The following is a 116,307-nucleotide window of genomic DNA, read 5'->3' on the forward strand; positions in this document are numbered from 1 at the left end:
GCAAGTTGGTTCTTGCAACAAAATATGTCAATGGGTAGTGCAACTGTTGTAAATGTATTATTTATATTGGAATGAACGACTTGATAGTCATATTGAATACAAATTTTTCATTGTATGAAATTTTGGATATACACATGCAAGGTAATCATCATAAGATGTAGACCTCTCAGTGATGAGAAAATTTGCTGCCTAAAAGCACGATCTTTAGGCAAATAAATTCTTAGATAAGAACTTGTCGCAGCCAGTGCCTAGTTCACATCACCTTGTGTTGTTCCAAAATCATATTTTTTATACCTTAATTTTAATTTTGCATCACCTTCTACTTAGAATATTGATTAAGCATTTAATTATGCAAACAAAATAAATTGCATATGTAAAGATTGTCCTAAAACCAATGATAGATATGCGGATCATGATGATGCTCAATTACTACTACGGAAAGTTTGGCATCCTTGTTACATTGGTGCTAATACCTAATGGTATATCTAGTAATGTGCATAACAACGTATAATTACATAACAATCCAGGGACTAATTAGAAACATGAAACATGCATAATAGAATATTCTAAACATGTAAATAGTCATAGGCCTTGAGGCTTTAATGAAATTTGGAGGCAAATCTGGGCTGTTATGCAGACATTGGCTTGTTGGCCTTGCTCGTGAGGCCGGCCTGCGGGCGACGTTGGCCAATCCGGCCCAACGCTGCCTGGTTGCCTAGCCTGCAGACCGTGCATGCCGCTGGCCAGTGGTGGCCCAAAGCGGCCCGGCCTAGTTGGCCTGTACAAGAGGAGCCACATCCCTCGAGCCGCCGCCGCCGCCTTCTTGGTGGCCGCGCCGCCGGCTTGCAAGCTGCGCCGCCGCCTAGCCACGCGTGTCCACGCAGCCGCGTGCGCTCGCAGTCGAGTGAATCTGCCGCCCCATCTCCCTGCCACGGACGCGCTGCTTTGTGCTGCCGCACCGTCACCCGTCGGCCTGTTCCGGTCGGTCAATGCTCGGAGGAGAACCCAAGCGCGGTTGGGTTCCAGGTCCCATGCCGGCTGCCCATGCGCCGGTTCGTGGTCGTGACGCGGCCGAGTTTGACCGGGGGATGGGGCTGCCGCCAGTGATATATGATGGCCATTTGGTATGGCGTGCTGCGCCAGCGGTGCAGGGCCAGGCTGGTGGCCTTGGTCCAGTGGTGGTGGCGGTGAAGGAAGTGCTGCTGTTGGTGAAGGCAATGCCGGCCATGTACGGTGGCGTCGCTGTTTGAGTGCGCTCGGAGGAGGCACTGGAGTTACTGCTGCTTACGACCGTCGACGCACTACGTGGTGCAGGCCTTGAGGGGCCAATACAGACTTGGTGGTGGAGCATGGCGAGGCGTCCATCGACGCTGGCCAGTGAAACAACGTCTATGGCCACCACGGAAGCGGTGACCATTGCAACCACGACGTCCAGAAGGACGACAGCCATGGTGGGCAGAGAAGAGACGGTCCCTGGTGTGGAAGCAAAAAGCCTGGGGCGCCGTCCAGTGAACCATTGCCGGCGACCATGAAGAGGAAGAACGAGGAAAACATCTTCTATGGCAGAGAAATGGAAATGCCTAGTGATCTTGGGGCCTTCTGCCCCCTGTCGCCGTCTTTTATGCCCAGTAGAGAGCAAAGTGCATGATAATCGTGTTGAGAGTTGAAAATGAGACTTAAAGAATGAATTTAAGAATTTTTTTATTTCATTGAAAGAATGATTTGATTACATATTTATACAAGGAATATTTATAAAGGGGGAAGGACATGTCGGAAGGGCATCATGTCTTTAGGAGTTAGCCTCACTGTGGAAAGTTCTCTACAATTATCTATAATATTAATATTAATTATCATGTTTCACAACAGGCGGGACGACGCGACGGAACTGAGATAGCAACTGATGTACGGACTCCACGACGCGAACCCTAGTCAAGCATGTAGGATTACTCTATGCAGAGTAGCATTTAGAAAAAAAGGGGAAGCGCCAGGTGATCTGTGACAAGAGTGCAGAATTAGGCAGCCGAATCCTTCAGCGACTGAGGGTCTGTTTGCTTCAGCTTATAAGCCGGCTGAAAAGCTGCAACGGCTGATTTATTGTGAGAGAAAAACACTGTTCAGTGGCTGATAAGCTGGCTGAATAAGCTGAAGCGAATAGACCCTCATGACTTTTGTATGGTACAGCCAGCTAGCTAGCAATAGGGCTTGCAGCAGAACACGCGCGGCATCGAGGTCACTTGCGGCCTTGGCACGGCCGCAGGGGTTTTCTCTGGCCAGGTCGGCGTAGCACAAGGTTTTGCCTTACATAATCTATTTCCATCACTCCATATATGGGTGTGCGCCGTACAGCCAAGTTCAGTTCGTCCTCGACTCGTCGTCGTAGCATGAGCTTAATTAACTACACGAAGATCAAAGCATAAACGCGGCTCGACCGTCACGTCATGGTCGATGGAAGTTGATGCACCTGAGGGAACGTGAACGGAAAGATTACAACAAGAAGCAGAAAAAAAAACGACGAACTGATGATGGTTGATGGGCCGCGGTGCTACAATTTCTGCTACATCGCCGGAGCGCGCGGCCCGCGCGTCGTGCTACGGTCCATTTGTGCTGCGGCTCGCGTAATTTTTATTTTCCTTTCCCTTCTTAAAATATGATAACTTTATAACCGTTTTGGATTCTGTTTGCACCATTGCATTCGTTTTGATGACGCCTATAAAACTAGATCCATGATAGATAAATATGTTTTAATATATTTTTTATATTCTAGCAATTTATATTAAATACATAATAGCTAGTTAAGCATGAAGTGTGTAGCAACTTATGTATAAATCTATCAACACATCATATACATAAAATTGCTACATTTTTTTCACCAAATATAGTTACGTATTTGATGTATCTATTTAAGCTATCTCATTTGTCTCTGTATATATGGATATATTAGCTTCGAAGAAACTATTACATTGACTCTATGTGAGTTATAATTAATATAACATATAAGTCATCACATGTTCTCTATATAAGTTACTGTTAATCAATAATACCACTATTTTATTTTTATTTATAAGTTGCTATACAGTTTGTCTATAAGTTGCTAGTTGTATAAAATAGTATTAAAATATATCAAATATGAATCTTATTTTGTAGATTTCATCACTAGGAATGTAAGGACGCAAACGAAATTAAAAACGGACACTCGATGAATGAATAATACTCATTTATCACTGTCACTGGACCCAGCGCGGCAGTAGCGGCAGTGCGAACCGTCGCCGGATAGCGCGGTCCAATTAGCAACCTTGAAATCAAACTTGACAGAACCGTTGAGAGAGAGTAGCAGAACTATTTTCCCAAGCCTAAATGGTCAGATGGAACAAGAATCCCCCGATGCTTGCTTCCCTTCTCCAAGTCGGCAAAATTCGCCCTGGTTTTTTTAGGGGAAGCGGCGATTTTTTACCAGGGGGAGATGCTGCTTCCGCAAGACCGCAACCACCCATCGGCCGCCGCCACCCAGATCAATCTGGAGGTACGACTTATTTGCATGTTCGTTTCCTTTTAATCGGGGGTTGCCGTTTTTATCGGGAGCCCCTGATCGGTTCTTGGATTTGTGCATTGGCGCTTTAGCCTCCTGAAACCACTATGCATGAATGGTAATCTTGTAGATCCTTTAGATGGCAACAGGGTCGGCCGGCCCCGTCTGGGCATGACGCCGTGCTGATGCGAAAAAAAAATGAACAGAAGATGAATCGGTTCCTTGGCATGGTCAGTCCGAACCGCTAATCAGTGATGCGGTTTGCAACAAAAATCGTTGTATTTCTATGTTGGTACAGTCATAATAAGGAATATGAGACGAAAACCCAGTTCTCTCATACACTACCAATCTGCATGCCCTACTTATTGTTAACTTCATCACTTATTTTAGTGAATTGCGATGGCCGAGAGCACCGTTGGTCCGAGTATGACCTAGGTCCTGCCATGGAGGATGCGTCAATGCCGCTGATCAAAGAACTCATTCAATTTCACTTCCTCTCGTCTCGTTGCTACTAGCTTGGCAGAGGGAGCCAAAGCTTATAGGCTTGTCACTCTTGATGAAGCAAGTCAAATTCTATCCTCAAGGTTTTTTGCTAACTCTTCCTAGGTCCAATTGAACCCATTCAAGTCAAATTTCTTGCAGTTCTGAGGCCCATCATTTGTGTCATTGATATTCAGGTCCAATTTTGCTGCCATAATAAAACTGTCTCTCTCACGCCTCTCTTGGTGGCTTGGAGGTGTCCTGCTTAGCTTGTCAAGAAATAAATCCTCACTTCCTCTTTCTTTTGCTTGTATATCGAAGGCCATGCCTGCTATCTCCTTTCCTCTGTGAGCGGAAAGGCTGATTGATAAGATATCTTGATCTTTTTGTGAGCCATCACAAGCAGTTAAGCAGCTGTCAACTGATCCATCACCAAGTTGCATGGTGTGCCCTTGTGCCATTTGTGAACCTTCCATCTCCTCGAAGCCTGTAAATGCATGCTGGAGGCATTCTGTCGATACCTTTGAGACTAATTCTGATAGTTGCATCTTCGCAGTTTCTAGGCCAACTGACCCTGCATTCTGCTTTGCAAGTGTCTCCTGTGCCTTTTCTAGCACAGATTGTAGGTACTTCCCTTGTGCTTCAATGCGGAGTTGCAAATGTCTCTGTACCTGTTGAAAGGCATCATTATGTGTAAGGCAGCTTGATACATGGAAAGAATAAATTCTGAATTTACAGTTGGCCAGTTTTTCTGAACTTTTCATAAGCATCGCCGTTTTACATGTTCTTGTTTAAATTGGGTTCATTCAAATGATCATCTCCTTAGACCCTAGATGACCATGACAAGATAAATGAGATAATTCCTCGACGCAGGACAAGCTTTGTGGATGCTCTGGAGCAAAATATATGCATACATCACATACACTTTTCCCCCTAGATGTTTTAGTAATATAGGAAATAGATGAAATTAGTTCTTGGCTAAAATAATTGAGGTGATCAGAGCAAGTATAAGTAATATTTTTCTTAATGGAATGGTGATTGTGACGTAGTTTCACTGACATGTGGCATTATACATTACTTGAGTGTGTCCCTGAAGTTTACTAAATGATGATTAAGCTATGTATATATATTTTTATTTGGATGCTCTGTATATCATGTACTTCCATTACAAAACAAACATTCATTCGATGAGGGTTCTAGTATATACTTAAAATCTGGTTTTGGATCCATTTTGCTATATGTTCTGCCACACAACCTACTCTAGTGTTCTACTCTATATATCTCCTACTGATGTATCAACTAACAAAATGTAAACGTTTATGTATTTGTAAGGAATGTAGAATTGGTAATTTAGTTGGTGATATTATTTATTTTCTTCTGCTTTCGTACCTCTAGTTGCTCGTGCAGTCGGCGTTGTACTTCAATTTGCATCTGAAGGGCTTCACCTATGTGCACAGATCTGATAAATTGCAAAACTATGTTATCTTCTCCAAACATGCTGAAGCAAACATTTATTCATCTCTTACTTGTTTGTCTGGGTTCCAAGGTTTATGTGGCTAGCTGGTGAACTATTTCCTTCAGGTGGCTTCTCCATTGCCATGGTGCAACCAACCACTGAAGAGCAGAAAGGACGTTCAGTACTAAGCTTAATAGGAGGCTGATAACTGCTAGGTAATCTGAGAATGTTGTACTTACTATTTTTTGCATTTCCGCCATTAGCTTGGGCGTGAACATTTTTGCTTAGCCTGTATTTCTAGTAAAAGACAAATCAACTTAGTTTCTTGCTACAAGGCATGTACAAGGTAAAACACTATACTAGGAATTCCATGTCTACCTGAAGATGACTCTTAAGGTGATATAGCGTTAGTCCAGGGACACCCATGAGTCTCATGATCGTCTTTGGTGTAGCTTCTGCATTATTATTACAGAATTAGATGGTAATCTTCCTTGTGTTAGCTTGTATGACAGATAGATGGTTTAAGCATGTACTTACTATCAGGTCCACCAAGTTGATTTACCGCATCCACAAAGCGCTCATGTAGCTCAGGTGTCCATTTTAACCTAGGCTTAGCATCAGTTGAAAGCACAAGCCCTGGCTCTGCTGGAATACTCCCTCCTTGCAGAAGCAAATGCCTTTCTGGAGGGGATGTCTGCCTAGAAGACAGGAAATGGCTGTGACTCTGGAGCTGTTGTTGATGATGATACATCTGGCATGAAGATATTGCAGCCTTAAAGGTTAGGACCTATGACAAGAAATTTCCTCCTTTTTTTTCTTTTGTTTGAGCAAACCAAATAACAAACACATCACACATCCCATACCTCTTCAATTCTATTTTGTATTGATATCTGGTTGCAGACTCCACAATCCTGATAGGAACCGACTCTTGCAGTTTATGAGCCCTTCGTTTTTGGTGAACTAAGAGGGTTTTATCACACAATGGAGTTATATTCTTTGGGAGTCTGCTCTAACAAACTAGGACTACTCATGCCAAGATGTTGTGCAGAGACTGGTTTTATAAGGCAAGTGAGGAGAGAATTTCGAATCGTTGGAACAAGCACTCAAGCCTGACCCAATCTTCGCAGCAACTGAAAAGAGGTATAGAGATATTATCCTTATTCCTTAAGGTACCTGTGGACCCTATGCGCACCTATCTTTTTATTTACCAATTCTGCGAACACATTTGCATTCTGATTCCAACACTAACAAATATGGTTGATATTGCTTTAACTGGCACAAAGGGAGGGAGGGGGTTACAGGCACACATATTTGTTAAGTTTATTCTTCTTGCAGATAAAAGTGGGAACCTTGTTCTCACTAAGAACTTTTGAGATGTAGTTTGTAATGCTGTCTTTGAGCTTGTAGGGCTACTATATTCTTGGACTATATCTTACACGTTCAGAATTAATTCCGCTGTCCACTGCACTTGTATTATGAAATCAAAGGTAAACATCTGTGCGTAGTTGACATCGATTAGGATCCTGTATGTTCTGCAACCACAGATGCTGTGGCAAATGTACGCGTTCGTATACAAGCATGGTATATAGTTAATTAGAGAATAATTTTTATCATTCATACTAGAGCAAAGTTTAAATTTCTTTTTGACCAGATGCATCCAGAAGAAGAATTCAATAAAGTTTTGCATATAAATAAAGTGAAAGGAACTCATTCCATTAGTGATGCCTTCCTTGGGACTGCACAAAAGCAAAGCATGGAATATTGGAATAAGCATATGGTTCCCTTTTGTCTCCTCATGTAAGTTTTGTACTTGTTCGGCTATCAGGGAAAAGGAAAAGTGGATAGGAGAATCTAATGGGCTGTGCATCTGTATGGAGGAGTCCTCTGAGTTTGGTTGCTACCTGTTCTACATAAGATGCAGAAAGTAGGGGCTTAAAAATGACGGTTAGTTCCTTTATTTCACTGCTCTTTGTTGCTTTAGCTTTGTAAGCGCGCCTATATCCAAACTGATATAGTTAGTCTTGTTTATTCGTCTTCCATACTTCAACAGAACCGTCTCAGTTCAATGTTTGATACCTCTAACTGCCATGAAGTCCAGTCATCTGGAATAGCCGAATAGGTGGCGCTTACCATTGTCTTATATAGAGTGCTTTTTATATAACTTGGGAGATGCTATAATTTTCAACCTGTAAGCGCCTCTTCCAGTTGATTTGTGTAGTTCAGCTCTTCCATTTAAGGGATAGTCCAGTTAATTTTTGCCATCATTTCCATTTGTTCTGGTTATCATAAGTCACAAATATACCTCAGAAATCAAATATTGCCCTGGTAAATCAAATACAATGAATTGCGTCCAGATCCTCTCAGGCCTTGCAAAAATAAAAGCTTGGCAGGCATTTGTTTCAAAAGCAACTGGTACGAGTGGTCCGAGCCAGTAGCATCGTGCTTTGTATGTTGCTATTTTGCGGTGTTTGCTTGTTGCCATTTTGTGGATCAACCAGTCTTCTCTGAAGTTGTTTCAGGGAATCCCTGCACTTACAGACCACTAGTTCCTTTGTTCCATCCATTAGGAATTAGGATAAGAAAACTGTCCTCTTGATATGATATCTGTACACCCATTCCTGTTCAAGCGAGGCATGCTGGTGCATTTCCGTCGCTCCAAACCTAAATCGCTCTATGCATGATTCCACGGGCCATTTGCTGGGGAATTGTGGTCAATGATGGCTGATCATCAGGAGCACAAACCAAGACGGCCGCGCATTAGAACATGGAATAAGCTCTTTCTAGCCGTAGCTTTATCTTTGGTGCTGAATCCGGCGAAAGGGTAGCCAGGGGGGGGGGGGGGGGGGGGGGGGGGGGGGGGGGGGGGGAGGGAGGGAGGGGGGAACTTTGAGCTTTATCTTTGCGCGGGGATTACATTCAGCTGTTGCTTGTTAAGTGGTCAGAATCGTATGCTCCCGCTTTCTCCATAAGCTCCTCTTGACAATCATCGTTTTCGCAGGCAGGCAGGCGCGGGCACGCGATCCCGCAGCAGGAAGGGGAATAACGAAAAGCGATGTTGACAAAGCTGGAGGGAGGAATCCCGCGTTTTTTTTTTTTTTTTGGAGGGGGGCAAAGATGAGGAGGAATATATCGCCTGTGTCGACCTCTCCTGCCTGATGATTCTTCTGTTCCGTGACCTGGTTGTGCTGCTGCTCCGCGGCCTCGTGCGAGCAGAGAGCGGCATCAGGCATGGACACGTGTGGACATTGGCGCGGGTATATTATTGGTGCTGTAAGAGTGGTTTGCTCGGTGCTCGTTACTTGCTATATAAACCCATCCAGTCCAAATCAGCCTGGTTGATGGGAGAATATGGGAGGACTTGTAACGATGCCACCAACTGATAAGTGTTTCTCGCTTGTTTGGTGTAACGAGAGCCCTGCTAATGATCGTATTTGCTACGAGTCTATGACCCTTTGGAGATTTTGGTTTCTGTCCTCGTCAGAAAAGATGCTGGTGCTCCGCACTTTCGTTGGCAGAAGTTTCGATCATCCCTTTCTCGAGGAAAAAGAAGAGAAAGTTTTCGATCATGTGATCTTCATGGATGGGTTGACATTGTATGTAGCTTTGGAGAGAGGTCGCTGGAGCCTTTGAGGATGTGATGACTGATGACCCTTCCAGTTCCAGTTTTCTTGGTGCGCTGGCTAGCCCGAGCTAGAGGAGCCCAACAAGCATGATAGCTCCCGGCGGCCCATCTAAATGGCTGAAAACCGGCGGCCTCCTTGGCCCGTGTTGCATATGCATGGCCCGCGACCGTTCCAATTGCAGAGGCTTTTGTTTCCGACGAGCGGCCAGGCCGACCGGCTTCACGGCTTGACGACGGCAGCCGCGCAGGGCAGGTGGAGGAGGATTGAATGTAGATCCGCTGGATCTCGCAGGCAGGCGCAGCGTTTCTTGCATCGGATGATGGAACGGCAGCATCCACTGCGGCACTGCCCCCCGAGTGCCCGGCGCTACGATCCATGCATGGAAGGAGCAGGCAGGACAGGACACTCTTGCTTCTGCCGGGTACTGCACGGCTTGAGAGTGGAGAGACAAGACCCAAGAAAGGCTGCGCCCACTTTGCATCGCCGCCCGCCCGCGCGGTGCACGGTGCTGCACCGCACGCCTTTCCACCACAGCTTCTGTTGACTCGACCCATCGGGCGAGGAGCAACGCCTATAGATGTACATTCGGGCCGCCCGGACCCGGTCCGGCACGGGCACGGCAAGGGCCGTTATTTTTCGTGCCGGGTCTGGCCCGTCACGATGGCAACTTCGTGCCATGCCGTGCTGGCCCACGGGCCGCACCGGTGGTCAAGTACGGGTCCACAAGGTCTTTTTCGTGCCGGGCTGGCCCGTAAGGAACGGCCGGCTTCGAGCCACTGCGAGCACGACGGGCCCTCACGGCCTGCTCGGCTGCTCCCTGTGTTGTGCCTGTGCGTCGTCTCCTCGAGACCTCGACTCCTCCTGCGCGCCGTTAAGCCCGCCATCGCTGCGCCACTAGCCTCTCGCCGCCACTGGCCCCCTACGCCACCGGCCTCCCGCACCGCCGCTCCCCGCAGCCAGCCCCCTCAGCCCTCGCCGTCGCCGCGGCTGCTGGCTGCTCTTCGCGGCCAGCCCCACGTCGTCGTGGAGGAGAAGGGTGGAGGCGGAGGTTGGAGAATGGAGAGGAAGGGGAACGGACGAGGGGAGCTGGGGAGGCAGAGTCCCGGAGAACGCCAAAATGGACGGAGGAAGGGGAACGGGCGGGGAAGCCGGGAAGGGGAGTGGACCGTGGGTGAGATAAGATCGAGTATGGAATAGATAAGAATGAGACACGGGCCAATAATGGGCTGGTCATTAGTTTCGTGCCAAGCCGTGCCGCCCGTTGGGCCTAGGCGACAGCCCACGCCCGGCACGAGGCATCGGACCGGGCCAGCCTGAGCCCGAAGAGGTACGGGTCAGGCCGGGCTTAGGACGGGCTAAAAAACCGGGTTTCATGCCGGGCTGTCGGGCGGCAGGCTGCATGTACATCTATGGTAACGCTCAACGCATGCGTCGTTCTCCTTCTACCTCCTCAACCTGGCTTGGACTCCACCGGCGTAGCACCACCATCGTCCCGGGTGCCGGCTGAATCCACATCTCCACTGGTACTCCCACTAGCACCTCCATGGCGATTTCACAGACGAAGGAAAAAAAAATGGCACATTGGCAATGGCATCGTCCCCGTCAAAAAGCGCGATTCCCGGGTAGCAGAATGGCGATGCGTGCACGCCTAAAAGCTTGTTGCAGGCTTGCAGAGGGAAACCACAAGCCGAAACCAATGGTACAGGGCGAAACCATGGCTGGGCCCGGGAACAAGGACACAGCTCTACCCCTGCCAAGTCTGCGACTGGCCGACAGCAACTGCCAGCTTCTAGGGGAGCGGTGGCCACCGAATCCTTCGGATGCTTCGTCCCTCCGGCCTCCTCCATCAACGCAGGGGCAAGCCGTGCAGTGCTGTTGTGGGTCGCAAGCCTCTTGTTGTATGGTATGGGCCAACCAAACAAAGTTGCCAATGAACCAACCAGCCTTTCCAACATTCAACGAATCTCAGCAGTATTATTATTGCGAATTGCCTTCATACTCGATCACGTGCCCTTCGAATGGCCACATTGGACGTCCCCATAGGGTACGCCTACCTTTCTCGCGGGACTGACCATTGGTCTACGCAAAATTCGCATGTCTCCAAATATACAGTGCAAGAAGCGAGCTTAACGCTCACTATAGATTCCAAGGCTTCCAATAGTGCTTGTCCACTTGTAATGCACAAGCAAAGAGGGATTAGACACAACATCCACTAAACTTCAATATCTCCCTCCATACGAAATACAAGTTTCTTATAACCTCAGATTCTTAGAATGGAGTTAGATTCTTAGAATGGAGTGATGCTAATATTTTTATGAGATAGAACTACCGTAACAGAGTCGTGATATGTCGGTCGAACGCACTTATTCAATAGATTTTCGTAGCAACCAAACCTCAATTTGAATTTTTCATCTAATTATATCATAGAAATTCGCAAACAAGCTAGAAATCGTGGAATCAGTAAAAAAAATGCATTATCCATTAATTAATCTTTACTAGTAGTACTAATTTAATTATATGCACATATAACTTTCTCTTCGTGAACAAGAAAATGAAGAAGACCAACCCTTTCTTCAAGAAACGTAAAACCCCGATTTTCATCAAAATTCAAATACTATTATACCATAATACTTACGAACATTGATGCCATGTACCCGCGGGTTAGTTAACCTAGCCGAACGGCGGAAGAGCCCACGGCGCGTACGGCGCACCCCCTCGCCCGGGCCACCCTTCATATATTCGCTTCCCCCTCCGACCCATCCGCCTCGCCTCTACTCCTCTCCTCGCCGCGCCGCCTGATCAGCCGCGCGCATCCTTTCCAGCCGCTCGATCGCCCAACCCTAGGAGGCTCTCCCTCTCCCTCCCCGCCGTGCTGCAATGGCGGACGTGGATTGCGTCGCCGCGGGGCCGGAGGAGATATGGTGGCGCCGGCCCAAGACCAAGATCGTCTGCACCCTCGGCCCGGCCTCGCGCTCCGTGGAGATGTGCGCGCGCCTGCTGCGCGCCGGCATGTGCGTCGCGCGCTTCAACTTCTCCCACGGCTCCCACGAGTACCACCAGGAGACCCTCGACAACCTCCACAAGGCCATGGACCTCACCGGCCTCCTCTGCGCCGTCATGCTCGACACCAAGGTCCGCTTTTTAACTGAGCCCGCTCCCTCGACGCCTTCACGCGCCGTCGTTTATCTCGTCCGCCTTTTTTACTGCACCGTTTAGGTTTCCGTTGTAGGCGCTTGATCCGATCTGTGTGTTGTTCTGTTCCTGTTAATTTGCGAATACGTCGTGCTTCACACGTGAACTAGTTTAGATGAACGGCAAAAAATAATAGTTCTACAAAAATGAACGGCAAAATTTTTCAATTGTTGGTAATCCGCCCTGCCAAAAGTAGGATCTTGGGAGTTAGGCCTCTGGGCGAGGACATGAGTTTTTGTATTTTTATTGTTTGACTTGTGCATTGTCACGATTGGTTGAGACAAGGGCAGCCTCTGGTAGGCTGTTATTAGCACGTTTATTGGGGCAGCTGGGGACCGAGATTTTAATTATTTGCAGATCGGCAGTACTCGTTGTGTATGTCCGGGATATGGTTTCAATGGGCTTGGTATAAACATTAAAATTTGTTTTTAGTTGTTTGCTTTCTTTATGTAAATCGAGGTGGACGCTAGTCGGGGGATTAGAAATGCATATGTGGTTGACATTTGTGGGGTGGCTCCAAAATTTACACGGTAGACGCCAAAGACTCAGTTTGTGCATCCATTGTACGCGTGCCTTATCAAGGAAGTCATATAAAGCGCCTGAAATGAGGATCAGATTCTGAATTCTGGTATTCTAGTTGATAGCTGAGTACCTAGAGGTCCTCCAGTTGGCATGTGAGTTGGTATTAATTTGTATGGTCTACTAAATCGTTGTGGATCTATCAAAGTCATTGGCAACGCAACATGTCTCTTTCGTGGTAGTTTTGCATTGTGATCTTTGATTCTTTCTTAACAAATTAATGCTCTAGGTTTTATAGCCATCCAAATCCCTTAGTTCTTACACTCTATGCTGTTGCGTTCAACATTGATTACTCATTGTTAGCGTGAGGTTTGAAAACTGGGCTCTTCTGATCTACAAAGCGTTGACCTACATTATTCTCTTTTTCCTGATTTCAGTAATATAATGTTCTCCACTAATTAGATAGTAGACTTCCTTGTCAGTCAGCCAGCCATGAAGTTGTATATAACATGCATTATCTGTTGTGACTTTGTCGATCTCATGCAGATGTTTCTTAAGGCATCTTGATGTAATGTTACATTTGGCTGTGACTAACCTGAACTGTTAGATGCTGTGTCAGTTTGCCTACAGCACAAATCTTGGCCTGGAATTTTTGTGTGCTTGGTAAATGTAGCGCATATTTCATGCATCATGCTAGATGTCAATGATGTACATATCCTTTTGTTTTAATTAATTTACAGGATTGGTGCAAAATGCATTACTTTTTTTTATGATTATTAGAGGTGGATTCATTATCTTTGTAGCTTTGAATGGATTAACTTCTGCAACATACTGCTTGTCAGATTTGTGCAAGCAATTCATGTTTATATACCTGACAAACTATTCGAATATCTTGTCGAGCAGTGTCCAAATTGAACAATACATCTACTTTATTTCAAAAAATATAAAACAGTTACTGTGCAAACTTGTTTGTGTGTTGAACCTTATAATTTGCCTGTTTGTACAGGGACCAGAGATCCGCACGGGCTTTTTGAAAGATGGCAAGCCTGTTAAGCTGACGCAGGGAAAAGAGATTACAATCACCACTGATTATTCCATTAAGGGTGATGAGAACATGATTTCGATGAGCTACAAAAAGATTGCTTTAGACCTGAAGCCTGGGAGCACTATACTATGTGCTGATGGCACCATTACACTCACGGTGCTTTCATGTGATCCTGCACAAGGCTTGGTTCGTTGCCGCTGTGAGAACTCTGCTCTCCTTGGGGAGAGAAAAAATGTCAACTTACCTGGGGTCATAGTGGATCTTCCAACTCTAACAGAAAAGGACAAAGAGGATATATTGAAGTGGGGTGTACCTAACAAAATAGACATGATTGCTTTGTCCTTCGTACGCAAAGGATCAGATCTTCAGATGGTCCGAAGTGTGCTTGGTGAACATGCCAAGTCAATCCTACTTATGTCCAAGGTATGCTCATCTCTCCAAGAAACTTGCATCCCTTGTTTGCCTTGTGCTGTGGTTTATTTGCTTATACAATTGATATCTCTGCTCTCTGTCAGGTTGAGAATCAAGAAGGCGTTGCCAATTTTGATGAGATTCTTGCAAACTCAGATGCTTTCATGGTTGCCAGAGGGGATTTGGGAATGGAAATACCTATTGAGAAGATATTCTATGCGCAGAAGGTGATGATCTTCAAATGCAATGTGCAAGGAAAGCCTGTTGTTACCGCAACCCAGATGCTGGAGTCTATGATCAAGTCTCCTCGCCCTACACGTGCAGAAGCGACAGATGTTGCCAATGCTGTCCTGGATGGCACTGATTGTGTGATGCTTAGCGGTGAGACTGCAGCTGGGGCATATCCGGAGCTAGCAGTGCAGACAATGTCTAGAATTTGCTTGCAAGCAGAGTCACATACGGACTATGGAGCAGTTTTCAAGTTAATTAGTAATGCGGCCCCAATCCCTATGAGTCCACTGGAGAGTTTGGCATCATCCGCAGTTCGAACTGCCAATATCTCCAATGCATCACTCATTTTGGTCCTCACAAGGGGAGGTACAACTGCAAGGCTCGTGGCAAAGTACAGGCCAGCCATGCCAGTGATATCCGCTGTGGTTCCAGAAATGAAGACGGATGATAATTTCAACTGGACTTGCAGCGATGAGCGCCCTGCCAGGCATAGCATGATTGTTAGGGGCCTGATCCCGATGCTGAGTGCTGCTACCGCGAAGGCATCTGATACTGAGGCGACTGAGGAAGCCATCAACTTTGCCATAGATCATGCGAAGAAGCTCAAGATCTGCAAGTGTGGAGATTCAGTTGTCGCGTTGCATCGTATCGGCGCATCATCTGTCATCAAGATCTTGACAGTCAATTAGTGTTGGTGTGGGGTGGGTATTTGTGAGGGCAAATTTTGTTAGGCTGTGATTGAACCCTTGTTAGCATCATTTTGTCAGCTCAATTGCATGTCTTGAGCTTCGGAGATTGTCTTTTAGGAGCGAAAAGGATGGAGTCTTTTGCTGTAGGGAACTATGCCACGCGTTTGCTGAGCATTTTTACAAGTTTGAAAACTCTAAATAATACATAAGTTGTATGCTAATGTGTTCTGTTTCCTGTTGATTCGGTCTTTAAGTTATTCTATCCGGTGGTTCTTATGTTTGGCAGAGTCTGTGCTGCAACCTCTGTTCATCAAGTTGTTTCATTGCCGTGTCTGTCCGTGAGCAGTCGATCTTCCTTTACATGTTTTTGGTGTTTAACATTTTTGATCGATGGACCCTATGCAGAATTGTTGAATGTAGATCTGATGATTCTGCATTCTTTGAACAGGTTCAGTAGCTTTGTGTAAGGACCGCCCCTTTTACATTTCCATGGACACTTTCATGCCATTCGAGAAAGCTTAGCGAAAAATGGAGAAGAAGCCAGCTACTTGGTGTTGATGGAAGGATGGAGACGTAGCTCCATTAAGTTGCTATTGAAGCTTCCAAATCATACGAGAACAAACCAAACCCCTTTTCCTAAAAGCACCGAACCAATCACCGGAGGACACGTATTCTTGAGCTTGTCCCGGTGTACATTTCGCCAGGTCACACACCGTGTTGACCAAGTGTTAGCACATGAACTTGGAATCAGCCAATCATTTTCTGAACAATGATCACAGCATCTCTGAAACGAAATAAAAAAAATACGATACCAACAGATAGAAAAATTTAGATTATGATCGAACGCGTTTAGAGATTGTTGCTCGTAAGTTCTGACAGGGCCATGATACCTAACGGCATGAAAATATAACGGCACTATTGGTGGCACATAAACCATCTTCACGATTTACCGACAGAAAGGTTGCACTGCATAGGTGCTTTGACAGAGTTGATAGATCATAGATGCAATGTAAGCAGCAGAAGATGCATTATTCTCCAATAATCTCCATCCACCTGAACAGAAGCAAAACTAGTTGTACAATTCCATCTAAGAACAAATGCAGCTTTTTACAATGGCCACCAATCATCACGTAGAAACCAAGAACGAACTTCTACAAGATTCTTATTCTGTCCATTACCATCACGACGAGGAGGAGGAGCTCCCGTTCGATCGTTGCGAGAACAGCCCGCCAAAGGGCCACGAGAACCAATGCCTCCTGCCGCTGCTTCTCCCGTCGTCGCCGCTGTGCGCGTTGCCGCTGGCCTCGTCAGCAGCGCGCCTGCCGCCGCCGGCCGGCTCAGCAGGCTCCTCCGCGGGCAGCTGGTGCCTGCACACGGGGCAGGAGCTGTGCATCTCCAGCCATGGCACGATGCACGGGTCATGGAACCGGTGCTTGCACGGCATCTCCCGCGCCTCGCCGCCGGCCGCGACCTCGTCCAGGCACACGGGGCAGGTGAAGGCCTCGCGCGCCCGGACCATCGGCAGCGCCGCCACGGCCTCCTTCCTGGCTGGCGGCGTGCCCTGCCGGCTCGGGTCGGTCTCGGCCAGGTACTCCAGCAGCAGGTCCAGCCCAGGGCCCAGGAACAGGTCCCCGAGCGTCAGCCCGCCGGGGCCCAGGGCCGCGCCGCCGGCGCCTGCGCCTCGCTCTTGCCCCATGAGCATGGCGCGCGCGTCCGAGGGGCTGACGAGAACGACCCGCTCGCGCCCCGCGTCGGCGGCGTCGCCCTCCTGGAGCGCGTTGAGCAGCTGCAGGAGGGCGATGTTGCGGTACTGCCTCCGCGCGAAAGCCGCGAGGTCCCCTCCGCCGCCACCGGCGTCGAGGCCGTGGCGGCCGGAGGAGGCGGCGAGATAGTCCATGAGCACGGGCGCCCAGAGCGAGACCTCGCGCTCCAACGCGGCGTCCGAGGCGTTCACACTCACAGCACGGCCTCGGGTGTCCGCGTCGCCGCCGGCTCGACGGTCGCCGGCCATCTCCTCCACGAAGCCGGTGTGGCAGTGGGGGCACTTCACCTCCTCGATGCCCAGCTCGGGCCGTATGATCAGCGAGCACATGTGGCAGAAGTACCTGGAAGCGGCGCCGGATTCCTCGTCCATGTCTCCCCTTTCCTGCGCCCTGTATGCTCCGCCTTCTTGATCAAGAACTGCACCCAAGATCAGAATTCTATCAGATGTTGATGAAATCAGAGCAATATTCTAGTTACCGAACTGAAGACACGATCTAAACCCATACGGTGATTCATCATCCTTCAAAAGAAAATCATGGATAGGACGTTACCAGGAGGCAGGGAGCCTCCGCCTATGCTTCTCCTACGCGATCACCAAGCCTGATTCTGCTTCCTCGGTCAGGGCAGGGAACCGGAGCAAGCAACCAGCGGAAAAACAAGCGAGGAGAAGGATCTAGAACCGCAAGGAAACCGGTTTATCCGGACCGGGAGCGGCGACGACCGAGCAAGAGAGGACGACGACGACGCACGCAACGCGACCCGGGTATTAATTAGTAAAACTCGTGGGCGCGCCTTGGGATAATTGGCCGTTTCTTGTTCCACATCAACCGCTTCTTGTTCTGTACCGGCCGCGGCGTCGCCTGGCCAACGGAGAGCTCGATCCGCGGAGACTCTGAAGCCTGAATTTTTCTATGGGTTTTCCGTTGCCGTCGTGGAATGCAATACGGCCAAACCGAAGAATGAGACAGGTAGTGGGATGGAGATGGTGTGAGGACACTCCTCAGTACAATTTTTTTCCTTTGGCGTATCCGAGACGGACTTTGTGATGTTAGCCTATATGATCAGGGCTGATCCGATCAACTAGAGACAAATGACGGATATCCAACTATTTTTGTTTGATTGGTAGAACAGGTTAAATTAACAACCTTCTGACTGCAAAAGGCCAACGGTAGTGGTACACTCAAATGCCCGTCATCGGCTGAGTTTAAAAATTGTGCCTTGTACGTATTATTCTTAATTTTTTCCATAATATCGGCATGGTTTGCACTATAATCCTCCCAATAACAATTTTCCACATAGCAAAAGTTGTCTGCTACATCTCCTAGTTGTATGCTACATTTCCTATAAATACTAGAACAATTTACAATTTGGGACGGAGGGAATATTTATATATGATAATAGTTGATAATTTGCAGAAGTTCGATATTATATGTAATGCAATCATCACAGTTTGGAGGATGGGGGAGCAGAACATGTCGACCTCGTTCTTCCATCGTTAGTCCCACCACGTTGTCGTTGCCTGAAAAATCTTTCTTCATCGCAGCTCTTTTCCTTTAGTCCAACATCGATAATTCCACCGTCACCATGAATCTAGATGTTGCTAAAAAAAACAACGATATTGCAATTGTTTGGTTAACCGAATTCTTTTAATAATAATTATATTTTAGTACACCACTATCAGCTGTGAATTGCGTGAGCTCAACTGGTTAGCACCTTACGGCAACCGGTACTGTGTGTGTTTTATTTTAAAAAAAATTCTCCTAAGAGCAACTCCAAGAGTATCTAAAAAAATTCTTCCCCAAAACTATGTATTGGGGGTTCTCCCAAAAAAAATTTCCCCCAAAAATATATCGGTCCAAGATCGCTAATAAATAGCCCCCAATATTTTAAACACAGGCCACGTCATCGTATTGGGCCCATCGAAAGGGACGTGCGGGCGTGTGGGAATCAGAATTGGGGGAGGAACGTCAACGCTAAAATATACGCGGTGGCAGACTGTTTTTTAGCGTCGCTAAAAAATTGGGGAAGGTATAGGTGGATTGTTGGAGTTCAATTTTTTCTCTCTTTTTTCCTAAAAAAGTATTGGGGGTAAGATTAGCGGCCTCTTGGAGTTGCTCTAATCTCTATTAGCTGAGTCTAGTAAATTTTATTATGGTGCACTTATTTTTTTCATATTTTTTTACTCTTCCTTCTTTACTCTATTAAGAGTTTTATGTAATCCGTAAAAAAAAGAGTTTTAATGTAACGAATTCCAAAAAATAATTAATACTTGCATTTAGATGATCTCAAAATTCATCTTATTTTGGGGATTTTAATGTAAATCCTTAAAAATTACCTCCCAAATTAAGTTTTAGCTATTTACTGAAAATAATTAATCTGCAAAAGATTTACGCAAGTACTCCCCCTCCGTCCCAAATTATTAATCATTTTAGCTTTTCTAAATTTATAGATTTTGTTATGCACCTAAATATATACCATGTGTAAAAGGTATGAATATAGGAAAGTCAAAGTAACTAAAAATTTAGGATGGAGGGTGGTACATTCAATATACCACTATTTTTTTAATATGAAATAAAACAACGAAATCTATATACATATATACTAAAGTTCCCTCATGAATCCTAGCCCCACGTGGGACCCACATATTATTCAGGCGGGATCCACGTGGTACCCGCACACTATTTAGGTAGGATCTACATTGGACCCACTATTCAAGTGCGACCCACGTACTCTTAGGGAGCCACACATTGTTTGGTGGGACCCATGATCTATTGAGTGGGGCCCTTATCATTATTTAAAAAATTATCGATGATGTTTATTCTATTATTAGCGGTTATATTGTATGAGAAGTATAAAATATATTTATTTTTAAATCTGGCTTCACGTGGGATCCACATATTATTCAGGCAGGATCCGTGTGGCCATTGTGATAAGAAATTGTTTGAATTTAATATTGGATGCGATCAATTTGATCTTAAATTATGTTTTATTTTTTATTTGGTTCGATGCATAGCGATGCTACTTTAAGTATAGTAAGATAATAAATTTGTATTTCATCATTATTTCAGATTAGCCCCTTTCATATAAGCGCGTATCGCGTGCCAACCTGACTAGTTCCTCCTCCGACGGATCGAACCAGCTGCTCCATGGGGAAATGGGCCACCTAGCAAACCTCTCTCTTTGGCCCATCTAAAATGGGGCAAGAATCCCTCTAAAAGAATGAGAACAGATTAGAAACAGGCCCAGAACAGCACGAGGCAAGAATCCTCTACGGCGGAGAGAGAGAGAGAGAGAGAGACCGGCGAGAAGCCCCTGTCTCCGTCGCCGTAGAACGAGCAGCAGCCTAGTCGATGGCGTCGCCGGATCCCGGCCGCACGCCGGCGCAAGGCGACGAAGCCGGCTCCACCTCCCCGTGGCCTCTCCGCAAGCTCCAGGTCTGGATCCCATCCGGGTTATCCCCCTTTAGGAAAAGTTCCAATCTCGGTAACCAGTCCTTGATGGATTCGTGTTCATGGTCACCCTTCTTCATCCCAGATGCGGTATTAGGTATCGTTTATTTTGGTCGAACTGATCTGTCTTTAGCATTACGGGTTTGTTTCATACACGTTAGAACTACTGTTATGTTTTGGGCATTCTAGAGCTTTTTTACTGAGTTAATCCTATTCCATTCACAGTGAGAAATCATAGAACCTATCCATTGATGCGTCCTCTATCTGTATTATCTGAAAAGCACCACAAGTTAGGCCTGCCACTGGGGAGGGTATGGACAAACCCACTCTTGTTCACACCCAAATCCAAATAATTATTATTCACTCCTTACCCTCCCCAATCTCAACCATATCCAATGGATAATTAACTTTGTACTACATATATATACATATCCAATTGATTAATTATATGAAGGGCGGACCTGGCGCAATGGTAAAACTCTCCACTTGTGGCCTGGAGGTCCTGGGTTCGAACCAGCCTCTTTGCAGAATTTTAAAAGAATTTTGCAAGGGTAAGGCTGTCTAGGAATCTTCTTCCTCAGACCCCACCTTGTGTGGGAGCTTTTCGCACTGGGTTACGCCCTTTTTTTATCCAATTGATTAATTATACCCTACCCTCCCTATTTGTAATGGTTATATAATTTTCTACCCATACCCTCCCCATTTGAAGTGGGTGTGGATTTGGGGAGAGGGTATGGATACCCAGTGGTAGGCTTACCACAAGTATCCATCTTTATGTTTTGTTGGATTAACAAAGAAGAAATTTGAATTCATCCTTGGATCCATGCTTTTGTTCTTTTGGCGTCACATTCTTCCTGTTGCATATGTAGAGTTTCACACCAGGGCTGTGGTCGCAATACAAAGTTTATGAGAATGCGGTTGTGGAGAGTACTAAAGGTGAGAGTTATATATATATATATATATATATATATATATATATATATATATATATATATATATCCCAGGATGCATTAGTCCCTTAGTGTCGTTCTGAAATTGCGATTTGGTCGTCTTTTTATTCTAGGAACTATTGCAGATGCTCTGGTCCTTGTGAAAGAGCATCAGGCGGAGGCAATTGGATGTGCCACTGTTGCAGGATTCATTCTGTTCAGAGGTATACTTCTGGTTTTCATTTGGAACCTTATTGCTATTTGTTTGTTGTGTATCTGCATGGGAAATGGTCAGGAGAAGCTATGGTTCATGAATTATAGTTTTTTTAAACATCTCATGTGGAAAACGCCAGTTTTATTTTGTGTTTTCAGTAGGAAGTTGAATGGAAAAATGGGGATTGGTACTGTTATATATTGAATGAGAATAACATGATCTGGCAAATCCTGAAACCAGACAACAAGGTGCCAGTTTTGGCATCCCAGTTTGGCACCCTGGTCATCCATGGACCATGGGTGTCCGGGCACTAGTACAATACTACTATCATACTATGTCTACGCTAGTTGCTAACATAAAGAGATGTAGAGAGAAAAAGATGTAGCATTGGTAAAGCTGCTAATTTTCAGAGCATTGAACTGGTGCATTGTTCTCTGGAGCTGAGTCCAGGGTACCATCCTTTAGAGAATGGAGCCTATGTGTTATTTGCTATTTGATTGGAACTATTATATTCTTTTACCATGGATTAATTGGTTTTGGAATAAATTTTTAGCTGCTGGAATCCTGTTTTAATTGGTAGTAAATGTCTCCTGTTAGCTGTCTTTTATGTTAATAAATAGTTATAGATCTTATCTACACTTGTTAGGACTTATGATCCTTTAAATTCAGAGTAAGTTTTTGTAGTACTTTCGCACAATATTTGAGGTTTGGAAGTGTACTACTGTGTAGTAGTAGCTGTAGCATCCCAGTTTTCCTGTCAGGGGCTTAAACCTTTGAACTTGTTTGGGGAGACATCCATACATGGACAAGGACAAATGACTAAAGAAAACTATAAAGCTTGGCACCCAATTATTATTCTGGAGTGAAAAAGGAGAGATGCATGTTCTTTTGTTTCAGACATTGATACTGTCTCTGATATGAACCTCTAGTGACTAAGTTTGGACTTCTGGTATTTCCTTATGATTATGTCCAAATGGATTCTAGAACATCATTTTTTTAATGTTGAGACTAGTTTCTTTGAGCTAAAAATGCAAAACCTTACGGATTAGATGCATTATCGGCCGCTATGAGAAGATTGGCTTCAATTGCAGTTGCAATATGTAACTGCTTGCTACTGATCGTGTTTGTAATATCATACTATACTATGTTTTATCCTGAAGCAATCAAATTGTGCTGTGAAGCTCTATTTCTTTGCCTTTTCCATTGACATGTTTCGTTGATTCAAGTGTCTACCATGCTCATGCTGTATGGGCCTCCTAGGTAGCTCCTAATGGTGGCTGATTGATTATAGCTTAGTTACCAGAGAATTGTGAATACACTCGAGTAGTCGGGTTATTATGTACACATTTATCACTCCATTGGAGGTAAAGTGGGATCGGTCCAAGAACAAGTCAAGACCAACCAGGTGTATCTGGCACTATCTTATTTGCTCATCTCAGACTCAGTTGGCTAATTCCTTGTCTGACCTTGGCAAATTGTAGAATCAAAGAGTTTAACTTCCTTTGGACAAAACTTTAATGAAATTGCCAAGCAGACATACCACTTGAAACCCATCACAATCATGAGCATTGACAAAGGTACAAACCAAAACATGCTTATGAACAGCAATTACTAACAGGCATTGAACTTATGAAAAAACAATTTTGTAACACTATGTCTGTATGTGTAGTATTTCCTGTGAGTAGTTCCTCTAATAATTACACAAAGGTGCCATCTGTTTGGCAATGATTTGCATACTTTTTTTTGTTGGGTCTCAAACCTTGATACTGATGGATTTTGGCATCAGGTCCTCGGAGATTTTTATACCGCAATACCTTTGGGCGTTTCAAGACTGAGAAGGTATAATCCTTATAAGTGTATTATATTAATTTTGAAACTTTTGTTCACACATGTAACATTCATTAGATAGATTTGCAATTCCAAAATTCCGCAGATCCATGGTCAATGTCTGTAGTCCAATTTAACCTTAAGGGTGGGCCATAATAAGTAAATCAGTCTTAGTTGAAGAAATTCTCACAATGGCTATGGTCCAATGTAGCATTAAGCTGGGCCCCATTGAACAGCCGACAACTGCACACCAGAGCTGCCCCTGTCCTCTCTGTTCATATTGATTCTGGTGGACTTCAGCCAGTGAGAAGAGAGAGAATGAATTTTCTATTGCTATGGCTTACCTTAAGCTTGAGGTGAACTTTAAGCTCTGACAACCTTCTTGCTCTTGTCACAATGGCTATGGTTAACAAAAAACCTTAGGGTGCAGCTTATGTCCTCCATTGTGGCTGCCCTTAAGTGATGAATTGATGTGTTCTTGTCTCATCCCGATTGAATGTATTTTGTCTTTAACTCTTTGTAGTCATCAATGCGACTTTTGTCAGTCCAATCAGATCATAACTACAAGAACCAAGGGAGGCAATTTTTCTATTCTTTCATGGATATATGAGTGCATCTTATGTTCGTACCAAAATGTTGCCAGGATTTACTGAATGATGCTGAGGAAAGTATGATGGAGTACAAAACATCTATTGCGAACTTGAAGAAAGAATCGAAATACACTCTTGACAAAGTAGCTATTGGTGAAAGTGATCTGCAACGTGGACAAACTGATTTGAGGTATTTTACATGTCTCTATTGCTGTTTCGTTGAATAATATGGTTTGTTCCCACTCACCAACATATTATAAATTTATGCTCATGCCTCTCTCCAGATCTACTGGGAAGCAGATCCAATCTCTTATAGGTTCCATATACAAGGCAGAATCCACAGCTGCAGGTATTAATTATATTTCTAGTTATTTGGATTGTTTTAGTTATTTTGCAACTTAATTTGAAACCTCATCTACACAGAATCGGCTATGCAACCTTCCGATTGCTCATTTTACATATTATAACTGCATATCTATTATTTTTCTGGCTGTAGGTCTGATGGATAGACTAAGAACCATTCCAACCAGGCAATCTCTGGAGCTGCGAGCAGAGGCGAGTACATAATTATTAGTACATGGAATATTTTCTCGGTTGCATGAAGTGCTGATTAAAATACATTGCTTCTTTTTATCCTTCAGGTGGCTTCCATGGCCTCCGATTTGAAGAATCAGAGATATGCCTTGCAGGAAAGAATCAACAAAATATCTGAATATGGTGTCCGTGTCTGAACTGCACCGCATATACATTTCCCCTGATATCGATTCATACAATAAACTGTGAATCCACCGTGAGAGGTGTGTTTGTTGATTGGACAAGTGCTGTGTCTCCAGATTCTAACCTTTTTTTGTTAGCATTTTAAATGCTAGGACAGACAAGATCACTCATCAGAATTCAGAACCATGAAATTGTTCCTGTCAGTTTACTGTTGAGATTGCTCGTTTGTGGGAAAACTTTGGATACTCCCCATCTATATGCAATTGCAAGGAAAGCTATGTTCCATCATGTGTGCTGTGTCCCTATGTTTTAATTTCCTGCAAACAATTTGTGCCGTCCGACTCGAAAAAATTGTCTACAAACTGTAAGTTGCTGCTAAAGTAGGTGACAGGAGTATGTATTGAGTATTATGCAAGGATTGCTTTTGCAGCCTCCTGATAATCTCATTCCAATTCAACCTCCCGATAATCTCATTCCAATTCAAGTACCATATTGGCAGTGTCCCAACATGATAAATTGGATTGGGGAACGAGGAACTGCTGAAGATGCTCCAACGCCTTTCATACCAATTCAAGTACCATATTGGCAGTGTCATAACTCCTCCCAACATGATAAATTGGATTGGGAAATGAGGAACTGCTGAAGATGCTCCAACGCTCGCTCTTTGTTTCAACAGGATCCTAAATTCAGGTTCAAATAAATATACAATAAATTCATCATCCCCTACCAATCCTACATTTCTGGAAAAACCAGTGTGGGGATTTCCGAACACGCTGGGTGCGTCAACCAGAAAAGTTAAAATCTATTCTATTTGAAAATTATTTAAAAATTAAACTCCTATCTAATAATCAAATTGTTCACGTGCTACTCTCTTATTTTTTTAATACTTCAACATAATACTCATATAGATGTGTACTTATCTTTGTCTAGTTGTGATTGATTTTTAATTAGTAATTACTCTATACAATTTTTCATCCACGTTCACACCTTTTTCATTTTGTATCGCACCTCCATACATTATGTTTAGCATAAAAATTAATATTTATCATCACTTCCTCACATACATGTATAGATGGTCTACATAGTAACACTTATCATGTATATACCTTAACTTAGTACTATCGTATTTCTATATTAACAGTGATATAAATAGGTAATTTAGAATCATATATTAGTTTACTTTTAGATATTTCTGTAAAATGTCAATGAAGATAAAGATTTAGGTGTTTACTTTAGGTTACTTTTAATAATGATATACGTGGATAGCTTAGATACAAATTTAGAATGTTATTTTAAGTCATACTTTATAATGATATGCATGAGTAAATTGGATGAAGATTATGGGTTACTTTAAATTATTTTTTATAATGGCAGAACTTGCTAATTTACATATAGGTTTATATTTATTTTAGAATATTTTTGTAATGATAGTGGTGGGTAACTTTTTAGAAAATTAGACCAATAGCTATGATTATTATAATTTACAGATTTTATGTTTGATGTTTCTAATTTTTGTGAGAATATGTAGGATTTGTTTTTTTTCTAGTGTGTCTCACGAGAACTAATGCGGAGTCCCCAATGGAATAAAATGAGACCACATTGCTACAAAACCATATTACCTTGAGCTACCTCGCATTTGTTAAATATTCAAATACGAATATATACTTATTATTTTTATCCGATTGTGATAGATTTTAGTTAGTAATTACTCTACAATGTTTTCATCCACTATAATCTTTAACTTTTCACTTTACATCACAGATATGCGCTTGAATTTATTTAATGGATCCTACATTTGAGCTATAATTTTAACATAGAAATCTATATTCTCATCACTTCCTCTATATCATTATAAATGATGACACACATCATGTATATACCTTAATTATTGTATCATATACCAATAGTGTAAGAAAAAGATGATTCAGAATCATATATTGGTGTATACTTTTAATTAAGGTGATTTGGAATAAAATTTAGGGTTACCTCATGTTATTTTTAATAATGACATATGTGGGTAATATAGATGCAAATTTAAGGGTTTACTTTAAATTATTTTTTAAGTATTAGTGGTGGGTAATTGAGTTGCAAATTTAGGGGGTTATTTTAAATTATTTTTATACTGGCATAAGTGGATAATTTTGATGAAGATTAGCGGGTTACTTTAGTTTATTTTATAGAATGACGGAGGTGGGTAATTTAGATATAGATTTAGGGGTAATTTAGGCTATTTTTATAATAGCATAGGTATGTAATTTTTTAGAAACATAATAGATCCAATGATTATGATGAATTTGAGTCTACTGATTGATGGCTACATGTTTTGCTTTTTTTAAGAATTTCTAGAATTTCTCTCATTTTCTAGACTGTCCACCTAGGATCTTAGGTGGCTTCACCTGGAGGCTTCAAAAAAAATCTCCAATTAGTAATAGTAAGACGGTGGGAACGATGATTTATTCTGAGCTTTAGTTGAAATGTTCTATGATGCTTATTCCTCTGAGTGGCGCATCTCCTTGATGTCGCAGCCACAGAATGTTAAGAAGGATGTTTACATGAATTAATCTCAACTTGCAAATTACAAGCACTGCCACAAACTAAACCGTAAATAAAACTAACAAAAATGTTTATGTATTCTTGGTCTGGGCATGGATCCAGCGACTCGGCGTCGTCGCCTCATGGCTAAGGCCGCAGCTCTGGTGTGCATCGCCTCTCTGGATTGCCGAGAGAGGCAAGCGAGGCCCACAACGCAGTGAGAGCCACGCCTCCTTCGGAGCCCTTGTCCATGCATGGTCTATGCATGGTGCTGGTGCATGGGGCGGCACAGCAACGAGTTCAAGTAGTCTGCACTCTGCAGTTCCGAGTTCCAGTAGTTTCCAATTCAGTGACTCATATATCAACAAATCTGCTACCCCCTAGAATATACAACTTGTCATACAAAACTTATTGGACCTAATCTGCAGCCGAGGACATATTAGCTGAATCGTAAGTAAAAGAATAAATTGGAAGAAAAATGATAACCCATGGTTTGTGTAAATCCTGTGATTCTACCGTCTATCAACTTTAATCTGTTAATCTCAGCAGCCGCAACATTTGTCCCCATCCCGCGGTTCAGGCTCAGTCTTTTTCCACAGGATTGAAACCTGGCGAACTTGAGTTTTCTAGTTCAAAATCAAGGAGCCTGATTCTGTAGCCAAGAAGAAGAATGAGATGGACCCTCATCTGTCTTGTTAGTTTCAAACCGAGAAAACCTTCGTAGTCTGTTGATCTTCAGACGGATTGAGGGCACCTTCCGAGCGATGGTCTTCCAGATCATCTGGACAGCATCATCGGTCTGAGACGGGTACTGGTACTCAAAGTGCTTTTCTACTTCCTTCAACCTGTTCCACATGCGTGTCCACTCTTCTCGGCTGATCCCTGTGATTAGGTTCATTAGAAATCCCTTCTTGACTGCGTCTGTGCCACGGACTATGACACTGAACTTGGAGTAGTCGAGGACATCCTCGAACGGGAGCTCAATCTCATCGCTGATGATGACTGGAACACAGTGGCTGACTATAGAGTCAAAAAGGCGATTGGAGGACGGCGTGTCGCCTGCAATGTTGAGGCAGAACCTGGAAGCCCGCATCCCCTGCGTCGCTTGCTCAATCCCATTACCGGCCACGCTTCCAAATGAAAAATGCACATCTTTCTCGTCCTTCAGAAGGTAATACAGTTCCTGCCTGATGGATCCACCCTACAACATTGTTCAGTGAAAATGTGAGTAGAATAGCACAATATTTATGTGAATTGTCGACATTTTCCATAATTCATCTATTCTCAGAATGTTGATATACCCTACATCCTGATTGCTAAATCATATTTTGACTGTAAATGAAAATGTTTGCAGATGCATAAATCACAATGTTGATTACTACCTGTCAGATTGTGACTAATGAAGTATCAAGTAGTACTGAACTTGTTGATGAATAGTTATATATTATAACAATTAACAAGACAAGGGGGAAGCATGCAGTTCATGGTCATATAATGATAAACAACCCAAAACATTCCAATTTGTAAAGCAAGTCGATTTCTGAAAGTGGCATCTTTACTGCCAGAACTAGTGCAACTTGAAGTAAGTGGCAGGTGGAGGGGAAGGGCCATGTGAGCCATTCCTAGGCGCTACAGAATGAAAAGGCGTGCGTGTACATGCCACATGGCAAACATTCTCAAATTCTTTTTGGGGAAGAACACATGGGCAACAATGTTTTTTAAGCAAAAGAGGCATGGTGAGACTATTAGATTAGAAACAACTAATCCAACAAAGATTCAATTCCATGATGAGTAAGTAGCAAGGTACTGACATCCTTCCTGTAGATGGCGCCTTGGAAGTAGAGCAGCGTCGGCCGATCGTCGTAGCCGGCGGTGTCGTTGGCGAAGTTGGCGACGACGTGCCGGTACGGCGCGATGACGTCCTTGTCGAGGTTGGCGACGCTGCGCGGGTACCTCCCGAAGTCGCAGAGCACGAAGACGCAGGGCCAGAGCCTGTAGCGCGCGTCGAGCATCCCGTTGGGGTGGTGCGCGAGCACGACGTGGTCCCGTCCGCCGGCCCTCCGCCACTCGGGCCGCGCGGCGAGGAACTCGAGGAGCCTCCGCTGGAGCGCGCGGTCCTCGCTGTCCCGCGCGGGCGGCACCACCCGGGAGTGGCGGTTGAAGCTGAGCGAGGCGAAGAAGGGCACGAAGACGACGTCGGCGTCGGCGGCCCGGGGCACACGCACGGCGGCGCAGGGCGTGGGCGCGCCCTGCTCGGAGGCGAGGAGGTCGAGGGTGAGCCAGTACTCGATGCTGTGCTGCAGGTTGAGGCCCCCCGGGTACTCCGGCACGCCGCCGCCGCCCCTGACATCGGGCCACACGCCGCCGCCGAAGCCGGGGGGCTTCCAGTCGAGCAGGCCGAAGTGGAACTCGGGGGGCAGGTCGTACATGTAGACCCGCAGCAGCGCCCCCGTCGGGTCGCATTTCCTCGCGGGGCCGGGCCGCCGCCCGCCGCCGCCGAGATAAGGGCGGGCGGCGGCCGGCAGGCCCGCGGCGGAGTCGAGGAGGAGGTACCAGGAGGCGAAGAAGAGCGCGGCGGCGAGCGCGAAGAGCCAGGCGAGCGGGCTCCGGCAGGAGGCTGCGGCGGCGGCCATGGCGCTAGCAGTGGCGACGCGGGCGGAGGCGGGCGTGAGGCGCGGCGGCCATGGCCGTGGTGGGGGATCTGGGGATCTGAGGGAGGGAATGCGCGGGTCGGGGTGGGTCAGCCCGTCGCGGCGGTGGCTGCGGCCTGCGGCGGCCTGGGGCTCGGTGGAGTGGGGGCTCCCGTCCCGATCGAGGCGGTCGGACTCGGATCTGGGGGTTGAACTCAACCAGGAAATGCCCAAATGTTTGGGTTGGCTTGCGTGGCAGTGTGGGGATGCGAACTACTGGGGTGTGGGGTGGGTGGGATGGCACGCGCGGTCGGTGGGGACGTGGGGTACTCGGGATACGGACCGGGCGTTTTCCAAATCCACGCATCGCAAGCGCCCATAGCTCCTCCAAAGGAGCAGTAGTTCGTATGGTCGTATGAATACCATTCCTCAAATTCGAGGAATGCACGTACATCATGGTCGACTCTTTTTTCTGCAATTTTTTTAGGGTAAAGGTGAGAACTTTATTGAAGTCCTATTTGGCAAAGTTCACGTGCTAACAAACTTTCGGATCACTTGGATTTGTAGCTCCAAAAAAATTTGTAACTGAAACTGTACATACTATTTAGATAAACCATTTTTCTCATAATTTAGACTAAAAATATAGATTCTTAAATCGTTTTATTTTAATCTTCAAACTACATATCCAACATTCTTGGGTAGAGAAGCTCTCGTCGCTTGAGATTATGGCCCCAGGCTCACTCAAATTTCTGCTGGGACGATGCGGCTAAACATAAATGTCAGGAAGGATTCAGCAATGTGCTGATCTTGCGGTTCATTGTCTTGAATATGCAGAACTCTACGGCACCGTGCTGCTGAACGTAACTGTGGGTGCTCATTTGCATGATTTTCTCTCCTCAAGTATACGACGCACCTTACGATGTGTTGAATGCCAGAAGGCAGAAGCCCAGAATGCCGTTTGTGCGTTGCTCTCGTTTTCACCCTCACATCGTGAATTGAAAGTTCCAAGTTCATATTGGATAGTCTGATTGTGGCAACTAAAACTCTTTAAAAGTCTCAATAGAGCCATATGCAAGCTCAACGGATGCTAATCTGATCAGTTCTGGCGCTTGTTTCGTTGCAGGCCCGGTACGCTGTTGGGGGAATTATCTAATGGTCAGCGACTCAAAAGAGCATCAGATCTTGCTGAATGTATGTCAGTTGTCAGAACCTGAAGAACTGTTGCGCCGTCTATGATCGAAGGTACAACCAAATGGAGATCAACTCCTGACAACTACAGGTACCCTGCAGGGCATCAGTCAGGCAAGCTAGTTCTTGTGTTGCCGTGAAATTTTAGCATTCAGCAATACATTGCCAGTGTTGCCAGGGTTTCGGGTTGCCATGCCCATCACATCAGCCCATCGCAAATGATACAGTGCGTGCTGACAGAAGCTGGTTCGTTGGCACCTATAAGCACATGCAAAACCAAGAATGTTGCCAAATAGGGGGGGGGGGGGGGGGGGGGGGGGGGGGGGGGGATGAAAAGCTAGATGCGGTAAGTTTACAGAACTAATATAACTCAATTTGCATGGATACATCTCGTCGAAGCTACTTTGTCTTTTCAATTCAACGCATTCTGCATTCATATCTAGAAGAAATACATGCATGCCCATGGAAAAAGGGGAAACTATCAAACTAATAAGAATCTAAAGGTAAAAACCGGTTCATGTTTCTGGAGTGCATCCTTCAAAGTTTCCTGCACGCAAGCAGACGGAGACGGGCACTAGCGGCACTGCCCTTCAACTACGCCTAACAAGCGCCTATCTAATCATCAAGACTTGCATCACTAAGAACAGGACCTACACCTCGGGTTCGTAATTGCAAATCCAAAACTACTGTTTCTTCATCGAAAGATGGAGAAGCTGTCAGTCCATCCTACCATGGTGCCCAACCCTTCAAGTTTCGACCTCTCCTCCACCACCGGCTTTGGCCGTCGGTCTCCGATGACGCCGCATGGGTTCGGCTTCCTTGTCGGCACTGTCGTCTCGAAATCCATGCACTGGGTCGGCACCGTCGTCTCGAGATCCATGCACAGGGTCGCAGTTCCGGCGACGAGGTTCTCCGGCGCACAGACGACGCCCTGCGGCACCGGCTTGCGAGGAGGAGGGCGGAACACCACGGGGCACGCGAAGGTGTCGATCAGGACAAGCACGCGCGCGCCGCCGCGGGCGACGCGCGGGTCGTCGCAGGCGGCGGCCACGCGCGCGCATATCTCCTTCGTCGCCGCGACCACGGCGCCGCGGTCGAACGGGTGCGCCACCAGCGGGAGCACCTCATCCTCGAGAGCTCGCTCCACGCTCTCCGGCGCCCGTAGCCTGCGTGACGGGCGACGCCGGAGGGCGATGTCCGCGGCGACCTTCTCGGCGATACGGGTGCCGCCGGATGGCCCGACGACGGGGAGTGGGAAGTACCTGCGGATGACGACCCTCAGGTCGATCGTCAGCGCCGGGGGCGGTCCGCGTCGAGCGCCGCGGCGCGACGATGACAACGGCTCCGCCGCGAAGGTGGTGGCCAGCTGCAAGCGGCTGGCGACACGGACCGCCGGAACAACGCCGGGAAGACGACGATCCATCTTGCGAGCTCGATCTCTCTTGCTGATGCTTTGCTTGAACGGATCGAGTGGGTGGCTCGTGGATGATCAGCAGGGGAAGTGGAGGAGGAGATCGATGAGGATCGATGGACGAGCGATCCAGGTTTATATGCGTGGCGGGAAAGTCCTTGTTCGACTCGAAAATCAAGTCCGATTCGCTGCACGAGTGCACAATTCTGCTTCGGAACACGCTGCACATTTGCGTGATGGCCGGCTGTGCTCGTGGGCCATGCAACTGCAAGCGCACGAAACGGAACGGCCACGCTGCTTGCACGTCACCCCTGATTTTCCTGTCATAGATCAACGGCGATCGGTGAGCTCCAACTCCAAGACCCGACACGCAGTCGGACACAATTGGCGCGGCGCGGGCGCCTCGCGCCTGCCAGCCACACTGCCACTCGCTCACGCGCTGCTGTTCGCCTGTTCAAGTCGCCGTTGACCTGTTAAGCCGGCTAACGAAGAAAATGAACGTGGAGTACTATGAGAAAACTGGAGAGTCGATTCCTGGTGGCGGGTTGGCCATTCTCTCAGCACGTGTGGAAGATCATGGAAGAAATGGTGGATTGCCTGCCCCGAAATCCTCCATTTGCTTGGGATATTTAATATTTTGCTATCACTACGGATGTCTACTCTTCAAATGCTAGTTTTACAAATGCTCCTACATTTTTGCCATACGAGAGAGAAGGATTCCTAATTTCTTGCCCTTTTTACTAACGTGGCTGGACACCTTGCACATCCAGAGATGCCAAAAGTCCTCATTACCCATGGTTCTGTTCATCTTTTTAGCTACATCTACCTTTTGTCTTCTTCTTCGCTTGTGCTTCTGGATGGGTTCGGTACAGTAGCTCACCTCCACATGAACTACGTCGCCTCCGAGTTCCCCATTGGTCCCGTTGCTGAACTCCACCCACTCCCGGTTCTCGTAGAAGCAGCCCCCCTCCACTCCACGGTGCGGCCAGCATCGCCATCCTCCGGCACGCTTGCGGCGCCAATGAAGGACGGGAGCAGGTCGGCAGGGTCCCGAAGCGCGAGGTGGCGGAGCAGCGGCTGCGCGACGGGCTATGGCAGGAGCGGGTGGAGGTCTGACGGGAGGATGCGCGCCCATGGCTCCACGCTGCTCGAGACCAGATGCATATGCACATTCCAATCCAATTTTGATGCATCAGGCACTCGGGCGCCCTCCCACATGCTAGCAGAGCCACCATGCTAATGTCCACTCAAATCATTCGTTCACGTACACGGCTAGCACCGAGGCTCCACGCTGCTTGAGGCCTCGAGCTCGTCGGGGGCCAGCAGAGGACGCACGGTCACCAAGTGCATGACATAGCGACGTTGCATGCGCGGGCTGCAGCTGTCGTGAAGCAGCAGCACGAGGAGGTGAGCCACCGGAAGTTACTCATGAATTCATGGAGTGTGGTGTTGTGATTTAAGGAGACACGATGATTTGAGCTCGGTCGTGTGATGGGGAGGGAGGTTAGGGATGACAAGTGGGGCCGACTGTCATAGAGAAAGGGAGGTAGCAAGGAGTGGACTGGTAGGGGCAAAAGGGTACTTTTGCATCACTCATTCATGTTGCATGCTTACGTGTCTTGCCACATCAGCAAAGATGGCTCAAATGGAAGAAACATTCCCTCACCAATGATAAAAATGTAGGTGCCAACGTAAAACTGGCAATTAGAGAGTGGCTATCCGTAAGGATGGCAAAAAATTAGATCATTATGTTGATACGTGTTCTATATTTCCTAACACTATCTTCGTTACGATCATTGTACACACAAGTACACAACAGTCTTTGAAAAATATAAGATGGCTCAAATGGAAGAAACATTCTCTCACCAATGATAAAAATGTAGGTGCCAACGTAAAACTAGCAATTGGAGGGTGGCTATCCGTAAGGATGGCAAAAAATTAGATCATTGTGTTGATACCTATTCTATATTTCCCAACACTATCTTTGTTACGATCATTGTACACACAAGTACACAACAGTCTTTGAAAAATATAAGATGGCTCAAATGGAAGAAACATTCTCTCACCAATGATAAAAATGTAGGTGCCAACGTAAAACTGGCAATTGGAGAGTGGCTATCCGTAAGGATGGCAAAAAATTAGATCATTGTGTTGATACCTATTCTATATTTCCCAACACTATCTTTGTTACGATCATTGTACACACAAGTACACAACAGTCTTTGAAAAATATAACATGGCTCAAATGGAAGAAACATTCCCTCACCAATGATAAAAATGTAGGTGCCAACGTAAAACTGGCAATTAGAGAGTGGCTATCCGTAAGAATGGCAAAAAATTAGATCATTATGTTGATACCTGTTCTATATTTCCCAACACTATCTTCGTTACGATCATTGTACACACAAGTACACAACAGTCTTTGAAAAATATAAGATGGCTCAAATGGAAGAAACATTCCCTCACCAATGATAAAAATGTAGGTGCTAACGTAAAACTGGCAATTGGAGAGTGGCTATCTGTAAGGATGGCAAAAAATTAGATCATTGTGTTGATACCTGTTCTATATTTCCCAACACTATCTTCGTTACTATCATTGTACACACAAGTACACAACAGTCTTTGAAAAATATTGTAAAAGAGAGAGTTGGCAGGAGAGGGGCACAGTTGCCGGTTAGCTCTTGAACCACAGGTGCTGATGACACCCACCGGACAGCCTTCATGGGGGCCGGACAACCTTCATGGGGTGGGTGCTGAGACACACCCGGCTAATGCCTACCTGAACATCCCCGTCCAATCAACTCTGCCCCCCCGAAGAATGGGGTAACAGGCCTGCACCACCAGACCTGGCAGGAGAATGGACATCATATCATGTTTTATTCAGGTCTTAATGTGGTAAAATTTTTGGTTTGGCACTAAAATATGTTGTGTCGTCGAGGAATTACATATGTTTACCTCTACTGTACGTGACCCGTGCATTTGCACTCTCGGGCCGAAACTTTGACGTGTAGGCCGAAAGGCCATCCATGAGAGGAAATCCGGCCCATTGCTGTCCTACGATGCGTATTCAAAGGTTTCCGTGTCTCTCTGCTTTGGGCAGGCGTAAGTATCTGGCCATCTCCGGAAGGTTAGTCTCAAGAACAAAAATAAAAGTTAGGCGTTGTTAGCGTCCGAACGTTCGATGAGAAATTTTTTATCAAACTCTCCGACGAAACATTAAAAATTGCATAGTAAAATATTAGTGGTCACTATTTGCAACATGAAAAATAATATGTAAAAATGACTACAACATTCGACTCTGGGTATAAAATTCCCGCCGCAACATGAACACTATGTTTCATGCAACATTCACTGTAAAACATGCAGAAATAATAGTTGCAACATCGATGCTTAACTATTGCAACATATCCGAATGTCCGATTTTTTTAATATTCCGGACTTTTGTTTTGTAGCATTACCGAAATAAGGTACTTGATGAGAAGGTTCTACAGACATGCGTACATAATGGATGCACCTATGTTCTAAAAAAACGGATGCAACTATAGACTATAGTTGAGGGTTTGAGGCCAAGGCCATAAAGGTGACCAACTCTGAATCCATATCCGTAACTCTTAAGAAGCGGAATATAGTGGGTACGAGAGTGAATCCGGCGTTTATATGTACATGGCATATGCATGTCCCATCCAATCCTTCCATTAGCACGGCTGCCACCTGCTGGGTACCTGTGCTCGAAAATTCGAAGACTACATGCTCCTTCCAAACATTTCACATGACTTTGTATGGTATGTCCATTCCGTTGAAGGAGTTGCTCCTTCCTTTTGGCGTTGGTTTAGCCGCCGACTCCCATCAATCATTGATGCAGTCGGAGCTAGCTGCAGCTAATTTTTTTTTATCTAAAATAACAGATGCATTTTGTAGCTGCAATGATCTTTCAGGTTTCACCAGATCCCAGGTTCACAGAATTTTTCATTAAAGTCGGACTTCCTACTCACCGCAGAACCATGTACATCATTGGTTCATTGTTAGAATCGCCGCCGTTTAAATTATGAAAAAAGGCTTGTGCATATTTGGTCAAGAACAGGCCTATTAGCTCAGTTGGTTAGAGCGTCGTGCTAATAATGCAAAGGTCGCAGGTTCGAGACCTGCATGGGCGAAGTTGCGGGAGTGCTACGGGAAGCATTCGGTGCATCTACAAGTGTTTGGCATGCACGGGCTGCAGCTGTCGTGAAGCAGCAGCATGAGGGGGTGAGCCACCGGAAGTTACTCATGAATTCATGGAGTGTGGTGTTGTGATTTAAGGAGACACGATGATTTGAGCTCGGCCGTATGATGGGGAGGGAGGTTAGGGATGACAAGTGGGGCCGGCTGTCATAGAGAATGGGAGGTAGCAAGGAGTGGACTGGTAGGGGCAAAAGAGTACTTTTGCATCACTCATTCATGCTGGCATGCTTACGTGTCTTGCAACATCAGCAAAGATGGCTCAAATGGAAGAAACATTCCCTCACCAATGGTAAAAATATAAATGGTAAAAATGTAGGTGCCAACGTAAAGATAGCAATTGGAGAGTGGCTATCTGTAAGGATGGCAAAAAATTAGATCATTGTGTTGATACCTGTTCTATCTTCGTTACGATCATCGTACACAACAAGTACACAACAGTCTTTGAAAAATATTATAAAAAAGGGAGTTGGCAGGAGGGGGCACAGTTGTTGGTTAGCTCTTGAACCAGAGGTGCTGATGACACCCGCCGGACAGCCTTCCTGGGGGCCAGACAGCCTTCATGGGGTGGGTGCTGAGACACACCCCGGCTAAAGCTTACCTGAACATCCCCGTCCAATCAACTCTGCCCCCCAAAGCATGGGGTAACAGGCCTGCACCACCAGATCCGGCGGGAAAAGGATAGCACACCATGTTTTATCCAGATCCCAATGTGTCAAAATTTTCAGTTTGGGACTAAAATACGTTGTGCCACCCAGAAAGTCTCGATAAAGTTCACGCCCGACTTCACCTGACCTCCACCTTGCAAAGCGTTCGATCATTTGCCCGAGAGGAGCAGGCTGCTGCTATCTCATTTGCCGACCTCCTCCTCCCCATCGTCGCCATTGCCAAGAACCTTCCCAAAAGTGGCAAGTGAACTTCCCACGCAATCCCGAGCCCAGAACCGGCGGCCACACTACAAGACGGAAGAAGCGTCGGTTCTCTGCAGCCTGCACCGCGCAGGATTCCCCCTCTCGGACTGCCGCTCCCTCATCCCTCGCCCATGGATCTGCTCAAGAAGATCTCCTCCGCGCTCGGCTGCTGGGAAAAGATCGATGGCGCGGTCCTCGACATCGTCTACTCCACGGGGCTCCGCCTGTGGAACATCGAGGAGTAGGCCGAGAAGCTGCGCTGCACGGAAAAGCGCATCCGCGCGGTGCTCACCGACGCCGAGCAGCGCCGCTTCATCGACGACGACTTCGTGAAGCTCTAGATCCAAAAGCTGAGGGCCACTGCCTTCGACGCCGACGCCCTGCTTGACCGCCTCACCACCATGGCCGCCGTGTCAAGGATGGCTGCCGCGGAGACGTCGCGGAAGCGGAAGAGGCTCAGGCTCAACATCGACCTCGGCCTGCGGTGCAAAGTCTTTGAAAAATATTGTAAAAAAGAGAGTTGGCAGGAGAGGGGCACTGTTGCTGGTTAGCTCTTGAACCAGAGGTGCTGATGACACCGCCGGACAGCCTTCATGAGAGCCGGACAGCCTTCATGGGGTGGGTGCTGAGACACACCGCGGCTAAAGCCTACTTGAACATCCCCGTCCAATCAACTCTGCCCCCCAAAGTATGAGGTAACAGGTCTGCACTACTAGACCCGGCGGGAAAAAGATAGCACACCATGTTTTATCCAGATCCTAATGTGTCAAAATTTCCCGTTTGGGACTAAAATACGTTGCGCCGCCCAGAAAGTCCGGGTAAGGTTCACGCCCGACTTCACCTGACCTCCGCCTTGCAAGGCGTTCGATCATTTGCCCGAGAGGAGCAGGCTGCTGCTATCTCATTTGCCGACCTCCTCCTCCCCATCGTCGCCATTGCCAAGAACCTTCCCGGAAGCGGCAAGTGAACTTCCCACGCAATCCCGAGCCCAGAACCGGCGGCCACACTACAAGAAGGAAGAAGCGCCGGTTCTCTGCAGCCTGCACCGCGCAGGATTCCCCCCTCTCGGGCCGCCGATCCCTCGTCCGTCGCCCATGGATCTGCTCAAGAAGATCTCCTCCGCGCTCGGCTGCTGGGAAAAGATCGGTGGCGCGGTCCTCGACACCGTCTACTCCACGGGGCTCCGCCTGTGGAACGTCGAGGAGGAGGCCGAGAAGCTGCGCCGCACGGAAAAGCGCATCCGCGCGGTGCTCACCGACGCCGAGCAGCGCCGCTTCATCGACGACGACTTCTTGAAGCTCTGGCTCCAGGAGTTGAGGGCCATGGCCTTCGACGTCGACGCCCTGCTTGACCGCCTCACCACCATGGCCGCCGTGTCCAGGATGGCTGCCGCGGAAACGTCGCGGAAGCGGAAGAGGCTCAGGCTCAACATCGACCTCGGCCTGCGGTGCAAAGTCTTTGAAAAATATTGTAAAAAAGAGAGTTGGCAGGAGAGGGGCACTGTTGCTGGTTAGCTCTTGAACCAGAGGTGCTGATGACACCGCCGGACAGCCTTCATGAGGGCCGGACAGCCTTCATGGGGTGGGTGCTGAGACACACCGCGGCTAAAGCCTACTTGAACATCCCCGTCCAATCAACTCTGCCCCCCAAAGTATGAGGTAACAGGTCTGCACTACCAGACCCGGCGGGAAAAAGATAGCACACCATGTTTTATCCAGATCCTAATGTGTCAAAATTTCCCGTTTGGGACTAAAATGCGTTGCGCCGCCCAGAAAGTCCGGGTAAGGTTCACGCCCGACTTCACCTGACCTCCGCGCGTTCGATCATTTGCCCGAGAGGAGCAGGCTGCTGCTATCTCATTTGCCGACCTCCTCCTCCCCATCGTCGCCATTGCCAAGAACCTTCCCGGAAGCGGCAAGTGAACTTCCCACGCAATCCCGAGCCCAGAACCGGCGGCCACACTACAAGAAGGAAGAAGCGCCGGTTCTCTGCAGCCTGCACCGCGCAGGATTCCCCCCTCTCGGGCCGCCGATCCCTCGTCCGTCGCCCATGGATCTGCTCAAGAAGATCTCCTCCGCGCTCGGCTGCTGGGAAAAGATCGGTGGCGCGGTCCTCGACACCGTCTACTCCACGGGGCTCCGCCTGTGGAACGTCGAGGAGGAGGCCGAGAAGCTGCGCCGCACGGAAAAGCGCATCCGCGCGGTGCTCACCGACGCCGAGCAGCGCCGCTTCATCGACGACGACTTCGTGAAGCTCTGGCTCCAGGAGCTGAGGGCCACGGCCTTCGACGTCGACGCCCTGCTTGACCGCCTCACCACCATGGCCGCCGTGTCCAGGATGGCTGCCGCGGAGACGTCGCGGAAGCGGAAGAGGCTCTGGCTCAACATCGACCTCGGCCTGCGGCAGCGCTGGGAGCTGGATGCCTGGATCGCCAGGATCAACGAACGCCTCGACGAGATCGAAAAGGGCAAGAGGAACCTCAGGTTGCGTCCCGGGGACGGGAGGCGGACGACTCCGCCGCTGCAGCAGCGCCAAAGGTTTCCCGAAGCCGCCGCGCATGGCGACGAGAGACACGTAGGCCGCGCGGACCAGAAGAAGAAAATCATCCGTGCTCTTGTTTCTGAGAGTGCAGGTCTGGACCTTCCTGTGATTTCCATCTGGGGAACGGCAGGAATTGGCAAGACAGCCTTGGCACGGTTGGTCTACAGCGACCCGGAGGTAGAGAAATTCTTCACAGACAGCAACAGGTTTTGGGTTTGGTTACCAGATAGGTGTGATGTGAGGGTTGCCACCAAGACAATCATCGAAGCTGTGACCAGGCAGAAATGCGAGCTTCTAAGTCTGGACATATTGCAGCAACGGCTGCGTGAGCACCTGCGCAAAAGGAGGTTCTTGCTGGTGATCGATAACCTTTGGGCGGAAGGATTTCAGTTCTGGGAATCGCTAAGGCCTTCGCTGATTGCTGGAGAGGAAGGAAGCAAACTTCTGATCACTACTCGACACGAAAGGGTTTCTAGGATGATGTCCAACATTCTTAACAGCATCCAATTAGAGGGTTTGAAAGATGATGAATGCTGGGAAATTGTTAAAGCTTATGCATTCTCAGGGTGGAGCAGCAACGATCACCATGATCTGGAGTTGATTGGACAGAGGGTTGGCGCAAACTGCCGAGGTTCCCCGTTAGCAGCCAAGTCTCTTGGGGTGCTTTTGTCTGACACTAATGGACAGAGAGAACAGTGGGAAAGCATATTAAGTGACATGCAGATTCTTGAAGGTAACAGAAACACGGACATTATCTTGGCAAGTTTGCAGATAAGTTATCAACACTTGCCATATCATCTCAAACAGTGTTTTGCCTTATGTTCTATGTATCCTCCTAGTCTTGAATTTGATAAGGATGAGCTGGTTAGACTCTGGATGGCAGATGGTCTTATTAAGAGCAACGGAAGGAAAAGGGTTGAGATGGAAGCAGGTAGATGGTTTGATGAACTCCTATGGAGGTCACTCTTTGAAACTTCCCGCAGCCTTTCTAATCATCAGAAGTTCAGAGTGCCGAATTTGATGCTTGATCTAGCACTGCGAGTTTCTAAATATGAATCTCTGACTCTCAGTCCTGATGATTCACAGGTTCCTGAGCATCCTGAGTTGGTTCGCTATGCAACTGTATTATGCCCAAATGATGAGCCTCTTGCATTCGACAGGATTTATCACTATCAAAAGTTGAGGCTCCTGAAATTATATCCCACTATGAAACTACCCTCAAATCAGGTTCCATCAGCACTTTTCTCAAACTTAACTTGTCTACGTGCACTAGATCTGAGTTACACTGAGCTTGAAGTCTTGCCAGATTCCGTCGGGTGCTCTATACACCTCAGATACCTCAACCTTCGGAATACTCTGATAAAGACTCTTCCAGAAACAGTCTGCAACCTATTCAATTTGCAGACACTTGACCTCAGGTACTGCTACTGGCTCATGGATTTGCCTGAAGGCATGAGCCGCTTAGTTAACATGCGGCACCTCTGCTTACATCTTGATTGGGATAGAGTTACTGCTTTCAGGTCCATGCCAAGTGGCATTGACAAGTTACAGTCTCTTCAGACTCTTTCTAGATTTGTTGTGGTCTCCAGGGATGGTGGCAAGTGCAACATTAATGAGTTGAAGAACTTGAAGATCCGTGGAGAGCTTTGTATTCTTAATTTGGAAGCCACAACTGATGATGGTTCCAAGGAGGCCAATTTGATAGTGAAGGAGTATTTGCACAAACTGATGCTGAAGTGGAGTGATGGCACCTGCAAGGATGAGCAGCAGCTGGACATAGAGAAAAGTGAGAGAGTCATTGAGGCACTATGTCCACATACCAATCTCAAGCATTTACGCATTCACAATTACCCTGGAAGAAGACTTCCTTCTTGGGTAGAGCAGCTCTCATTTCTGGAGTCTCTTGAGATAGTTTCTTGCCCCAGGCATGCTCAATTTTCCATGGAGACATTGCAGTCCCGCAGAAATTTAAGGATTTCAGTAATGTGATGATCTTGCAGCTTATTCAACCTGGATTCCCTTCATCGTCTGGAAATTCATGATGCTTCGAATCTGAAAATAAGTGCAGGTACATATTGCCAAGGAACATCTCTCGATTGACTGTAAATGGAAGCGATGCCCTGGAGGAATGGTACTGACAAGAAGGTGCTGAGAGAGTGCAACGGATTCGTGATCCAAGGATTCAATTTATCAATTGATGTGACATATGATGGTCATCAATTTTCTCTCCAATTGGTTGTTGCTGGTTCTCTTTTGAGCTAGTACTAATTTCGTGTCCTTAGTTTGCCTGTCCTAGCAGTTGCCGTTACAATTTTCATTTTTGTTCTCTAAATAATTTGTCGTTATCCTTTGTGGATTTGCATGCCTCCTGTACCCTTTGATGTGTCTCTGAATCCTGATGTCAATGTTCGTAGAAGCTCAGTTGCTGAATTAGCATTGACTGTTGCAGCTTCCGATCTGTTGCTGTGAGATGCATGGATATATCTGAACATTTAAGTGGGCTCTTGGAATAACATGAATAATCTCCTTTAAATTTTTTTTGTTGCTAAATATGTGGAGCTTTGACTATTATTTGATGTCACTGTGACATTGTGCTACTGAATTTGATGGCGAATATATAGAATATGATGCACGTCATGTATATGATGTGCCTGACAATGTAATGTATCGCATCATTTTCTCTGAACTGAATGTATTGGATCCTTGAATGTATTCCTCCTGTTTCCACCTCTTTATGAATTGTTAGTCTGTCCACGCCATTATTATCAGGTATTTTGGATTGTCAGCAACTAGAAGTCTAGAACTCATCAAAGTTTTAGTAGAGCATATATGGGTGTTCAACAGGCACTTGTATGATCGTGTCTGCTGCATGTTTCATTTCAGGTCTGGTTCATTGCTGGGGGAGTTTAATAACCGTCAGCATGTCGATCATCAGAGCTACAATCTAAGGTCTGCATTCTTTTTCTCCTATACAAATTCCAGAATCAAAATTGGAAAAGCTGGAATCCAATGAAATGCAAAAACTTTTTCCTGTCTGGCTGTGCAATAATTGCCCCGGGTAGCGGACAATCTTCCAAAAAGGAAACTGGTCGAGTGACCCAGCCTGCACCCTGTGCGGGATCCATGATGGAACAGCACATCTACTTGCAGGATGCATGTACTACTGTGTCTCTTGAGTGTTTGTTCAGAGATCTGTGCAGTTGGGCAGTTGGCTACGAGATTCGATCCTTGCTGACCCCTGCGGAATTCTTGACGATCCAGCAGCAGTGGCCAGGATTACACCCGGAATCCAGACAAAGGCTGGAACTCGTAGGTCATACTATTCATGTTGGGATATCTCATACCTGGCCTGAACGAAATGCAAGAATCTCAAGGCAACCAGGCAAGACACCGCAACTTCCTGTAGTTGCCTTTGTTTCTTTCCTCCTCAAGAATTTCGTCGCCATTTCCTCGAAAAGAGGAGATAATCGTGGGTACGCCTTTCGCCCAAGAAAGAATGCAGGAAACCTCAAAGTTACTAGTGCAAGTAGTAAGCAGGCCGGATTAAGGCCTACTCTCCGTGCGGGCCAGGATGCTATCCAGTTACGTAGGAGCCCACTTGTGCGGCGACGCACCAGGAATGTGAAGCCCATCGCTCAGGGAGGCCGAAAGAGCCCAACACCGTGAGGCCGCGGCTGGTTGGACAGAAAACGACGAGTGCAGGCAGGTTCGCGGCACTCTCCATTTGTACACGTGTTTGTTTCTTTCCTTGCCAGTACTACAAGTCGTTGAGCTCCAGGGCGCAGATGCCTCATCCATACGCCACAGAAACCAAAGTTTTTCGTACTGAAAAAAAAAAGGGTTGAGGACTACGAGTTCCCTACTGCCGTGACTAGAAACCTGGTAGCGGCCGCAGCCTGCAGGAAGCGCTGCAAGCAGGCACTTGCAGATAACTGACTCCAACGAACTCCTCACAGAACCGGCACATCCCGACAAACCCACTGTGAAGGCGAGCTATCCCGATCCAGATAACCACTCTTCCTCTGCTCGTACGGGCGTGCCGTGCCACTTGACGACGAAACTCATGTCCACATTTTGTGGGGCAAAGTGGATTGAGAATCGGGCGTATGCAATAGCCTTCTGTGCAGTGTGTGATTTTTTCACCGGAAACAGCCACCCCCCGTTCTTTCTTTCTTTCTGAGCTTCCGGTGTCGCGAGATCAGATCAGCGATGATCACTCCTCCGCTCCTCCCCCCTGTAGGACGCGCACGAGTTGTATAGTTGAGGAGGGACCCAGCCAGGAACGCGAGTTGCCGCCGAAACTAGGCTTGTACTAGTAGGGTGGGCGACTTTGGTGGTGGCCATCCGCCGAACCCCGAACCCGTCACGCACGCCAGGGGGCCAGGGGAATCCGGGCGCTCCCCAGCCGCCTCGCCACGGAATATGCCGTGCCGGTGCCGGGGGCGGTGGCCAAGTTGACGGGGTCGGTCGCCCGTGAACAGCGCCCGCCTCGCCTCGGCCTCCCCCCGGAATCTCGGATCGCCCGGCGGCATGTCGCCATTCATCGGCGGTCGCGCATGCTGAGCACGCTACGCGTTTGCAGTCTCCCACAAGAAGGCGATGCCGAATTTTTTTATTTTTTATTTTAGTATTTTGCAAAAATATATATTTTAATAAAAAATTGCAAATATATACCTATTTGAAACGGCGGGGGGTGTACTGTAGCAACCAGCCACCAATTGAACCGGCGGTAATTTTCATATAAAGTTTATCTCCATCCGAGTTCATATGAATTAATTTAATTATGATTTTTAAACTTTGTTGGTCAAACTTTTTTCATTTGGTATTATCTTGGTGCTCAAATAATCGACACAAATTTCATATCTAAATTTCAAATTTAGATCTGAAATTGAGCATCACACATTCAAAAAATCATACTAATTCATATGAACTGGAATAAAAATAATTTTATATAAAAATTGTAGCTCTCGATGAGATTTACAAAGTTCAAACTGTTTTTATTTGGTACCATCTTTGTGCTCATATAATCGATTATTTAGCATGAAGATGACACCAAATGAAAAAACTTTAAACTATAAAGTTGTAGATCTCGTTCAGATCTCCAATTTTTATGTAAAGTTTATCTCCATCCAAGTTCATATGAATTAGTTATGATTTTTTTTAAATATACTACTTTTAAAAAAAAGTATAGGTATAGATTTGCAAATTTTTTTGTTAGGATATCTATTTTTGCAAAATACTAAAACAAAAAATATATAAAAGTAGGGCCGCAAGTGGCAGCGGGGAAGGAGGCCGCAACCGCAACGCGTCCGTCTGCGCGTTGGGCCAGGCCGACCTCTTCCCCCGTCGTCTCTCGGATAGTCGGATCCACCAACTACTGTGTGGTCGGCGAGGCCCATGCCGTGGCACCCATCATCCGTGTGTGCAGGAACAGTGCCATCTGGCAAGACACCGATCCCGGTTCCCGGCTCACCGCGCCGACGAACCGATCTCTCTTTGCCAGAACCGATCGCGCCGGGGGCCGGGCGCGACGCCGTCGAATCGAGCCAGGCTGGACGCACCGGCCGCGGACGCGGACGTCCCGTGGCGTGGGTCACTCGTCGTCTCGGCTCCGAAGTCTCGTCTCGGCCGCGGCGCTGCCCTGCCCTGCCCCACTCCGGCGGCTGCTCTCATCACTCTCTCGCCATCGCAGCCTGGTAGGCCGCCAACCAGCCGGCCAACCCAGCCACGCCACTTGCCCGCCCCCACCTTATTCAGTTCTTCTGGCCCCCGTGCAAAATGCTGAGAATCCAGCTAAAATTCGAACCGAAAGTAGTAAAATCCTAAAGATTCCCAAAACAATGAACAATCCTCCTCGTCCAGTTACCATTTTAGACGGCACAACGAACCCTACCACTAGCATCTACTCCTACGTCCCGTCCCCTTGCTGTCCTTCTGCACTGTACCCCCAGCCCGATCCAACAGTTCCAGATGCTCACCACGCCACCGTACGCTGCACTTGGCCTCGAGACACGGTGTGCCCACTGCCCAGTGATGGGGCTAGCTTGCTTTCGGTTCAGTCGCCAGCGAGCTTCCACGTCCAGTGTGGCGCCCGCGCGCGCACTGGCGCGCCATGCCATCACGCGCACCATCCGTCGCAGCAAAGGGCATGGCCGGATTCAGTTGATCTCTCGCGCGCTTTTGTTAGGCGTGTCCATGACCGAAGCGGAGACCGTTCCTCTCCGGCAATGGATATGTGGGTCGACCGATCAATTTGGCATCTCCCCACACGTTTTCGATGAACTGGTTCTCTACTTCTTTTAAACCCCCATTTGGCCAGTTTGTTAGAGTAACAACCGAGACTGGAGATTGGACTCGAACTATCATTGGAGCCGGGTTGCTGTCTCGCCTCTTCGATGTCACGGAGACCTGCTCTTTCGTTGGTCCGGTCCAGAGAATTGGAAAAAAGAAGTCGTCCCGGGTAATCTCTATAACACGAAAGCTGACCCTACGATCAGGCTGGAATCAGGCATTCGTTCGGCCACGTCGCCCTTATTTCTCGCCCATTCGATTCTGATCGGGCGGTTCGAATAGGTTCTCGCGAATTCTCTGGAGTCCGCATGGTTCGCCGCCTGCCATCCCTCCGGCACCGCCGCTGGCTCGCCTCATTCGGCCTCCCCCTCCTGCCCAACTGCCATCACGCGTCCCCTTCACCATGTACCGCCACCTCTCCTGGTAGCACGCTGCCCCGAGAGGCGGCACAAATGGATGCGCTCACGTGCTCCGAGAGGAGCATGGCTGCTCCGTCAATCTGTCCGCGGACCGGGAACGAGATGGCAGCCAGGTTGCTCGACTAAATGCCGTGCATAGAAGGCGCTGCCGAGCGGTGACTGCCCAAACGAGGACTTGAGATGAGGGTGCCTGCTTCTAGCGCCACACCATGCGCACGGCCTCCCATAGTTCCATGCATGCTCGCCTCCACTTCTGTTCCATCTATCCGAGCTCTGCCGTCTTGAGGAGGGCGTTCGAGCGTACGCAGGCAAACTGCTCGACTAAATGCCACTGCTGGTTGCGGCAGCATGCTAAGGACGTCTAAGGGTAAACTGAAGCTCCTCCTCCTGATTCCTGAAGGATCTCGGTGCTCCTGCTTCAAGTGGCGTATCCTCAGCAACTCCGATTATCTAAGAAAGTGCCATGGTGGCGGGTCCTCTCAAGGCAGAACATTAGCGTCAGTGCTTGACTGCTTGTCTTATCAGATGTGCGCATCTTCTTAATATCCAACACAAAAAAAGGAAGATAGTTGCCATACATATGCCATATATATAATGTTAGGTTGGTAACGAATTACAGCTTATTCAAACAACGATCAGTACTACAGTTCCCACTGTTCTGTTTTGTATTATCTTGTTTTCCATGTAGTTAGTCAACAGCTGTGATTCCCCATCACCAAAGGACCATCTGAATATGCCGAGCTTGTGTCCATTGGTTTCAGAATTTGTAAGCTTGTATGGGTTGCTTTCTTACTTAATGAGCATGGTGCTTCAGATATTACATTAGAGCCTTCAGAAATCAAACATTAGTAGCTGATATCGGAAAGTTATGCTTTTATTGTAATTGTCGTAAGCTACAATACAGTCAGGCTGCGAGGTTGAGATACGTACTACATAACCAATCTGTGAGGACTGAGGAAGTGCACATCTGCATAGAGTATTTACGATCACGCAAATATTGCTAATGTGACTCGAGGAAACGAGGGTCACTCTCAAACCAACACTACGCGCCATGTTTCTAGTAAAGAATCGGGGCGCCTAAGCATGTGTTTTGAGCAGCATTTTTGCTTCAGAATATTGGTTAGTTGGAGAGCAGTGCTGGTTTATTCCTCTCGCTGATCCTTCCTATCACCATCATGGCTCGGCTTTGCTCAGCGATAGACCAAAAGTAAAGCGCATTAAGAAATTGTATGTAGAGTTCAAGCCTTGGAAACAATAGACCAAAGGTTGGGAAAGTAGTATAGATTAGCTGCTAGGGTGGCCTCCCGAATATCAAAGGGACAATTTGACCATCTCAAGTCACATCAGCCACCTGTTTTTTTTTCAATTATATTATGGTGCAGTTTTTAGCTTACAAATATTGAAGTGTTTCTTTAGGGGCCGATTAGGTAGATCTCAAGAAGGATTTGCAGCCGACAGGGCCCAGATTTGGTGGCCTCTAATCACCTTAGCTTAGAACTGACTCTACTCTCCACCCTTTTCCCCTGGAGTTTTTCACCACAAACCATCCCAAGAACCTGGATGCCTCTTCAGAAATGGGCATGATCCCAATGAACATAGCTCTGGTCAAATTTCTCAGAAATTCCGCACGAGTCAAAACGACTTGTCTGAAATTTTCTGCAGAAATCCCAGCCATGACCTGCACAGCCGGCACGGCAGCGGATCCAAAACGCTTGGATCCGCCGCCATGGAAACCAAACCCCGCAATTGCTGTCCAGCGAGCGAGCCGTCCCCATCGTCATCCCCATCGCCATCTCCATCTCCATCTCCATCCCCATCCCCATCCCCATCCCTTCCGTGATATGGTAGGGGCGCGCCCCCGTCCCCGCCCCCAGCACCCGGCAGCGAGCATGTGAGGAGGGCTCACAGGTCACGCCAGCTTCACAACACAAGCTGAGGATAAGATGGGTCCATGGACGATGACAGGTGCCACCAAGAGAGCAATAAAGGGAGATGGAGCTCTTGCGATCAAAGAAAGGACCATCCGGTTTCTTGTGCGAGCATCAAAACACTCGAAAGGGCTTGGACGGCCTAACTTTCCTTAGGGTTGCCACTTCGCGTTGACCGGCTTTGGGAAAAGCAAAGGATGAACAACATCAAAATCATGCTTTTCTAAGCACCTTGATGTGAAAGAAAGACATTGGTGCTAATCTTTTTCTTTGACAGAGTGGTAACTGAAGCAACAGATGATGCTGGATATTTCAGTGTGCAAATTCATCGTTTGGTCCAATAAAACGAGGAAAAAGATCTAATGGATCGGCAATGTTTGGATGTATCAACATCAATCTCGTGTGGAATTCAGGTGAAATTCCGGCCTAACATGACAGAAACAAAAGTATCTGTCTGTGTTTACCGTCTTGCTAGAAATTCAAGGCATGACAGATACAGGACCGGAAAATTTTGCACATGTTAGGTTGGAGTTTTTTCACAATTCCATACCGACATGTGGATGCCCGAAACCTGGATGAAATATGTAAATCGAACCGTTCAGGACTTCAAGTCATCTTGTTTTAGTGAAGACCAGCAGTGAGGATGCACCTCAGGAACGACAGCAGAGGTCTTCAGCAGATTCACTCAAGAAACACTTGATTCAGACACCAGATAACAGGTACAACATCACATACACAAACAAGCACAAACACTTTTAACAGCCAGACACATGAACAGCATTGAAGCTAACAAATTAAACTAGAAATAACATTAAGTTTCCATAAGAGGTTTATGGCTGGACGGACATACAAGTATAAACCAGTTCCAAGTTCCAGCCTTCTTGCAGCTACTGCAAAACCTATATGACAAAGACCTATAGACTTGACAACTTAGGAGACGCTCCCCCCATGGAAGCCAAGGAGCACCATGGAGAAATCCAAAGCTTATAGAGAGGTTTTTAAGCCCTACAACTTTATTCTTCAGTAGTACCAATTGGGGCCATCGTTCTTCTGCTGTGCCGCACCTGGGTAGTCGACGGTGCTAGACATGTTGAAACTAGAACCAAACCTGAACTCTGATGTGCCGCTGATGTCACCCATCTGGCTCACAAAGGGAGTGTCGTCACGGATGAAGAACTGCTGCTGCGGCTGCGGCTGCTGTTGCTGCTGCACCGGCGCCTGCTGTGGCTGCTGCATCATGCTATTGACATCATCGAACACACCGTTGCCCTGTCCAAAGAAACCATCATCCATCTGCATCCTCTGGGGCAGTGCATTAGGCCTCCCCTCCATGATGCTGACACTGTCGCTGCTCATGTTCTTGTTCGTCATGAAGTTGTTGTCGTACATGTTCATCAGCTCGGCGATGGACCTCTGGCCGTCCATAGGCAGGCTGAAATCTAGATTGTTCAGCGCCTGGTTAGGTTGATTGAAGCCCCCCTGGAAGGCTTGTGACTGTGGGGGCTGGGGTGGCGGCGGCTTGTTCTCAGTGCTCTGGGGGAGAGGATCGTTGTACTTGCAGGTGTACTGGTGGCTGTTGCGAGCGTTCCGATCAAGGAACCCGTAGCCGTAGTCGTTATGCGGGCACTGGACGTTGTTGCAGGTGTACACGCGGTTGTTCAGCATCAGCTCTGGCTCCGCAGAGCCGGGTGCGTTCCTCTTCTGGATGAACTCAACCTCAGCAGTCTCCTCCTTCATTGGCGTCGGCATGAGGAACTTGTCGCTCAGGATAGCCGCGCCCAGGTTGAAAGCGGTTGGGTCAGTGACCGCTGCCTTCTGGTTGCCGGCCTCATCGCCCTTGCACTCATCAACGATGTCCACGTCGTACTCGCTTGAGCTGGCGTTGAACGATATGGCGCTAGCGATGCCGCCGGTAGGTACCGGCGGGCGCGCGCCGGGGTGTAGCTTCAGGTACAGCTCCTCTTCCTGCTTGACGACCGACAGCCATGTGGAGATCTCCTTGGCGGTCATCTTGTCCTGGAGGCACTTGGACTGGCGGACTAGGCGGCGGATCTTCTCAATGTCCGGCGACATGTGCTTGATGACAGCGGTGAGCACGCTCACCTTCCAGGCCTTCTTGAGGTCATGGGGCTTCTTGTAGGGGGGCGGGCCCTGGTCCTTGGGGATGCCAAGCTCCGGCCACCACTCCTCGTCGCCGGTGGGCCACCACGGCGGCGGCACACCCTTCTCCAGCGGGTAGCGCCGCTGCGGGGGATCGCAGTGCTGCATCAGGGCCGAGAGCAGCGAGCCGAGCGTGGTGTCCTGCAGCTCCTGCAGGGAGTGCGGGCTGGCGGTGCCGGAGGTGAGCTCGTTCTCAGCGCCCGGGACGGCGTTGTCAGCCTGGTACTTGGCGATGGCTGCTGGGCCGTTCCGGTCAAACCGGACCTTCTCCTTCCACCAGGCACGGAGATTGTCGGAGGCGCCGCTCACAGGCTTGCCCTTCTCCGGGATGATCCCGTACACGAACCCCTGCGCTCGGCACACCTCCATCATCTTGAGCATGTACTTGAGGATGCCGTCCTGGGCGCGGGACATCTTCTTGCGCCGCGCCTGCTCCTGCGACTGCCTTGGCTTGGACGACCCATCCCCCACACCACTGCCTGCAGCCGCCTGGTCCTTGCCACGGCTCTGCTGCAGCTCCCTGAGCCGCTTCAGCTTCATGCGGTCGCGCCACATGCGGCGCTCCAGCTCCTCGATGTCATCGACGTCATCGTCGCTGTCGTCCTCCCCGGCATCCGGGAAGCTCTCCGGCGGCGGGTCCACGAGATCACCCTCACCCATCACGCACTGGTCGCCGGAGGACGTTTGCGGCATCAGCGACCCAAAGCCGAGGTTCTTGTCGCCGTTCTGCTGCAGGAGATCCACGAAATTGTGGACGCCGGGGAACACCATGCCCTGATCCATCATCAGCCCACCTCCCATCATCGTGACCTCAACAAACACGGCGGCACCCAAGCAAACTCACTCGCAGTCACAGGTAGGTAGACCACCTTCCTTGTACTGCTACTTGTAGTATTCGCCTGCACAGGAGCAGCAAGCAAGATGAACACGTCAACTGCTGATTGTTAAGAGGTGAATCACCGTGTTACTATCAGTAATTATGTGCCAAGAAGGTAAACATGTGCAACACGATTGCGTCAGTATAAAAAGGTAATTAATATGGCTGGGTGAAGCTTATCGTGGCATCTTAATTTGGTAATTACACGATTTGCAATAAGTAACTGCTATTAGTAGTATCACTTAACAGAGGGCTTCTTGCTTCGGCAGCATAGATCTACACAGCTAGGAGACAATCATGTGGCAGGAAAAAGCAAGCTTGCCTATTGAAGCAACAACCGGGAGGCCAAAGTTAGCAATCTAGCATGTGTTTGGTGAAACAGAATAGAGCCTTGATCTGATCAAAACAATACATGGACACTTCCCCGGCAATCCTTCTTCTGAAATCGATCCGGCTAAGACTAACAGGGACTAAAGATAGGATGATCCTTATTGTTTCCACATAAATGAACAGATTACACAGCATGAAAAAGAAATATAAGCAAAGAATTCAAGCATGAAAACATATGCCCATAAATAGGTCAACCAAATAACTACTTCTCATAAGGCGGTTCATAGGAAGAAGCATGTAAAGTTTCCATCTTTTTCCCCTTTCCATCACAAAGCATGTTGAAACGTACTATGAAGTAACGCTCTGATTGAATCACAAGGGGGAAAGAGAAAAGGATCAAAAAGCAGGGGAGGAAAGCTTTTCAGATAAAATAAGATAAATTATTTTTCATGAATCCATTTGTTTTTACCCAGCCAAGCAGGTATGGACAGTTGGGAACAAGAACATGTACCCATGTGCTTAACAAAGGGAATCAAGGTCATCCAGAAAAAGGAAATCAAGAAGCAAAATGAAACACAAAAATCATAAAATTTCCCACCTCCGAAAATTAATAAGCAGAAAAAAAATCTTTTTCCTGACGAGGAACAAAGCGTATCCATTATACCCGGCTGCTACACATTTCCTAGAACAAGCTCCTTTGACAAAGAACAGGTATTGAGATCCAAGCAAAACTCAAAAGAAAAATAATTCAACAGAGATGTGCGAAACTCAGGTTTCTGGACGGGAACCGCAACGTCATCCTAGGCAGCAGCCTTGGACCTCTACCATGGATTTAGCCGCGCCTTTTACGCACCAGGACAAAACATCAGGAACGAGAGGAAGGATCAAAGCAGAACTCAAACAGGAATTGGCCGCCGCAAGGAGCTCCTAAAAAAATCTAGAGAGAAAGATCCCGCAGAAACCAATCATAACCCTATCAGATAACCATCCCACCACCCTCCAACAGCAAAAACAGATATTGATCGAAAGGAGCAGGGAGAAGAAGATCAACGAAGAAGAACAGGGACCGGCCACATGAAGCATGAGCACACAAGAACAGGGAACAGAAAGGGAAAGAGCAGGTAGGAAGAGCTCACCTAGCACCCAGTTTATCTCGCACTTGCTGCTACTATCTTCTCTGCGGCTCCAGCTTTGCCATGACCTGGGAGGAGGAAAGAGGGAGGTGGGAGGGGAGGAGGAGCAAGAGGGAGGAGAAAGAAAGGGAAGGGGGCAGGGAGGCGGCACGAGTGGGGAGATAAGAACGGGGGCGAGGCCAAGGCCAAGGCCTCTGCCGCAAAGTTAATAGGCAAGTGGGTGGTGGTGCTTGCCCACAACAGCGACCGCGCCTCTTTTGTAATCCCCCTGTTAAAACTAATCATCCCTCCTCCCTCCCCTCCACTCACGAGCCGCCACCGCGAGTCTCTGGGACACAGCGCGGCGGTAAAAAAAAAGATCTTGCTGCTCTCCTTAATCACCCGCGTGACGGCGTTTTTACCGGGCAGCACGGGGTGAAAAGAGATTGGCTGGTGGTGGCGTGTCTGCCTGTGACACGCGGGCCCGGGTCGGTGGCCACCTCCCCCGGTGTGGCGGGGTCCGAGGAGGATCGGACAGCGCGTGGACGAGCAACCGGACAAAGGCGCTAACGAAGGAGAACGGAGGCTACCGGGGGACGGGAAGTTACCTCTTTGCCCTCCTGATCGCTGCAGCTCCCACATGCACCGTGGATCTTGCATCCAACGGATGCAAGTGCTCAGAGCACTAAAACGTTCCTCCCCTTCTCCCTCCTTGCCCGATCACGGAAGAGAGGGCAGGACGATCCAGCGGAGTAGAATTTATTTCACGCAACGTGGAGGTTGTGTGTAGATGTGTATGTGACAATATCAGTGAGCATGTTCATTTGTATTAACATATTTTCATGCATGAAACGTATGTGTTAACTTTATGTCTATACATAAATTTTACACTTTTCATCTATACGTAGAATCATAGATTATTGTTGTAACCCCTTAAAAAAATAGAATTAGTCTTGCAGAGGCTCCATATCTAGGCTCCATATCTAAGCTGAATGTCCTCTATTTCTATAGATTCGATTTTGAGTAATTGACCGTTTGTAACGGAGAATTTAATGTACTTATTTAATATGTACATCTAAATTTTGGCTATCTTACAATCACAACATTTATAGGGATTCAAAGAAACTTTTTCTCGTAACGTATCTAAAAAATAAACAAAAAAAATTGAATTTTATATGGTTTCCATCCCAGATACGCGTTGTTAATGCGATTGTAGAGAAAACACACAGGAGCACACTAGGAGGCCAAATGATGCCAAATAATGGGAAATGGAAGAGGGGAAGATTCAAGATCGCCATTGCTAAAGAAGACGCTCTGCTTCCAAGGATAAGATAGAGTTGCCACACTAGGAATGGCTTTGAACAAAGAAGGAAGCCACCCCTTCTGTTCTTTTGCCATCTATAAGTGACGATGAAAATTGCATCTCACGTTCATGCCGAATGGAAACAGCTGAAAAATATTCCCAAATTTATGCTAGACCTTGTCTGAATCCAGCAATGCACCACACTGCTTTCAGTGTCCGTGAAGGATCCCCCTGCGCGTTGAGTACCGGGGCCATAGCCCATTTGGGGGCAAAACGGTCAGGCAAGAGCCAGGGGAACGAAGCGGACCCTTTTTCATGAAATCCGGTTAAGTTTGACGGCCCTGAAATCCGTCGCCGCCGCCGCCGCCGCAGCGACGATCGATCCCTGGAGCAGCACGACCACGTGCTGCCTTATGGGCTGGGGCCACGTGTGCCGCTGCGTGGGCCCCACGCACCTTGGCCCCGTGCGGCCTTTACACGCACGCCCACCTCACACGCGTTGGACGCTACCCGCCCAGCTTTCGCGACCCACCACCCCAAGCTCAGGCTAACGCGTGGTAGTAACCAACCACTGACGACCACCAAAGAGTAGAAGCGGAATCACCGTCTTCCTTTTTACCAGGTCTATGAACGGGTCAACGCTCGCTGAATTCACTGGGTTCTACTACTACTATTAGAAACCCGACAGTTTCTTTGTCTTGATTAAATCCCAGCCATAATTGAGATGAATTTCGGTAGCATTTCCAAAAGCATTGGTATGATGGTAAACATGGGAAGCTGGGTGCCCGGTGGTCTAGATCAATCACTCCGGGTGGACAACCCTGCGCGTTAAATGCGATTAGACGGCAGTATCGTAGCGAAATCTGTCGCCACACAGCCTGCTCCGCCCGCTGCCAAATCTGAATTTTGGTGCCGCTTCAGTGTCAATCGAACGAGAAGTACGAAAGGATGCTCGGAAAAATGCTAAACACGTGCCAGCGAGGAGTGAGTATCAGCAAACAGCGAGCTCATCGGATTCCCAGTTTCCAGGCGACCGACGGAGCAAGTGTTGCTAGGAGTACTTTGCTAGCACTAGCAGCGGTAAAAGGTGATCGGTGGATTTCTGACGGTGCGATCCGGCAAAGAACAGGGTTAGTTGCACGCGACTCCCATCTGCTGCGAGTTTGCGACTTCTGCTTGGGGCAGTCGCGCGCGTCTGCCCGAGCGACACAAGTCATCAGGGCCACCGCTTTGGTTTGTGCTTTACAGATGTGCAGTGCAGTGTAGGAGGCCGATTCATGTTGGATGTTTATTGGTTGGTGCTGAACTGCAGATTAATCGGAAATGGTCCATGTAGGTTGTGATCCAAGTGACCAGGCAGTAGAGTCTGCTCCAGATCTCGCAATGCATTGTCTGCGTGTGTGCCGATTTTATTTTGACACGTGGTCTCTGGTATTTGTTGCTCTGACAGAAAAGCATCATGTACAAAAAGGGTCTAATATAAATTTGACGGAGCTGGAGCACCTACACGTGTACTAGGACTCGCGAGCGATGTACCAGTAGCACCACTTCAAATCGATTGTTTTGGTCCGGTAATGCCAGGTTTATTCCACAGATTAAAAGGTCGTTCATGTGGGCTTGCACATCTTGCAACCAATGGCCGCTCTCCGTCTGTCCTCGTCAAAGCGCTCGACCCGCCCGTGCCAGCCTTGCCCACGCCGCTTGTGGGGGAGCACACGAGCTGGGCCCGGCCGTGCCGCGGCGGACACCGATCCGGGCCGTACACGTACGCAGGCGAGCGGATGGCCACCGGGCCGCCCGCCGTGCGGTCCACTCCGCCCGGTGCATCCGGCCGCCGCGCACGTGCTCATCGTGCTCCCCTGCCGCTGGCCACATGTGTGGCTGTCCCGGTCGTCGCAGCCGGTCCCAGCAGCCTGCCCACCGCCGCTCGCGTTGGTGTGGTAAAAAGCTGCGGTACCAGCAGTACTAGGAACGGTTAAATTCCGTCGCAGGAACGAAAGGATATGATGCGAATGGCAGATTGGCAGTGACAGTGAACTCAAGTTGTTCGCCTTCTGTTCTGGGCGCTGGGCCTTGCTGGAAATGTTTTTCTTAGATTCCTTCAAGAGAAAAAGAAGTTTCTCCTCGAGACTTTGTGGCACTGTACGGCTGAGGTGTTACGAAGTACTAGCACTAAAATAAACGGGTTGACATTTGGGGATAAAACATTTGCCTCGTCAACGACGAACGGCAGCAGCAGTAGGGGAGTACACCATCACTAGTTAGCTACCCAGGACAGGCAGATGCGAAGAAATGAGAGGGTCAACTGCTACGGCGAGACACCGACAGGAACCCTCCCGAAGACGTGCGGCTAGCTAGCCAGCGAGAGCGCCATCTCGGCTTATACTTCATCGGTTTTATATTCATTCCAACTCTATTGAGAATCAAAACATCAAAACATCTTTGACCAAATTTATACAATAAAATATAAATGTTCATGACACCAAATAAATACCATTAATTTTTTTATTAAATATATTTTCATCGTATATCTATTGGGTGCCATAAATCCTTTTACCATCTCTATAATTTTAATAAAAAATAATTTAATTTTTAAAAAAGTTGAAATGATTTATAATTTAGAACGGAGGGAACGGAGGAAGTAACAAACAATTCCGCGGCATTATTAGCGTCCTTGCTTAGCTTAATGTAATGAGCTGAAGCAGACCCGTGCGTGATGCGTCGATGCCTCACTGGTGAAGCTATTTTTCTGAGAGATATCAGCGGGAGGGCAGGAGATATGATTCTGATGACTGTTTGACCCTGAACTGCGTGCTGTTCATCAGCAGCATGATTATGCTACAATTTTCTTTTTGGGGTCAAACCACACTGGTGGTACTCCGTACTCGTACGTGCGAAGATGAGAAGCTCCTGGGGAGAAAAAAAGGGCTACTGAAAAAATAGCAATTTCTGGAAGCAGAAACAACTGCAGTCAACCCGGTTTTGGCAGTGGCCTGCCCTAATAGTGTCATGATGCTACCGTGCTACGGAGTTGGACGCCGCGGCCGTGGACCCGGATGGCCGGATGGGCTCGGAGGAGCACACGTCTCTGCGCCCCGCCGATCTATGCCACCACCTCCCTCTGCCACTGCCTTATCTCTTTGGCTGTAGCCATGAATGTCTGGGGCGCCGGCAACCTGGTGCTGTACTGCTGGTAGACACCGAAGCTCCATGGAGGCGAGTTCGCTAGGGCAGAAAAAGACATCAGAAATCATCATCCGAAGTTATGCACCAGCCTACGGGAAGACCTACGCCGTGGAGCTATGCAGGTTCTGCTGCCGGATGAGGATGGATATCCTAGAAAAATCTGCCGGCTGAGAGAGTCCACTTGAATGGTCAAAGACAAGAGCACCACCATAGCTGATTGCTGAACACATCAACCTAGATTGTGGATAACAACTGTTCAGTGAACCCATGCTCTATGCTCAGACTTAAAGACTCTTATAGTACATAAATACTCAATATCTAAGCTAACTACTAGGTGCTACCATAAGTGGGTAGGCACAGATATTCCTGGTTTTCCAAAGATCTCAGTCGATGAGATAAATGCACTTGATTGCTAACCTCCTTTCTTTTTAATCTTGAGCATGGACGAATTATCTGCAGCTCTCCTCTTTCAACCAAAGGTAGCACGAAACTGCACTGCATCCAGAGCATGTGGCCCTGCTACTCAGTTGCATCCATGTTCTGTCTCATAATCTCATGCGTGCTCCGAAATCTACAGCTTCCCTCGGTCCCCGACTGACGGTGCCACCTGACCCAAAGTAGTGGCTGCAAATCTAAGCTGCTGGGCTCTCTTGCCCCGTCAGTTAGGTAAAGTCTCCTCGCCAATTTGATCGTTTGAGTCCAACTCACTCGTCTTTGTCTGCCTATATGCAGCGAGCTAGTAAACAAGTGGGTACAGCAAGGGGATAGCGCGATAGCAGTGTGGTCTCCAATCGCTTGCTTCAGTTTCAGGCAGAAGCTTTTCTAGGATCGATGAACCCCGAACAATTTGCTACTACTCCGTAGAAAGCAACGGTGTTACCGCGACAGCAAAATTTGTGGGATGCTCTAGAGTTTTATGGGATGCTATTGGTTTGAACTAAAATTCTTTTTGGGATGATGTACCCGGGTTCGGCAAAAGTTCTCGACGTTTCTCCAGGGTCCTGAGACTGTGAGGTCACAGCTTAACTTTTTGCGAGATACTCCATCTCTCGCATGTGAAGGGACAATAGTTTTATCAGGTGATCGCGACAGGAGGCATTTGTCAAATCTCAAGCAGCGCCAACAGATGAGATGATGCCAGGCGCACAACGGCACAAGGCACGGTTTGCATTGGCCCGGTGGTTCGTGAAAAAGTGTACCAGCGAGGTAAGACAGCCTACTAGAGTCCTAGAGTTTACTACCACCTTTCAGTCGCTGTCACAGTTTCACCACCACTACCGTCACGTGCGAAATAGATCCCTGTCAATTCATGGTCATGGTCCACAAAGTGGACGAGTTCTTGGCCAACGCTATGGGACTTGTGGTCTCACCAATGTAACAACTGATTTAACCGCCGTGGTGAAACAGTTGAGTGTTAAGCACACGCCGATAACTTGAGCTTGAAATCCACCCATTTCCTTGGTTTGGTGCCGGAAGGATCGGACACGCCGCGCGGCCGCAGCCCCACGCCCACGCACTCGCGGGGTGGTGGACCAGCAGCCTCGGCGCTTTCCCCCGGCCGTCGTCTCTGGTGGCCCTTTTCCACTGCTCCGCGATGCCGAGCTCTGGAAATTTTTGGTTGGTGTCGGCAGGAGCATAGTTCATCTCGCGTCACTTTCCATTTTCCCACAACTAGAATAACGTGGCATTTTCTTTTCTTTTGCTTTTCTCTAAGCAGCGAAACAAAATCGTTGTCAGAGAGTGGTCGTTGGTCCGGTTTGAGGCTCTGAACCGTTCGACGCAAAGATCAAACGGCTAATGCTTGCCAGTGAGGCGGCGCCTCCATTATTCACCACTGTGGGATCGGACAGAGGCACTAAACCACTTAGCGCAACGTAGTAGACTAGTAGCCTTTTTAAAGCCAAATCTCTCAAAATCTAGGCCCCAACGGCGTAGATCATCTAGTAAGAACGTTCACTATTGCTAACTGGAGACGTTAATTCTCAAAGGGACGTGTTCACAGAGAGGAAAATAGAGAATTTTTTTTTGAAAAATTAATGTCTATCTGAGTTGTAGTGTAATTGAATCGATATTACCAGGATAAAAAATGATATTACTGATGACTAGTACACTATTTATGTTGCTACTACGTGTGAATATTTCTTTCAGTAGTTTGTTACTTGAATGAATCTCATATGCTCCTTGTTCCTTTCACTTCATCGATAATGATTCTTTATGGGCAGATGTTTGTACGGACGCCATTCTGATTTCCTAGACCACCTAAGAAGTGAACACACCAAGGCCCTTGTTTAGTTCATCCCAACTCCCAACTTTGGCACTATGCAAAAAGAAGATTCCCCATCACATCAAACTTGCGGTACATGCATAGAGTACTAAATGTAGACGAAATTAAAAACTAATTGCACAATTTTGTTGTACTTTGCGAGACGAATCTTTTGAACCTAATTAGTCAATGTTTGGACAATAATTCACAAATACAAACGAAACGCTACAGTATGCTACAGTGCTGTAACAGTAATTTGGCACCTCCAAACTTTGGTAACTAAACAAGGCCCTAGGTAGAGCATAATCCTCTCCCTGGTTGGGTTTTCACGACTTCATGCTAAAGCACGTATCATTCTTTTTTAGAATATTAAAGCACGTGTAATGATACGCATGATTATAAACTACAAGCATCCAAAGAATATTGTAACACAATATGTATGTTGAATACTCCCTCCATCCCACAAATTGTAGATCGTTTTGGCATTTCTAAATTCATAGCTTTTGCAATGTATCTAGACATAATAAATATATAGGCCTAGAAATACCAAAAACAACATGCAATTTAGAATGGAGGGAGTAGTATAAAGTGATGGTGGAACACTGCAACGAGATTATCCTATAAACAAATAAAGGTGAACCTAGGCGTTCTTCTTTTCCCTACTCTATAGATCTAGCTTGTTGTTTCCTCTCATATTATGAATGTTATAGTTGTAAACACGTGTTTCCTCATCTTCTAGACTTGATTGGTTAAACAAAAAAGGACACACATAGGAAGTCAACTAGAAACTTTGCTAGCTGGGCAGTATTGACTAAGGACAGTGATGATTGGGACATGGTACCATTATTATTTTCAAGTCTACTTGTGCTCCTATAAGTTCTGTTCCAACCCATTTCAAGTTATTTGTTAAATAATCTATTTCAAATTGAGGCGTTCCGTCTCCAATCCTTTTTAGCCTGGTCCTCATGCCAACAAGCTAAGGGAGCGAGACAAGTAAGGGCATAACCGTGTTTGCGCCATGCCTTGGGCTCTTGTGTAGCTTCTTGATCCACCTAAAGGATCACCTTGCCCTTTTCGCAAACAACAACGGAAGATTTTGCCGAGGTGAACCATTGGGGTTCCTGAAAGGCCATCGCCCATTTACTCGCGGACCAATATCCCTTGGTTTACAAGAAGGCTGCCTCTGCTTGCCTGCCAGCTTGAAGATGAGTGTTGCTTCCTCTCTCCCGGTAATCAGGGGGAATCTTCTTCCTCGGCGCATCGCCCCAAGCCCCCAAGGGAACTCCCTTGGATTGCTATCCACTGCTCCTAGATAAAAATTCACATGCCGCTTGCCGCGATCCTGCCCAAAGGGAACGGAGCAGGCCAAGTGTGCAGGTTCTCTGAACAACTGCCAGGGCGGTCGCACGCTGCACGGAGCGGCAAGGTGAAGCCGCGCCGGCCGGCGGTTGCCAATGGATGGCCAATTGCCCGATTGGCGTTGGCATCCGCGCTGCTCCCCGCGGATCGGGCAGCCGCTGCATCGGAGGCCCGTTCCGTAGCGTGGACTCCCAGAGGGGGGATCTCAGCGGTTTAAAATTTGTAGAACTCGGCCCTCGCGCATGGGGATTCCGGTTTGCTGTCTGAATCGTGTTCCGTGGCTCGTCTACGTTCGGTGCTCGGATGAGCCTTCGGTTTGTGGGGGTGTTGCGGGTGATCTAGTGGAGATCCCGTGTCCCCCGCCGTGCGTCTTTGCTGATTGGCTGATGGCTCGATCGATGGAGCTTGTTTGTGAGTGGCAGTTTTGGTCGGTTCATGCACGCATGCGACAATGCGCGATTGCAAGATCTTTTTTTTAAAAGAAAAGAAAAGAGGGACAAAGAAATGACACTCTGTACTGTATTTGTTACTCCGAGAAAAAGCATCATTTGCTGTACTACACTCCTAAGAAAAATGGTTTGTACATCTGCGCTGCAACAGTGCAACTCGGGAGCAATGTAGAACCTGAAGAAATGGCGTCTTCTGACTGAGAATTATTCACACAAGTAATATCAATCAGTTTTTAGGGAATCACGCTTCCACAGATAAAAGGGACCATCGTGGCTGCCCTAAGGTCTGTTTGTTAGATGTTACCATGTGCACTTGCAGATCGTAGCGAATGAGCGTCCTCCATCTGGGCTCGTGAAATGGAGTACCCGTGGGCCGTGCCAAGTGCCAACCTGTCCGGCACGACCGCGACGTGGAATTACGGACACCGATCCGGGCCCTAGAGCAGGTACGGGGAAGGGTGCGCTCCGGCACGTGCTCATCGTGCTCCCTGGAGAGAGCCATGTGTGGCTGTCTCGACCGCAGCGCCAACTGGCCTGGTCCACGGTGAAAATCTGCGAGTACTCAAGCTAGCTTGTAGCCCCGCGGCAGGATTTTCACACGAAACTGGGCAAGTTATACGGCCTGTTCGCTTCAGCTTATTCAGCTGGCTTATCAGCCACTAAACAGTATTTTCCTCTCACAACAAATCAGCCGTTTCAGCTTTTCAGCCGGCTTATAAGCTGAAGCGAACAGGCCCATAGATGCAAGCACGGTAGTACAATTCTACGAACTGATTCCGTTGTGGCACCTGATAACTCACACAACAAGTTATATTCCCTCCATCCTAAATTACAATTTATTTTAATTTTTCTAAATACATAGTCAAAATGAATAGTATTTTAGGGCGGAGGGAGTATTCCTGAAAAACATTCTAGATAAATTTTAACACGATGTAGACTTCGTGTAGTGTATGCGTTCTTCAAGCCTAGGTTCCTCAAGGCTGACGAGACAGCATCTTTGTAGCTTCCATGCATCATCTTGACCTTTCTAATGAACTTGTCTACACCATGTAGGATAGTCCTGCAATGGACATACCAAGTGTCAAGATGTCAAAATTATACTATTAGTACACTGGAAATGGCTGTAAACTGCAGATGACGGACTGACTGATTCTGCATACATTATTATGTAAAGGATTAGAATTTCCATGGGTTATAAATGGTTAGGTCTGCGTACCAATTTAAAGAGTGCATTCCTAGACAATCTTGGGGTTTGTCACCAAGTAGCAATCTAAACTAAGAATTATGATATAAATCCCCGGAGGAATGATTGAACAATGGACAGCGTAAAAGTGATTGCCATTCAGCGTCCATGAGGTTTTGATCAATTGAATGATAGAACAAGAGACTCAACGTCCATGAGGTTTGATCTAAGAATGCTTTAATAGTATACAGATCCACAATATGGAATTTCTAGTACGTTGTGAGCATCAGGGGTAGTCAACGATCACATTCCGCGTCCACATCACCACATGTACTTCCCTGAGAATTAATATCCACTATACCAGAATTTCACAAAGTTATAAATGTCACGACATTGAGGCATAGTTTCACCCACTACAAGGAAAGACATGTATTGGAAATAAAACTCGATTTGCAATTCATTTCTTTCTTCCGAAAGTTGAAGGCAATCAAATCGGCAAAGGAATCTTAAGGTTGCAAAACCTATAATGCAATCACGGATATTAATCAAACAGCGTTGTACACGCAAAAAGGAGAACTTCACTGCTCTGAGCTAGTGCATTTCATTACTCAGGTGAAACAACTATCACGGAACATGCAGTAAATCGAGGACAAGAGCAACTCTGAATCTGAATGCTATTTGATGGCTGATGGGGAATAATGAAACCACCAAACAAATATTACCTACCTTTAAATTAATTTAATCTAACATAAACCATTTAGCTTTATCTCCGCCAATAAACCAGAAAAATGGCTATGGGAGGTCCAAGCACTAATGAAAGCTGGTTCAGATAAAACATGAAAAGGATTATATAGTGCAATAACATAACACATGAGACCAGTACCCCAAATAGCCGGGATGAAAGGATGCGGTCCATGGAGGGCAAACCGCCCATGCCAAGTCTAAAAGTTTAAACTCTGGAAACCAAACCGAATTACATCTTTTGTAACTCAAAGAAATTAAATGATACTTCATGAAGCCCATCATGTAAGCAACGTATCAAACAAAATAGGCACTACTGCAGATCTTTTTGAAAATATATTTTTGAATAAAGGTAGTCAAAATTAAAGAAGTTTGACTTAGCACAGCTAAAGTAATCAGTAAGTTGGAACGAATGGAGTACAACATATGGTAAGAAAAGATCTAGCTACCAACTACTAATTACAAATGTCACCTCAGAAGAGAACGGGAAACGCTCGCTCTTGCATATACGCAAACCAATAAGTGCCTCAAGACCACTCCCGTCCTGTCCACGCCAGTAGGTTTACACTTTGGTTCCTTCGAGCAGGCAGATTGTAAATACCAAATTGAGCATATGAATGGCATGCAAAATATGGAAGCGAGCAAACTCAATTGCCTAGCAGTGGTATCATAGCCGGATTTGCCAAGTACGACTAGATTTCAGGATCCTCATATTCATTTTCTACTTTAACCAGCCTTCCACGTACCCATCTCATCTTATACTTTTCCTCAGATGAAGGTGTGTCTTCTTCCAGTGTCCCCGGAGGACAATCTTCTCTTGTTTCGGCATTTTCTGCAGACCTGGGAGCATCTTCTCCCAGTGTCCCTGGATGATCTGTTGATTCAGCTGCAATGCAATCATGATTTGCCATATCATTGACCATTGATTGCCTAACTTGAAAATCTATTATTCCAAAATCTCCATTCACACCTTTAATCTTTGATGAAGCTGAAGGAAGAAGAAAAGCTCTTTCCATGGAATTCTCTATCCTTTGATAAAGTTGTTTTATTCCGGTGAATGCAGATTCATCGAAATGGAAACCGATGCCATTAACATTGGTTGGCGGAAATTTTATCCCATTTACAGGTTTATTCTCTTGCTCCAACACATTGCTTTCATTCTGTGTCTCCAGTCTGTGGTCGTAGTCCAATAAAGCTGAGTCCTCTGACGTATCATCAGAAGCATTTTCTGGAGGCCCTTCAAGATCAACACATTCAAGTGATACTCTTGCCTCTGTAACAAGCTTTCTAGCTTCTATAAGTGATGCTTGAGCAAAAGGGCTCATCGCTGCAGCAGTTTCCAGAGCATCAGCAGCCTTTTCTGCTTCTGCAATCAGTGACCTTGCAGTAAAGAATTTATGCAGCAGTTATTTTTCAGGAAACAGAGAAAATGAAACAGACAAGAATGAAATGGCATATTGTAATATTTCCCACGAAGCAGCACTCAGTAGGTTTTCAAGAACAACTAAAGGAACATGTACAGGCGCGTAACGATGAATTAAAGCTACAAGCTCTTTTTTGCTACCAAAACTAATAAGAGCACGTCTCGCATTTCCATTTTGAAATAAAGAGGCATACCTGGCCCTTTTAATAGCTTCTTTCTTTTCTATTTCCAGTGCTGCCCTTTGAGCTCGAATCTTTGATAACATCTCCAATTTTTCACCTGCCATCGGATCTTTGTAGGGAGTTGCACTTTTCTTTCTCTTAACAGTTGCCCCTTTTCCGAGAGAATCCTCTAAGATTACAGCTCTGGCTTGCAAATATTTCTTTTTTGTAGTCTCTCTCTTTACACCTGGTTCTTCAGCAGGTCTTGGTTTTCTTGGTGTTTTAGTGCCAGTAGATGATCCATGGTAGCTAGCAATTCCACTACAAACACGTTCACGATATTCCTAGAGGGAGAGAGCACTCAAAAGTTAAGCGATATCTCAAATGTTCATGCCAATGAAAATAGTCATCAAACTTCTATTGCTGATGCATGTGGAATGAGAAATAAAGAGGTCCATATGGCATCAAAATCATTTTTAAAGGAAATATATGAAAATGCATTTTAGGGCTCTTACTTGATCCAACCACTTTGCAGCAATGGCTTCTGCAATTTTTCTCCTCTGCTCAGGAGTTTTTGGTGCTCGTCTGTTACCTCCTCTTGGCCTCGGCATTGATCTCCTTTTCTGGTGATTCTCCAACCACTCTTGCCGCATTTGCTCAGTGATGATTTTATATGAATTCCATTGGAGGCCAACTCCACCAGCAAAGCCCTTTCTAGCCGCATCAGCTACCATGTCCCTCCACTCCACAAAGCAGCCATCCTGCACCATTAATCTCTGTAGACGCAAACTCCAACCTCGCCTCACTCCCGCTGATATCTTTACTCGTGTCTCCTCACTGTATCAAGTACAAGCACCAATAACTAGGGATGCACCCACCAGTACGTTTGATGAGAACAAGTTTTAGAAAAATGGTCAAACAAGTTTTAGAACATTTTATTACAATTGTAAAGCTCTAACATTGCATGACTTAAGAGATCATGCACTCTTCTTTAATAAGGAGTTGGGGCTCTGGGAACTGGCTGGGGCTATGAAGCTTCAGGGGTTAGGGCGTGGTCGTAGTGTTGGGCTAACTTAATTGGCCTAGGTTGGGTTGTTTCTTTTTTTATTTAGGTGATTATTTTCTTTGCTTGCTCTGCAATCTCGCTATTCTCCTAGGTGAGCTAGAGTGATCGCTTGTAAGGGACCAGGTTTCTTTCTATCTTCTCTCTTTAATATAAAAATACACAGTTCTCCTGCGTGTTTGAGGGGAAAAAAGGGACCATGCACATAAGTTGGTAATTGCCAATAGAATTTAACTCATCTACAACTGAACTGATGTTGAACAAAGTTAAATTGCAGAGCAGTGTAATCAAAAGTCAAACTGGAGACAGAAAATGAGGACAGTTTAGCTTGAAAATCATGTATTGATCATTGAATTCTAGCTCACCTACTCCTCAAATGAAAAAACAAATTTCTTGAGAAATATAGAACTGGTGAGAATGTAACCATTTCGATCACATGACTAATTGTTCACCCTAGCATTGCCATATTTGTACTTTTCCTAACTTCCCATGAAAGGAACAACATAGTTGAAATGTTCCCAAGATTCATATGGAATTCAAACACTTAGTAAACTAAAGACCATATTAGATTAGGCCAAGAGGTTCTTATTAGGAAAAAAGTGATACCTCATAATTTTGAGATTAAACACAGACAGTAGTGCATTCATTTCATTTTATACTAAATAAACAGATTAGTAAATTGCGAAGTACCTCTGTGCATGTCCCAGATTCATCAGCTTTTTCTTAACCTGCAGAATATGGTTAACAAATCCATGGATGTAATCACTCATGTTACCCAAAAAAAAATTAAACTAGAGAAATGATATGCAATTATATCTTCTTGCAGAATTCAAACACTAAATATCTGGACAACTTTACAAATTAACTCTGCAAATAAGACGAACAATTAAAAAATGATGAGGAAACAGGTCAATTCTTTGGTTTGTGGATTTTTCTATGAAGAGCGCCATATGTTATTTGTAAAAAGCATGCCAGTTAATTTGTGCTAGCTCTGTGTAGAAAGAAAAAGACCATCCTAGTTAAAGAGGTCCTAACAGTTAATGGCATAAAAAAGTCACACAAGTTAAAATTGACGTTTCGGAGTCAACATGGAAATAAATACAAGTACTTTACTAAAATAAATTCAAAACAAAAATGCACCATAGTTAGGAAGAATGCACTGTAGACTGGTACAAAATAACAATTTATAGAGATACATATTCATTTATACAGTTATATGAATGTACCAAATTTGCAAAAGGAGACATATACAAACTCATCTTTATATAGATGGGATGACTTGACCTTTAAGAAACCTATCCCTAGAATAAGGGAATAGATGACAGACACCTCAATCTGATCATGGGACCAGCATTAGCAGTAACACGGGGTGCTATTTACGTTAACAGTATGCATGAACAGAGCACCAGGCATAGGGATATTCATCGCATGGGCCCTAATGGACTATGTAAGAAACATGCCCCCATTAGGCCATTAATTGTGATTTTGGTGATTCAGTAACAACACGGTCATTGGAACTAATGGTTTGTCAATCACGTGCTTTGTAGGCACTTTTAGGTCCCAAAGATGGAATACAAATCATAGCAAGATCCAAATCATGTGATGGAGCCATGGTAAAAAGGACTTGAATTATTCTATGGAATCCAAGTCATGGCATCCAAATGGCGGTATTCAACTCAAGAAAATGTACATCACAGGAATATCTGCTAGGGCATCAGGGCTTTGCATCGGATGAATTGGTACAAAGCATGGAAACCCTAGTGCACCCGAACATCCGATAACCATTGGAGGAAGTGTCAAATAAAGGAACAGTGCCACTGCAGAAGAAGTTCAAGCACTGGAAGATCCAACGGGGCCTGTTTTGTGAGCGTCGGATGAATGGGATTGAGCAGCGTTTGAAGAGAAGAAAAGAAGAGGAAACGGAGGTCCTGACAGTATAAAAATGTGAGGATCATAATTTTTTCTTTAGAAAATGGAATTGTCTCCGGCCTCTGCGACCACACACAGCCAAGTTCTTACAACAAATTCAGCTTAACAGCTGATCACTGAAATGAAAATAAAAGTTCACTTATCTTAAGGGAAAAGATCATAAGCAAAGTCTATTATACCAGATCACTGAGGATCATTAGCTTAACAGCTGATCACTGAGGATCATAGTTTACACCGGATAAACGTGCACAGACGGTTCAAGATGATTTGAAGAAATCTCTTAAGCACCGGACGATCCAACGCAGCAAAGCATAAAGCGTGGAAGTAATTTACGGGAGGGGGTCGAATGGCTACTTGGTGAAAAAAGGAGCACCAGATGATCTGATGCCACCCTAATGTAACCATTGGATCATTCGGTGGCTATTGGATTTTACTAGTCGTTGGAGCAAAGGCTCCATTAGTTGTTCCCCCCCCCCCCCCCCCCCCCCGCGCCTACTCAACATTTGGAGTTGTTGGAGTGTGTAGGAGTCCATTGGGTATCAAGACACATCAAGGACATATCCAAAAGCCACCAAAGACCTTGACCCGGGGACCTCACCTTGGTGTCCGGGAGCATATGCTTGGTGAAGCTCCAACATGGACTAGGGGTGGCATTTGCCCACCAATACCACGGCATAAATCATCGTGCTGAGTTCACATATTCTCTAACCCACTCCTTTATGTTTCCACATTTCATACTTGCAACTTGAGTAGTATTTGCTAGGGTTGGCTCTAGGTTGCAAAACTCTTAGGTTTGGGTGCAAACACTAGAAGAACATGATCTAGCTTATGTTTTGTGCAAAATAGTGGAAGCCATAGGATAAGGTTCTTAAGTTGCCTAATTCGCCCCCTCCCCCTCTTAGTCTATACGAGCATGGATTCCTTTCAGACTAGACATGATGCATTGCGATTCTAGGCTCCCATTTACTTCACCCACTATATTGTCAAATGACATGGCCCCGTAAATTTCACCATCAGGTCACTGAAACAACCACCATTGTTGGGATGTCACCAAGCCAAACCTGAATCAGAACCACAGCTTGGCCACCATATGCCACCTCCTACCACTCAAAAAGTTTAATGTTTGTTGAACACAAAATCAAACATATGTTAATCTTAATCCTATGTGCATGTAAACATTACTCTTTAATTTTTGAAAGGTTCGATCTTAATCAGTCACCCACCTAGCACAGTTACAAGGCCCAGGCTGACAACATACAGTGTCAGGTAGAGACATCATTTGCTAATAAGAGGATTGGCAGGCTTCATAGAACCTATTAAGGAGGGTAAATTTGTTTGATTGTTTATTTATAACCTTAAGGTTATGAATCAGTGAGCTCAAATGCACAGCTAACAATAAGTAATCAGCATGACAAAATAGTAAGTACAGCAGACCACATGCATAATAACAATAATTCTTACATGACTTCACCTTGGGGTCCTGCATCGCAATCCTGGTTCTCTCCCGAATCCGCTGCAGCGTCTCTGCACATGGAATTCAATTAAATAAGGCACAACCTTTTCACGAAGTGTAATAAGCCATTACTTAACTTAGCAGCCTCTGTATTTTATTTTATTTGGCTCCTACTCTAATCCAATGTACTACGGCCTCAGTTATGAATTTACACTGCATTTCTTCCAGCTAACCTAAGACACCTTGGAAAATCCATCCATTATACCCGTTGAGAGACATGTTAGTAACACATGGTTGCAACGATATTCAGACAACATTTTCGAAACAACTTAAGCACAGGAAAACTAGATACTACTGTACAAGTATACCTGGGCTGTGCTTCCTTCCCTTGTTCCACGGCGTGTTACCCTTGTTCGCCTGTGATATTCGCATCCGCCTGAGCCTCTCCCTCTCGTCCACGTCCTCCTGCTGCTCCTCCGTCAGGAGCTCGATCCCCACCGCATCCGCGCCGCCGTCCAGCGCCAGCGCCAGCGCCGGGCCCGCGTCCGCGACCACTCGGACCGCGCCGTTGCAGGGGCGTCGCGTAGGGACGAGGCGCAGGAGCCGCGGCCGCGATGAATCGGTGGAGCGCGGCCACGGGGGCATCTGCTGGAGCCGTGGCCCGGAGAAGATCCAGTAGCCGCCCTGCAGCTGCGGCGCCATCGGACGAGTGGCGGAGTAGAGGGATCCCTACGGCGAGCCGAGAGCCCGCGTGGATTGCGCGCGGCCGGGGCGGAGGGAAACGGAAGGAGGCGAGGAGGCGACAGGTTTTTGGCTCCCGGAGCAAGATGGGAGCGGTGGAAACGAGGGAGGACGATGAGTGTGTGGGGCGCAGGAGGACCGTGGCGGGGATAAGACGCGCCGCAAGATGGGCGATAAACTTTCCTTCACCCTCGTGGGCAAACACAGCAATTTTCGGTGCTGGCCATGGATTACGTCAACGTAAGCATGGAGCACGAGCTAATCATCTTCTCATCAGAAGATTTGTCAGGGACTGAGAAGCGGATATCCTATTAGGGCCCTGGTTTCTTGTGCTTCCTCGATTCCAAATTACTATTCGTTTTAATTTTTTTACATACATCATATGTTATATATCTAGATATAAATATATACGTAAAGTGTATATAAAATTATGTACGTAGAAAAATCAAAATAAATAATAATTCAGACACGCCAATCTCGTAAGAGAAAATCGGATGATGTGGGTCCATTTCGAGCAAGGCATACTGATTTCTGATCTCGACCCACCTTTAGTATATCCCATTTCCTCCGGTTGGGAAACTCGAGCTGGATCTGTATGGCCAGCTTTTCTTCGAAGATGTTTTGAGACGTGAGCTTCCGTAAGGGGCTGATCAAGTTCTTAGGTTGAAAATCACGTGACACGGACGGATGGGACTCCTCACGTGACTTGGAGGTTGATCAAGGTATACCAGCCAGCAAGAGCCCAACGGTCTCCGCCACCTCCCGACGACCCCCAGGCCATCGGAGGCGGAAGAGACCGCGGTCTCCGCCGGCGGCGACCGCACCAACTTTTTCCCCTCTCTCAGCTGTAGCTGGATCGAGAGGCTTCGAGAGAAGTTCTAGGGTGTGAAGTAATTTCGCTCACCGTGGTGCAAAATGGAAAGCCAGACTTCCCCGATTGCACATGAGGAAGCATAGAACGTAGAATGACGGGCCTTCATCATCATTTCAGGCCCTCATTTCCCCATCTCAGGCCCACTCGTGCCTTGTGCTCTTGGGCTCTGGGCCCATGCAGCCAAACGGTCCGACGGACGGCCTGCTTTAATTTTCTTCTCCCAGAACAAACAAACATGGTAATCAATCAACTGGAGCAGAACGACGAATTTAGCCAGCTCATTAGCCCCAACCTCGACAACGATAACCCACCCGCCGGCGAGCCCCACCGGCCGGCCGGGGAGAGCCACGGCCAAGGCAGCCAGGTCACACGACGGTACCAGCAGAGCAGCCCCGTATGCCGTACCCGGCGCACATGCCACATCGCTCGCTCGCTCTCTGGCCATTGGCAGTTTGGCATGGCACAACACGTCAACACGATGCGATAGTGTGCTTGACTGCTTGTGTAACAGCAACTATCCAGTCGCGTGTGTGTGACGCTGTGACCCCGCCACCAAAAGGGCCAAGGCTCACGCGCAGCCCGTGCGACCGCGGTGGGCGCCTCCGGGTTCCGGCTCACGCGTCGTGGAGACGAGACCGCCGGCGCCGCCTTTCAACGATTTCACGCGTCCCGGCACGCCAGGCGGCGGCGGCGGCCTGCGGGTCGGACGGGACGTGGCCGTCCATCGCGCCCTGGCTGATGGGATCGATGTGTTGCCTGCCCTGGGGGCTGGGCGCACTGTGCCGGCGAAAGGCGTCTTCACAGCGATGCGAATGCGATGCGGGCGTTGAATGGACGGACGGGGCACGCCGAATTGATTCGATCGGTGGCCAAAACGAAACGCGTGTGTACATTTATACACCTGTACAAATGCGCCGCGAGCGGTGTATGCGTACGGCCTGCACTGGCAGGAGTTACGGCTGGAGAAGCAGCAGCAGCGTGGAGAGGATGACGAGACACAAGTGTGGGGGAACCACCAGGAACAGTCGTCGTTGCGTCCAAAGGCCTCCGTTCGCGGCCGCCGCCGCCGCCGGAGTGGTCGTCGGCACGTCGGACCCTGCCGTGCCAGGAGAGTTTGTCAGTGCCGACACTTTTGTCAGGACCCGGGCGGGTTGATCAAAACAAGCAGATTTTATTTGTTCGCCGTTTTAACTACTGGAACGTGTATTCCAAGATTTTACAATGCATACTACTACAATTGCAACGCGTATTTAATTAGCTCACAATGCTACACCCTGTACAATTCACACGCTAATACTCGGTGGAGTGGTATCATGCTAAGCTCTGAATTCTGGACTTTGTACAGACGGATGATGATCTAGCAAGTGAAATTTGCAAGACACATTTGTTTTCAGGACCCGAGACAGAATCTAGGCGAACTTAAAAAAAATCACAGCGGGTTGACATGATGATTTCCTAAGTACAATCGCTTTTAGAGTTGTTCAGTGATCGGTTGGTTGCCAAGTCCCACCAGGATAGCCACATTGCAGCAGAACGCAAGCGCATCGAGAAAAGGGTCGTTGCGTCTACCGCACGCGGGGGGGACAGGCTAGCCAGAGCAAAGCCGGACGCACCTGACTCCATCGGCGCCGCGGCCCCGCCCGGCGGCTCGGCGACGGGCATCCCGAGCGCGGCGCAGAGCCTCGGCGGCGGCGCGTCGACGCGGCAGATGGTGGGCAGCGCCAGCGCGCGCACGGGGTCCACGCGGACGCCGCCGTAGCCCGCGAGGAACCCGCACAGGCAGGCAGCGCCGTCGCCGCCCACGACGGCCGCGAGCGCGCCGCAGCAGCCCTTGTCGGGCCGCGTCAGCGCGCTGCGGCGCTCCACGTACGTCAGGCACGGCGCCAGGCTCCGCAGCGCGCCCGCGCAGTCAAGCGACGCCGGCGCGGGGGCGCCCAGGGGCGCGGCGGATATCTGCGCCCGCGCGCCCGGCGCCAGTGCAGCCGCGAGGAGGGCCAGGAGCACGAACGCCGCGTGTGGCATCATCATCGCGGCCGTGGCGTCGCCGTCGCTGCCGCTGGTTCCTGGGATTCCTGGTGTCCGGAGGGTGCTCTGTTTGACATGCGGGGATGGGGGAGCTCACTGCTCAGCGTGCGCCTGTGTGTCCGTTTGTGCGCCTGTGTTCGTGCGCGTAGACCGAGCGAGTGACGGGGATGTGAGGTTAAGTAGTGGTAGCTTGTGGCCTTGTGGGCAACGCTAGCTGCTGGGGTGTAACGGCTGGAGCCTGGAGGGGCCATTGCGTTCTTGCCTAACGGCCAACGGCTGGGGTAATACGACATGAAACCGTACGATAGTAATTGAAGACGAGTGCAGATCGAAATTAGCAAAGTTAATGGAGCAATCAAGAATTCAATTCGTGGGGAACATACAAAAGCATCGGGCAAAGATGTGGTGCTGGCTGGTGCGAAGGCGATAGTCCAGGCTTCCAGCTAACTAATTTGCGATTAGCACGTAACAAGAAAATGGCATTCTGATTGAAACAAGTTACAGTCCTAATCGGCGATACACCGAATAGTAGGCCACGCTGTTTCTTCGCTGCCATGCAATTATAGCCATTTGGACGGATACTTGATTATTAAATCTTACTACTATTGTTCCATTGTACGTTCCAAAGTTGATTTTGTCCTAGAGTTCTTTTGTTCTATACAAATTCAGTATGTGATATATAACTCAAGTAACTGTGATTGATTGAAACGATCGGATATCTAAGATGAGTAGCTTCACAAAACACACAGTAGCACGCATAACCACAAACATTATAGTTTCACAAAGCTACAACCAAAGCGCCCGGCATCTCGTGAACTGAGTTTAGCTTGATTAGTTAGATTTTTTTAGTGAAACCTAAGTACTCCTGTTTTCTTGGTTGGCAGCAGAGGTTGCATGGCTCAATCATGCACTCTTTTTTTTAATATATGATGTTAAGTACAGGCTAATCGGTTCATAAATATCATATATTTAGCAGAGTAAATAAAAGCTATGGGATTAAAAAGTGGTTCAATCATATAAATGCGAAGATGATAGAAATAAAATGCATCCACCAAACTACCGGACCAAAGCTAAAGCAAAGGTTAGATATCCTCCCACCGGTCAAACTAACCATATCAGGAGCAAAATGTATCGTTCCAGCCGATAAGCAAGAGGGGTAATTTATACGACTACATTATCTTAGAGCCACAGCAACTCGACAAAAAGCTCTGAGCCTCTGTAGCACCGAATGAATGAAAACAAATCATAACGCCATTAGCACGATAATAATAACATGCTATACTAATTGCTCTGACTTAGCATGGCTGAACAGAAGCGCGAGGACTTAAAATATGGCAAATGGTCAGAAGCTTTGAACCGTAAAATCTCCAGTGGCTCGTGCAAGATACTGGTATGGCAGAACCGTAAGATGATGGTACAGGACATGCCTAGCATGGAGGGCTGGTGGTGACTTATCACTCAACCGATACAAACATTATTTGAACACCGTTCAACTAGTTCCATCAAGATGAACAAAGAATCACGGCACCCATGCTCACGTTATCAAGCAGCTAAAAATTCCGAACCACCAATACACAGAAAGAGAAACTCTGTAAAGTAGCAAGTGATTACTCGTATTTTCCCCAAGGCACAAGGGCAAGAACCTGCTCACTCAAAATTGAGGCCTGAAGTGTCGTAACATCCAATGCAAAGCCAGCTGTGTAAGCATCTCAGGTGCACCCACAGCCATTGTTTTTAGCATAATTACTCTCCTACGGTCATTCCAAAACCAAACTTGTAATTCTTCTTACAATGGTCAATCTGCACCACAACATTGTAATGTTGATAAATATTCCACTAAACCTTGACATTTATTTCTTGTTGATTCCACAAGTGCAAGAAAACATATCTGCAGGAAGTGATTGTGAGTCATTATGTCGTTCTTACCTCAGCAGAAAGAAGGAAGTTGACACCCATGTTCAATCTCTCCTCCAAGTATGCAGCAACAACACCATTTGAGTCGATTTTGCCTCTTAGACGGCACTGCAACAGAATTTATTTCCAAAAAATTATGAGAAAGGAACTAAGGAAAAATAGAGGAATACAACAATCGTGTATGACATCCTTGTGAATTCATACAGTTCATGCATATTCATTTATAGAAACAAACTGATGAAGACATACACTACTTGGAGGAACTCAATAGCTAATGCAATGTTATCTGGCATGGAATGTAAGAGGTTTTAAACACTGACCTGCCTAAGCAAGTAATCATAACCAAAGCTGGTAGTTACGTCTTTTGACATGTGGTTATACATGAAGTCAGATGCGAGGGAAACCTGCAAATAAGTGTAAACTTAGAATCAAGTCAACACAGCACATGAAAGCATTCTGTTGTCATGGTGGATGTCCCAACCTTCTCAGAAACTTTCTGGACATAACTTAAGGCAACTATTCCGGTGCTTGCGACTTGTAGAGTACCCACCTGAAATGTTTAAGATAAAACAGTGATTACTGTGATTATGTTACATTCTTAAAAGCAACTCAGGTCCCTATGTGCAACACAAGTGTGAGCTCTAAGGCTTTAAGCCACTTAGGTAAAGCTTAATGAGCTAAGCAATGACAAAATGGTGTTCTTATATTAGATCCCTGACAATGTTGAGTTTCACTTTCCAACCAGTTCACAAAAAGCTAAGCTATTGAGGAAAGGTGGGCAACTGGACAACCTACTCATACTCAGGGTTAAATGTATTGCTAGTGTATCAGCGATTATCACCAATTCTTAAACAGGCCAAATTTTTTTGGATGCATTTAAATTTAGGTAGAAAACTGAGTTCTGCCGCAGGCGCAGTGTGCCCCATCCTTTATTTTGTTCTCAAAAACATTAACTGACGTGGGCCCGCTGTCTGCACTAGCCAACATGAAATGCAAGTACAGGGGTTTGAACGTACAACCTAGTGTATGCCAAGGAATAGACCTTGGCTAGCCAATCAATACTGTTTGAGAACAGAATCTTCTTTTAGTTATTCGTCTTTAAGAATTTGATTGAATTTAAATGTAACTATGTGATTTTCCCCCAAAGTGATTCCAATAAATCAATAATATTGAGTCTATTGGCGAGCTCCAACAAAATCTTCAAAAGATAGCGTTAAGACAGCTCATACGTCACTAGGCCTACAATGCTACGACATAAGCTCAACATCTGACATGAACCTAGTCCATGTTTGTAACTCCTTCGGACAAACCATCGGATCCATCAATAAAAAGGGTGTACCCTGTGCTGAAAGTTCCCACACAAGGTGGGGTCTGGGGAAGGGAATTCCTAGACATCGGATCCATCAATGATCATAGTTATTTGTTACACAAATTTCAGGTAGGTCTTGAACAGAGTGTCTCCAGAAATGACACCAATAGCAATGTTGAAACTAAAAGGAACCAATAATTATGTCATTGTTCTTGTGTTCAGCAACATAATAACAATGGACAAGTGATTTTTGTATAAAACATGTAACTTCGAGAAAAGGCTTCTAGTTGTTTGTAAATAAAGCCTCAAAGATCTCACAAACTTTTGAAATACAGACAGCATAAAGAAAGTAGACACTGATCAAACACGAACATAGGGTAAATGAAACTATGTGATTAAAGCTTAAGTCAATTAGAACATACTAAGTCAATAACCAGTTCATCCCTTGTTGCAAAATGAACAAGCAAAATATAAATGATTGCTCCAAGCTCCTTACCATTTTATCCGTATTATAGCGAGAGGCAAAACCAATTCCAGACTTCCTTTGGTGACCAAGCCAGAACATTTCAGTTCCCATCGACAGGTTCGGAGTAACACTCTGAAAAGTTAAGGTTCCATTGTCAGAAAAAGCTCAGAAATGATCAATCGATGTTGATAGCCATAACAAGTCTAGCTAATTTAAAGTAGAGAAAATGCACAACATTCTTAAAATTTCAATACAGAGGAATCTGGCATATAAAGAGTTATCCAATCCACAATTGACACTTAGCAAAGTACAAAATCAACATGCCACCCACAACTTTGATAGTGTTGAAAACTTGAACTGTAGTACCATAACCTAATTTCAGTCGCAAATAGCCAAATACACAAATTTTACTGTGCCCAAGTTACCTCGAATTTGGCATTGAACTAGCAACTCAATTTTACACACCCTGTAAGAAAATAACGTTTGTTTTCAAGTTTTGAAAACGCAAGGTTCAAATACCCACAGTGCAGACTGAATTGATTCTTAGCATCCACATTATGAGGATAATAAGAATGTAAGATAATCAATGGATGACATTATGAGTACTAAGCAATCAAATAGTAAATGCTGAAGGAAAAAAAATACTAGTATGTAAGACTCAAACAGATAAGCACGAAGATGAATAAAGGAGATAAATCAAGGCCAGTGAATTTGTGTGGCAGTCAAACAACCAAAGACTTTTTTTCTTTTTTATCAACGCCAATAACACTATGATGGGAATCAAAACTTAAAAGCAAACTGCATTGTAAAAGTCTTTACCTGAATATAATTTGCACCATAGAATGCATTGTTTCCAATTTGGAATTGTGCTCGATAGTCACTTCCCTATACAGATAAGTGAAGAGTTGATACAAGGACTACATGTATGATAAACTAGAAACAAAATAATTGCTTACCAATACACACACTAATAAAGCAATTGATCATAAATGTTTGGGCAAGTGGAACTGACTGAAGAAGCATTGTCAGGGATACTAACCTTGTAGTCAAAGTTAAACATCCCTTGGGAGTAATGCGCCTCTTGGGTAAGCTGGGAATAGAGTAACCATCAGTAAAAATAAGGGGAAACAAATCATCAACAACAGAAAGGATTAACCAGTGAACCTAAACTCTTTGATCCATCTACCTGTGCATTTACTTTCAGTGTAAGATTTTCTGTTAAATCACATTTCACACGAGCATTAAGCCTTCCATCAGTCATCACCCTCCCAATGAGCATTAACTACAGATAGTTTCATACACAATAGCAAAATGAGTTAAGAAATACATCAACATGACAGGTGCCACAATAATATTGAATGCCATGGAACAAACCTTTGGATCTAAAAAATTGGCACCAAACTCATAATGTGCAGTTGGAACTTTAATAGTTTCAGTTGACTGGGCTGGAACTTCTATGGAGCCCATTAAAACACTGTGGAAGCTGTTAGAATAACTGGACAAAAATAAAATAAGACATTTGCCAAAATTTATGTGATAACCTCACCTGTGGCTAAGAGAAAACTTTTGATTCAACCCTTTTGTAAAGTCAAACCTCAATCCTTCGAAGAGTTCAGGCTTCAAAGACACTGCAAAATGAGCACTTCAGCAGAGCTCACGAAAGAAATACTACAGAAAAATTTATGCAGCAGTGTGTATGCACCAACAAAACAAAACAATCAATTGGACTAACATTACAGGTTTCCTACTTGATCAAACAATAAAATTATACGAACTATACAGAGCATGGATCCTACGGTTAACCAAGCTAACTAAACGGTTAGCTTGACGAGTGGACAACAGATATAATGAGCATGTGTAAATTTAATGATATTCTATTCTTGAAATATCAAATACGTTCAATCGTTCCACTCATCCATAATATTTAGCTTGCAGGTTATCGCTTTCTAATACATTCATGAAGACTACATTAAAAGTTGAACTTGACAAAAATATTTAAGAAAAAATAATTTATTAAGATTTTGTTGAGGCTATGAATAACAAAATGGGGGATTGCAGGATTGAACTGTATTTGTAGCTATACTCATCAGCTATCAAAGTAAACTGAGACGTAATGTCAAATATATAAGGTAGTAGGAGTAGGACCACAGGAATGCATGCTACTTCAGCCATAACAAGTTGCCTCCCACATCTGAATCTAAGAAGTGCAAAGAGATCTTAGATGCTAAAGATATGTGCAAAACCTATTGCAAGAACTAAACAATAAAGCAGTCTGGGAACTGCCAAAAAAAATAGATCGTGCTTCACCTAAATTGTGCTACCTATGCCCAGCTACTTACCAGCATACTTTTGTCTTAGTCAGTATACCAGAAGGCCATATCGACTATCAAGTTTTGTCTTAAAATTTTTAGGGCTTTGCATCACAAACTCGACAGGTAAGATGGGAAACTGGAACAAGTCAATAAAAATCATATGGACTAACAGGCAAAGCTCAGCGTAATATTAAAAAATATAGGTTAATCCTTGCATGAGCTTTTATTAAGGGTGAGGTATGGTGTCTGTGGATAGCTGCAACTTTGTAACAAGATAGAACTGTTTGATGAATTGTATAGTGGAGTTCGTGGAATGAGCCACCAACTCCCACAGTGTCTAAGCAGCATACAACATAAGCTTTTCAACTTAATACCTTGGAGCAGAACACACAGTCTACAGCAGCAGCTAATGCACTGCCACTGCGAAGTACTGAAGCACGACACGGTTTTCAAGCCACACACATCAACAATGTGCAAAAAAAATTCCAATAAACAAAGCACTGAAGCACCACACGATTCTTAAGGCGCACACAGCACAACAATGGCAATCAACAAAGCACTGAAGCACCACGCATTTTAGATCCAACAGCAAAGCCGGCAGACATATTGCAGCAACCTAGCAATCGGTTCGTGCCAAGCGATTCAATAGCAGCCGGGCAACAAATTCTATCACGGGCCGCCAACAAAACGATGGCACGCGCATACCAACGAGCAATTACCCAATGCCGCAGCAGCAGCACTTCACACGCACTAGCTTGTTAAGGAGGTAAAAAGCTGGAGGGGTAAGGGGACGAACTGAGGGCCTCGCGCTGGATCTCCTCGAAGGGCACCGGGCAGGGGAGGTTGAGGTAGTCAACCTTCTCCACCTTCTTCTCCTCGCCATCCGGCTTCGGCGGGAGGATCCCGGCGAGCCCGGGCCCATACGGCGGCGCGCCCGCCTGGGCCTGCGCTGGGGGAGGCGGCGGCGGCACAGCAGCGGAGGCGGCGGATCCCATGGCGGCGGAACCCTAGGTCGGAGGTTCTGGGGTTTGGGTTTGGGGCGCTCGGCTCTGGCCTCGTGTCGTCTCCCACCTCGCGACGCGGAGGCGGCGGGGCCTTTTTCACCAAACCCCTCTGCTTCTTTTTCTTCTCCTATCTGCTCGGCTGGGCCGCTGCCCGCTGCCTTACCCTCGTTTTTGGGTTTTGGGAGGGTTTCATTTCTCCAGGGCTTGTGGGGCCTACCGTCAGTGGGACAGTGAAATACCTAGATGAGATATGCGTGGGAATTGAAGACAGGGGATTTTCCTTAAAACCATTTTGATCATTGTGGATGAAACCATAAAACCAGCTACGTCTGGAAGCAACAAAGTCATAGGTACGCACAATTTAGTCTATTTTTCATCCCTTGGCTATTGCAATAATTTAATTTTCATCCCTCAACTACAAAACTAGAAATACTTTGTCCTCTAACTTTGAATACCACTCAAAACTAGCCCCTTATGCTGTTTTGGAGAAGCTTTATTCCAAGTCAGAAATGCAAAAGGTAAATTTTTCCAAACCTCAAAAACTATAAAATAACTACAAATGCAAAATTTATTTCAGATGCAATCTACCATGCTGTAAAATTTTTGTTTCTACAACTACAATCTATGCACACACTCAGAAGTAGAAAAAGAAGCAAAGCTTTTCGTGGTGAATTGCTTAGAGCGTCGAACTCCGTAAGTTGCTGAAACTTCTGTGCCGTCCTGATTAAAAGCATGGCACTTTCTTGTAAGAAAGCATGGGGGAGTCTCCCGTGGTTGGGTTAGAAGTAAAAGAGAAGAAGTTTGCTAAGAGCTGAAAAATAAAAAGGAGAGAAAGGTAGCTACCGTTCACTTACGTTTCCCTTTTCTTGTCCTTATTGCATACACATTGTTTGAAGTTGAATTTTGCATCGCCAGATGCTTGAGCACCTAAGACATCACCTGTCTTTGTATTAGTCTTCCACCTTTCCATAACTATTTTCATGACTCACTGATGAGAGCTTGTGTGCGCAGGGGCTACTCATTTACCATACGGCTCGCCTGTTATTGGACATTGTATAAGTAGCGAAGTTTGGAAGCAAGCACTCCTCGTCAGTAAAGTGGTCAAATCCAGTTGATACGAAGTACGCACGAATCAATTAGTAGGTACGTGGTGTAACAAATGCACTCATTTATACATGCATACGCAACTCAGATAAACACACCTACGATATGACTATGGGGTCGTGTATACACTCCTCTTACAGGTGAATCAATTGTACCTGTACAGTCGTTGAAAGCGTTGATGATAAACAACGTGATAACTGATTCGCGTTCCCTTTGATTGAACACCTAAAATTTGTGCTTGATACATGCCATTTTTTATCGGAATAAGACGATACTACACCCATTCATTTTTAGGTGTGTATTACGATTTTTTAAGAAAAAATGTTTAGAAGTGTACTTTGATCAGCAATTTCTTTTACAATATATCATCTCAATTGCTACAAGATTATTGTTCACCAATCGGAAAATTAGGTCACCGACGGACCTATTCCTGTTTACGGCCGGTAATGGTCGTGCTGAAAGATCTTCGAAATGCAAATATGTCCATACATATCACTTTTATACACTACACTAGTTGTTATTCAAATTTTCATAAAATTGAATTTATAAATCCCAATAATATATCAGCTAAGAGTGTAGATTGAGATAGTAACAAAAGTTTGTCGCCGTCGCGGAAGAATAATATGCGAGTTTATGACGACACGTGTCGAGATGGCATCTGATCGCTCTTATGCTCCAATACGGTTTTATCAAGAAGCTACCGCATTTGACGTTTTGCTGGGCTCTGTGGGTAGAAATGCAGGATGAGATCAGCTGCAGCAGTGGCAGTGGCACTGGCACGTACGTGCTCGGTTTGTCCATGACGTGACGGCGGTGGACGGACGTGGTTACTCTCCATGCATGCAAACCCGGCCCGATCGTTAGTGATGTCGAGCGCGAGAATATTATCGATACTCTCCTGATGGCTGATGTTACACACGCACGTGTATGGCTGTAATCAAGCAGAGAGATCGTTAATGCAAAGATAGAAGTAACGTGGAAAAGGAAAGTATAGCCGCAACCAGCAACTGAGCATTAGACATTAGCTAGTGTCCTTTTACCGTGATCAAATGAACCGTTGACTTTCGTTCCCTGTTTGCTTCCTGATCGATCTGCATGTCGATCAGAAAACGCCATCAGGCACCACTGCCAGCCACGAACAGGCCCGTGCACAGTAGCCTCATTGCTGAATTAACAATGACCGCGCACGAGAATTGAAAGTTTGAAACGGAACGCAAAGCTTGTCTCTCTCAGCCGCACAAACTTCAACTCTCTCGGCGACGAGTAAATACGAGCCAAGTGTACGTGCGCGCAACTCTCTGCACTCCTCTCTAGAAAAACCTTTTTCTTCCAAATCAGGCTGAGACATACGCATCAGCAACAATGACCAATGAGCCAGCCAGTCGGCGCCTACTCGTCTAAGGCTGTTTGGATAAAGCGGTTAAAGTTTAGCACTGTCACATTAGATGTTCGGATACTAATTAGAAGGATTAAATATGAGCTAATTATAAAACTAATTGCAGAACTCCTGACCTAATTCGCGAGACGAATCTATTAAGTCTAATTAATTTATCATTAGCAAATGGTTACTGTAGCATCATATTATCAAATCATGAACTAATTAGGTTTAATAGATTCGTCTCATGAATTAGTCTTCATCCGTGTAATTAGATTTGTAATTAAACTATATTAATACTTCTAGTTAGTATTTAAACATTCGATGTGAGCCAAACACCCCTTAATAAAGCAAAGGATCAATCGATCGATGCGTGTATAAGCTCACCCGGCAAGTCAGTAGCAGAAAAGCGACCGTCCATGTGGACCTCTCGTCTAGAAGCACGTCGTTTTCACCGTGACAGGGTCTCCCCGTCAGGCCGTCACCGAATTCTCCGTCGAGCCACAGCTAGCCACGCACCCGTGCATGCAGTCACACTGGGCGGTCTAATCGATCTAGAAGGGGTTTGTACGAGCGGTCCAGCACATAGTATGAGGTCCCGATCATCTAGGCTGGCAAAAAGGTATATGCATCTACAGTATCTCACTAGTCACTAGAAGCAAGAGGAGGTCGTGCATCTAGAGCATATATACACTAGCGACTTAGCGAGATCGATCCAAAGAAAAACCACGTCCACGCGCGGTGAGCAACCAGTGATGCCAAGTGGAAAATTATTGGAGTACCCCTGGCTGTGACTGATCTGACGGTGCATGCCACCTGTTGTCCGATTCGGCAGCCCAGTGTGTCCTGTCCGTGATCACCCGTTGACTCAACAGCGGCCGTAGGTAGCCTCACTCTTTTTATTACCTAGCGTTGTAGCTTCGACTCTAACTCCTGATGCGGTAAAGTAGTTTGGTAGAGCCCAAGTGTTGCGTAAAAATGTTAAGCGGAATGTTTTTTTCCCTCCTATGAGGTAGAGAAAAGCTGAAAAGCCAGGAGGAGCTATTTTCCTTTTTTTTTCCACTCCCTATTCATTTTTTTCTTTTTTTTTGCAAACGGGCAAATGGCCAAGGTGTTCTAGGCTGAAGTCATATTTTTTATTTTGGACTTTCGGAAGGGGAGAAGTCGAAGCTAGATCCATCTAAACTAAAAGGAGTCCTTAGGTTCTTCATAACTGTTTAATTGCAACGTGAAGCATAGGAAATACACTTTTATAGACATTATTTTTTCTATTATACAGTATCATGTCTATAGTATATGTCCTTAATTAGCCATGTCACCTTCTAAGTTCTAACCCCCATCAACCATTCATGGTCGTCGTGGCGGTGGCATCAAATCTATCCCTTTGTTCGCTTTTGTCCAGTCATATGCTTAGGAATGGTATTTAGATCCAATTCAAATCTCTTCGAGGACATGTTGCTCGAGATTGTCCTAAGTTGTCAAAATATTGTAGTTGGCTGTCTCTATTGTTAGATGGTTTCCATCGATCCTCATCAAGGCCATCATCACTGGTCAAATTGTTGCAGTTACTTATCTCTAACATATATATTTAATCGCGTGTATTCAACCCTACGTGATTCTAGATTTCTTTTTAAAAATAATGATAAAAATATCTTAGTAGCCATGGAGCTCAACATGATCTCTAGCAAGCAATCACTCTCACAGTCTCACTATAGGCTAGATCCGCCATCTTCTACATGCATACTCTCTCCATTTCAAAATGTAAATCGTTTTGGTTTTTATAGGTACATAGATTTTGATATGCACCTAAATATAAAGTTATGTTTAGATACATAGCAAAATTTATGCATTTAGAGAAGCCAAAACGATCTACATTTTAGAACGGAGAGAGTAGATTCTAAAAGCCGGGGGTTTGTTGATGGGAATAAAACCTCCACTAGATTGCCTCTAGTCCGAGGGAGGCTCTGAGCCTAAAGGGTTGTCACATAGCTTTAAGATCGATCATTGCACTAAGTAACTTACACCACCCGCTAAAAAAATCAATGTGTAGTTATTGTTTGAAATAACAATCCACGACAAGTTGTTCATATTGTTTGATAGAGACAATCTGGCTTCGTTAAGAAAAACAAATTATTTCTCATGTTTACCTTCTCACATGTCAAGCCACTAACCCTCCTGTGTCCAAGTCAAAAAACTAGTAGCTGTGGGCCATAGTCCATCTTAAAAACTCCCTTTCAAGAAATCAGAGATTTATAGAGATTTTCGTGTTTCAAACTGTAGAAACCTAACATCATCATTATTAAAATAAGTTACTCGTACTCGAAAGAAAAGAAACGTCACTGATGAGCGGCGACTCATCTCCCGTACTAATGTCTGCCTTTTTCCCCGTTGGACCGAAGCACCCGCGCATCGGCAGGACACGGTGGCAACTGGCAAGAACAAAACAAATCACGGCTACGAGCGCCCTTCACAAGTCATCGAGTCAACGAGCAGATCTCGACGAACAAAAAGCAAAAATCTAGAAACGGCGCAGCACGTCAGCGTCCCCCTCCTGTCGCGCCAAACCGTCCTCTAGAACGTCCGGATCTACGGAGTAGAGAACAATTCCAAGCAAACCGCGGCACAAATAGTAATCGCCAAACTGCCAACGGTGGTAAAAACCTGTACTCCTATATCAATCACGCTATAGCTACAGGCAATTAGCGCGCGTCAAACAGAATAATAACCCGCGCGCATCCCGTGGGCGCTGACGCCCTTCGCTTATCCCTCCCGCCTCCGCCCCTGGTGTCCTGGTTGCTCACGCTCACGCGCGCGCGCTCCCCGGCTCCCCGCTATTTAAACGCCAGGTCCGCGGCCTTTCGACGCCAAGATTGCAGAGCCAGCGGCCAGCGCGAGACGCGACTGCTTTCGCTTCATCCGTAGCAGCTAGCTTACACGTCGCACACATCACTTTCTGGGTTGTCTTTCGATCGGGTTGAGCCGTTGAGGTCGGCAGCGGATTGGAAGGGGAGGATGAACTCGGTGTGCGCGAAGCCCGCGGGCGCGGGCGCGGGCTACTTCGGCGGGGCCAGGTGCCAGCGGCGGACGCGGGTGCGGGCGTCGGCCGCGGCGGTGTCGGCGCCGGCGACGATGTACGAGGTGCTGGCGGTGGAGGAGACGGCGGGGCCCGAGGAGATCAAGGCGGCGTACCGTCGCGCCGCGCGGCGGTGGCACCCGGACGCGTGCCCCGGCGGCGGGGACCGGTTCATGGCGGCCCGGGAGGCCTACGAGGTGCTCTCCGACCCGGAGCGCAGGCGCGGCTACGACATCCAGCTCCGCTGCGGCGCGGGCTGCGGCGGCGGGTTCGGCTTCGGCGACGCCGGCTACCGCGCGGCGCGGCGCGCGGGGTTCGCGGACTGGGAGGCGCAGCTGGCCGGGCTACAGTGGCGCGCGGCGGAGCGCCGCGGCCGCGCAGGCGGGGAGACGTGGGGCAGCAGGATGCGCCGGGCGGCCGCGCAGCAGTCCCGGTAGTGTCGTCGGCGGCGGGTGTTGATTTCTTCTCCTCCTTTTCTTTTCTTTTTTCCCGCTTCGACAACGCGTGCGCACGGTGCCGTGAAGCTGTAATTTACGCTCTCCTGCAGCGTTCGTCTTCACCATCGCACATTCGCACGGTTTAGAGTGTAGAGGAGCTTGTAGTAAGTACGGTGTGCAGAAATACGGTAGTAAACATTTTCTCCTCTTTGAGGTGCAATACGGTCAATTTTTAAGTTAAACGCTCTTTTTCACCAAATCGATTCCTAAATTGGAACTGGAACGAACTTGTATTAACAAACTGTTGGAAATATTTGGAGGTGGTCAAAAGGAAAAGAAGCGTGCAGAGAGGAAAACGGGAGGGATAAGTAGCACCCAACTCGGACTCCTCTCACGTGCCCACCTCGCGCCTCGATCGGAGGCGCAACCGATAGTTGGTTGCGGTCCCGAGCGACCCAACGCTATAAGAGAAAGGAGGGTCGGCGGGTTTGGACTAACGCCAACGCGCTAAACCCTATGCACACCCCCTTGCACGCCTCCCGATCACAGCAGTGTTGGAGTCGTCCAAAGACCGCCGCCGTGCCACCATCGTTGTCCCTGGACAGACGAGGTGGAGAATTGAAGGAAGGCGGGATCTACTCGGACCTAGAACATCTACGGCACCCATCATCCGACATCGTCCACGGCACAACGACACAAATGGCCAGATTGTCGCAAACTATGGCTGCTGGTTATGTTTCTAGCCTTTTACTAAGTGGTGTTCATGTTCTAGATGCTAAAGATCTCGTTTAGATTAAGTAGTGTAGATTCCTACACAATTGACCAAAACTTACGCATATTTTAAAAACCGCTTGAAAAGGGCACTCATAAGAAATTGTGGAGATCCTTGAGCCCGGCCGAATGTTTCCCCGGAAGAACAGGGTTGTTCCAAGCTTGCAAGACTCACTCATCCCAGCCGACACGGTTACCTTGTCTTCGGCTGTTGCGTTGCCATTTTGCTTGTGCCGTTGTGGTACGTTGTTTCAAAACTTGCGCCAACAATTAAATCAATAGCCGACAATAAAACACAAACTCTCGTGAAAACGGGCAAATTCACATTCAAATCAAGCACTTCGTCCACCTTCTTACAATGGCTGTGTAAAACAAAACATTGAGAGGCACCAGAGGAAGAAATCCTATTCGAACGGATCCAACCGCGTAGACTTTCTCCAAAATATGGTGCGCTACTGTGATACGAATCATCTGACGACCACTCTCTGCCGCCAAAACATTGCCCATCACTCCCATCATCTCCAGGTTATCCAATAGGCTCACTCTCAGAAAGGCCCAATTTGTCCACCACATACAGTTAATATTTAAATTGCTACACTTCAACAATCTCATAGGTCGTCTCATGCAATGCCACGTAGGATTTTTACTGATGTAGAGAAGAGTGGGTGATGGGAGAGATCATATGCTAGATTTTAGGACTACTAGACGACTACTTGTACGAGTTGTGATTACATGCAACTTATAATATTTCTTTTTTTTTTCTATGCATAAATTAAGAGAATAGAATTACTATGAGACAACTTAAAAAGATAACAAGTTGTTTTCGTTAAATCGTCTCGTAGTCCCATCTTGTCCGGCCAGCCCAGCCGACACGCCGCGGTCGCCACAGCCCACTGGGTTGCCAACTTGCCAATGCTGCAGATATTTTCAAGCATATCCGCAGGAGACGAGAAAGTACCTGAACTACTTGGATGACAGTTTGGATGAAGCTATCAGAAAGAGAGATGTACCAGGACGCCCTGCCAGCCTGAACTCTCTGAACCTTTGGTGTGAATCGTCCTCTGACGGAGTTGGAACAATGAACCAGCCCGTTCATTTTAGAGTACATGAAATGAAGTGGACAAAGAATATACACATTCCACGCACCAGCAGAAACCTTATAATTACTAAATATATTTCCTCCATTGAACCTCCTCTGATCACCTTGCGCTGTGCACCACCACTACTACAGCATCATCCGGGTTCTCACAAAATGCCTAGCTCTAAAGTTCATCGAACTAAAGCGACATGACCATGACGCGGATTAGCGTCTCCGTCGCCATCCTCTATGCGAAAGGATTTCCTGTCGATACAGTGCCAACCGGTATGTTCCTGAATCAACAGAGATGATCTCAGTGAGTAGCCTGAATAACGATCGATGGATCATACTGAAGCAAGCAGGCAGCAGAGCAGAGTAGTTTACCGCAGCGGAGAGTTCGGGGCCTGCTCGACAAGGCAGGGTAGTCCACCTGAACATGCACCAGGTTTTTTACAGTCATACTTGGTGGTTTGGGTGTGAACGGTTGAAAGATAATCATTGATGATGCTGTCAAGGAAAGCATACCATGTGATGCTGATGGAACGAAGGCACAAGAACTGCTGGAGAACCATGTTTCAGGCAAACCATCAAGGAAAGCTGGTAGATCCGGATTTGGCAAGGCCTCTTGCAATGAACTTACGTCCATGAACTGCAAAAGATGGAGCATGTCAGGGAATTGATGTCAAGTGTAGTCCAGGATATTGGTGGCAAGTTAACTATGGGCACGTTTGGTTCCTCGAGCTAAAATTTAGTCCGTGTCACATCGAATATTCGGAGGCTAATTAGGACTAAATATGAGTTAATTATAAAACTAATTACACAGATGGAGGCTAAACGACGAGACGAATCTATTAAGCCTAATTAATCCATCATTAGCAAATGTTTACTGTAGCAGCACATTGTCAAATTATGAACTAATTAAGCTTAATAGATTCGTCTTGCCGTTTAGCCTCCATATGTGTAATGGGTTTTGTAAATAGTCTACATTTAATACTCCTAATTAGTATCTAAACATTCGATGTGACGGGTAACCAAACGCCCCATATGCTGGCAATCACTGGATACAGGTTGCAGGAGTAGGACCGGAATTTTAAGGTTAGGTTATGATTTGATTCTACATCAAAGAATAAATTATCGGACCCCACAGCACAGGGCTACAGGTAAAATGATCTGAAACCTGCAACAGTAGGCTGAACTAGTAGATAGTATTAAAGAATATTCTGGAATAGGTTCCACATGTACAACCACACAATTCTGACTATCATCTGATCCCGGTCACAGCTAATCTGCTTATGTGTACTCAGACATGACTAGTACAAGTAAAATACAACTCTGAAAATTGACAGGACTTCAAGAGCCCCTGCCAATTGAGATGTTGTATGATTGACTCGCAATTTTATTAATTCTATACTATCAGACCTCTGACAATAAGCTGTTTGAGCTGAAGTCACATGACTATGACATGACTTCCTGTCTTTGCAAACCTATATCAACAGTGTTCTAGACTATTTAGGGCCTGTTTGGCTCCAACCTGTTAAAGTTTAACACCCGTCACATCGGATGTTTGGATGCTAATTAGAAGTATTAAATATAGATTAATTACAAAACTAATTGCACAGTTGGAGTGTAATTCGCGAGACGAATCTATTAAGCCTAATTAGTCCATGATTTGACAATGCGGTGCTACAGTAACCATTTGCTAATGGTGGATTAATTAGGCTTAATAGATTCGTCTCGCGAATTAGCACAGGGTTCTGCAATTAATTTTATAATTAGCTCATATTTAGTTCTTCTAATTTGCATCCGAACATTCGATGTGACACTGTTAAAGTTTATACAACAGCGAAATGCTTTAGGCTATATTGGCGTATTGTACAGTTTGCAAGATTCTACTGGTTACAGGGGGCGTCTAGACTCTAGAGAAACCGATTCATGGAAGGTAAGCATACAAAAAAAAAATGGCCAACCTAAGTAAAACTCCATGAACGGAAGGAAGAAATGGCATTACCAGATCAGGAGTCCCTGAATGAGTGTCAAATGGAAGCTCAAATGGATTTAATGGCATCTGCTCAGTAGAGGCTCCTTCCTGTAAATAAGAGGTGATCTATAAGCCCAAAAATCAATTGTGAGAGGAACTGTATACAAAAAGCTAAATGGCATAGGAACTACTGAGAGCCATATCACTTAAGGAATGGCAGATACCAGAGATGGCTCTGCGGAAGCAGAAAGCAACGTATTAGGTGATAATCCATCCATGAATACTTGAGCAGGGTCATCATCTTGAGATCCCTAAATGGAAGGAAACACCTTTAGTGCTGAATTATTTATACCATACAAAAAAGGCAGAGGGAAATGGTATACCTTTGAAGCTACAGAGCACATAAATGGATTGCTGGTTGAAAGGGAAATGCTTACAACATTACTGTGCTCATCAATTCGCCGTTGAGCACATAGTTGATCATGAGAAACGGCCCCATTAACATCATCAAATGAATGCCAGAGCTATAAATAAACAACAACCGCAGTGAGTTAGAACAAACAACCTAACAACATTTTAAAAGCCAGAAAATAACTAACTAATTAATGAAATTCATTATTTACCCACCTGAGAACTATTTTCATCCACCGGTCCTTTAGAACCTTGCAATGATAGATCTCCCTTGACAGTGTACTGGGTGCTAGTACTGGAGGCATCAAAAGTGCTCCAAGGCTGCCATAGAAGAGGAAGTTGAAAAATTGAAACATAAGATTTGAAGCGCAAGACTAAGCTTATAGCAGAACTTCATAATGCCATCAGCTATTTCATAAAAAGAAAATGATTTTAAATATTCCAAAAGGACGTGTGATGCCTTAAAAGGAGCGCGCATCATTTATTGCGAACACATATTGACATAAAACATATATAGAAAGAGCAAACTTCTAGATCAACAAAAAATGTTGCTCACCTGAGAACTGCCTGTATCAAGAGATGTGGCAATAGATTTATTGGTAACTGAAGCATTATCCTTAGAGCTCTCAAACCATGTTGGCTCATCATTTGATTCAAAAGAAAACAAATCTCGACTCAGAGTCTGTTTATCATTGCTTGTGGCAGGAACATAAGAAAGCCCAGTGACTGAAGATTGCTTTTGCTCTGGAGGTGTATCAAATGTAGCCCACCCAGCATTGTCCATTGACGGAGCTGCTGGTATTGCTTTATCAGCAGATGGAGTTTCGGTAGGCCTATTTGCAAATAGGTCTAGAGATTGATCCAAGTTAGTTACATGGTGTTTCTGAGCAGCTGTGGAATTAAAGAGATCTTGATTTGGGGCACTAATAGCATCAGAAAAGGCTATGAAACTTGGAGCAGCGGAGTTTGTGGATTTCTGAGTCCTTTGAACATTATCATCCTCAAAAATCAAATCAAACAAGCTTGACTTGCCTGACTTAAGAGAGATTGAATCTATGTTTCCTGCTGATACAGTTCTCTGCAAGAGAGACTGGTATATTTATTTATAATGTGATAAGAAATGAAAGTAATTACGTTTTTCAAGAAATACATTTCCACCCACCTGTGAACTAGTGAGCCCATAGGAACTCTGTTGATTTGATTGATCTTTTACCACAGGTGGGCTGAAACATCCATTATCAGGAAAATTAGGTGATTGCGGTGCAGTTCTAACTGTATCACTCATGCTTGACCCTGAGCAGTTAGAAGTCCTCGATCCACAACTCTCACCAGCAAAGCCGTCCTCAGACATTCTCTCATGCAGGCTATGTGAATTGTAAGCAAATCCAGAAATCTTCCCCTGAAGCCCCCGATCTGAGCCAGGCTTCCTACTCAGGAATGCAGATTGTTTCCCATTGCGTTGCTCTTCATACTGGTAATCATAAGGTGGGCTCTGTGAAAATGAATGGTAGGAGCTTGCCCTTCTATGTTCTTCTTCATGGGCCTTTTGGTTCTGCAAGATGGAATATCATTTACCTCAGAAAGATGCATTGCTACAAAATATGCTAGGAAAGGTACATTATAAGAAGGCTTTACTTAATGAATAAAGCATAAATGAGCTTTAATCACAAATACACCTCTATAGGTATTCAGTAAATATAGCAGTAGGCTTGCTGAAGCCTCTGATAGTCAAAATGCCAGAATGATAATAATGGATAATTTTCAGACAGGGTAATAACTAGACTTCTAAGATCCAATCAAATTTACCTGTTTATCTCTTGGAGGCCTTTCAGAAAACCTCCCACCAGCATACCTTCTCTCCACATAAACAGCTTTTATGAATTCCCTAAGATTGCCAATGTTGCTGCAACAATAGGTTTTAGTTGGACATTTGTTTGGTATGTATATGTATTACCAAAACAGATAACAGTTACTGAATTCTTCTTTACCTGCTATCAGGTAGCCTCATTTTCTGGGTATCAAAATCCTTCAGGAACGATTCTCTGGCTCGCTGCATCAATCAGTTCAGGAGTTAGCACATGAACCAAAACGGCATCCCCAAGCCGCAAACAGCAGAACAACGAACTCAGCAGATGGCTTCACCTGGTTCCCACCCTTCTGGAGAGCCTCGACCTCTTGCGTGCTGAACGTGGACATGGAGACGGATTTCACACGGTGCGTGAACTCACGGCTACAAGTGCATCGATGTGTTAGGATAACAGAATAATTCAGAACATAAGCATGCCCGAATGCAACTAGCTAGCAGCTAAGTCAATCCTTCTTCAGAACGACTCGAATCCAATCCAATCGAACAGTCGAACAGTACAACTAAAATGCATCGCTAATTTGGGTAGGCGACGCATTGAAAACCCAATCCAATCCAACAAAACTCGATGAAAAACAAGAGGCACGGATGATCTCAAATGCACGGAATCCGGTGACAGGAGCGGAGAAGGCGAGGCAGCACTCACTGGATGCCGCTGCAGGAGACGCAGACGAAGGTCCAGAAGCTGGTGCACACGTACTGCGGCCCCTGGATCAGAGTCACATCGCCACACACACCAAGAAAACACAGATAAATGAGTAAGCATCGAGCACCGCCACGGATCAGAAGCAGCAAGCAAGCCACGCTGCCACGGGCCACGCAGAAATGACGGGGTAATGGAGCCCTTACGAGTCCGTTGCAGTTGACGCATTTGCGGTTGGGCGGCAGCTTGAGGAGCCCCCGCACGATCCGCTCGTTCCTCTCCTCCTCCTTCCTGGACGCGGCCGCCATCGCACTTGCAGCTTCGGCCGGAGAACTTCAGCCTGGATTTGTCGCGTCGCTCGCCGCTCTTCCCCTCGAATCGAGCGCGGGGCTCGGCCGGCGATCTCGCAGCGGGTTCCGGGCGATTTCTGCGATTGAAGAATGGGCGCCGGAATCGGAGGGAAGCAAGGCGTGCAACGGGGCAAGCAGCAGCAGCAGCAGAAGCGAGGCGTGGGAGTGGCGGTCTGCGTGTCTGCAGGCTGGGCGTTGGGTTGCGCTTGGTTCCTTGCGTTTCGAACTGGGCTACCGCTGTCGCCGTGCGAGATGGCGATGGGAAAATTGGCAATGGGATGCGAGGACCGAGGAGGGTGCCAGGGTGACCTGTACGCTGGTAGTTGCAACGGCTTAAAGAAATTTAAGGGCTGTTCGGCAACCATGTGTTAAAGTTTAACACCTATCACATCGGATGTTTGGATGCTAATTAGGAGTATTAAATATAGGCTAATTACAAAACTAATTGCACAGATGGAGTGTAATTCACGAGACGAATCTATTAAGCCTAATTAGTCCATGATTTAACAATATGGTGCTACAGTAACCAATTGCTAATGATGGATTAATTAGGCTTAATAGATTCGTCTCGCGAATTAGCACAGGGTTCTGCAATTAGTTTTATAATTAGTTCATGTTTAGTTCTCCTAATTAGCATTCGAACATCCGATGTGACACCGTTAAAGTTTAACACCACGTATCCAAACACCCTCTTAAACAGGCTATTATGCCCCTAAATCGCCCGTGACGTTTTGTTGTACAGAGGCACAGAGCCATGGCACAAGGAGCCAATCACTCCCTTTTCTTCGAAAATAAATTGTTTCCGTATTACTATGTTTGATTTTAAAACATTGGTCTTACCAAACTATATGACTTATGTGCATATTTCATCTCAGGTCTTGTTTAGTTACCTTAAAATCCCAACTTTGATACTATACAAAAGGAAGATTTCCCATCACATCAAATTTACGGTACATGTACGGAGTACTGAGTGTAGACGAAATCAAAAACTAATTGCATAGTTTGGTTGTACTTTGCGAGACGAATCTTTTGAGCCTAATTAGTTAATATTTGGACAATAATTCACAAATACAAACGAAAACGCTACAGTATGCTACAGTACTAGCACAGTAATTTTGGTTGTCCAAAATCGGGCAACTAAACAGGACCTTATTTAGTACTGGTGGATGGATCTTGGGGTTACCAATAATGGGCCTTTCGAAGTGGTCAAGCGGACACAAGGAACTTGTGAACATCATGGGAAACAGCAGTAAGCCAGTAACAACGCCACCGATCCTACCCAAACCCAACTGAGCCCGGATTCCCGTCCCATCCAGAGTCCCGGAGGACCCTGCTTCGCCTTAGGGTTCGTTAGGTTCTCTATGAAAACTGATTCTCTAATAAAAATAATTTTATAATTAAAAATAATTTTCTTTAATTTTTTTAGTCTAAAACTCTTAAAATTATGATGTGGAATCACTTCAACGAAACATGAGAAGCTACCTTTTCCCAGCTCTTCACCTAGTTTATTTTAAAGAATCACTTCACAGAATTAGCAGATAATTACTTCTCTTTGGAAAAACTGTTTGACAAAGCTCCTCCTAAATTTAACAGAGAATCAACTTTAAAAGCTCTACCAAACACATCCTTAGATTGCGGCGAAACACGGCAACATATGTCGTCTTCTGTCCAGCAGCTCGTTGTGGCAGGAACGTAAACTCCCTTGAGTACTGTACACCTTTTTTGAAAAAAATTCCCGTCTCTCGAAGGTTGAAACCAAGGAAAAGATAGCTAGCGGTAGAAAAACCAGGGAGCCTGGATGGATCTACTCTGGGTGGATCTTAGTGTAGTTCAGAGGGGCCATGGACCCCTGGCTAATGGCAAAATAGTAATGTCCCGTTTGGATACGCTAAACTTTAGCATAGTACTAAAGTTTAGCACTCTTAAATGGGATACTAAAGTTTAGCACTCTCAAATGGGATGCTAAAGTTTAGCACTTGGGACTGTTTGATTATTGTGCTAAAGTTTAGTATCTTTGATGAAAAATAACTACATTGCCCTCATTTACTCCTCTTCATTCCTCTTCATGCCTACCCTCACCTCCCCTGCGGCTCCTGCGTTTCTTCTCCTCTCACCTCGCCTTTCTTCGAGGGCCGCGGGTGTCCTCAGTTGGCCACCGCCTCGCCGCTGGGCTCAGATCCTTACCTGATCCTTGCTGCCGTGCGGAGCTTGGATGGGGTTGGCAGAGCAGCGGGTGGAGATGCGGGGCGTGGCGAATTGGTGGTCATCCCGAGCCATGGGGTAGAGTGGAGGGGGTGTGCGTGGCATGGAGCCATCCCATGGCGCCGTTGGCGGCGGGCGGCGGTGGGGGGATGCGGAGGAAGTGAGGTGGTTGAAGGGGGGAGGAGAGGTGAGCCTGAGGGAGTGACTGGACTGCCCGGGCCGTGCGGTGGAGGCATCGGAGGCGGTGGCTGTCGCGCACGCGCAGGGGGTGGCCGTGGGTAGCGCGCACCCCTCGTGCTTCGTCGTGCACTAGATTCGTGCGCCCCCTCCAGATCCGGGCGGAGGAGGCCGGCGGGGTCGGCGAAGGAAGCGTGGCCGGCGGAGGCGTGGGGCAGGGCGGAGGAGGCAGGGCCGAGCATTGGCGGCGGGGCCGGGCGAAGGAGGTGGGGCCGGTGGAGGCAGTGGGGCCTGGCGTTGGCGGCGTGGTCGGCGGGGCTGGGCGGAGGAGGCAGGGCCAGCGGGGGCGGGCAAGGACATGCGGAAGAGGCAGGTGGCGGGGAGGAGAGAGAGGGGGGCAGCTAGGGAAAATGTGGGCTTGGGACCACTTTTAGCACTATTAGTAGGTTTTAGCACCCCTTGGGTGTGCTAGTGAAAAGGGATGTGCTAAACTTTAGCATACCAAATTTAGCACACATGTTTGGATGCACAAGTGCTAAAAGTGTGCTAAAAGTGCTGTGCTAAAGTTTAGTACTATGTATCCAAATCAGCTAGTGTCCGTTGATTTTTAGAGCAAACAAGCATGGCTGGCCTCCTGAGCAGAGCAGTCCCAACTCTCCATCTCAGCCAGTTTCTATAGCATCTAATAAGGGCCATGTCAAAAAAATCTGACGTGGCAACAGAGTTACCGACGAGAGAGAGAAAAATTTGACGTGGAACGGCTTGCGGCAACAAGCTGGGAGAAGCCCCGCAAAACGCGCTGACTCAGTTCCTCCCCGCGCGAGAAGCCAAAAATAGTGGCTTATCGCGGCTCATCCCCATCCAATTCCATCGCTGTCCTCGATATCGAGCAGCACGGGTGCGGGGCTAACCTGGTGGCGGTAGCGGCAGGTGGAGCATCGGCGGCGGCGTGACGCTCCTGATGTGCCGACGGAGACCACGGCGGCGGGCTTGGGGCGGATCGACGGCGGGTGGAGCACCGATGGCGGCGTCACACGCCTGATGCGTCGGTAGAGTCCACGGCGGCGGGCTTGGGGCAGATCAACGGCGGCAGCGTGACGCGCCTGATGCACCGACGGAGTCCACGGCGGCGGGTAGGGCGCAGCATCGGCGGCGTCCGCCGACAGGAGGTGGGGGTGTGGGGCTGAAGGTGGAGGGTAGAGAATCGGAGGTGGGGATGCGGGTGATGGCCTGGCCGCCGCCCGCGCGAGAGAGAAGGAAAGAGCTGGTCGGATAATGAGAGAGGAGGGGAAAAGAAAAGAAGGGGAGAAGAGAGGAGAGGAGAAATAAAAAGGAAAGAAAAAGAAAGGAAAAATGAAGAAAGAAAAGGAAAGGAAAATGATGAAAAAAAGAAAAAGAAAAGGGAAAAAAGAAATATAAGGGTATTTTGGACAATTGACATCTTCTAAAAAGTTAGGAGAAGTCGTTTTGCCAAACGTTTTCGTACAAAATAAGCTAGTGTCAGAAAACTGCTGCTTTTTCATATGATCTAGAGCTAGAACTGTTTTTTTACGAGCTAAAGCCGTGCCAAATTGGCCTTACCGAGTCGGCGCAGCGACCAACACGCTAGGACGCGACTGCTTCCGCGTTGGGGGCTTCTCAGCGCTTCCTTCCTCCCCAAACGTTGTGGGCCCCACTGTCTGGGGGACTTCCGCTACGCCAAGGGGAGCTTGCAAGCTTGATGCCGTCGCCCGCCGCCCGCGCTAGATAGCTCAGCGCTCGCACTCCTCGGTGGCTGTTGTCCACTCTCGTCGGAGGCCGCCGTCCATGCACGGCCGCCCCGACCCGCCGCTGTGAACTGCTGACGCGTGTGCCGCCCACATTCACCCTAGTATGACCTCGCCGGCGCAGAGCTCCCCGCCCATGGCCTTGCTGCTGGCCAGTCGTATGAGCAACGCTGCCTGTCCGCTTGCTTGAGTCTACCGCCGCTTGCCCGCCTGCGGGGGCCTTGGAGCTGGCCGGTTGCGCGAGCTCAATCTTCTTGCGGCCAGCCGGCCAGGGACATGTCCTCAATCTCAGCAGTAACAACAAAATAAGCGGAGTTCTATCTCAATCTTCGGACTTGTTCGCTTCAGCTTATTCAGCCGACTCCGAGGACGTGTGCTTCACGAACTGAATTCATTCCCTTCCAAATTTTTTTGCCTCTCGCGGTGCTCATGCTCTTACGTTCCATTCCGTTTTTCCCTGGTGACGGCACCTAACTCATCAAAGCATGGAGCATGCCGCGAGCCCCGCAGCCGCGCCTGCACTGCAGCTCGCCGTCGACTAGATTGGCAGCCAAGGTAGCAAGCAGTCCAGGTAAATTAATTTGAGCAGAGAAGAAGGGAGCTGCTGGTTTGGTCGGGGAAGAGAGATCAGAGGAAGAAGAGGCAATGGTGTTGGATAATTAGGCAATTGCTTTACTAATTTCTGAAATAAATAAATCATGACAAGAGACAATACTAACATGCAAAACTCTAACATACTAAACAACAAGAACAACATAATCATGATCTCAGAAAACATGATTAACAACCAGATCAGATCATGGCGCACTTGCCGGGAAGCCATGATGACAAGCGGCGGTGACGGAATGATAACGGTGTTGCGGACGGATCGCAGCAACCGATGTTGAAGATAACGGTACGTCGCGACCCGAAGGTTGGACGGAGGACGAGCCGTGGCGACGAACTTAAGCAGTCACGCGGAACGCTTCTCAAAAACCTTATTCGCCCTCGCCCGGTGCAGGAATACAAGGACGACTGGTTCCGGAGATCTGATCTCCCATTTGCCGGTGCACGCCGACGCAATGGAATGGAGAAGACTACAGCGGCGGCGCAATAATGTAGAAAAAGGCAAAACCTAACTCGTATAGACCACCCTAACCTGGGAGCCATCCTGTATAGTAGTCTATGGTGCATCTTTTCCATGAGGGTAGTGGTTCGTATTTATATGGAGGAAAACCCCCAACACCCTCGTCTATTAGCAATGCAGGACTAATATATGGTGTACTCCTCTTACACTAATGGTGTACTCCTCTTACACTAATAGATGGGGGAGAGAGAAGAGGGGAGAATTTATTACAGATGGGGAGAGAGAAGAGGGGAGAATTTATTATGGACACGGGTGGAAAAATTGTGGGTTGTGAAAGATGGTTTCCAGAGAAGATGTTTTGCTTACGTGGCACCGTAGACTCTGTTCGTAGAAATTGTAGGTTGGGACTGCCTTAGGTGCTCAAACCCCGCCACTGGATCTACTGATCTGGCCAAAAGGCCGGCTGGGCGGAAGGCGTGAGATCTGGTGGTTGAACAGCTATACCAACGCAGCGGCAGCTCGATCCGCTGTTAGGTGCGCAGATCAGAAGATGGATGGGGGCGTTGCCGCTGTTGGGTTTGAACTGGCACCACAGCTAGGATTATTTCGCAACCACCCGGTGTCAACTGGAAGGTGCAACCGCGCGTTATCCAAACCCCATGGATCCACCAAAAAGGCGTGGTCCTTGAGTGCTACCTAGATCTAGAATCTCAGCTGAGCTGGTATCGGCCGCCCATGGCCCCAGTTTAGTTTTTTTTTCCTTTGAAGAGGATGAGGGCCCAGATATGGTACTATTCGTTTTAAGGCCCATCTGACTGGCTTTAACTCGGCGCCCTTTCAGACCGTAAACAGGCCCAACCCAGATGAAGTCCAACACAAGAAGCCCTAAAAAAATAGGGAAGCAGGAAGGAGAGAAAGGTCCAGAAGGCCTACTGCACACGGTAGCTGGTAGCAAGCGGCAAAGGCATCGGCAACGGAGCCACAGTGGTGGCACGCGTCGCTCTCGCGTGCGACGCGACGCGCTGGTCACGTACGTGTCACTGCTCCCTGTCTCCCTATACGAGTCACACGTGTCCACTCCCGGAGCTACGTGTCGCGCTCTCATTTCTCACGCCGGAGTATATACGCGCTTCACCGCTTCCAGGGCCTCACCTCACTTGTGTGCTGTTACACTTTCGAGCACGAAACAAACACTAGCTCAGACCAGTCGAAGAAAGAAGCACATCGTTCCGAGAGAAGTCGAGAGAGAAGACCATCGCAATGGCGTCGAGGCAGGACACCCACGAGGCACGCGCCGAGTCTGACGCGCGTCGCGCCGTGGAGGAGCTCGCGCGGGCGCGGGACGGGCACCTGGTGCAGGCGGAGAAGAACGCCCGGTCGGCCGCGGACGAGATCGCGCGGTCCCGCGCCGACCGCGACGTCGTCGGTGCTACCGGCGCCGGCGCCGGCGGCATCTTAGGGAGCGTGCAGGAGGGCGCCAAGTCCTTCGTGAGCGCCGTGGGCCGCACCTTCGGCGGCGCCAAGGACGCGGCCGCCGACAAGACCTCCCAGACGGCGCAGGCCACGGGGGACAAGCTCGGCGAGTACCGGGACTACACCGCCGAGAAGGCCCGGGAGACCAACGACAGCGTGGCGCGGAAGACCAGTGAGACGGCGGAGGCCACCCGGAACAAGCTGGGTGAGTACAAGGACGCCGCCGTGGAGAAGGCGCGGGAGACCAAGGACGCCGTGGCGCACAAGACGAGCGAGACCGCGGAAGCGACCAAGAACAAGCTCGGCGATTTCAAGGACGCGGCAGCCGGGAAGGCGCGCGAGGCCATGGACGCCACCGCGGACAAGGCGAGGGAGGCCGGGGACGCCACCAGGAACAAGGCCCAGGAGACGAGGGACTACACCGCCGACAGGGCCAGGGAGGCCAGGGACGTGACCAAGCAGAAGGCCGGCGAGTACACCGACGCAACCAGGGGCGCCGCGCAGGAGGCCAGGGACAGGTCCCGGGCCACCGCTCAGACTGCCGCAGACAGGGCCAGGGAGACGGCCGCCGGCGCCCACGACGCCGACAGGTACGTGCCGTTTCGATGATCATTATTCGTTCTCTACACACTGGTGTTCACGTACGATTAGATTGACACTTGACCGTGTGATTTGCGTGTGTTAATTGCGCGTGCAGGGGGCAAGCGGGGCCAGGCCTGCTGGGCGCGCTCGGGAACGTGACGGGCGCGATCAAGGAGAAGCTGACGCTGGGCGGCAACGGAGCGGCGGAGCAGCTGCACGGGGCGCGGCTGGGCGGCGACGACGAGCGTGCGGCCAAGGAGCGCGCCGCGGAGAAGGCGGCGTCGGTGTACTTCGAGGAGAAGGACCGGGCGCTCCGGGAGCGCGCGGCGGAGCGGGTGGACCGGTGCGTGGAGAAGTGCGTGGAGGGGTGCGCCGGCTCCACCTGCGCGCACCGCCAGGGCAAGATGTGAGTGCGCGTACGTGGCGCGCGACCGGGCGCTACGTGGCCCGGCCACCGGCCTACTGAGACGCCGTCCCTGCACGGGCAAATAATAAACTGCTACTAGTAGTCTCTAGCAGAGCTTCGTGCTTCAAGTTTTCCTTTTTTTTTCCCATGCTTTCCACAATGTTAAATTTCCCACTTGCCTTTGTAACCTCTGGTAAATGCTTACTAATGAGAAGCTCTGCTTTTGGAAGTAATCTGAGTAGAATATTACGCATACACTGGGACAGTGGGACGGCAGGATGGTAGAAAGCGGCAGTGCAATTTGAGCAGCAGCATCGCATCACCCAAACGTACGACCGCGTGGCTTCTGAATTAGCAGCGGTCGTTACGGCCGTCCCCGCTGTGGTTCCCGACCGAGGTCGATGCCTTGAATTTTGTGGTGCAATTTAACTGTAAATAACCATCAAAAACGAAATACAATGTGTACTCGGTCTTTTTTCGGAAACCCAAGCGCGCATGATTATTATCACCATGGTTCAGTCAAATCACAAACTACTAAAGAGTATACAAAGTCTGGGAAACCACTTAAAACTTTAGAGGAGATTAGGCCAAAAGCCGGAACGATCCGATCCGGTTGCCATCCAATACGAGCAAGCAGCTAGGTATATGAGACGCCTTGACATGATCGGGGCAGAAACGCCACTCCCCTTCCCCTAACAAGAGACATGCGGATCAATTTCAAGATTACCACACCAAAACAACAGCTCCGCCAATGAATCTCGATCGGCCAAACCGTCAAAGACAATCTGTTTCCCCTGCGACAGGAGGCTGCGATCCTGATGGATCTCTTCCAATGAATCACAAGGAAAACCAACTTCTTGGAACTGCCGCGGTGTGAGCTCCCAGGGCTGGCACCTCTTCTTCAGACACAAACTAACCACGGCATATGAAGTTTCCAAAGAGAGCCCCTGTTTCACAAAACCAAATAAAATGAACTCATGCTGGCAGGCACTCCCAAAGACAACATGGAAACATGAGGTTCAGAGGAAGAATAAAGTTTTGGTTGATGAGACTTCTGGTAGCTGACGTTTTAAACACGCGAGCAGACAAACAGCACAGCAGCAAACCTGCTGGCGTTAAAGCATTGCATATATAATAGTTTAACGGAGGATAGACTCGCCTTGCTATTGAGGAACCGTGCAAAGCTTACTGCATCAGAAGGGCCTCTTGGAGAACTCTCTTGGTTCCTAGAGATCCCTTCAGCAAACTTGATGCACATGTCAAGCATTTCCACCACATTGTCAACGCTAGAAAAAAAGATAAAACCTAGCATCCTGTTTTGAACAATAAACACTTACAAAGGTTAGCAGCACACTATATGACAGTGTAATATCAACGTCATTTTCCCTATTTAACACCACATACCTCAATATCAAAACCATGAGTTCAACAGAAGATACTGGTATTTAGACTGTTGTCCAAAGCAAAGAATCCATTGTCTGTCCTTTGATTTGGACGAAACCTTTCTAGGAATGCGTCATATGCTGTTACTACTTCCTCATTTGGTATAAAAGAAGGTAGACTTTGCAACGAAACAAACATCTTAACCATCTGGATTAGATGTTCAGGAACATCATAATTGATTCTGTCCGCGGGATAGCCAATTCGAGAGCGCACAAGATATGAATCAGTCATTGGACAACTGCAGGGGAAAGGAATACAATTGATCAAAGGAAAATAGCATTAACAGAACATGCAAAGTTTGATGTTCTGATCTACTAAGCATCAATTCTCCTCAAGAGACACATTTATATTTCTTAGAAGTGTTTGTTAACTGAAATTCATAGATGAGCAATAATTGTGTTATGTACCTCAGTAGTTACTCAAAAAAGCTATTTATCACAAGGTTAAGAAATTGTCCTTGCAATTTTAATTGCTATTGCACAATAGCACTATTAAGACTTCATTGGTCAGTTTTGACGGAAGGTACCCGTGTGCAGAAAACTTAAACAAATCTATGTGACTATGTTCAACAGTTTGGATCCAGGGCGCCACTCCTGCGTAAATATTTAACAAAAACAATACTTACAAAATTTTAGTACTCCACTACTTGGTCACTTTTTATTATTTCAAAAAAAATTATAAATTTAACATCATTACACATTCCATGTGCAGCGCCAAGGAACATAAAGAATACCCATCTATTATAGCATGGTGCCATGATCCATACTCCCATAACCAACTGTAATAAAAGGAAGGAAGGAAGAAATTAAAGGTATCAGGATGTTATGCAAGTAAACATGCATACCCAAAATAGCTGGAGGAAGTAATTAGATCGTGATAGTAGCCAAGAGAATTAGCATCACGCGCTAGCTGTATACATAAAAGAAGAAAATTATCATCAGAAAATAGAGATCTTTTTTCCTATGCAACATGTCATAGGCATAGTAAACAAAAGACACTTGGATAGCAAAGCAGCTCCTAGTCTGAGATTGCCATCATAAAACAATTGACTGGTCTATTAACACACCATACTTTGCTCAAATTCATGAAGGACAAATTCAGGGAGAAGAGTCTCAGTGGCTAGCCTTTTCAGTGCCTACCCTTTTGACAGCCTCCTTCACTAGATCCGCCTCCTCCACACCCAAATCTAGATGTAACCACGAGGGATTTCTATGGCAGTGATAATGCACTTCCATGCAAGTTCTGGCCTGGCTGCTACCATGGAGAAGATGCGGTGGTTCAGGTTTACTAGCTATTTGGTGATGTTGGGTGACGCTTCTTCTGGTGCCCACGCTTTAAGGTTTTCTTCATTGATTTAACAGTACATATGTTCGATTGATTTGTATGTAACTTTTAATCCCTCGCTTTCGTTGATGGTAGATTGACAATTGTTGTTTCACATGCTGGATTGATGGTCATATGGTTCTGCATGTTCAAGAGTACATTCGGCATCTGCAAGTCCTCATAGATCGGTCGCAGCAGGAGGATATGGAAAAACATCAATATGTCAACCAATTGTTGGAAGATAGAAGGTAAAAAGATGAACATATGAACAAATTGTTGCAAGAGAAGATGTTGATGGCTGATCGTATCAATCAACTAGAGGAATAACTACGGCAGGAGCGAGCGAGGAATATTAACTGGCATTTCATGCCACCTATGGTTGCTGGGCGTCGACACTACTATGGGTGAACATGGTTGTATCATTACGGGTGAATGTGTTCATGAGCATTTACCTCAATGTGTGTCAGTTTGTATCAAACTTGTAGCTCTACCACACTTCATATGAATATATTACGTCGGTTTGTAGAACCAAATTTCCATTAGCATCATGATTGTGTTTGTAACACCTCATATGCAATGTATGGTTCAAATAGTCCACAATAATACTACATTACATAATTCAAATAGTCTACAACATCAGTCCATTACATAATTAAAATAGTTCATGATACAAGTCCATTACATAAATCAAATACTAATGGATGAAGGTTCATTCCATTACTACTCTGAATTGGCATCGAACAACAACTCATCATCAGCCCAAACGTCCTCCACATCCTGTTCCATGTCCGTTGCGATGTCCTTCCCCTTGGCCTCTACATCCTGCGCCTTCTCGTTGCCCTTGACCTCCACATCCTGAGCCTTGTCCTTGCCCTTAGCCTCCACATCCTGCGCCTTTGCCTTGCCCTTGACCTCCATATCATGCGCCTTGCCCTTTCCCTTGGTGTCATATGCAACATTCTTAGGTAAGTCACACACAAGTGTCTTTATTGCCTCCATTTGCAACTCCCTTGCCATATCTTGCATTTCCTCCCTACTATTGGTAGCCACTTTGTCCGTCGTATCTTTAGACCCGCCATCTTTAGGCAACTCACCAACAAGTGCCTTCATTGCCTGCAATTGTGCCAACTTTGCAACTATTCTAGCCTCCTTCAAATCAATCCCTTTTTTTTCCGCCGCCAACAGTTGGAAGTATTCTTCCATTGACCTTTTAGGAAAGACCTTTGTTGGATCAAACTCATTCCAATCATGAAGCCATTTCTCCCTCCTCATACGCTTGCTCTCCTCTCTTCCTCCTCCTCCTCCTTCCACCTCTTCCTCATTCTCTCATCCTCATTAAGTGACCGTGGATACTTGCTCCTATTCCTCCTCCAATATTGAATGAGTGACTCTCGAACCGCCTCTCCAAGCAGAACACGTGAACGTTCTTTTTCTTCAACAATCTGATCTTTGAAAATGGGGCCAAACAACATGTTATCTGATGGAATAAGAACATCGTGCTCCGTCCTTACTTCATTTTTCCTCTTGAGTGTTTCTTCAGTTTTCAAACATTTAGAACAACGCCCTAAACATAGGTGGAGTTGTTCCCTACCTGGAAAGGTCTCCCTATCACAAGTCCTCCCCTCCTACAAAAAAATAAGAAAGTTCATTTGTACTCAAACAAAAGCCTTTAGCACATGATTGAGACTCCAAATAAATGAAATTAGGAAAGTAACTTTACCCGATAGTCTCCATAAGAATTGCCACAATACCAACCATAGCCAAGCTCCGACGGAACCACACCCCTACGAGCTAGTATTCCACACTTATAATGAGGCCTAGGAGTCCTATCACATGGCCACTTCTCTTTCCCACTCTCGAATGCTTGCACCCACTCTTCTGTCAGTCGATGGGACTTGGGACCGTAGATGTACTTCTGAAAATCAAATAGTGGCCATCCATCCTGCACAATAAATTAAATCACATAGGTCAATGAAACAAATGCAACTGCGCTAACCGATCAAATTTGCCAATTTTCTACTCCTTACATGTGTTGTTATCTTGCAACAAAAGAATGGCGTGAACTTCACGGGAAGCTCAAGATTAGGATGTTGCAACTTGCTTGGAACCCCACAATGGCATGATGGTGGGTTCGTAACACGCTGGCATGCAACCTCCTACTTTTGTTCGTCCGTCATCGGAGGTGGATTCGGTGGAGGTGGCACCCACCATCTGAATTGATGATATGACTGATTGACTGACTCATGCCATCCAAAAAGATGGATCCTAGGATCAAACTTGTCAAGCCCATCAATCCATTGGTGGAAGTGACAAGGACCCTTACTGAAGTGATGAGGATATCCATATGTATTAAATTCCCACTTTGTCGTGCATGTGTAGAATGCCCTTCCGGCTATAGTCTCATCCCTTGATTGCTTCACCTGAGCTAGGATGCCACATTCACACATAGGGACTGGAAGAGGTGGCGGCACGGGGTTGTCCGCATCGCCCTCATGATATGCCTTGATCTTACGCTTCCGTGACACCATCTCCCTGACAAAGATGAAAATATATTAGAATAATTGTATATAAAAATTAAATGAAGTGGAATTAACATGATGCAAAAAGTACCAACAGGAAGAATAAACATGTAATCCTAAGTCAATACCGTATTTGCACTCGTCCTACTCCTAGACCCACTTGTTCCTCTTGTTTTTTGGATAAATTTTTTTGGACCCTGCTTGTGCTGTTCAATGAGGTGACCCTCCTGGTGGTAGTGACTACAACATGGCTTCACCATGTCTTGGTCGAACTCTCCGTAACCGTAAATATCGATGTCTTACCCACTTGACTGGTCCATCTCATTGCGCAGCCGCTTCTTCTTCCTCCTTCCAACCTTGGTTTTCTTCTTGTCATTGTTAGGAATGTAGTCATGGCCATTGTACTACGACCAATGCATCTCATCTAAAATAGGCTTGAAACAGGACTCCCATGTCTTCAATACTGTATTCTTAGAATGCAATTGTGTCATGTATGCCGGTGATAGGTGGGACACCCCTCTCACACGGCATGTGGCGATCATATGAGAGCATGGAATATGTAGCAACTGTGGGACACGACACATGCAAGTCACACTTTAGAGGTCAACTTTATATATGCGCCCACCCGTCATTTCACCTCCAACAGTCAAACCGGAAGCCGTCCTAACCGAATACACATACAACGTGGGATCGAACAACTCGGCTAACATGCTCGCTGCTTTCTTGCCTTCTGTCTCTAAGTGGTTCCTTGCTCCTTTCCCCCATAGAATTTGGTTCGGCCAACTATCAATTTGAGCGCTTGCTTTTGCCCACCTATGCATAAAATCGTGTAGAAAGTGAACTCCACAATAGCATATACTGGTATAGCATGAATGCCTTTGAGGACCTTGTTCAGCACTTCAGATATATTTGTATTTTGCACACCATATCTAGCTCCACCCTCATCAAATGCATTTGTCCACTTTTGCTTGTTCTCCATTTGCTCCTCCACCCACTCCGTTGCTTCTTCATTCATCATTCCATTCAGTTTCTGTAGCCTAATGTCAATCGTCCTCTCTGCCTTGGCTTCACAAACCAATTTGAGCTCTTTCTTATCCTTGTGCCTATGCCATATATTTGCGGCAAAGTGGCGCATGCACCACCTACTCACAATAGGTTGGTAGCCTTCCATATGATCCTCAACCGCGTTTAGGATTCCTTGATGGTGGTCCGATATTATGCATACCTTCCTATCATGCCCAACAACATCCCGATGGACCAAATGCGAGAACCATGACCATCTGTCGTTATTCTCACCCTCAACCAAGGAAAATGCAAGGGGGATCAATCGGTCCTCACCATCCATACCAGTGGCGATCAACAAAACACCCCTATACTTTCTGGTTAGAAATGTGCCATCAACGCTTATCAATGGCTTGCAATGCTTGAATGCTTCTACACATTAGGGGAAGCATCAATACACCCGCTCCAAAATAGGCTTCATGATACCATTGTGTAGCTCCTCCTTACCCGTTGTGTGAGTGCACCACTTTGTACCTGGGTTGTAGTGTGCTATCGCTTATAAGATTCTTGGCACCCTACCATAAGCGTCCTTTCAATCACCCCACAACATGGCTATTGCATGTTGCTTAGCCCTTCAGGCTTTTCCATACTTTACCACATAATTTGTGAATCCTTTGATGGTTTCAATGACCACAGCTATAGAAACATCCAGATCACCATGGACAAGTGCAGCGATCCATCTTGCAATGTAACAAGCCGTGCACTAAGAATGCTCTTGTGCGACCTCGAACGTCTCACATGTATGAGGTTGAATAACTCTAGTGATCCTCCATTTGTCTATCATTAGGTAGTGGATGCGCCCACACCTTCCAGTCACAACTATGTTGGCAACGAACCGTGTATTTCATTTTGGCCGATGAATGAACCACATCATATGGCCTATGGTGCCGCACCGAGTAATCCCTTAAGAAAAACTTCAACTACTCCAGGCTATCGAATCTCATTTTCCTTCTCTATAAACAGCTCACCACTGTTAGGTTCAATTTCAGTAAGGCATAACCCTAAATAACAATAAACCTTCCTTGGAACCGAATGGAATATGAAAACTTTAGGGACATGTACATGTACAACTTCCAACTGCCTTAGCTCAGTCGGAGTGAATTGCGGCAACTAAATTCCATAAAGAGTATGTACCGATCCTCTTAATGCCTCATCCACCCTCTCATTAAATAATGGAGTTGCTTGGCCCACTGGACTTGGTTCAAGTATAGGACTACTTCGCACCACAAGTGTTGGTTGGGTCATTGGAGTTGGAATGGATTGCACCACAGGTGTTGGTTGCGTCATTGGAGTTGAATTTGATTGCACCACGGGAGTTGGTTCTGTCACCCTTTCATTGACTGATGGTTTTGCTTCATCAACAAATGAGACTTGTTCTTCACCACCATTTTCAATATCATCTTCACCACCACCACCATTTCAAATATCATCTTCACCACAACTTTGTTTTTCTTTAGAGCCCACGGATATATCATCCTCATCATCCTCCAAGTCGGCAACATCAAAATCATTGTTTACTCTACATGTATCAAAGTCACCGTCATCACCACTAACATCTGAACCATGAGAACAATCATCATCACCACCTTCATCATCCTCTTCCTCATTAACCTCATTGACCGGTAAGACATCTTCCTGAGTTAAGTGTTCGATAGGCTTATCGCTATGTGGAGGCATATACCAAGGACAAACATCAACAACTAACTCGGCACAAGCAACTTGAGAATATTTCACCAACTCCTTGTAAAATAATCAATCATCATCACATGCAAGAGGCATCAACACATAGTGAGATCTTTTATCACCGGCATCAAACCTTCCTCGAATCCTTAAATCCTCTTCCTCATTTCCAACTTTGAACAAAGAATTAACTCGGCCTATTATATCATCAAATGTTGGAGGACTATCAAATCTTGCTGCTTGTTGCCTCATTCTTGCAAACTCTCTATTATAATCAACCGTGCCACCCGAGAAAAAATAAATTAAACGATCTGACGGGTCCATAGACTCAGGGTCCCCAATAGGACCTCCTTCCCGCAGCACTTAGCCCAAAAGAGGTGCAACGACGACGCGTACCTGGGTCGGCCTAGCAACGCAACGCAGGTCGAGACCAAGATTCGACCACCGACCGGCTCCTCCGACCAGGAGGCCTGGTCGGCACCCCGACCAAAAGCGTCCAAATGGGGGTGGGACCACAATCCAACCCCGACTGAGTTCCCCTAACTGGGGATGCATCGCACCGACCACACCACTCCCCCCAACCGGCACGACCGGGGCAGACTGGGACAATCGACCAGGGATGCCCGCTCGGTGTGGGCCTAGGGAGCAGGTGGAACGGAAGCACTTAGATCAACTATCGTACGAGGAACCGTACCACACCACGCCCTGCGCACGCGCCGCACAGTGCTGCCGCAACCTACCCGCTACAACAGAGTGGCCTGACGAGATGAACAGGGACCGAGGACGGCGGCCATACCGTACCCGATGATGTGGGCCTCGACAAGACTAGGCAACGCCCACTCTCTCTCTCTCTCTGACTTGTAAGGCCATCCCGTTGTACTATAAAAGGGAACATGCCCTCCCCGTCTGAACACAGGTTCTACAGGCAGGCACTTCTACTCATTCCATACGCGCGCGCACTCTCGAACACATAGCACACGTCTGAGCCCCTGGTCACTCTCTTCTACTCGGACTAGAGCACGACCATGTCTCGGACACCCCCTCTCATCCCTCTCGCTTGTACCCCTACTGCAAACTTTGAGCACCTGGTCTCTGGAATATAGTCGACCGACCGACCCCGACTGGACGTAGGGCCCGTTGCCCAAACCAGTATACATCCTGTGTCATTGTGTTCTAGGCCATACCCGATCTAACGTATGGTAAAACTACAATACTTATTAGTCGGCCAGATTCCACACCGACACGATCCATCTACACACAACCACCAATTTAAATTAAATGCGTGGATCTTCACCTATTTCCTTATGACTTCTACATTACCAAATATATACAAAAACTATATCTTGAAAGCATTATTGAAGAATTTTTAAAAAACAATTTCCCACAATTAACACTTTAAAATCCTACTGTTGGTGGTTAAAAAAGCCCAAACAGTAGAGGGTGGCTCTAGGACAAGGCTCCTGTCCAAAGAGCTTCTAGGGGACTGAGTGGCTAGAATGTTATCTCTTGAATGCTCCTAGGGCTCATCCTTATATAGGCCTGAGGGGCTATAACTTTTTCTGCTAAAGACCTTCATGCCCTCGGTATGGCCTCTCGGGCTGGAGGCGTCCCTTTGGAGGGCTCCTTGGTCCTTTCCCTTCCCTTTCATCATACGGGGGCCCTCCATACCTAGGGCACACCTGGCGGGTTGGTACGGGAGCCCTCCGTACCTAGGGCACATCTAGTGGGTCGGTATGAGAAAACTCCATACTGGGCGGCGGGTGCACCTCGTCCCGTCCTAGGGCTGACGTATGCCTTAGGACATGGAGCGGCTGGGCCCTCACCCTGGTTCCCGGCCTCCCTCTTTTGGTACTCCCTTCCGCGCAGAAGGCTCGGAGGTCTCCCGACCTGGGAGTCTCCGGGTCCTGAAACCCTTGGCCTGCCATCCTTCCGTTCGAGGAACCTTCGTTCTTCCCCGCTGAAAGCACCTTCTTGTGCTTGATGGTTGTCTTCTTCGGTTGTTATTCTCCATACCTTCCTAGGGCCCTTATGATCGGGGGACCCCCGATCAAACGGAGGACTTATGTACCTGTCCATCCCCTTGGGCCCGCGATCCGGGGCTATTTCCCTAATCAGCGACCCGAGATCCGGGGGCTTTCGACCGGATCACCAGGAACCCTCCTGAGTAGATAGTCCTTTAGAGACGCGATCCTGACCTGATTCCCCAACACCTACCATGCAAGAGAAACTACATGACAGGAAGGGGTTACCATCGACCACTTGCACGATACAACACACCTATCATAGCCGATTCTACTCAATTCACCTATGCAACTCAAATCATACACAAAACCTAACCACCTCAAATCCAACTAAAACAACGAAATCGAGAAAAACTAATTGTTTAGAATGGAGGAGTTATCTTCACGGAGCAAATTCCTTCGTTTCCCCTTCGAATTGGGTAAGTGATGGAGTGGATCTAGAGGGAGAGGAGTGGGGGTGGCGTCATGGGAGGGAGAGAGCTCGGGTTAGGGCTAGGAGGGGAGAAGGGAGGAAGTGAGGAGAAAGAAAGGAGGGGTCGGTGGGCCCGCTGTATAATGGGCTGAGTCGCGCCACGCTACCTGATGACCAGCTCAGCGGCCAGCTCGACCACCCTAGCGTGCGCCGCGCCAGCATGGAGGGCCGGTAGCGCCACATGCTTTGGCGCGACTCAGTTATTAGTCGCGCCAAGCGTCATGGCACGACCAAAAGAACTACTTCTTGGAGCGCTACTTCTTGGAATTTTAGTTTGACCTAGGCTATTTTCAAAATTTAAGAAAGGGTTAAAATAAAAAAGAGATTTGCTAGAGCTCAAATGCTTGATTTTTGAGTTTGTCTCAATCACTTTTCTGTAAGCCATTGGCTCTTCAATAGATGGTTGGATTCATATGTGTAGTATTTTCTCCTATTCGGGCCCACATCTCACACCCGCACGCGCACTCAGAACCCTTTAACCCGTTAGCGGAGCCGAAGCGACTGAGACTGGGAAGCTTCTCGTCTTCTTTTTTTTCACTAGGATCGTGCCTATGCGTTGCTATGGGTGAAATAAATTCCCTCTCTATGTGTATTAATTTTCATCTTATAAAATATTTGTAATAGACATATAGTCATGGAGATATATGCTTTCCATCTCTACTCCTAAAAACGCAAAGAGGCGACGAAACGTCGTACGTCGGGGATCCTTCCGCTCGATCGGTCTGCCTCACCCCACCCCGCGCTTCACGTTCTGTCGTTGATCATCGGGATCAACCCTAGCCGTCCCTCCGCTCCCACGCCCACATGCGTGTCCCTCCGATTGAGGCCGGGTCAGGACGCCCACCCTAAACCCTATCGCAACGTCTCCCGATCCCATACGCCTCGCCGCCGTCGCCGCCTCCTCGCCTACACCATCGCATCGCCTCCAAACCAAGACGCCGTCCGTCTCCTCGAATCCCGTGGCCGCTGCCGCATCCAACCCAACCACGCCGTCGCCTACAACCCCATCTCGCCGCCGCCGTTTTAATATAATGCCCTTTCACAATCCGACTCATCCCCTAGCTAATTTTAGTTAAAAACATATAAATTTTCAGTCCAGCCATTTTTTTAGCTTGATCCTTAAAATTTTTCGCCTAAACTTTGGATCCTTATAATTCTGATATCCTCAACTATGACGGACCAAAGAATGTTATGTTTGTGAAGATGGCCGGAAGCATGATCGATCAGAAATCTGAAGACATACTGGAGTACTGGACTCCTAAACCACGGCGCGAGTGGAAAATGACCATCATTTTGAGACACAAAACGTGGGCAATTTAGTAAGAAGTAAAGCCGAGGATAGAATGCATTCAGGCTTTCAGCATTGCAGGAAGCATGCTTTCATTTCAGTGGAATACAGCATCTATCTTACAGTAGATGTTTGGGAGAATTTGACTCCATGGTCTAAATGTTACGTCATGCTACGTTTCAAAAAAATGCTACTTCATCTTCTTGTTTTACATTATGCATCTCAGAACAGAGCATCTATGTATGCATTGCCCGTATCAGTGCCTTTCACCTGCAACTTGCAAGAAAACATCAAGGGAGGCATTCTCACTTCTGCCTGAGACATGTAGTTTTCCAACAGAGATGTGTGACGTACAGCACCATGGTCAGAGCTTGAACGGCGGTGCGAATGCTACCACCGAATTGTGCCCACCAAATCCAAACGAATTGGAGATACCTGCATTTGGGAAAGGGCCAACCAAACGAGTATGCTGAGAGGTAGGGAACTCATCAGCCATCACTACTGCAGAGATTTTAAATTGTATGCATTGTCACTCACCGACGTTTACTTCGTGCCACTGTTTCACATCACGCACCGTGTCAAATTGATCCACTGCCGGGTCAGGATTCTGCAGCCGACGGCAGAGCAGATATGTGTGTGTATATATATCACAAATCTGTTTTACATTTATTCACATGCCAAATTTGAACAAACATCGAAAATCGTGTGCTTACAAATTGGTTTATAGTTGGATGCACCCATCCGGTGGTTATGGCTTTGATGGTGGCAATGGCTTCCAAACCGCCGGCCGCGCCAAGGCAATGCCCTATCATGGACTGCAAGGAGGGAACAGAGAAGTCGCATGGAACCATGGCTATTCCGAAGTGAAGTTCCAGAAGAGAAAGGAAATGTATAGAGACTGTCACAGTGGAAATGACTTGGCAAAATGTACAAGACCCAGCACCTTGGTTGCATTCATCTTGATCTGGGACGTGTCCTTGAAGACTTGCTTCAAAGCCTTCACTTCTGCCAGATCCCCAGCACGCGAAAAGGTTGCATGAGCGTTTATGTAGTTCACCTGCAACGCAAACATGCATCCATCTCCTGGTTTTTTATCTAGCTTATTAAGAGTTGCCAACGTAATCATGATCGAATTTAGCCCAAGTTCACCAAGTACGAAAACATTCTGGTTATTACCTCCTCCGGTGAGACGCCGGCGTCTTCAAGACTCCGCTTGATACACAGCGAAACAGCACGACCATCTGGCCTCTGGTTGGTCACATGGTGCGCGTCGCAGGTCGCCGCGCCGCCTAGGTACTCGGCGAGGACCGGGGCGCCACGCCTCATGGCATGCTCGAGGCTCTCCATCACCTACCCAAGTTTCTCTCATCAATTTGCATTTGCCCATGCAGCAAATGCAGGGCACAGATTAAACTGATGAAGAACACAAGCGTCGACGCGTGTACCAGCACTCCGGCGCCCTCGCCCATGACGAAGCCGTCGCGGTCCCTGTCCCACGGCCGGGACGCCGTCGCGGGGTCGGCGTTCCTCCGCGACAGCGCCCCCAGCGCCGCGAACCCGCCGAGGGCGATCGGGGCGATGGCGGCCTCCACGCCGCCGGCGAGCATGACGTCGGCGCGGCCCAGGCGGATCTGGTCCGCGGCGCTGTGGATGCAGTGGTTGCCCGTGGCGCAGGCCGTCGAGACCGAGTAGTTGGGGCCCAGGAAGCCGATGCCGGCGTCGATGGCGACCAGAGCCGACGCCATGTTGGGTATCGCGAGCGGGACGCTGAAGGGGGAGATTTTGCTCGGCCCCTTGGTCACGAGGCTCTCCACGCCGGCGGAGAACTCCTTGACGCCGCCGATGCCGGAGCCGACGACCACGCCGGCGCGTTCCAGGTCAATCTGCGGGTCGTGTTGCGATGATTAGTTACTAGATGGGATCGGGAAGTGGTTGCTGGCATGCATGGCAAGAGTGCCCGAGGGGTGGGGGCGTGCGCGTGCGGCGTGATCCACCTTGCCCATTGCTCTGGAGCCGAGGGCGAGCCCGGCGGACTCGAGGGCCTTCCTGGCGGCGACGAGGGCGTAGCGCTGGCAGTCGTCGAGGCGGCGGTCGCTCTTGCTGTCGATGTGGCCCTCGGAGGAGAAGCCGCGGATCTGGGCGGCGAAGCGGGTGGTGAACCCGGTGGGGTCGAAGCGGTCGATGTGCCCCGCGCCGCTCTCCCCGGCGAGGAGCCGGTCGTAGAACGCACCCGCGTCGTTGCCGAACACCGACACTACGCCCATCCCCGTGATCACCACGCGCTTCTTCGGGTCGGACTCACGTCGAGGCGCGCGCGCCATAGACACCGAGACGCGGCGAGGCTGAGGCTGTGTGCGTGGGGTCACGTCGGCCGCCGCGACGGCGACGGCGACGGCATCGGGGAGGAGGAGGGTTTGCATGACCGTCGAGGTGGGGTTGTAGGCGACGGCGGCGGCGGCGTGGTTGGGTTGGATGCGGCGGCGGCCACGGGATTTGAGGAGACGGACGGCGTCTCGGTTTGGTGGCGATGCCGGGAACGATGGCGTAGGCGAGGCGGCGGCGGCGAGGCGTATGGGATCGGGAGACGTTGCGATAGGGTTTAGTAGGGTGGGCGTCCTGACCCGGCCTCAATCGGAGGGACACGCGCGTGGGCGTGGGACCCTACCCTTTCCTCACCCATCGCTTGCCTCTCATCCCTCGCCTCAAATCCAGAGCTTGGCGGCGTTGGCGGCGCGGGCGGGGCACTGCGACCCGGTGCTCGTCGCGCAGAAGGTCTGCGCGGGGGTCTACAAGGGCGTAACCACCGGGCAGCTCGACGAGCTCGCCGCCGAGACCGCTTCGGCCCTGACCGCGTCCCACCCGGACTAGGCGTCGGTGAGGAGCCCATAAAGCATAGAAAAAGATCCCTTGCTCCAGGATTGGCTGATTGCTGGGGCGATGAGTTCGAGAATTTGAACAAGAAATATGAGAGAGAAGTAAGCCGAAAATTGTATTTGTATATATAGTATATTAAATAGTGAAATGGGAGCATACTTTAGTAACCTTACTTTCTGGTTTCAGGGCAAGGCAAAGAAAGTTGTTCGGCACAGCGCCTCTGGTTTGACATTTTAAAGGCACAGATAGAAGCTGGTACACCATATATGCTTTACAAGGTAGGTTTGGCAACGTAAGCTGGAATTTTTAATTTTTTTTGTTATTTTTTCTAACAATATTTTATAAGACTTACAAGTTAAGCGTACTTTTTTATGCATTTAGTAACTGTCAATTGCTATAATTTTACATGCTTTAAACATTGCAATTTCGTTAATTTTCATCTTTTTAAAAAAAAAAGCAATTCTGCTTCTGTCTTAAGAAATTTCCTGTTCTGTGTGTGAC

The 116,307-nt window shown here is 47.1% G+C and overlaps 14 protein-coding genes, 1 long non-coding RNA gene and 1 other non-coding gene across 19 annotated transcripts; 7 read left to right on the forward strand and 9 right to left on the reverse strand.

The window, feature by feature from the left end:
- Positions 1-3,748: 3,748 nt before the first annotated feature.
- On the reverse strand, positions 3,749-6,469 carry LOC140221371 (myb-related protein 2). The gene is made up of 7 exons (XM_072290917.1): positions 6,326-6,469; positions 6,000-6,213; positions 5,841-5,917; positions 5,702-5,759; positions 5,533-5,620; positions 5,396-5,465; positions 3,749-4,677 (listed from the first exon to the last, which is right to left on the reverse strand). The coding sequence occupies exons 2-7, from the start codon at positions 6,211-6,213 to the stop codon at positions 4,129-4,131; spliced, it is 1,056 nt and encodes a 351-aa protein (XP_072147018.1). The 5' UTR covers positions 6,326-6,469; the 3' UTR covers positions 3,749-4,128.
- On the forward strand, positions 6,464-9,914 carry LOC117840404 (uncharacterized). The gene is made up of 3 exons (XR_004637007.2): positions 6,464-6,602; positions 7,288-7,406; positions 8,461-9,914. It is a non-coding gene; the product is annotated as an uncharacterized lncRNA (long non-coding RNA).
- Positions 9,915-11,846: 1,932 nt separating this feature from the next.
- Positions 11,847-15,393, forward strand: LOC117841115 (pyruvate kinase, cytosolic isozyme). Its single transcript, XM_034721688.2, has 3 exons — positions 11,847-12,217; positions 13,803-14,264; positions 14,357-15,393. The coding sequence occupies exons 1-3, from the start codon at positions 11,963-11,965 to the stop codon at positions 15,170-15,172; spliced, it is 1,533 nt and encodes a 510-aa protein (XP_034577579.1). The 5' UTR covers positions 11,847-11,962; the 3' UTR covers positions 15,173-15,393.
- Positions 15,394-16,175: 782 nt separating this feature from the next.
- Positions 16,176-17,899, reverse strand: LOC117841116 (E3 ubiquitin-protein ligase SIRP1). The gene is made up of 2 exons (XM_034721689.2): positions 17,488-17,899; positions 16,176-17,353 (listed from the first exon to the last, which is right to left on the reverse strand). The coding sequence occupies exon 2, from the start codon at positions 17,304-17,306 to the stop codon at positions 16,353-16,355; it is 954 nt and encodes a 317-aa protein (XP_034577580.1). The 5' UTR covers positions 17,307-17,353; positions 17,488-17,899; the 3' UTR covers positions 16,176-16,352.
- Positions 17,900-20,164: 2,265 nt separating this feature from the next.
- Positions 20,165-24,950, forward strand: LOC117839107 (RGS1-HXK1-interacting protein 1). 2 transcript variants are annotated; one of them, XM_034719363.2, is made up of 8 exons: positions 20,165-20,370; positions 21,255-21,321; positions 21,449-21,538; positions 23,315-23,367; positions 23,999-24,135; positions 24,230-24,294; positions 24,442-24,500; positions 24,587-24,950. In XM_034719363.2, the coding sequence occupies exons 1-8, from the start codon at positions 20,287-20,289 to the stop codon at positions 24,674-24,676; spliced, it is 645 nt and encodes a 214-aa protein (XP_034575254.1). In that variant the 5' UTR covers positions 20,165-20,286; the 3' UTR covers positions 24,677-24,950. The 2 variants fall into 2 exon arrangements, with proteins under 2 accessions (XP_034575254.1, XP_034575255.1); XM_034719364.2 differs by having other exon boundaries at positions 21,461-21,538.
- Positions 24,951-27,529: 2,579 nt separating this feature from the next.
- On the reverse strand, positions 27,530-29,958 carry LOC117836036 (probable arabinosyltransferase ARAD1). The gene is made up of 2 exons (XM_034715390.2): positions 29,006-29,958; positions 27,530-28,395 (listed from the first exon to the last, which is right to left on the reverse strand). The coding sequence occupies exons 1-2, from the start codon at positions 29,825-29,827 to the stop codon at positions 27,832-27,834; spliced, it is 1,386 nt and encodes a 461-aa protein (XP_034571281.1). The 5' UTR covers positions 29,828-29,958; the 3' UTR covers positions 27,530-27,831.
- Positions 29,959-36,503: 6,545 nt separating this feature from the next.
- Positions 36,504-36,577, forward strand: TRNAI-AAU (transfer RNA isoleucine (anticodon AAU)). The gene has a single exon. It is a non-coding gene; the product is annotated as a tRNA-Ile (tRNA).
- Positions 36,578-39,320: 2,743 nt separating this feature from the next.
- On the forward strand, positions 39,321-42,626 carry LOC117838752 (putative disease resistance protein RGA3). The gene has a single exon (XM_034718904.2). The coding sequence runs from the start codon at positions 39,602-39,604 to the stop codon at positions 42,080-42,082; it is 2,481 nt and encodes an 826-aa protein (XP_034574795.1). The 5' UTR covers positions 39,321-39,601; the 3' UTR covers positions 42,083-42,626.
- A 6,785-nt stretch (positions 42,627-49,411) lies between these two features.
- LOC117837345 (protein ETHYLENE-INSENSITIVE 3-like 1a) lies at positions 49,412-53,434 on the reverse strand. Its single transcript, XM_034716954.2, has 2 exons — positions 53,235-53,434; positions 49,412-51,790 (listed from the first exon to the last, which is right to left on the reverse strand). The coding sequence occupies exon 2, from the start codon at positions 51,693-51,695 to the stop codon at positions 49,752-49,754; it is 1,944 nt and encodes a 647-aa protein (XP_034572845.1). The 5' UTR covers positions 51,696-51,790; positions 53,235-53,434; the 3' UTR covers positions 49,412-49,751.
- A 10,622-nt stretch (positions 53,435-64,056) lies between these two features.
- LOC117839441 (uncharacterized) lies at positions 64,057-70,626 on the reverse strand. The gene is made up of 6 exons (XM_034719776.2): positions 70,092-70,626; positions 69,742-69,794; positions 67,032-67,069; positions 65,794-66,115; positions 65,312-65,622; positions 64,057-65,074 (listed from the first exon to the last, which is right to left on the reverse strand). Exons 1-6 carry the CDS (start codon positions 70,423-70,425, stop codon positions 64,387-64,389), a joined length of 1,746 nt encoding a protein of 581 aa, XP_034575667.1. The 5' UTR covers positions 70,426-70,626; the 3' UTR covers positions 64,057-64,386.
- A 1,534-nt stretch (positions 70,627-72,160) lies between these two features.
- On the reverse strand, positions 72,161-74,564 carry LOC117839443 (non-specific lipid transfer protein GPI-anchored 2). The gene is made up of 2 exons (XM_034719778.2): positions 72,952-74,564; positions 72,161-72,434 (listed from the first exon to the last, which is right to left on the reverse strand). The coding sequence occupies exons 1-2, from the start codon at positions 73,364-73,366 to the stop codon at positions 72,292-72,294; spliced, it is 558 nt and encodes a 185-aa protein (XP_034575669.1). The 5' UTR covers positions 73,367-74,564; the 3' UTR covers positions 72,161-72,291.
- A 149-nt stretch (positions 74,565-74,713) lies between these two features.
- Positions 74,714-80,509, reverse strand: LOC117839442 (mitochondrial import receptor subunit TOM40-1). Its single transcript, XM_034719777.2, has 11 exons — positions 80,161-80,509; positions 78,599-78,680; positions 78,427-78,526; positions 78,239-78,334; positions 78,092-78,142; positions 77,872-77,937; positions 77,083-77,184; positions 75,759-75,827; positions 75,598-75,681; positions 75,290-75,385; positions 74,714-75,163 (listed from the first exon to the last, which is right to left on the reverse strand). Exons 1-11 carry the CDS (start codon positions 80,357-80,359, stop codon positions 75,107-75,109), a joined length of 1,002 nt encoding a protein of 333 aa, XP_034575668.1. The 5' UTR covers positions 80,360-80,509; the 3' UTR covers positions 74,714-75,106.
- Positions 80,510-85,551: 5,042 nt separating this feature from the next.
- LOC117835732 (uncharacterized) lies at positions 85,552-86,599 on the forward strand. The gene has a single exon (XM_034715061.2). It carries the CDS (start codon positions 85,860-85,862, stop codon positions 86,355-86,357), a length of 498 nt encoding a protein of 165 aa, XP_034570952.1. The 5' UTR covers positions 85,552-85,859; the 3' UTR covers positions 86,358-86,599.
- Positions 86,600-88,112: 1,513 nt separating this feature from the next.
- On the reverse strand, positions 88,113-93,759 carry LOC117839855 (probable ADP-ribosylation factor GTPase-activating protein AGD14). 3 transcript variants are annotated; one of them, XM_034720287.2, is made up of 14 exons: positions 93,309-93,759; positions 93,106-93,167; positions 92,738-92,825; positions 92,584-92,645; positions 92,402-92,498; positions 91,758-92,147; positions 91,152-91,685; positions 90,812-90,916; positions 90,622-90,708; positions 90,409-90,495; positions 90,215-90,292; positions 88,732-88,855; positions 88,591-88,636; positions 88,113-88,499 (listed from the first exon to the last, which is right to left on the reverse strand). In XM_034720287.2, exons 1-14 carry the CDS (start codon positions 93,408-93,410, stop codon positions 88,454-88,456), a joined length of 1,908 nt encoding a protein of 635 aa, XP_034576178.1. In that variant the 5' UTR covers positions 93,411-93,759; the 3' UTR covers positions 88,113-88,453. The 3 variants fall into 3 exon arrangements, with proteins under 3 accessions (XP_034576178.1, XP_034576176.1, XP_034576177.1); XM_034720285.2 differs by having other exon boundaries at positions 90,568-90,708; positions 93,309-93,757; XM_034720286.2 differs by having other exon boundaries at positions 90,568-90,708; positions 91,152-91,673; positions 93,309-93,755.
- A 5,395-nt stretch (positions 93,760-99,154) lies between these two features.
- On the forward strand, positions 99,155-101,357 carry LOC117840135 (uncharacterized). The gene is made up of 2 exons (XM_034720594.2): positions 99,155-100,726; positions 100,834-101,357. Exons 1-2 carry the CDS (start codon positions 99,924-99,926, stop codon positions 101,126-101,128), a joined length of 1,098 nt encoding a protein of 365 aa, XP_034576485.1. The 5' UTR covers positions 99,155-99,923; the 3' UTR covers positions 101,129-101,357.
- Positions 101,358-112,959: 11,602 nt separating this feature from the next.
- Positions 112,960-115,702, reverse strand: LOC117839959 (3-oxoacyl-[acyl-carrier-protein] synthase I, chloroplastic). The gene is made up of 7 exons (XM_034720405.2): positions 114,927-115,702; positions 114,378-114,815; positions 114,109-114,282; positions 113,876-113,989; positions 113,646-113,747; positions 113,470-113,539; positions 112,960-113,367 (listed from the first exon to the last, which is right to left on the reverse strand). The coding sequence occupies exons 1-7, from the start codon at positions 115,350-115,352 to the stop codon at positions 113,297-113,299; spliced, it is 1,395 nt and encodes a 464-aa protein (XP_034576296.1). The 5' UTR covers positions 115,353-115,702; the 3' UTR covers positions 112,960-113,296.
- Between the last annotated feature and the right edge of the window lie 605 nt (positions 115,703-116,307).

Source organism: Setaria viridis, chromosome 9 (genome assembly GCF_005286985.2).
Source record: "Setaria viridis chromosome 9, Setaria_viridis_v4.0, whole genome shotgun sequence".
NCBI lineage: Eukaryota > Viridiplantae > Streptophyta > Magnoliopsida > Poales > Poaceae > Setaria > Setaria viridis.

Excerpts from the sequence above, each read along its gene's own strand:
- LOC117839959 (XM_034720405.2), bottom strand. The coding sequence starts at position 115,352 with ATGCAAACCCTCCTCCTCCCCGATGCCGTCGCCGTCGCCGTCGCGGCG. Across the intron at positions 114,283-114,377 it reads GCGAGGGCGCCGGAGTGCTG|GTGATGGAGAGCCTCGAGCA; the intron begins GTACACGCGTCG and ends AAACTTGGGTAG. Across the intron at positions 113,748-113,875 it reads TCAAGATGAATGCAACCAAG|TCCATGATAGGGCATTGCCT; the intron begins GTGCTGGGTCTT and ends CCCTCCTTGCAG.
- LOC117837345 (XM_034716954.2), bottom strand. The coding sequence starts at position 51,695 with ATGATGGGAGGTGGGCTGATGATGGATCAGGGCATGGTGTTCCCCGGC.
- LOC117840135 (XM_034720594.2), top strand. The coding sequence starts at position 99,924 with ATGGCGTCGAGGCAGGACACCCACGAGGCACGCGCCGAGTCTGACGCG. Across the intron at positions 100,727-100,833 it reads GGCGCCCACGACGCCGACAG|GGGGCAAGCGGGGCCAGGCC; the intron begins GTACGTGCCGTT and ends TTGCGCGTGCAG.
- LOC117841115 (XM_034721688.2), top strand. The coding sequence starts at position 11,963 with ATGGCGGACGTGGATTGCGTCGCCGCGGGGCCGGAGGAGATATGGTGG. Across the intron at positions 12,218-13,802 it reads CCGTCATGCTCGACACCAAG|GGACCAGAGATCCGCACGGG; the intron begins GTCCGCTTTTTA and ends CTGTTTGTACAG. Across the intron at positions 14,265-14,356 it reads CAATCCTACTTATGTCCAAG|GTTGAGAATCAAGAAGGCGT; the intron begins GTATGCTCATCT and ends GCTCTCTGTCAG.
- LOC117839441 (XM_034719776.2), bottom strand. The coding sequence starts at position 70,425 with ATGGCGCCGCAGCTGCAGGGCGGCTACTGGATCTTCTCCGGGCCACGG. Across the intron at positions 67,070-69,741 it reads TTGCGATGCAGGACCCCAAG|GTTAAGAAAAAGCTGATGAA; the intron begins GTGAAGTCATGT and ends CATATTCTGCAG. Across the intron at positions 65,623-65,793 it reads CTGCAAAGTGGTTGGATCAA|GAATATCGTGAACGTGTTTG; the intron begins GTAAGAGCCCTA and ends CTCTCCCTCTAG.
- LOC117839107 (XM_034719363.2), top strand. The coding sequence starts at position 20,287 with ATGGCGTCGCCGGATCCCGGCCGCACGCCGGCGCAAGGCGACGAAGCC. Across the intron at positions 20,371-21,254 it reads GGCCTCTCCGCAAGCTCCAG|AGTTTCACACCAGGGCTGTG; the intron begins GTCTGGATCCCA and ends TTGCATATGTAG. Across the intron at positions 24,501-24,586 it reads CTCTGGAGCTGCGAGCAGAG|GTGGCTTCCATGGCCTCCGA; the intron begins GCGAGTACATAA and ends TTTATCCTTCAG.
- LOC117839443 (XM_034719778.2), bottom strand. The coding sequence starts at position 73,366 with ATGATGATGCCACACGCGGCGTTCGTGCTCCTGGCCCTCCTCGCGGCT. Across the intron at positions 72,435-72,951 it reads CGCGGCGCCGATGGAGTCAG|GGTCCGACGTGCCGACGACC; the intron begins GTGCGTCCGGCT and ends CTGGCACGGCAG.
- LOC140221371 (XM_072290917.1), bottom strand. The coding sequence starts at position 6,213 with ATGTATCATCATCAACAACAGCTCCAGAGTCACAGCCATTTCCTGTCT. Across the intron at positions 5,621-5,701 it reads TGGCGGAAATGCAAAAAATA|TGGTTGGTTGCACCATGGCA; the intron begins GTAAGTACAACA and ends TCTGCTCTTCAG. Across the intron at positions 5,466-5,532 it reads CTTGGAACCCAGACAAACAA|ATCTGTGCACATAGGTGAAG; the intron begins GTAAGAGATGAA and ends GCAATTTATCAG.
- LOC117839855 (XM_034720285.2), bottom strand. The coding sequence starts at position 93,410 with ATGGCGGCCGCGTCCAGGAAGGAGGAGGAGAGGAACGAGCGGATCGTG. Across the intron at positions 93,168-93,308 it reads GCGTCAACTGCAACGGACTC|GGGCCGCAGTACGTGTGCAC; the intron begins GTAAGGGCTCCA and ends ACTCTGATCCAG. Across the intron at positions 90,917-91,151 it reads TTGATACAGGCAGTTCTCAG|CCTTGGAGCACTTTTGATGC; the intron begins GTGAGCAACATT and ends CTTCTATGGCAG.
- LOC117841116 (XM_034721689.2), bottom strand. The coding sequence starts at position 17,306 with ATGGACGAGGAATCCGGCGCCGCTTCCAGGTACTTCTGCCACATGTGC.
- LOC117836036 (XM_034715390.2), bottom strand. The coding sequence starts at position 29,827 with ATGGCCGCCGCCGCAGCCTCCTGCCGGAGCCCGCTCGCCTGGCTCTTC. Across the intron at positions 28,396-29,005 it reads GCGCCATCTACAGGAAGGAT|GGTGGATCCATCAGGCAGGA; the intron begins GTCAGTACCTTG and ends ACAATGTTGTAG.
- LOC117839442 (XM_034719777.2), bottom strand. The coding sequence starts at position 80,359 with ATGGGATCCGCCGCCTCCGCTGCTGTGCCGCCGCCGCCTCCCCCAGCG. Across the intron at positions 78,681-80,160 it reads GATCCAGCGCGAGGCCCTCA|TGTCTTTGAAGCCTGAACTC; the intron begins GTTCGTCCCCTT and ends CTCATTTTGCAG. Across the intron at positions 75,164-75,289 it reads ACTTCCTTCTTTCTGCTGAG|ATTGACCATTGTAAGAAGAA; the intron begins GTAAGAACGACA and ends GTTGTGGTGCAG.
- LOC117838752 (XM_034718904.2), top strand. The coding sequence starts at position 39,602 with ATGGATCTGCTCAAGAAGATCTCCTCCGCGCTCGGCTGCTGGGAAAAG.
- LOC117835732 (XM_034715061.2), top strand. The coding sequence starts at position 85,860 with ATGAACTCGGTGTGCGCGAAGCCCGCGGGCGCGGGCGCGGGCTACTTC.